This window comes from Chionomys nivalis, chromosome 7 (genome assembly GCF_950005125.1).
Source record: "Chionomys nivalis chromosome 7, mChiNiv1.1, whole genome shotgun sequence".
Lineage (NCBI taxonomy): Eukaryota > Metazoa > Chordata > Mammalia > Rodentia > Cricetidae > Chionomys > Chionomys nivalis.
Window position 1 is genome coordinate 81,955,942 of NC_080092.1, and position 141,390 is coordinate 82,097,331.

Consider the following 141,390-nt stretch of genomic DNA (forward strand, 5'->3'; position numbering starts at 1 on the left):
TTTAAAAAAGTCACCAGGTGCCCAATACCAGAGGGCAAGTCCCTCACATCGAGCTGCCTGTAACCAGGCAAGGTCGCCACCATGCTGCAGATGTGAAATGGCCAGGAATGAGCTCTTCCTGCGGTGTCATCTCCCTGGGAGTGGACTCAAGATCCAGTTCTCCATCACCCTTCATGAGGCAGCCCCCCCCTCCCCCCCGCCGCCACGCCTGGATTTCTGGGAAACAGTTAAGTCGCTGTTTCACTGGCTACAAATCCAGTAAGAAGGACCCGCCCTTGGCTGGGAAGTCCTACAAAATGAGATCCTGGTTGGTGGGTGGCCTGAGATAAGTCAAAGAGCTGCAAGAGTTCTCATGCAAGGAAGTCAGCAAACAGCCTGCCTGGTGCTTTGCCGTCAGCCTCGCCTGTTTCAGGGATAAGGTATCTTGCATGTGTACAAACGGCATCCTTTTTCTGGTCCTAGAAGATGCAAGCAAACTCCACACTGTTCATCTATGAATATACTTTTCACAAGTCAGTCATTTCATTAGGGAGCCCCCGTTAGAGAAAGCACAAAAGCATAAGGCGGTATAGCATCATGGTTAAGGATCATAGCTTGTGTGAAGAATTTTGAGGCTCAAATATATACAGTCATACCATTATGCATGTTCATGTGTGTAGGTGCACAATGTGTATGTGTGTACACATGTGTCAGTGCAGACTAGCCAGTTCAAAAGTTTCCAGAGATTCTCCTGTTTCCACTTCCGATCTCCTGACTAAACTGCCGTGGTTATGAAAACACACTACAAATGGGTTCTGGGGATTTGAACTCAAGTCATTAAACTTGCAGGTAAGCACTTTTTATGGATGGACAAACCTCCTGAGCCTTGGACTGTTTTTCAGGTGTATGAACTTGGACACACGATTTAAAGTTTCTAAGTCTCACTTTTCTCTCAGTTGTAAAATGGGAATGGTAACATTGCTACATTGTCGGCCTGGTGTATTTACAAATTTACATATGCTGGCGGCTCATCAGAAGTAAAACTCTCGGAGTAGCCATGACCTGTCACAATCCCTTCAGAAATCGCTGCTGCTTAGGGACAACACGACAGACCCACACTTTGAGTCTACACACTTTTAGACAGGACTGATTTATTGTGGCTGAGACAGCTTTGACAGATGGAAGTCATCTGATTCCCCACAATCTAGCACAACAGGAACCCCAAACTGAAAACAGAAAGCCTAGGACCAAGGCATAATGACAGAGAGCTGATATTACAGGACAAATCAAACACAGCAAGGACTCATTTCAGGGGCGTGGGGGTATTCAGAAAGGGGACAGGCAGCCTGACATTCCTCAAGAGTCCCCGAAGGCACTGCTGCATGGTAGAACCGACTAATGGGCCATGTGGACTGTTACGTGTGCCTCTGTCTTGCAGGAAAAACATCACGTATACGAACTATGTGGAAAGGCAGGGAACCAATTTCTCTACCACCAGGCAAGCACTACCAAAAAAAAATTTAAGTAATATTTCAGTGCTGCAAGACAGTCATGTGCACAGAAGATCCCCTTGGGGAAAACAATTCCCAACAAAGTTGGGCCAGAGAAGTGTCGTATTTATAAAGCTGAATCATCACTGTGAATCACTATATAAATTCACCATCACCACCACCACCCCCAAAAGACAGTGGCTACATAGCTTTGGTACAAAGGATCAAGGCCAACTTGCCTACGAGATTTTTAATGGATGACATGTTATTCTATGAACTGCCCCTTTCAACTCAACTCGTGAAGGGGAGCAGTGCAAAAAGACAGACAAAAATCCAACACCAAACAAGGCTTCCCACTAATACCAAGGGACGACCATTTGTGGGAAATCCTGCCGATGCCAAACAAGGCTTCCCACTAATACTCAGTAACGACAGTCTGTGGGAAGTCCTGCCCCTCTCTGTACTTGACAACACATGAGGGAGGCTAGACAATGCGGTCTTCAAGGTCCGGCCAGACGGGATGCTATGGGGTGAAGTTACCTCACCCAATCAATGGGTACCCAGTAAGTGTCCTTGCTCAGCTTCTCTAGGACCGCTCTGAGCTGGCTGCAGATGCCCTGCAGGTCCTCCCTCACGAGCACAGCGTCAATCAGGTGCCCATAGTGCTGATCAATGAAGGCAGCAGAGGCGGCCATCTCTTGCTGCTGTTCATCCTGCAAGGAAAGGGACAGTATGGGGCCTGGGGGAACACGCCCCCATCGGAACCTGCATTTATTTATTGTGTCGGATGGATCCCTGTGTCCTGTAGATAACCTTAACTGTGAGCGTGAGACCAGAGTGTAGTAACAGTGTATCACACAGAAGGAAATCAGTGGGCAGCAGACACAATCACTCACTCACAAAATATCCCCTGAGGACCTCTGAACTGAGAACCATTGTTTCGGGATACCTTATTATATCTGTGTATAAAAGTCAAGTTCATGTTCCTGGCCCCAAATGTTTCCAAAGAGTGTGAAGCTGGATGTGATAGTACACACCAGCAATCCCAGTACTTGGGAGGCTAAGGCAAGGGGATCCAGCCTGGGCTGCAAAGCAAGACCCTGTCTCCAAAAAATAGCGGAGTTCTATTGACTAGTAGCAGAGAACTGATTGTGTGTTTTACACCAGGGCTGGGTTAGGATAGCGAAGGGAGGATGACCTAGGAGAGCCTTGGGACAACTCCGCTAAAATACCCCATATCTCCTAGGGCACTTCGCTTCCTTCCCAACACCTCGCATTAAGATCTACACAAAAACTCTGCTTTCCCCAGTCTGGTGGGGCTTCATGCAGAGTCCCTAGAAATTGGAATTTCAATCGTGTAGCCCAGACTACGAGCCTGGTTTGTGGAGAAAGTGGCAGATCTACCTGAGTGGCTTCACCGATGCCCCTTTCTGTCCCTCTGCAGTCCTCTGTTGCCCTCTCTGTTTCTAGGGACCTGTTTTCACAATGCCATATGGGAAGGTGGGATTCTGGCCTCCCCCATGGAGACCTATTTCCAAAATATGCCCCCCCCCCGTCATCAGTTCCTACTTTTCTGCAGCATCAGTGATTTCAGGGATGAGTGATGAAGGCCCAGACATTTTTTTAAATGCTGGAAACCTAAGAAAATACTGAGCTCATTTCTTCTTATATCTTCCAAGAGGAAAAAACTTAGGTTCCTCAGGGAAGTGTTTTGCAATCCTTTCTTCTCTCTTTCAGGGCTATTCGTATACTGAGAAGCCCTCTGCAGTGTCTCCACACAGCCCCTGGACCTTCAGTCCTGCCTCACCCACTGCTGCAAGCAAGCAAGCAAGCAAGCGCGCACGCACGCATGCACACTCGTAGCACAAAACCAATGAAAACCAAGGTGACAACTCGTGAGGAAAGACACCTAAAGCTGACCTCTGATCTCCCTATTCACACTGGTGTACATGCACACACACACACATCCTGCACAATGACCTGTATATACACACCACATACACATGCAACATTTGGGTTTGACTCAGAAATCCAACAGCTGAGTGTGGTCTGTCACACTCACACAGGATTCCTGACAGTTATGGGTTCCCTGTTAGGAGAGGATGTTGGCATTAGGTCGTAGAGGGTGGTGAGTCCAGGCAAAGACGTCCTTCTTAAATTAGAAGGCATGGTCCCCACCCACCCTGAGCCTTCCAGCTACATGACCATCTTTTCTTAGTCTTGTAAAAGGGATCTTAATGACAGCCTTATGAGGAAAACATGCCCTCTGTCCCTCTTCCTCAGAGGACCCACAGTCAGCTAGGTGCAGTCCCTCCCTTGAAAGGAGACACGATCAACTTGAAACTTACAAGCCGAGCTGCTGTGCCCTCAGAATCTGGAGACACAGGCGGCGTCTTCCTTTTCTCCTGAATTGCAGGTTTTACAAATATAATATAGGGTTTAAACTCAGGGGTCCTCAGGTGTCTTAGTGCCTAAAAAAAAAAAAAAATTCCAGAAGATAATATGCTTTTTGCAACACATACATTCTGGAAGCTCAGTCCTCCTGGGCTTTCATCCTCAAGGGTCCTGGTGGTCAGTCCCGAGACGATGGACTTCTACTGGGCAGACTAGCCGCAGTCTCTGATCCTTTACTTTGACACTGAACTCCCCTGGTCCAGACAGGCTACTTGAGAACAGAGATTCTCTCTTCGCTGCGACTCTCCAACCCAGGCAACCTCCTCGGGCTCTTTCGGATCAGCCCATAGCTGAGCCAAGGGTTCAAGGCTCAGCATGCATAGGTTTTAGTCTCCACCGTCAATCTAACTACACTGTGTGCGACTGGGCTGTTCCACGGGCCACCTTCCGATACTCAAAGCAGCAAAGGTTTGCAGAGTAAAGGAAGTGACGATCTATGGGGTCACTGGGAGCAAGGACAGATTTCTGTTTTCCCACACGCAAACTGTACTGCTAGCAGAGTGCATCTTCTGCACAGGGTAAAGGCCTCCATTTGTCCACACCGAGATTAAATTTCTACACACTATCTACATACACACAAAAATCAATAAAACCATGTTTCAAAAAATATTTCAGAAGCTGGGCATGGTGGTGCACACCTTTAATCCCAGCACTCGGGAGGCAGAGACAAGAGGATCTCTGGGTTCTAGACCAGCCTGGTCTACAAAGGCAGGACGGTCAGTGTTGTATGCAGCTTCTTTGTGTACAGAGAAATAAACCCTGTCTTGAAGAAAAACCCGAAAATCTTGGAGGAGCTGGAGCAATAACTCAGCACTGAAAAGCACTGACTGACCTGCTCTTCCAGGGGACCCAGTTTCAATTTCCAGCACCCACCTGGTGTCTCACAACTGTCTATAACTGCAGTTCCAAGAGATCCAATGTCTTCATCTGGTCTCCTCGGGCACCGTATACACGTAGTGCACAGATACAGCAGCAGGCAAAACACTCACACACATAAAAATAAGATGAGGATTTAAAACAAATCTTTGACATTTGTATTTTGATAGTTTTAAAACGGTTTATTTTTATGTGGATGAATGTTTTGCCTGTGTGTGCCTGGTGCCCTTGGAGGCCCAAAGACAGGTTGGAGTCCCTAGGATTGAAGTTACAGACAGTTTGTGAGCTACCATGTGGCGCCAAGAAGTGAACCTTTGTAAAAGCACACACACTTATACCTGCATGAGTGCAGGTATCCGAAGAGGCCCAAGGAGGTGATGGATCCCCTGGAGCTAGAATTACAGGCAGCTGTGAGGCACCCAGCGTGAAAGCTGGGAACTGAGCTCTGGCCTCCTGCAAGAGCAGTGTGTGTTCTTAGGCGCTGAGCCATCTCTCCAGCCTCTAGGCATTAACTACCAACTCATGGTGAGCGCAAATAAGTGAGTCGTCCCCTTCCGGGCAAGCTGTGCTTTTAGAAATATGTTTCAAGGCGACTCCGGTAAAATAAAGCGCACACTCTATACTATAACATCAAAACTCTGCTCCTGTAGTAGGGGAAAAAAAATCCATATGCTGAGTTCAAAGTGAGGGAGTTTTTCTGAAAGACAAGGTTAAGAAGACGTCCAGATGCCTGCAGAGCCTGCAGATGTCCAGCCGCAGGGAGCCGGGACAGGCTCTGAAGGTCTGTGCAGGTTAGGCTGCTCCCCAACTCTTCCCTCGGGGCCTCTCCTCCACTACATATACTTGTTCCCATTGCAGAGGCAGAAGACTGGCAAGGAAGGAGAGGAGCAACAGCGTGGCCTGGGTATACACACTAACAGTTTTCTGCCCTGTTAAAATTGGCCAAGTAGAGCCAGGGACTTAAACATGTATGTGCGCTCCTGCGTGTGGCTAACGTGCATTTGCCAATGCAATGCCGGCAGAGTCCAGAGAGGGCATCAGATCCCCTGGAACTGGAGTTGCAGGCTGTTATCAGTCACTTCACATGGGTTCTAGGAATTGAACTCAGGTCCTGTGGAAGACCAGCGAGCGTGAGATACCAACCCACTCCCACCCCTTTTCAGACAAGTACTTAGTGTGTAGCCCAGGCTTATCTTAAACTCACCATCATCTTGCCTCAGCCTCCCAAGTTCTGGGACTACAGGCGTGTGCCACCATAGCTATAGTCAGTCTACTGCATGATTTGCTCCATGTAAGGGTTACTGTCCTGGATATCTGAGCTACTCAGAGGGTTCCTGAGCTCCCTCAAATTAATCCTGTACTTGACAGTAGCAGGCCATGTTTGGGGCTAAAAAAGATTTCATCCAATTCTCAAGAAGAGGGTCAAGCACGCCTAACATCAGTGTTCTGAGCTAAACCGTCCTTAGACTGTTCTAAAGAGTTCTATAGAATGGATAGCCACCCTGGGTTACAAGTTCCATAGACTCGCATGCCCAGATGGCCCACGAACTCACTTCTGGTTCTACATCCACCAAGCAAACTTTGTTTTTGGCCATAACAGCCTGAATGGCCTCCAGGCTGGTCCCATAGAGGTTCTCCTTATATTCACCGTGTTCCAGGAACCTAAAACATCATCAAAGGGGAAAGACTTCAGTTTCTGAGCAACCCAAATTTCACACACACACACAGACACAAAAGAAGAAAGAAAGGAAGAAAGGAAGGAAGGAAGGAGAGAAAGAGAGAGAGAGAGAGAGAGAGAGAGAGAGAGAGAGAGAGAGAGAAGGAAGGAAGGAAGGAAAGGAAAGGAAAGGAAAGGAAAGGAAAGGAAAGGAAAGGAAAGGAAAGGAAAAAGGAAGACAGACAGACAAAGCAGACTTTCCAATAAGACATCTCTCCCACTTCTTGCTTCCCCCCCCATCCTTCCAAAAGCCCACCCACGGGGTCAAATACTGATATAAAATCGGATGATCACAGAGACACACGGACCAGAGGGCCCACTGGCTCATGAAGCAACATACTTGTTATGATGCAAGTCAGCCTCGAACACTTGCTTGGAGACAAAGTGATACTCCACCCCTTCCTTCTCATGGCTCTTCCGGGGTCTGGTGGTGTCTTTTAAAGAAAGAAGAATTGCTGGGCCAAGAAGATCAGCAAGCCTGCGCCCCTGCCCCAGAGCTCATCACTGATCTCTGCAAGAACCAGCCACTTCCATTCATCAAGTGTCTTCAAAGTGCACAAGTCTTCCATCCAGGCCAAAGGAGCGCCCCTCCTTTTACAGACAGGATCTCACATAACCCAGACTGGCCTCAAATTCACGATGTAGAGAAGGATGATGTGAGGGGCAATACCGAGCTTTTCCAGAAGACAGAGGAACTGAGAAGACAGTTACCCAGCCTTGAGGATGCCCAGAAGACAGGGGAACTGGGAAGACAGTTATCCAGCCTTGAGGATGTCCAGAAGACAGGGGAACTGGGAAGACAGTTATCCAGCCTTGAGGATACTCTGCTTCTAGGTGGCATCAGGGCAATCCCCCAAAGAGCTGCTAAGGGCCCCTTCCCACATCACTGTCTTCAGACCTTTATCTGCTGATTCGATGTTAAGCATCTTCAGGAGCCCACGAGCCCCCTCATGATCTGCCCAACCTCCAATGCAGCTAGCTCCCTCTCCTGCCTCACTGGCTACACTAATGTTCCCAGTCCTTAGCACAGCTGCCTTGGGTCACACCGTCAACCCTCGGCACAGGCTCCTTCCTCTGTACAGCAAACGCTTCTTCTCTTCTCCGCTCAGAAAACTTCTATTTATACTTCAACATTCAATATAAAAGTCACCACCTCTGGGAAGCCTTGCCTGACTTCACCTTGCTGTGGGTGCCCAGAAACAGGCAGACCTGAATTCTGAATATAGGCTTCGCAGGAACAGAAGTGCGTGTGTGATGAACTCCTGACATCCTCCTGCTTCATCCACCTGAGACTTAAAGGCCGCTTCCGAAAGTCCTCAGAGCTGTGCTTCCAGAGTGGCCTCCACAGACCCACCACCTCCCCTAAGTCTCTTCTACTTTGGACAATGTTCTAGATGATTCTGATGGCTGTGGGCTTGGCTGTTGGACATGGGCTTGGCTGTTGGCCTTGGGATCAGGAAGAACAATGCTGTCTAAGGAAGTCTCTATAGTTATCCCTCCCCAAAACATTCTGGAAAAGATCATTCCTGTCCTACAATATTCCCTCCCCATGGTGACCAGACATCCACACTGCATCCCTCCAGGGCCAGGAGGCCAGAGAATGAGGAAAGGCACTTAGAGAAACAGGACATGGGGGAGCATGGGAAGCGGCCATATAGCCACCCACTTAGCAATGACCTGGGCTCCAAGCCTAGCTCCACCCCCTTCCCCTGTGTGATGCTATGCTAGTTACCTAACCTCCCCGAGCCTTGAGGCTTCTCCTCCTTAGTATGGCATTATATACCTCTTCTCTAGGGTACTGATAGCGAGAAGCCTAGTTCCTACATGTAAGGGCTTAGGACCTGGTTCTCATTCTCTTCTCCTCCTCTAGAACCAGGACCCACACCTACAACCAGGCAACCCACTGCCTTCGGGATTAGAACCACTGACAACACCCAGGAGTGTGCCCAGCCACCTCGCCAATTACCATCCAACTACAGCAATATCTCCCCTCTCAGTGGAATGTTTGGCAGTACCTCCACCTCACCAGCTCTTGGCTTCATGGTAGCCAGTATGCTCTGGACTCACTCCCCTTCCCAGTCAGACACTAGGCAGGTGATGCTGCAGCTGTCACCCGAGAACGAGACTCTTCCCATCATTCCGAGGTCCCCCCATATGTATATAACATATATATGTTATATAACAGGCAATGTCTGGTGGGTGCTCACACCCAAAGTACCAAAAAGGTTGAGATGAGTATGAAGAATTCAGTCCCTGGAAAGCATTCATGGGCATGCGTGCACACATGCACGTACGCACTCACTCATGTGCGCGTGCACACACACACACACAAGCCCTCTTACGTGGAACTGCGACACCAAAGTGCTGGGGGTCCTCGGCCACCACCCTTTGCTTCAGCTCATGCAGTTGGGCTCCCAGAGACCCTGGAACAAAGGGAAGGTTGCCTCAGTCCCTACAGAACTCCTTCCTCACCACGCCTGAGGAAGCCAGCCCACCTGGAAACTCAGGATATCACCTACCAATCAGAACCACCAGGCGGGGCCGCTCCCCAGGCTGCTGTTGGTACCTGGCCACCTCCTCATAGGTCAGCAGCTCCTGAGACTCGGCTCCTGCAGCCACCTTTGCCTCTTGTGAGCCACCCAGCCGCTCCCTGCAGCCTAGCCGGAAGCTTCTCCGAAGACCAGCTTGAGGAGGGAAAAAGGACAAGGTGGCATTGGTTCTGAGATTCCCCAATAAAGGCCTTCTACAGGGAGCCAAGTATGGAGGTAAGGCTGGGCGCCTGGCTGCCCAGCCTCCTGCGCTGGCCACACAGGTGACCCCCACACCCAAAGACTGGAGCTCAAGGTCACTGTTTTCCTTGCTGTGTGACTGACCTTGGATTAATACGTTGCTTCATTTCTCTGAGCCTCAATTTCCTTATCTGTAAAATGGGAACTCTGATGTTCAAAGGCAGTGGATGGGTCTAGATTGGATCCCAGACCAGGGGAAATAAAGGACATTATTGGGATAACTGGTGACATTTTAATAACAGCATATAAGACAATAGAATTGTATGCAGAGGAAATGTCCAAGATTTGATCACTATCCTGAAGTCGGGTCATAGGATGTCCTGTCCATAGAAAATACACACTGAGGGGCTCGGGGGTACAGCGACAGGATGTGTACATTAACTCTCACGTGACAGGCGGCAGCAAAAGAAATGAGAAAGGCTCGGAGAGCTAAAAATCTCTGCCTAGTCCTGTGAGTCTGAAATCACATCTGAACAAACACCGGGAGACATCTGCCCGTCTTCTATGACCTTTGAGGGGACCCTGGGGAAAACAAAACCCCTTCGCTGTGTGTGGTGGTGAGGCCCACACTGAATAAACTCCAATCACAACGATGAAGATAAAAATTAGTGACAGCGTAGGGCTCTGTGTCTCTCTCCAGTTCTGCAGCTGGGCGGGCCCTGGGCCTGAGTGGGCACCGCCTTCTGCTGACTGATTCTTGGCAATGAGATGAGGGTCCCCCAGGCTCAGCAGCTCCTGTCAGGTTCCTGGGGGAGCCTGGGCCTGGGCTTGGAGGGTTTCCAGGGGAGCAACTCACCCACATAGTGCCCTTTGGGGTACCCTTCACAGTCACAGGTCTCTAGAAACCAAACAGAGAGGGGGTAAGACACACTGGATACATCCTCAAACCCACAGGGACCCAGCCCCTAGGTAGTCAGGCAGAGCCCTCCGTGATAGTGATGGGGGAAGGTCTAGAAAAGACCTTTGTGGCTTGGGACCAGCTCTTCTGTTTCCAGCCCTTGGCGGGGATTCTGGGCCAGGAAGCCCCCTCCCCGTCTTTGTGAGCCCAGATGAGACACAGGAATAAGATGGGAGGCCTCACCCCCTGCCCTGCCTTCCTGTTTCTTCTCTTACCTAGCACTGAGGTCACAGTATCATCCTTTAATGCCAGACACATGGGGAGGGGGTCCTAAGGCTTTGAAGCCTGTTCCCAACCCGCGCATCTGGGCAAAGGTACCCAGGTGCGGGGAGGAAAACCAGCGCCCTCAGCCCCAGAGGGGCCCCAGAAAAGGGGCCTCACTGATGTGCACGGGGACAAACACCAGGCCTACCTTCGTCACAAGGCTGATCATCTGCAGTTTGCATAAAAGACAGATGGGACAGCGTTAGTGCAGGGAAGCAGGAAGCCCTGCGGCTGAGAGGCAGCTACAGCCTCGGCAGCCTGAGGAGAACTCCATATGCCCCGTTTCCTTGCTCCAACAAGCCTATGATCTGAACGGTGGTGTGTTATTAAACCCCAGCCCTGCTAATTAGTCTTCTTGTGTGCGGCTCATCAGCAGCCGGAGGAAGTTAGTGTGTGGCCCGGGGAAGCAGCCTCCTGGCCGGCATACTCAGCAGATTCCCCCCCTGCCTGGAAATGCGGCCACTGGCAATGGCTGACGGAGTGACTCCTTCTGAGGTCCCACGGTAGGAACGGAACCCGGTCCCCCCCTTTCCAAGAGTCTAAGGCCTGCTAGGAAAATGCAGGTACCTGAACAGGCCCCCCTCACTCAGTAGGAGCCACCAGCAACAGAGGGTAGATTTGGGGAGAGTCCCTCTTTGTGAGGGACTCTAATCCAAGCCCTCCCCAAAAGACCTCTAAAACCCACGTGGAACCTTATGACTCTCCATGCATCCATTCAGGGAGTGAGGCTGCCATCCCACCCACTTCACAGGGCCACTGTGACCAGAGGCAGGGGAGGGGGAACGGTTCTGCAGTACAGCACCTGCCTTGTGCGGATGAGGCCCTGGGATTGGACCTGCCACAACCAAACAATAATTCTTCAAAATTACAAGGCGGTAGGCAAGCCTGTTTTCAGGGCAAGCTGCACAGAGAATTTCCAACAAATGCCAGCCAACAAGCTAAAGCTGTCTCAACCACAGAGAAGTTCTTAGCATGCTTCCATGGGACGCACTAGACAGCAATTGGTGTCTATCTCAAATTCAGAACTAATGGGATTTTCTGTTTGAACCTCCCAACGCTATCACAGAGGTTGCAAGGACACTTAGCAAGGGTGTGCAACTTCTTGGCTTCTCTGGGCCACACTGTCCTGGACCAAGCAGGGTTATCCAATCAGTGGCCCAGGGCTTGGGGGAGGGTACATGCACTGAAGAGATGCTGAGACAAAATATTATCTAAAAGTTCACACTCAAGAACCACAAAATTGAGTTACAAAAAATAAATAAATAAAGTCACAAAAAAACATAATGGTTTAAGCAATTTTACAATTGGGGTACATTCATAGCTAATCCTACAATGCATACGGTCATGCGTGGACACCCGATTCCCATTCCATATCAGCAAATTTTAATGTTCAAGTTCAAAGTGTTCCTTAGGCAGCTGAAGAGAGCTTGGCACTGTCTTCCAAACAGACACCCACAGAGGCTTGCATACCAGCTTGGCATGGTGTTAACATGTCCCCAGGGATATCCATGGACCCCAATACAGAAGTTCTTCTCTAGGATGGCTGTCCTCCCCTCCCGATGCTTCTCCCCACCTTCTCTTTCCTCTGGAGGTCTGCAGGCTCAGACAGGGCCTCTGATGACCCTCCCTCTAACTCAGTGTCAGTTTCTTCCACCCCTCCCGCACCCCACCTCCGCCACTCTACTCACAGGGGGGCTTTTTGAAGCTCTGGGGGCTTGGCAGGGTGCCTGTCGTTCTCCGGTAGCTCAGCCGCCTGCAGGGACACGGGTGGACGCCATCAGTTGGGTTAGAGAACTAGCTGAAGGGAACTTTCTAGAAACTTGGGGAAACCAAGGCCTGAATTCCACGGCTGGATACACCTGGGCATGCCAAGGACCTCCTACTTCACAGGGAGCTCTGGGTAGGGAAGGGGACACTTTCACAGATCTTAGTCTAGTTTATAATGGGGGAAAATGAGTCTCCCAGACTGTGAAAGGTTTGTCCTTCCCAAAACAGTCACATGAAGGAATGCGAGCTGGTGCCCGGGTCATCATTGCTGGTTATGCTACCTCAGCTGATTCCTGAGGCAGGGAGGTTCTTCTCCACCCCTACCCTGCCTCTCCATCCCCAAGGAAAACGGAAACCAGCAGAACTCTCAGGAAGATCTAGCTATGGGTCAGAAGTGACACTGATATCACATTCCCCACATACACTACTAGAGGGCCTGGTCCTCCCCAGCAGTATCCAAGACAGGTGTCAGGCCATCACCCAGGTCTCCCTTGGGTCAAGCATCATGGCAGGGCTCTTGCAGCATCTAGATTCCATATTTCAGAGGCAAGAGTCTGGGGAGAATGCTGGTCAAGTGCCTGCCCTGCAAGCAGGAGGAACCGAGTTTGAGCCTCAGCATCAACAAAAGAACTGCTGGAGGCTGTGACACACGGTTGTAATACCAGTCCTGGGGAGGCAGGCTCGCTGGCCATCAAGACTAGTCACATCAGCGGGACAGGTTCAGAGACCCTGTCTTAAAAACTAAACTGAGAACAATCAAGGAAGACACTGGGTACTAACCTCTGCCTCCACATATGCACACACGAGGGCACGGGTGCATGCATACACACGTGCAAAAAAATAAAATAAACGAAAATAACAAAGCAGGTAAGGGCTCTCTCCCACCTGTAAGACAGTGAGACCTGCAAACCTTCTGTGTGCATGATCACTATAGCAACCTGCATCAGAGAAAAACTGCAGCCCGCCTTAGGGGGCAGCCACAGGGAAGTCAGACAGTGCTCAGGCACGACCCTTCCTCCGTGAAGCCTTCCCTGCATGCCTGGACAAGGGTTCATGATCCTGGTATAAGATCACAAAGAAAACGTCCCTCACACCTGTCACCCCTACATAAAGTGTGTGTTGGAAGGAGGTCTGGTTTTTCCTCTGCACTGTGAGTTCCTTCAGGGCAGAGCAAGGGTTCACAGCTGAGGTTAAGAAGCCTAACACAACTGCCAGGGATGCTGGCTTGCACTCAAGAGGCTGAAATAGGAAGACTGTCATGAGTTCAAGGTCAGCCTGTACTATAGGGCAAGATCCAGCCTCAAAACAATGCTACTAACACTAACAACAATAGTAACAACAGCAGCAATAATATATGACTAAAAATGACAAAGGGGCTGTAGAGATGGCTCAATGGCTGAGAGCAGTGGCTGCTCTTCCAGAGAACCCAGGTTTGACTCCCAACACCCACATGGCAGCTCACAACAACCTGTAACTCCAGTTCTCCAGGAGATCCAATGCCCTCTTCTGATGTCCACATCCCCAGCCACTACACGCACACGGTGCATACAACATACATGCAGGCACACACATACACATTAAATGATTTTTAAAAGATATACAGCACAAGCCAAACCAATCCTAATAAATACAGCTCACAACCAAGTGACCGTTCCTCGTGAAATATTACATAAGCATTAAGATGATATACAAGGAATATGCAAACACGGGAAATGCTAATGTCAAACTCGCAAGTTAAAAAAGGGAAACTCTGGGTGCAACACACACAGAGAAAGCACAGATGGGAGACAAACTGTGCTCTTTGGACGCACAGGGCTCTGGGTAATTTTCTCTTCCTAGTCCCCCTTCTGAATGTTCATCAATCCACTCTCTGCTAGTTCATGTTATAAGGTATCGTCGGTGCTGTGTGCGTGAGCTCCATATCCGCAAACTCAACCCACTGCAGCTTGAAAACATTTGGGGAAAACCCTTGAGTCTACAGTGGCTGTGTACTTACTCTCTTCTCCTTGTCCCTGCAGAATACAGCGTGCCAACCTGTCACATGGCCCTTACACCTAATAGCTGCCTTAGTTTCTTTATTGCTGTGATAAGAGGCCATGACCAAGACAACTTAGAAAAGAGTTTAATTTGGGGCTCACAGTTCCAGAGGACTGGAGTTTATGACCATCATGATGGGGACCATGGACGCAGGCGGGCATGGTGCTGGAACAGTGCTGAGGGCCCACAACCCACATGCACAAAGCAGAGGAAACTAACTGGCAATGGCAATGATATGGGCTTTGGAAACCTCACAGCCCAGCCCCAGTGACACACCTCCTCCAACAAGACCACACCTCCTAATCCTTCCCAGACAGTTCCACCAGCGGGAACCAAGCATTCAAACATGAGCCTAGGGGGATTGTTCTTATTTAAACCACTACAGTGTAGCATCCGAAATCATCCAGAGAAGAGTCATAGCACCAAGACAATGTGTGTGGGGGGAGGGGGTCATATGCAAATACAATACAATTTTGGACAAGGCCCTTAAGCACCTTTTGATTTTGGTATCCAGAAGGTTCTAGAAGTATATTTAGAGTATAGTAACGGACAACTGTATGCATTAACTCAGTTCAAATGTTCTAGCTGGTCCTGATGTGAGGCCTGAAGGGAGGCTGAAGCAGGCCTGCAAGTTAAGGCTATCCTGAGCTAAAGAATGAGTTCAAGGCCAGCCCGGGCAACTTAATGAGGCCCTGTCTCTAAACAGAAAAGTGAAACAGAAGGCTGGACCTGTAGCTCAAGTAGAGCGCGTGCCTCATCAGTTCCTGGATTTGATTCCCAATAGTGAAAAAGAAAAGCCAATGTCCCTGCATTTATTGAAATCTCCAACAGCCATTTCCACTAGCTATGGGACCAGAACAGACACAGACACAAAGGAAACTGTATTTCTGTCAGCAGGCTCCCCCACGACTGAGGTGACAGAGACTCAGCGGGTTTGGGTTTCAGAGTACCTGGGCCATCAGTCACATGGCGGCAACACCCCAAACCTACCTCTCCTGGAACTGCTTAGACGGGATGAGGCCAGCTCGAAGGTTAGTGTCTCCCACTCTCTTGGCCTGCCACCAGGTGGGGTCGTCTTGGCTCACCACCTCCAGGACCTGCCTCCGCTGGAAGGGCAGGCCTGCCTCCTGGCAGGGGATGGCACGGTCCTCCCGAGGGTCATAGTGGAAGAGGGCACGCATGAACACCTGCAAGGCAAGGGCTGCAGTGAGGGGACCTTTCTATATAAGGGCACAGGCCGCATAATGACAGCGGCCCTTCATAGTTAGACATAGTGGTCTGTAGTGTAGGAAGCTAGTTAGACACCCTGCTTTTGTTTCTTAGGGGTCTTTATCCATTTACAATATTTAAGTCAAGAAATCCATAGGTAATAGGAAAACGCCTGTCTGGGGAATGGCTCAGTGGCACAGTGTGCTTGTCCAGCACCTTGGAGACACTGCTTCCATCCCCAGCAGCACCAACACCAAAACCAAACAAACAGGCTCGGAAAACAGGGGCCAGTGGGTAAAGGCGCTTCACATGCCAACCTGACAAACTGAGTTCCAGTCCCCAGTTCTCTTCACCAGAGAAAAATAACACCTACAAGTTGTTCTCCGGCCTCTGTGTGTGCACTGTGGTATCACACACACATGCACGCACACGCACACACACATGCACGCACACACACACACAATCTTACTTAATTAAAATGAAAACGAAAAAAAAGAAAATATATAGACAGGTCCCACATCTGACTTTTTCTTTCTAACCAAAATGTTTCCCTGTGGCCCTGATCCGCCACGCTTAGAGCCTCAGCCACACTAAGTAACAACTAACCCTGGAGACACGAAACAAACACACACACAATGTGCAACCATTGTTACTTTTACTACGACCTGCTCTTGATGAAGTCAGGCGCCATCTATGCAAGGAAGGACCCAGGGGTTCTCAGAGGAAGGAACCCAGACGTCAGCAAAACCTACTTGGTCGACTCCCAAGTCTGTAACGGGCACCCACAGCCTCGACAGTCCCACCTTCCTTGTCTGCCATGTATTTGGCCAAATCTCCTCCCTGGGAAAGGCGGGATAGGACACAGAGCAGCCTCCCACCTCTTTGCTCCCTCGTCACCCAGTGCTATGAATTTATGGCAAGTACTCTAGTTCTAGACTGCACGGTCACATTATTACAGCAGCAAAGAGAAAAGAAAGAGATCAGGGTCATCTTCAGACGTGCCTGCGTGAGATTCCCTCATGCGACCAAAACAAAAGATTAAAGTAGACAGCAGTAAGAACCTTCTGGGCCTCTGAGGTAGAGACAGACACCCTCACCCAAATACAGACACGATAGTGCAGGGAGAGGCTGTCCAGACAGAGCAGTAGGTCACAAAGAAAGATTTAAGAGGACAGGGCTAAGGGACAGGGTACCACATTCTTCTCCTGTATCAAGTCCACAGTGTGACCCCACACTGGGGTCAATGTCATTTATGCCCTGGGAGTTAATTCAAGAGCACTAGGAAGAAACAGCCACGGCAAGGTCCTTCAGTGGCTGCAAAACAAGAGGCCAGGGGAGACATCACCTGTCCCCAATCACCTGCCCTTCATCAATAATGTCTTGGCACCTCTGCTGGGCCAGAAGCTGTCCTGAGCCTTCCTTCAAACATTCAGCACAGAGTGGAAAGGCTGGTTGGCCTGCTCCTTCACCACCTGATGAAAACTCATCTTTTTTTTTTTCTCCTTTCTGTCTCACGTCCAAGAACTTCAAGTCCAAATTCATCATGAAATCAAATCAATACCCTCTGCCATCCTCAATACTCTCCCACCTGGGCTTCCAAACAGTCTCATTCTGCACCTCCCTGCCTCTGACCTTCACCCATTCCAAGTCCTCCAGGGCAGCGGTTCTCAACCTGTGGGTCTCGACCCTGTGGGGATTGTATATCAGAGATTTACAATTCATAACAGTAACAAAACTACAGTTAGGAAGTAGCAACAAAGTAATTTAATGGTGGGGGGGTCACCGCACGTAAGGAACTGTATTAAAGGGGTGCAGCTTTAGGAAGGTTGAGAACCACTGCCCAGAGAGCTTGGGCTGTCCAGAGAGCTTTCGGAGACACCCTTGTGATCAGAGTGCCCTTAACATCTCACCAAGGCAGGCGAGATGGCTCAGCAGGTAAAGGCACTTGCCACCAAACCTGATGACCTGAGTTCAAGCCCCCAAACCCACATTGTAAAAGGAGCAAACTGACCCCTGCTAGTTCTCATCTGATTTCCGTGCTGAGAGGCACTGGCCCCACAGACCCGAGAAGCAGGTCTTCTTCCCACGGTGGGGCTGTCTCCTGGGCTCTGGGCTGGGCTCCCATCCCCAGGGTTGTACCACTGTAGTGCACGCCAGCTGACTTCAGGGTACACCTGCACCCCTTTGCCTGAGGACTTACATCCTGCAGTTGCTGAGTTTGCTCCTCTCTAATCTAGCAGTTGGCAGCTACAAAGAACAAAGCCCCAGTGCCTGCTGGGAGTTATGTACACATCTCCCCAGTTCTTGGCCGGGGAGAACAGCAGCATGTTCTGATCCCCAAAGCCCTTTGGGATTAAGCTTCAGGAACCCTCAGTGGGTGGTGACTTCTGGGTAGCAAATTCTCCAGTAGGACTGCCTGCCCTTCCCCTCAGCTCCCTACCCATATAGCCTGGGTCACTTCCCACCAAATAAGCTGTGTGCCTTCAAACCCTTCAGCCAGGGTCTGCTTACAGGAGCACCCAAACTAGGCAGGAATTGTGCCGAGTCCTTCACAGCTGAACCCATATCCCCAGCAATGCTCCTCCCACCTGCCCCCTTAAGCCCTCCCACACTGCCCTTTCTCTCAGACTCCTCCAGGCCTTTGTCTAACAGATGCCTTGATCTGACCCTTCTCTCTGAAATTCTAAACATCTTTACCTCCCTCCAACCCCAGCACCCAACCCGAAATGCCTCCTGAGATACCTCTTGCGCTACAGACTCTTCCAGAACCACTTGCCACACAGCAGTGAACCATTTGTTCGACAATCCCCCTTCCACAGTAAAAACCCTCCAGCAGAGAGGTCAGGAGCAAAGGTAGGCCCGGCGAACAACCAAGCTAACAGCAGCAACTTCACTGATCCGGAATTCAGTTCCTAAGCACCTTCTCTCCGTGGCCCAGATTTTCTACTCAATTACAGTAAGCTTGTCTTTTGTTAGCACACCATGCAAAATCCTGTTTCCAAACAGCAGGGTGCAATGAGTCACCTAGGCTGGAGTCCTTGGCTGGAGAGAGGTTATGGGGCCAGATGCACAAGATGTTCAGAGTACAGCGACCAAAGCCTGGCAAGGTTCAGACACCCACCCTGCCTCAGCGGAGCAAGCCCCAGGGAGCCCACCTCCCATACCTTGCTCTCTTTGAAGCGGTCTTCCTCCTGGGTGGCAGGGATGATCTTGAGGGTGATGGATCCCTGGGACTGGGCCTAAAGGGAGAGGGAACAGAGGTCGATGGTTTTCTAGACCCGATGCTCAGTGAGTTCCGGTCCCACTTCCTAAGTGAGTGTTCAGAATGAAAGACAGACTGACAGCTTCCATTCCTCTGACCGGGTGGGATTTGCTATTAAGAATCAAGTGTCTGCCTAGGCAGTTAATGTGGACTGCCCGGGATAGAGCACGTAAGGAAACGAAAACGCTCCCTTTACATGGGACACAGAGACTGGAGATTTTCATTAGGACTCAAGGTCCCCAAAGCGCCAGATCTCGGGGGTCCCATGACCTCCCCTTCTTGGGTTATTTTAAATTCTATTTATTTTTTATGTATGTGAGTGTTTTATCTACATGTATGTCTATACACCATTTGCATGTCTGGTGCCTGTGGAGGCCAGAAGAGGGCATCAGATCCCCTGGCACTGGGTTTATAGATGGTTATCAGCCGCCATTTCGGTGTTGGGAATTGATCCTGGGTCCTCTGGAAGAGCAGTCAGTGCTCTTAATCACTAAGCCGTCTCTCCAGCCTCTCGTGGGCTATTTTAATAACCCACTTCAGTCAAATCATCCTAGGTCCTGCCTGATTAGTACTTCCTTCCTTGGTTCCACTCCTCCGCAGGGCTCCCATCTCAGGCCGTTCCCACCTTTCTAGGCAGTTTCCTTCCCTTCAGAGGCCTGCACCTCAGTGTCAGAGTCCGAGAGGAAGAACAGGATAGCCCCAGAACAGATGACAACACTGTTTTCATCCCCCCGAATCTTCTCACTTGATACCCTTCTTCCATGCTAATAATAACAGGCAGGAGTTGAAAAACCTCTCTGTTCCCATGTTAGCGCAAAGGAGGCTGGAAGCTAGTTAGACTAGGATAAACCCGAGACTTGAAAGGTCCTCAGAAAACAGAGCTGGGGTGAAGAGGAAGACCAAGCCGAAGAGAAGAGCTGAGAGAGAGGCAGATCAACTGGAAACCATTCGGTCTGCCCCATCCTCACACAAACAGGGAAGCAGAGGCAGGGGCTGTCCTGGCTGGGAAGCCCCCATGCTGGGTCTCTGAAGAACCCCCCCCTCCCCCCAGCCATGCTACACGGACCAGAATCTGACTGATCTCGTCTGGACGCTTGTGCAGGACAGCGATCCCGTTCACCTCCCGGAGCTCGTCACCGACATGCACCAGACCTAGGAGACACAGGGATGGAGGTTGGCTCGGCACTAAAACAGTGGCCCTGATGCTGGGCTTCATGCCTCTGAGCACTAGGGGAGTTACTGCAGGGCAGATTCAGGTCTAAAGCTGGAGAAGAGAGACACGTACTCAGTATCAAATTCAAACCCTCCTCTGGGGAGGTGTCCGAGTACAAGGCACATTTGGGAGCCAGGCACATACAACAGCCCTACAAAGCCACACTGCTAAGAAGTGACAGAGCTACCAAGCATGCATAGGCACTTCAGCACAGAAAGCTGTATTTAGGGGGTAGTGGCACACACCCTTAATCCCGGCACTTGGGACACAGAGGCAGGAGGATCCCTATGAGTCTGAGGCCAGCCTGGTCTACAAAACAAGTTCCAAGACAGACAGGGCTACACACAGAGAAACCCTGTCAAAAGAAAGGAAGGGAGGGAGGGAGGGAGGGAGGGAGGGAGGGAGGGAGGGAGGGAGGGAGGGAGGGGGGGAGGGAGGGGGGAGGGAGGGCGGGCTGGAGGGAGGGAGGGAGGGAAAGAAAGAGGAGGAGGAGGAGGAAGGGAGGAAGGAAGGAAGAGAAAAGAAAAGAAAAGAAAAGGAATGAAGGAAGAAAAGAAGGAAGGAAGGAAGCTGTTTTTCTTCTGCCACAGCTCTGCTTAGATAGAGACAGAGAGTGTGTGTGTTTAGGTGTACAGGTGTGGACACTTGTGCACACAGGCATGTAGAGTTCAGAGGACAGCGTTATCTTCCCTCAGGCACCACCCACCGTGTTCTCTGACACAGGGGCGTTCACTGGGACCTGGGACCACAGATTCAACGCTTTCCTAGAACCGGGCTTACAAGTGTACAAGACTACGTTCGGGTTTTTACACGGGTGCTGGGGATCAAACTCAGGGCTTCATGCTTGGGTGGCAAGCACTTTACCAACTAAGCCATCTCCGCAGCCACTAGCTCTGCTTTCTTAAAAGTATTATTAACTCTTCACTCTTCTGGACTGCAGACTCTGGGGATATCTATCTTAAGTCTTAATGAGAAAACTTAAAGGCACCAGAACTTATCGATGTATGTATTTATCTACTTACCTACCTATCGTTTATCTGTGTGTCTATTTATATAGGTATGTAAGTATGTATGTATGTATCTATCTATCTACCTATCCATCTATCTTGAGATGCAGGTGGCCTAGGCTGACTTCAAACTCACTCTGTAACAGAGAACTACTTTGAACTTCCGATCCTTCTACCTCTACCTACTGCATGCTGGGATTACTGGTGTGCATCGCTGTGCCTGTTTTTATGCAGATGGAACCCGCGGCTTCATGCTTTCTGGACAAGCTTACTACCAACTTAGCTCTTCACTCAATCTAGCTTCATTTACTTATTTATTTACTTTAACGGTTTTTTTTTTTTTTAATGTAGCCCAGGCTGATCTTGATCTCTTGTATGCAAGGAATCATCCCTTCTGAACCTCCCAAGCAGCTGAGGTTACAGGTACAAGCGCCACCACACGCAGAACATAGCCACCACTTTAATGACAACTCTCCTGACACGTAATTTAGCCTCTCTGTGGCTCTGAGTGGGCACTAGGCCAGCAGCAGCCGCCACCATTAGGAGTGCAGATTTCTGAATCAGGACCTCTGTGTTACCAATATGCTCTGGGGTTGTGCTTGTCTCACCAATCAGTTTTCCAGACCTGGAAGGTAACATCCCCCTACACTGAGAGGCCTGCCTACCAGATTTCCCATGCACTGATAACTGTCAACCTGTTTACCACCCAAACTAATCTGGGTCACGAACACATTCCTGTCCACTGCAGTGTCACAGGTGGTGAGGTTACTGGAGGTGGCGAGGACCATCCCCACCCCAGCGAAAAATCTCCAACTAAGCCCATCTCCAAACTTCATTGTTTTAATCTCTGCCTACACCAAGTGCCCGAGCCGTCTCCTGATCACCCATGAGAACTCCAAGCCTCTTAGGCATCAATTAAATTCCTATTGACCTTGGGACCTTGAGAATTCCATCCACAATCCCCAAAGCGAAACACACCCCGCAGAGGTTACCCTAGAGGTGGAGATAGAGAGCCACCACCTCAGCCAGGCTGGCATCTCCTCACTCCACAAGGTCCACTCACCGCTCCGATCCGCCGCGCCCCCTCGCATGATCCTGGCCACCACGACGGCCCCTGAGTGCTCATCTCTCCGGATAGTGGCACCCTGAATGAGAGACAAGAACAGGCAGGCTCCAGCAAGGCAACTTCAGCTGGCACTGCTTCCTTCATTCCTCCTCTTGCTAGGCCACGAAAGTGGACCATGGGGACCTTCCCAAGGCTGCGAACACCACGAGACCAGGAGAAAAGAATGAGGAAAACGCCACACTTTGCAGCTTACAAAGCACAGTGATCATTCTGCACAAAGAACTGGGCCTTTTGAGTTGGGTGTGGCGGCACACAGGCCTGCAATCCAAACACTCCCGAGGTGGACGTGGAGAATAAAGAGTTCAAGGTCATCCTCAGCTACACAATGAGTTTGAAGCCAGCCCGAGCTATTTGAGACTCTACCTCAAAAAGAATAATAATTAAATAGAGCCAGAGAGATGGCTCAGCTAGTAAAGGTATCTCCCATCATGCCTGTCTCAATCGCCAGCAGAAAGAGAACCAACTCCTACAAGTTGCCCTCTCATCTCTATACTTGTGCTGTGGCGCACGTGCAAACACACACACACACACATCTACACATGCACAAAACAAATAAATGCAATTTGAACTGTTATATAAATAAATAAGACACGAAGGACTGGGTATCAGGGAAGCTAAGAATCTTCAAAGTCACCCTCGTAGAAAGGGGAGCTTTTGATGATGCCAACACCAGTGTTTTCTCTGTCTCATCACAGCCCTTGTCACTCGCAAAGACATTTAATAACAAGGACAGCATGTGCTAGCAAATTCTCAACCTGCCTCAAGCCAATCTCGGTGTTCCTGAGCCTTCTGCTGTTGCCAACAGGAACCAATTATGCCCCTGCCAGAGCATCAGGACCAGGATGATTTCTGGGATAAAAAAGGCACTAATGAGCTCCTAATTTCCTGTACCAGGTAAGTAGGCCCATGTCAGAACAGAGATGGGGTGTGTGGAAGCTGAGCCCAGATAGCCAGCTCAGCCATTAACTAGAAATCATGTGGCCTCGGCCAAGAAGTCCCTGCGTTCTCTGAGCCTGCTTCCTCTAGAATGGGGGAGAGCATTTAACTCGGAGGGTTGTGGAGGGGATCCCATAAGGAAACGCATGAGACAGGTAAACAGTAAGTGTCCAATAAATGTCTGCCATGTGTTACTGACTTTCCACGCAAACACTGCACGTTTGTTAGCACAGCGTTCGTGTCGTCATGAGAAGCACAGACAATGAGTTCTGCTGACTACAGAGCTGTCCATTACACCTCCCGAGGCCATTGTTCCCTGACCTGTAAAGTCCCCACCACTGCACAGCACATTGTCCTCACTGAACCTCCTCCACCCCCAGCTCTGAGAGTGCACAGGAAGGATACCGGAACCTGTGCCATGGCACAGGTGAGGAAGCAGAGGCAACGGGGACATCTTCATCTGCTGGGAGACATGGCTCACCCGTCAGAGGTAAGCTGGGGAAAACTGGAACCAGATAACGCCAGTTCTGGGGTTCTCTGAGGCAAGTACTAAGCTCTCTGGGCACCCACCAGCTCCTTTCATCTGATAAACAAACTCGACTCTTTGCCCAGTTCATCACTGCTGAAAGCAGGGGCAAAACCAGCATTTATCTGCCAGCCTCCAGGAGAATGTGGCTGTGCCCACACTACCTAGTTGTACAGAGCTGGGTCAGCAGACTGTCTATAAAGGACGGAGCACACATATTAGGGCTTCGAGGGGGGGCTGGGGTTCCACTGTCATTACTCAACTTCTCATGACAAATGAGTAAGCATGATCTTGCTTTAAAAAAAAAAAAAAAAAAACAGGCAGTAAAATTAAGCTGTAGGCTACATTTGGACCTTGGACCGAGTTTGTGAACTCCTATTTCTCAGCAAAGCGACCACAGTCACCCTACACAGCCCTTCAGGGCGTGCACTGCAAAAAACGGCTTAGCCAAAATTGAGAGGTACTGCATCCACTCAGGAAAAGGAGTGTCCTGCACACAAAGATGCTGCAGAGGAGAGCGGTCACCCTGGCAACATGGATGCCATTCACTGTGAATTCCGGACGGTGCCTTCCTGGCTGTCTAGGCCGGGGTGAGCTGCAGAGGAATGGGGTGGGGTGGGGGGCCTGTACATACCAGGGGCTCCTTGTTTTTCACCAAGCGAACAATCTTCACCGACTCCTCCTCAAATTCCTCGTCGATATTATCGGGCAGAGGGGGCAGAACAGGATCAAAGTTCTTCTGGGCAACTGTGTCGTGTACCATGAGCACAGCCTGCCAGGAAAGCCAGGGAAAAGGGCTGGCACTATGCCCTCACAAGGTTGGGGGGGTCCTGACTGGGCAGGGGTGGAAAGGGGGCTGAGATCTTCTGCCCAAGAAACGTCTCCCTCCTCAGGACATCACTTAGGATCACCTCACAGAGAAGCCTCCCCCTCTCCATCTCAGGACCCAGCAGTCCCTCCACCCCCACGTCCCAGGGGACCCATCTGCGTGGGCGTGCAGGGACTGCGGCATAACTACCCTGAGGTGGGGGGTGGACAGCAGCTGCAGCAGCTCCTTCTCGTCACTGTGCACGGAGGCGGCCTGCAACTCCTCCATCACCTGTAAGAGACGGATGCCCCGGCGGGAGTCTGCTGGAATCCCTGGGGGGAAAGCCCTCTTTCCTGGGCCTCAGTCACAAGGATCCTCTCAGAAATGACTGCGGCACCCAGAAACATGTCAGATCTGCCACTCTAGGACGGGTGGAGGATGTGGGGGCATCATGGGCAGAGCGTAAACCTGCTAGCCGCTGTTGCTTTCTGTGGATTTTCTCAACAAACCAGACACCATGAGCACTTAAATTTTGCTCTTTACGGATGAGAATCTTGAGGCCCGGAGAGATTACAAGTCTTGCCCAGGATCACAGAGCTCAATGTGGCACAGCCAGGATTTAAACCCAGCCTCATCCAGCCAGACAGTCTGTGCCCTTGATACTAGACTATCCCAAGGACAAGAAAACTGGGGCCGAGAGGCCGGGTGACTTGTGTAAGGTCACACAGTGGCAAAGTTGGCAATGCAGAGCCGAGGATGTAACCCACTCCAAATGATCACACCGTGTCTGTCACAGACTACACGGTCCTCCACAGGGCTATCTTCTGGCCTGAGGCTCTCTGGGAAACAGAACAGCTAACTAGCTGGATATCAGGTGATCTATGTAGGATCCAGTTTGCATTAACAACCCACATAGCTAAACCGAAAACCACAAGAACTAAGGTCCCTGAGTCAAGATACTACCAGAGCTAGTCAGCAGAGGCACACACAGTTAAGTCCCTTGAATTCAAGACTTTATGGCAGCCTCCCAAAGCCCAGACACGAGACACTATCTGACCTACTAATATCACCAGGAACAGGTGGGGAGCACTGACAGGATCCAAGGCTCTCATTTTACAGCTGAAGGAACAGGCTTGCTCCAGAACACACGGTCAGCAGGAATCGGCATGTCTCCTGGCTCAGGCTACGGCTAAAAAGGCCCTCCTTGATGCCAGAAGGCTCAGGGAGGAACAGAGCTACAGCTCAGCCATACAAAACTTGCTTAGCATGTACAAAGATCTAGGTTTGTCCCCCAGGAACACACGTATGTATACACACACACACACACACACACACGGGAGGGGGCAAGATAAAGGAGGTGGAGAAGGGGGGAAAGGAAGTGACCCCTCCCTCTTCATCCTCAGGCTCCCAGCCTCTGATGTCTCCAGCTAAGCAGTGATTACAAGGCGAGCAAGAACATTTTCTGGGTCTGGAGTGTTGCCTCACCTTAAACCAAAACATGAAAGTCTGGACTTACATCCTCCGCGAGGGCCATGGCACTGTGCAGGACAGGGGTAGGGCTCTGCCTCTCGTAATAGCGGAGTTTCTCGTGAATCTGCAAAGATACACACCGCACCCAGGGTTGGGGTGACACCTAGGGCCACAAACAGGGTCCCCTCCGTAGCAGTGTATACGGAAAGCCATGTCTAGTGAGTTCAAAACCTTCACAGTGCAGGGAAATGGCTGGAGTGACCCAGAGAAGAGCCCCCCTGGGCCGGGGACGGGAAAGGAGGCCGAGCAGGCTCTTACCTTCATCAGATAGCTGAGGCTCTTCTCACTGAAGACGTCCCTCAAGAAGCCCATCTCCTCCCTGTGGTTGGAGTCAGGCCTGAGCTGAGAGGTCAGAAGTGCCAGGGTCTCATGCAAACCTGAGGAAGAGGCGAGGAAAACAAGACCCACAAACAGTGGGACTTCCTGTCCTTGAGAGCTCTCTCAACAACACCCTCATCCTGCCTTGACAGCAGCCTTCTCCCTGCAGGCTCAGGTCTGCAGGGTAGGCAGGCAGCAGTTTCCAGAGGTGACACCACAGGACTGGTCCCCCTTTTTTTGTGTGTATTGTTCTTTCTCGTTTCCCCCAGTCCTGCGAGGCCTGGCACATGCAACCAAGGTGGAGGACACTCACCCGAGTCTTCGGACAGCACTGGCATGCCTGTGCCTGGCAGGTCCCCAGCTGTCCCTGCAGTTTGTGGGGCGGGGTAGGAGTCACTCAGCAATGAACACACATAACCTGAATCTGCTTATGACCTGTGTGAGGACAGAAGAGACGAGAAGAAAGCGGTCACTTCTTTGGGGGGTGGGCGGGCAGAGAGCAAGGTTTGTTGAGTGCCCCCAATATGCCAAACATATTTTCTGACTATGCATAAAACCTTGAAGATGAACACCAATGCTTCCCATGTTACAGAAGAAGAAACAGAGGCTGGGGGTCCTTAAGTAACTTTTGATCCAGAATAGGTACTCAGATCCCTTCTTCCAGGCTGACCTTGGTAGTGCCGAGAGCCCCTGCCTGCCTTGTGCAGGGTGTTCTTGCCCACAGCTCTGCCTTCTCTATTGCTACCTTCAAAGAGTGTTTGCTCAAGTTCCCTGCAGCAACATCCCTTTTCAATAAGTACCTGGTTAAGGCCTACAAGAACCCCCGTTCCCCAACCCTCCTCCAGAACCCAATCCATAGGGGCCTCCAGTATGAAGGCAGAGAGGAAATGAAGGGAGAGTGGAGTTTCCGCTGTACCGGAAGCAAGTACCCTATCTCAAGAGGCCCACTCCCCAGGTGCTCTGCAGCACGTGGACCTCAAAAAAGTCCTCCTTCAGAGAGGGACAAGGACTCATGATTCATTCATTCGGCAGACGCAGAGCCAGCACGCTGCGCAGAGCACCAGTCAACATCGAAAGCCAGAAGAATGGTACCCAGTCCCCGGCCCCCGGCCCCCGCCCCCACGCCGGGCTCATCCCTCGGCGGCCTCCAGCTGCGCCCCCGACCCCCCTCCCGACTCCAGAAGCTTTCGGAAAGAATCTGGGGGACAAATCGCGAGTGCATCTAGCCTGGAGAGGAGAAACCCCAGGGGGAACTGGGCGGGTGGTATCAAGGGATGCGGAGCGGCGCGGGAAGAAGCCGGACGCACGGGATGCGCGAGCGCCGAGCAGCGAAGGGGACCGCGGGCCGGGAACTGAGCCCCCCGCTGGGGAGGGTGGGCCGCGAGGCTGTCGCGCACTCGAGGGGCGGGTCCCCGGGCCACATCCCGCTGCGCACCCGGTCCCTTGTGTGCCTAGCGCCGCTTCTTACCTCGCCGCGCCGGGATCTAGGCTCGGTGACCCGGAGCCGCGCGGGAGCCGCCAGCCTCGGCCGCCACTGGCTCCGCCTCCGCCGGCCCCTCCCTGCCGCGGCGCGCGGGGTCGGGGCAGCGCGCGCGGGCGGAGGCGCGGCGCGGGCCCGGAGGGGCGGAGCGCGGCCCCGCGGCCCCCTAGTAGCCCTCGCCCCTCGCACCGACCGCTCCCGGTGGACACCTGCTCCGCGGAGAATCCGATTTTGCAAACATTGATTGAGCGCGCTGCAAGTGCCAGGCACTGTGCCAGGGACTGAGGCTTCAAAGCCGATTGAGGCAGAGAGGCTGCACTGGGACATTAGCAAGCCTAACAGGGGGTGGGGGTGGGCACCCCGCAGCAGCCCGGCCAACCCGCTGCAACAAAGCTGTGTGCTGCGAAAGATTTATCGGTGCACGCTGCCCTGGGGGACTGGGAGGAGCGAGGGAGAAGTGCGGCTGGGAAGAAGGCAGCTGGATTCTGCCTGGGTGGGAGGGGGTGGGGCTGCATGAAAAAGGACTAATGTCCAGGGGCTTCACCAAGGGAATGAGCTCCTAAATAGCTGGCTTCTATTGTGCTCTCTCTGCCCCTACATACTCTTGGGATCACATGGTATTAGCCCCAGATACAGACACCAAAATTATTTCCTCGCTTCCGTTGAGGAAACTGAGGCTCGGGTATTGAAGTGTGTGTGTGTGTGTGTGTGTGTGTGTGTGTGTGTGTGTGTGTGTGCAGGAACCAGTAGGAAGGTATCGCTGAGTGATCAGGTGTCTGGGGAATCTTAAAGGTTTAAAGGTTGAGGCGTGGCCTGGTGGGTGTGTCCCCTCCCCTCAAACGTAGCAGAAAAGAACATCGCATCGCATACAGGGTTGGGATACACATGTTCGAGAGAGGTAGTCGGGAGACAGCCCTTGTAGCTTGCAACGGACAGGCAGGCTGTGAGAGTCAGCAAATATCACTAAGACATTTTCCCCTCATCCCTCAAATATCAGTCACCCCAGTGTTCCTCAAATTTTCGCATCTGTGAGCCACCTGAGGCTTGTGGGGCAGAGTAGTATCTGCCTTGTGTTTCTGACAGGTCCCCAATGGTGTGATATAGATAGACTGCAGGCCACATTTAGAGTAGAGAAAAACTAGGAAACGGCTTTTTGTTTGTTTTTATTTTTATTTTTGGTTTTGAGACAGGATCTCACTTTGTGGTCCTGGCTGGCCTGGAATTCACAGAGAACCGCCTGCCTCTGCCTTCAGAAGGCTGGGATTAGAACAGGGCGCCACTACACCCGGTCACAGGAATGTTTCTACTGGTGCTTAACTTTGAAAATTAGCAAAAACCAACTGATGCTTTCTTTATTCGAGCACCAACAAAGGATGTTCAGACAGTGGTTTTGTGCAGTGTGTGTGTGAGTGTGCACATGTGTGCATGTGTGCGCACACACACATGTGTAAAGAAAGAGAGAGCACTCAGCCCCTACCTCACACCATACACAAAAATTAAATTTTTAAGTGATCCAAAAATGTAATTAAGTTGACACAACCCCAAAGGGGAAACAATATAGTTAAATACTAATGTAGGCACAGATTCCTTAGAAAAGATTTTTTTTAAACTGCATCAATGCATGGGATAAAAATCTGAACCGTGGGGCTGGAGATGGCTCAGTGGTCAAGAGCACTTGCTACTCTTGCAGAGGACCCAGATCCGGTTCCCTGCACCACCTCAGACCTCTCACAACAGCCTGTGACTCCGGCTCCCTCCAGCCTCAGCAGGTGCCTTCACTCACTCATGTGTGTACCGCACACAGACACATCCACAAATAAATACCCAAAACAAAAACCAGTTATTAAGAAATGAAGAGACTGAAACCAGTTCAAGTGACTCATGCCTGTAATATCAACGCTCTGGAGGCTGAGGCAAGAGGATTGCTCCAAGTTAAAGGCCAGCCTGGGTTACATAGTGAAATTTTAAAAACTCGTGTCAAAAAAGTCAGGGAGAAAGAGGGGGTGAAAAATAGAGGGGGGCTGAAGGAAGGGAAGGAGGGAAGAAGGAGGGAAAAGAGAGAAAGAATATATAGACATGGTTATCTCAATCCCTGTTCACTATTTGTGGTCAGACATTGTGGTACAGGCCTGTCATCCAGCTAAACAAGAGGCTTAAGACGGCGAACCCAAGCGCACACCTTTAATCCTAGCACTCTGGAGGCAGAGACAGGTGGATCTCTGAGTTTGAGGCCAACCTGGTCTATAGAGCGAGTTCCAGGACAGCCAGGGCTACACGGAGAAACCCTGTCTTAGGGTGATGGCCAGGGGTGTGGAGAAGACGGCAAGCCCAGTGTGCTACACAAATAAGACACTGTTTCCAAAAAATGGGGGCAGGAGGGGGAGGCATTGTGATGCTGGGGGTGGGGGAAGGGGAAAGGCATTGTGATGCTGGGAAGATAGCTGGGGGTGGGGGAAGGGGAAAGGCACTATGATGCTGGGAAGATGGCTCAGTGCACGCTGTGAAAGCACAAGGACTTGTGGTCTGAGCCCCAGCAACCACACGTAAAAGCTGGGCATGGTGGCACGTGCTTTGGAGGCAGACATGTGCAGGTCCCTGATCTCACTGGCCAGAGAGCCTGTTCTAATTGGTGAGCCCCGGGTCCCAGCAAGGACAGCTCCTGGAAAACAACACTGAGTTTAACTTCTGCCACTCACATTTGTGTGCATATGCACACTCACAGGCATGCACACACACTCACACACTCACACGCACGCACACATTCACGCACAGGAAAACCACAAGCTGGGAAGAAATATTATCTGATAAAGAACTTGTACCCAAAATAAAGAACTCTTGCCGTTTAATAATAAAAAGGCAAGAAGCCAAAAATATTGGACAAAAGACACACGCAAGCATTTCACTAAAGAGAATACACAAATAACATATTGCCATATGGAAAAATGCTCACCCAACATCATTCGTCATCATGGAAATGCAAATTAAAACCTGTCAGTTCCCGCTGCCATAACAAAATACCACGGGCTGGGCATAATAAATAATAGAAATTGATTGCTTAGGAGCTGGAAAGCCCAAGCCGAAGGTGCAAGTAGGATCATGACGGCGGCACCGTGTGTAAGCGTCCCTCACACACCAAAAAACAAAGCGAGGACAGGAAGGAAGGGACACTGTGTTCTCACACAGAAGACAAGGGTGCTACTCCCCGAGTACCGTGTTAAGGGCACTAGGTACTCATGCCTGTCAACCGGTGAGTGGATAGATGGCGCTGTGTATCTGTACAGCGCTGTCTAGGTTTGTTCTACTGTTGCTGTGATAAACTACTCTGCACTGGAAGGGTCTTTTTCAGGCTCAAGTTCAAGGGCACCAGACATCACTGTGGGGAATTCAAGGCAACTCGGGCTTGAAGCACTGGTTACATAGTATCTGAAGCCATGGGGCAAATGGTGAGAAGTGTATGTTACTACTGCATTCCTTTTCTTGGTTTATACAGTCCAGGATCCCAGGCAGGGATCCACATTGAGTTAACTCAGTCAAGATGATCCCCTACAAACATGCCCTAAGAATTTCCCCAGAACAGGCTGGGTGGCATATGCCTGTAATTCCAGCACTTGGGAGGATGCGTCAAGATCAGGAATTATATGTGCATGTATATGTCCTCAGTGCAGGGGCTATTTGAGCATGCAGGTTAGAGGAAAAAGCAATCAAAGAAAGAGAGGGATTTGAGTGGATGAGAGCTCAGAGTGAGAGAGCTGAGACTCACCACGAACAGGAGATTCAAGGGCAGGTGGATGAAAATGACAGGGAAGCCAAGACATGAGTCAGCCAGCCAGAGCTAAAGTGCCTGATGCAGAGGTCATAGCAGGAGGAGCTCTGACCCCAGAGGGATGAAGGAGTAAGAGAGAGCTGCTTGTGCACCAAGAGAGTATAGGAAGCCGGATCCAAAAAAGATAGATGCCAGCAGTTCCGGAAGAGATGGCAGAGACTGCCTCCGGTTACAGGTGCTCCTGGCTTGGCATGGCAGTCAGCCCAGGCTCCAAAGGGAACGGGGAACAATTCCAACAGAGGAAATGGGCTCGAGCCCAGACGGGCATCTCCAGGTGAGCTGAGTCAGAGAAGGACAGCTACAGCGAGAATTCTCAGTCTCATTTGCATCTCAGTGAGAAGCAGGTGGGTAGAGCACCCGATTAGTGCGTGCCAGCCCCCTGCACCACACTTTAAAAAAAAATAAACAAAAGTTTAGCATTAAGTTCTCAAATATGCACACAGGAAAATCCACAAGCCAAACTCCCAGAGCAATAAAACCAGAACACCTGTGCAACCCACACCCTGATGGAGAAGTAAACATTGGCGACTCCCAAAATCCCCTGCAGACCTCTGGCTCGCAGCTTCCACGCTCTGATTTACGGCTTAATCATAAAGCATGTAGATGCCATACATTGCTAATCAGCCTGGTCCGTTCTAGACCCCCCAGAACGGACTCCGAATATGCCTCACTCGCCAGCAGCTTCCGTATACTGTTCGCAGTGGATCCATGCTATTCCAGGTTGTGCGCTCTTGACATTTTCTCCCGCTCTGCCATTTATTTTATTTATTTATTTATTTATTTATTTATTTATTTATTTTTTAATATCGTCCATTCCACCAGTATTTTTCTTCATGAGCTTTGCTTTTTGAGTCTTAAGTATTCTTTCCTAGGGTTGGGAGTTGGTAGAATGCTTGCCTGGCACACACACACACACACACACACACAGAGCCCTGGGTTCTATTCACAGCACCACATAAACCAGGCATTGGGGCACATACCTGTGGTCCCAGCACCTGAGAGGTAAAGTTAGATGGGTGAGTTCGATATCATTCTCAGCTACAAACTGAGTTCAAGGCCAGCCTGGGCTACATGAGACTCCCCAAACCAAAAGAAAACAGGGGCTGGGGAGAGGACCTGGTGGATAGAGCACTCGCCATGCACATGTGGTAGCTTTCCTGCAGAACCCAAGGAAAGCCAGACACATGTTTGAAATCCCAGGGCTCCAGTGGCTAGGAGGGGAGATGGGGAGGCAGGCAGAGATAGGAGACACCCTGAAAGCTTGAACAAGCCTTGTATACACAGTTGGGAATAATATCCCGTTCAAATAAAATGGAAGGCAAAGATTGACCCTTTGACCTCCACACGTGTGCTGTGTTTTAAAAGACAAAGAAAAGAACACTCTTCCTCTACTCAAAGTCCATGAAATTATTCCCTATTATGTTCTAAAAGTTGTACATCTCACCCCATAATTTACCTAGAACTAATTTCCATCTCTCTCTCCCTCTCTCTCTTTCTATATGTCTTCCCACTTGCCATCAGTTAGTGTCTTAGGCCCAGACAAAAATCACCCATGCTCTGAGCCACAGGCTCTAACATCTTCCATATAGCAAACCCTCGCACGGGCCTGAAGAGGTGATTCAATGGTTAAGAGCACTTACTACTTGCGCCGGCTAGTTATGCATGTGGTCGTTTTTATTTTGTTTGTTTGTTAACCTGACACAAGTTAGAGCCATTTGGGAAGAGGGAACCTCGACTAAGAAAATGTGCCCCCACCGGACTGGCCTGTGGAAGGCTGTGGGACATATTCTTGATTGACGGTGGATATGAGAGGGTCCAGCCCATTGTGGGTGGTCCAACCACTGAGCAGGTGGTCCTGGGTGCTTGCTGTCAGGAAACAGGCTGAGCCGGCAGTGGTGGTGCACACCTTTAATCCCAGCACTTGGGAAGCAGAGGCAGGCGGATCTCTGTGAGTTCAAGGCCAGCTTGGTCTACAGACTGAGTTCTAGGACAGTCAGGGATACATAGAGAAACCCTGCCTCTAAAAAAAAATTAAATTAAATTAAATTAAAATTTAACAAAAGAGAAGAGAATAGGATGAGCAAGCCATGAAGAGCAAGCTAGTAAGAAGTGTTCCTCCATGGCTTCTGTCTTAGTTTCTGCCTCCAGGCTCTGCTGTGAGCTCCTGTCGTGACTTCCCTTACATGATGAATGTGTAACCTGAGATAAACTCTTTCCCCACATTGCTTTGGTCATGGTGGTTTATCCTAACAATAGAAACCCTCACTAAGATACTGCTCTCCCACCAGACCCAGGTTTGGTACTCAGAGGCCATATCAGGTATCTCAGAACCCCTTCTTACTCCAGCTCCAGGGGACCCAACATCCTCTGGCTTCCATGGGCATCTGCACACATACAAGACAGAATGAACTCACGCAGGCTACACACACACACACACACACACACATCATTTTTTAAAAATGAATACACAGCTGGGCGGTGGTGGCGCACGCCTTTAATCCCAGCACTTGGGAGGCAGAGGCAGGTGAATCTCTGTGAGTTCGAGACCAGCCTGGTCTACAAGAGCTAGTTCCAGGACAGGCTCCAAAGCCACAGAGAAACCCTGTCTCGAAAAACCAAAATAAATAAATAAATAAATAAATAAATAAATAAATAAATAAATAAATAAATAAATAATAAAAAAATAAAAAATAAATAAAAATGAATACATAAATCTTTTGAGAATAAACACACACAAATGTATCAAGAATGCATGCCCATGTTGCTTCAGATTCAGAATCTCTGGGTCGTGATTTATCTATCTTCTGTCATTCTGGGTTTCTCGTGAAATGTACGTGAGCCATGCTCATCCCTTCCCCCGCTTTTTATAGCCCCTCTTTAATTTCACTGCACTTCACTCTAGTTGCAGATGCCAGCCTGGCTTCTTCTGAAAGGTCTTTCCATTAATTAGGAGTTCTACCCCTGTCCTGCTCGCTTCCAAAATCACCCATTGGATCTGTCGATATTCAATTCCCTTGTTTTTCAAATCAGCCGTCACTTTTCTACTTCTGCCAAAACTTTCAAGCTGGAATCCTGCCTCCGCGTGCTCAGTGAGGAGTCCCGTGCTGAGGCTCTTCCTGCTGTCTTCAATATCTGCAGTCCTGACCAGCCTGTCACCGTTGCCCGCCGTCTCTGTGTGTCCTTGCGGTACCATCTGGTGTCCGCTGAGTTCGCTAATCTTGGATCATATACTGGGTCATATTGGGGGGAAAAACATTTGTAAAGCACAACTTGAGGCTAAGATGGATGCTAATTTCCTCCAGGAAGGATTTTTCACTGGTGTCTTGCAGTGCTCGTGGGTAAAGATAAGAAGGATCCAGGCTTGGAACACTTGTAATTCCAGATCAAAGCGTAAAGTTTGAGGGCCTGTGAGACGGTTCAGAAATGTTTGCCATGCAAACCTGATTCCCCGAGTCCAACCCCAGAACCCATGATGGAAGGAGAGAACTGACTCCCGAATGTTGTCTGTGGATGCGCATGCCCACATACATATAGACATACACCTCAAACACACACACACACAATAATAATAATAATAAATAAAACCAGAAAGCATTAAGTGTCCTAGGAACCCTACCCAACAGGGCGTTGAATGGAAGTCCACAGTGGCCTGGGATATTTGTGATTCTCTCAGAGTGCCTGCCTTGGAAGCTTTAGATTCCCACCTCTTGTCCTCCCCCCTCCTCCATCTTCTCAAGTCTCTTCTTCAGCACTGCAGGCTGAATCCGGGGCCGGGGCCTCGCACATGCTCGGCAAGCATGTGACCGCCATAGCTGCATCTTCTGCATCAGCGCACACTCAAGGATGAATCCTGGCAGGCTGCGGCCACGTGGCAAACCCTCACACTCTTCCTCGTTCTTCGTTGCTAACAAATTTTTAAATAACAGCATAGGCTGTCAATCTTTTCCCGAGGTCTTTGTTTTAACGAACTTCTATTTTAGGATAATTTGGGGTTTACGGAGACGTTTCAAAGATAATAAAGTCCCTGAATAGCCCTCACTGCTTCTTCTACTGTCAGCATCTTACATAACCAGGACGCATTTGTCAGAGCCAAGAAATGAACCCTGGTGCATTATTGCTAACGAGACTCCAGATTTTATATTATTATTTTGCTGATTTCTTTACTAATAACTCTTCTGTGTCCTGGGATCCAATCCAAGGTACCACATGGCATCTAGCTGTTAATGTTCTTAAGGAGATTTAAAAAAAAAAAATAGTCATCTCTCAGCATTGACAGGGCATTAACTCTAGGAAATCTGCCTCATATTATAAAAAAAAATGAATGCCAAGGCCCTTCTATAAAATGGTATTGTCTTTACATGTAACGTGCACACATATCATCCTTCAATGGCTTCAAACAATATGAATCCTATATCAATAGTTCTTCTTCTCTATTGTTTAGAGATAACGACAAGTCCATTAGAGACACAGCTGTCATAGGTCTGAGGAGCCAGCCCTGGTGACACAGATTCTTATCAAAGCTATTTGTGACACTGAGGCACGAGGGTTGCAGATTCGAGGCCTTCTTGAACTATAGAGTGAATTCGAGTGAGTTCAGAATTTGATTTTGGTCGGTTTAGAGGTGTAATTGTGATAGGGGGCTTACCTATAGCACGATTAATAAAAACCCAGAGACAGGTATTGGAATTCAACCTGAAAGTCAGAAAAGCAAAGCAGCCAGCCACTGGCTCTTACCTCTACCTCAGTCCGAAATGGCGATTCTGCCTCCAGGAATCCCAGAATGAGACTGTGTGTGAGAGCTGTCTCCTCCCGTTTTATATTCCTCTCTAGTGCTGGGATTAAAGGCGTGCGCTACTACCCTTTAATCCGTCCGGTTTCTATGGCAAACTAGTGTGGCTACAGGGATTAAAGGTGTGTGTCACCACTGCCTGTCTTTAAGGCTGACCAGTGGGGCTGTTTTACTCTCTGAACTTTAGGCAACTTTTATTTATTAAAATATAAATTGAATATCACTACACCTACCTAACATTTACAGGACCTACGTTTGATCCCCACACACACAAGCACACAAGTGTAGTGGGCAATGCGCACCTCTCAAGCTCTGGAGAGACACTAAGAATCTGATGTGTGAAATGGTGGGTCCTCCTGCAGAATCTGCCCCATGTCACCCTGTCCACATTATTCAATGGATTACTTAGCAAGTAGCAAATTCAAATTTTTATTTTATAAAAATGTTTTTTTAAATTTATTGAGACTAGAGATAAGGCTCAGTAATTAAAAGCACTGGCTGCTCTTGCAGAGGACCCAGGTTCAGTTCTCAACACCCACATGGTGGCTCCCAACCATCTGGAACTCAAGTTCCAGGGGATCTGATACTCACTTCTGCCTTGGACACCAGGCATGCATGGGGTGCACAGGCAAACACTCCTGCATGCTAACTGTAAAATAAATAAATCTCTTTAAAATTTTGCATTAGTAGTGTAGGTGTGCGTGCGTGTGTGTGTGCGCGCACGTGTGTGTGTGTGTGTGTGTATGTGTGGTTTTGCTGGGGATCAGGCTTGGGTCCTGTACATTTTAGGTAAGTGCTCTATCACGGAATTATACCTCTCACCATCATGCCACAGCATGCCTACCAGAGGACCACTCCGTGGAGTCTCTTCTGCACCTCCGTGTGGCTCCGAAGGCGCAGACTCAGATCAGCAGGTTGGCAAGGCCAGTGCCTTCTCCCGCCGAGCTGTCTTGCCAGCCCCTAGCTTTCTGGATTTGTCTTCCCCCAAATATCTCCATCTGATTTCTTTTTTTTTTTTTTAAATATGTATTTATTTATTTGTTATGTATACAATATTCTGTCTTTGTGTATGTCTGCAGGCCAGAAGAGGGCACCAGACCTCATTACAGATGGTTGTGAGCCACCATGTGGTTGCCGGGAATTGAACTCAGGACCTTTGGAAGAGCAGGCAATGCTCTTAACCACTGAGCCATCTCTCCAGCCCCCCCATCTGATTTCTTTTGAATCGCAGATACAGAATCCACGAGAATGAGGCCAACCACTTCTCTCTCAGCCGGCCCCTGAGACGGGTGAGCTTTCTGTCCCACCATGGCCACCCTCCCCATGGCTTCCACACAATTCCGCTCCTCCGCCTAAGAGTCACTGGAAGAGTAAACACGCAAGCTTAATATTCTCAGATTTGTTTTTAGTGGCAGTTGAAACACTGGGTTCGCACCTGCCAGGGATGGGGAAATTGAAACTGGCACAGAGGGTGGCGTATGTGAGAGAAAATCACACCTGTGTGGTGTAGACTGCGCCACAACATCCCAACAGCGGAACACACAAGAGTCTCTCCCGCCCACAGGATGTCCGCGGCAAGCCTGGTAGCTATCTAGGACAGATTCCTCGAGTTGATGGCTTCCGGTCTGAGAGACCACAGGCTTTGTTAAGAAAGCACCTTCCCGCTCCTGCTGTCCTCTTCTGTAGCGCAGCGCCCCGCTGGGACCTCTTCCCAAGTCTTCACTGATTTGACTGATGAGCGTGGAGGGGAAAACTAGGCATATATCTTGGAGCCTCCTTGTTCATTTTCCTGGGAGCCTGCCCACTCGGCGCATGCTCAGCTTTTCTGTACTGTGGAACTCTGTGTGTGTTAGAGAGAGAGGGGTATCCACAGATAGAAGCTTAGCCTGTTCCTCCGGAGGATCTGGGCTTGATTGGCAGCACTGAGTATCATCTGTAAAGTTAGTTCTAGGGGAATCCAACGCCTTCTTCAGCCTCCTCAGGCGCTACACCAACAAGGAGCACAGACACTCAGGCAAAACACCCACACACAGGCAATTAAAGACTAAAAACAAAGGACTTGAGAGATAGCTCGTTGCTTAAGAGATAGCTCGCTGCTTAAGAGATAGCTCGCTGCTTAAGAGATAGCTCGCTACTTAAGAGATAGCTCGCTGCTTAAGAGAACTGGCTGCTCATCCAATAGGTCTCTAAATTCAAGTATGGGCAACTACATGGTATCTCAGCAACCAGCTATAGGGGACCTGATGCCCTCTCCTGTCATTCAGGCACACATGCAGAGTGCTCATATACACACATAAAGTAAATCTAGACAGGGTTTTCCTGTGTAGCTTTGGAGCCTGTCCTCACACTCTGTAGACCAGGCTGGCCTCAAACTCACAGAGATCCATCTGCCTCTGCTATCCGAGTGCTGGGATTAAAGGTGTGCGCCACCACCACCCAGCTACACCATGCCTTCTGAAAAATGTATAGTTACATAATCAGTCTTTTCAGAACTCAAGGCAGTTGCCCTTTGAAGTCCTGAATATATGTATCTATGGTAAGTTGTACATACTTTAATTCCCCAAACTCTGCAAAATGAAACACATCCATTTGCCAAATTTCATTGAAATTTGTTTTATTAACTGTGCTTTATTAACTTTAATTTTTTTTTTTTTTTTTGAGACAAGGTTTCTCTGTAGCTTTGGAGCCTGTCCTGCAACTAGCTCTTGTTGACCAGGCTGGCCTCGAACTCACAGAGATTCACCTACCTCTACCTCCTGAGTGCTGTGATTAAAGGAGTGTGCCACCACTACCTGGCTAACTTTAAATTTTTTTAATGCTAATGAGAAAGGAGCAGCTGCTTTGGAGAGACATTGAACAGAATAAAAAGCTGCTGAATTCAATCAGCCTGTTTATTTTAAAGATGAATTGATCTCAGAATAAAAACCAGGTTATGTGTTACTTTGGGGAAGAGGTTTTGATTTTGTTTTCACAGGAGAAGAAAAGCTATTAAGATTGATAAAGATTAGATTCAAACAGGAGAGACCTCTTGGTTAGAAGAGGTGATAGTTCATCAAAAAGCTTGGTCATTAAATCTGAACTAACTTGTAAGACTAACAAAAACATTTCATTTGATCAGGTATAGAAAAATATTATTAAGAGATAATGCTTTTTCTACTGCCAAAACCTAATTTACCTTAACAAAGATATGACCTGCCAAAAATAGGAACTCCCCAAAGTTAGGGCTGGGGCAGGGTTTTATTTTTGTCTTTCCAGGAGAATGAAAATTTCTAACTAAGGAGTCTAAAGACTGCTGGACAAATGAGATATCTGAAGAGGAAGGACAAATCAAGAGAAAATGTCCCCAAAAAAGGAGTAATTAGTCTAATGATATAGGACACCTCCAACAGGGTAGAATTTCATAGATCTTCCCAAATGCTTGTTTCTGCTGATCTGTACAAACATAAAAGGCAAATGATCTTTTTTAGTCCCGATTCAATGAAAATTAAAGCCAGTTTTGGAGTTGGAGCATGGCTCTCTCCTTCTCTAAACCCAAGCATGCTTGTTAAAGGAAAATTCAAAACTTCTGTCTCATGTCAGAAGAGCCACCAGGTGTGGAACAGAAGAAAACCAAAATTAAGGGACTGTTCTATCATCATTAACCTCATAATTGTTTGGTTTTATTTTGATTTTTTTTTTTTTTTTTTTTTTTTTTTTTAGTTTTTCCAGACAGGGTTTCTCTGTAGCTTTGGGCCTGTCCTGGCACTAGCTCTTGTAGACCAAGCTGGCCTCGAACTCACAGAGATCCGCCTGCCTCTGCCTCCCGAGTGCTGGGATTAAAGGCGTGCGCCACCACTGCCCAACTTATTTTGACTTTTTAAAACTTTTCTTAAGGTATAAATATTATCTCAAAATATAAGATTATTATATATATAAACTTTCTGTCATGGTTTTAGTGGTCACATAGAGCACTAATTCTAGAAGAAGAAAAAAACTTCATCTAGCTTCCTGTATGTGTTTTTGGGTTTGAGTCTGAAGCAGGTAACTAGGAACTAAGTTTGCATACCCCGGATGTACTTAGTAGATTGTGGTCCTCTAACCTTTCCGAGATCTGCTGTATATGACTTTTAAAATGTTTATGATTTCTGCAGTCAGCCATGACCATTCTTAACAGTGACCTTCAAAGTCTCCGAAAAGTTGATGGAGCCCTGCACCGACAAATCCACCTGGACTGTGAAATGCCATTAAGCTGGCAAATACCACCCAAAGATCAGCTTGGGACTACAAACTGCTCAGGACAACTTCAAAGCAGTTAGCTAAAATGGTCCAGCCTCTTATACTTCAGATAAACCCTGCACTTTCCATCACACAGAGGCTGGACAACAAATGACAGCTAGCTCTCCCAAGACATGACTTTATTTTCTCAGGGTCCCCTAAAGATGCTGTTGGCTCCAGCAAGAAGAAGTAATTGTAAGAACACGACACTCAGCTGGGTGGTGGTGGCGCACACCATTAATCCCAGCACTTGGGAGGCAGAGGCAGGTGGACAACAGCCACAAACAACATAAAACATTTTTATGACAAGAACTTTAAGTCTCTGAAGAAAGAAATTGAAGAAGACATCAGAAATGGAAAGATCTCCCATGCTCTCAGCAGTCTACAGATTAAATGCAATCCCCATCAAAATCCCAACCCAATTTTTCACAGATCTTGAAAGAACAATACTAAATTTCATATAGAAAAACAAAAACCAAGGATAGCCAAAACAATCCTGTACAACAAAGGAACAGCAGAGGCATCACCATCCCTGACTTCAAACTCTATTATAGAACTGAAGTGATGAAAACAACTTAGTATTGACATAAAAACAGACAGGAGGACCACTGGAATCTAATCAAAGACCCTGACATTAACCCACACACCTATGAACACCTGATTTTTGACAAAGAAGCTAAAAATATAAAATGGGAAAAAGAAAGCATCTTCAACAAATGGTACTGGTACAACTGGATGTCAACATGTAGAAGAATGAAAATAGATCCATATCTATCACCATGCGCAAAACTCAAGTCCAAATGGATGAAAGACCTCAACATAAAGCCATTCACACTGAACCTCATAGAAGAGAAAATGGGAAGTACTCTTGAACACATTGACACAGGAAATTACTTCCTAAATATAGCACCAGTAACATTAAAAACTGAGAGCAACAGTTAAGATATGGGATCTCGGGGCTGGAGAGATGGCTCAAAGGTTAAGAGCATCGCCTGCTTTTCCAAAGGTCCTGAGTTCAATTCCCAGCAACCACATGGTGGTTCACAACCATCTGTAATGGGGTCTAGTGCCCTCTTCTGGCCTGCAGGCATACATGCAGACAGAATATTGTATACATAATAAATAAATAAATAAATATTTTAAAAAAGGATTTAAAAAAAAGATATGGGACCCCCTGAAACTGAGAAGCTGTAAAGCAAAGGACACTATCAACAAGGGAAAAAAAATGGTTGCTTACAGAATGGGAAAAGATCTTCACCAACCCCACATCTGATAGAGGGCTGATCTCCAAAATATATAAAGAGCTCAAGAAACTAGACATCAAATTACCAAATAATCCATTTTAAAAAGGGGGTACAGATCTAAACAGAGAACTCTCAACTGAGTAATCTCTAATGGCCTAAAGACACTTAAGGAAATGCTCAGCACCCTTAGCCAGCAGAGAAATGCAAATAAAAACAACTCTGAATCGCTTCTCGGTCTTTTGGCTAAGATCAAGTGTAGTATCTGTTCTTATCAGTTTAATATCTGATACGTCCTCTATCCGAGGACAATATGTTAAATGGATTTTTGGAACGAGGAGTTGGAATCGGAGCTTGCTCTGTCCACTCCGTCCACTCCAAGGGGAAACAAAACAAAACCAACTCTGCAATACCATCTTACACCGATCAGAATGGCTGATGTCAGAAACACTGACGACAGCTTATGCTGGAGAAGACGTAAAATAAGTAGAACGCTCCTCCATTGCTGGTGAAAGTGCAAACTTGTACGGCAACTGTGGAAATCAGTATGGCGATTTCTTGGAAAATTAGGAATCAAGCTACCTCAAGACCCAGCAATATGGCTTTTGGGCATATACCCAAAGGAGACACACTTATACCACAAGGACATTTGCTCAACTATGTTCATAGCAGCATTATTTGTAATAGCCAGAACCTGGAAACAACCTAGATGCCCCCATCCCCACACTCTCTCTCCCACAGTGTCCTCTGGCTTGAAAGATGTTTTGTTTCCAACAATTTTTTAAAATTATTTTATGTATATGAGTGTTTTGCCATCCTGTATGTATGTAGACTGTGTGTATGCCTGGTACTCACAGAGGCCAGAAGGGGCATCAGCTCCTCTGGCACTGTAATTACAGATGGTTATGAGTCGCCATTTGAGTGCTTCGAATCAATTTCTCAATGCTTAGTCCTTGAGCCATGTCTCTAGCCCTTGAGGTCGGCTCCTGGGCTAGATATGGAGCTGGGAGAGCAGGGGTGAAGGATCTTTAAACATGCAGAAAGAGAGTACGGAGGACAAGCCGCAGTCCCAATGCTCCTCGAATATAAATAAGCATTTGGGAACATCCCCTGTACTCCCCAGGAAAAACAATCATAAATAACATGCCTGCTCATATGATTCATTTCTTTAAATTATAATATAATATCCCAGCTGTTCTAGGGAGAAGAAATGAAAAAGAAAACAATTTATTATCAAGCAGCACATATTTCAACATGTCAGGGGCCAGGCCCTACGGCCCTAGGAAATACAGTGTAGGGCCAAGCGCCTGCCCCACTTATCACGATAAATTAGGCATAGGAAGTGAGAACAGGAAAAAACATGCAGAAACGCACTGTGAAAAGCTAAAGTAGATATTACCTTGTGGGCGGGGTTTGCTTGTTTTTCAAACTGCAATAACTACTTGATTGGATAATCTGTACACACTCATATTCCTGACTGAGGTCTGTAGGGCTTCAAGGTGAAACGGTCCATGCCGGTAAATAGCGGCATTCAGCCGGCCAATCGCTGTGGGATCAAGACGTGTGCCCTCGTGCTGAGGACATGGCTCAATGCATAAAGGTTCTCACAGTCAAACAAGACAACCTGTGGTATATCCCAGGAGCCCCCATGGTGGAAGAAGAGAAGTGAATCCTGCAAGCTGTCCTCTGCCTTCTACAGCATGCCGTAACCTGCGTGTGCTCACGTACACAAATACACAAGTAGGCTAGCCAGGCGGTGGTGGTGTGCGCCTTTAATCCCTGCACTCGGGGGGCAGAGACAGGTGGATTTCTGTGAGTTTGAGGCCAGCGTGGTCTACAGAGTGAGTTCCAGGAGAAACCCTGTCTCAAAAAAAAAAAAAAAAGCAATAAATAAATAAATAAGCGTAATCTTTATGCGCTCAGTTACCAGAGCCGCAAGAACAAACTTCCCTCCCACAACCATCCAGTTAATGCTTTAACTACTACTACCCTGCTCGCCTTCCCTTCTTTCTTACATTATAATATAAACATTTGCTTAGACTCTATACGAACTTTGAGAGACAGTTATTTTGGAAAATGGTTCAGAGCTCCCTCTAGCGTGAGTGTTTGTTCTGGTCCCTTGAAGGATTATGCAAGTCTGCGAAAAGGAAACAAGACACTGATTCACTTTTGTAAGCGCCCAGGAAGACAAAGCTGCCTTTCTGGGGAAGTACCTTTCCAAGGCGGCTGGCCCAAGGCTCCATCCAGTTTAGCTCAGCTCAGCTCAACTCAACCCTGCCTGCACCGCCTCCCGGTGGCCAATGGAGGTACTGCGTTCCGGATAGGGGTTGTGGGGCGGGGATGCTAGTTCCAAGAGCTGTTCAATGGTCATTAAAAGTTGTACCACTGCCGGTGGAACTGGGTCACCAACCCAGCCACAAAACCTTCGATCCATCCTGCCTGCTAGAGAGCGGGGAGGGATGGACACGGGGCCGGGGAGGTGGGAGACAATGGAGGAGCAGTTCTTACAGGAACGGCCAACCAACCAAAAACTGTGCAAACTTGAGACCCAAGCTCCGAAAGGGAGCCCATGAGCCACACTGCCTGGATGACCAGGAACCGGACACTGAGGACCTAGGGTAGAAAAAGAAATCAATAAAATGATTCCCAATGATATATTGCTAAACTCATAGATTGGTGCCTAGCGCTATCACCACCACAGAGGCGTCTTCCACGAGCTGATGGGAACAGATGCAGAGACCCACAGTCAAACATTAGGTGCAAAGGAAGCCTAAATTAGAGATCTCCATTAGGTCCCCTCCCTCTGAGCTCAGGCAAATCCCGTGGAAGAGGAGAAGGAAGACTTGTAGGAGCCAGAGAGGTCAGAGAACACGGCCCACAGAATCAAATAAACTGAGTTTGTAGGAGCTCACAGAGACTGGAGCAGAAATCATGGAGAGAAACCTGCATGGGGCTGTGCTCAGTCCTCTGTGCTATGGTTGTTAGCTTGGTGGGGTTATTTACTTGCTTTGCTTTTGGGTGTGTGTGTGGGGGGGGTTGTTTGTTTTGATTTTTCCTGCATAGCCCTGGCTGTCCTAGAATTCACTCTGTAGACTAGGCTGACCTTGAACTCAGAAATTCACCTTCTTTTGCCTCAGGAGTACTGGGATTAAAAGCACGTGTGCCACCACCGCCTGGTTTAGCTTGGTGTTTTTGTGGGACTCCTCACAGTGGAAGTGGCCATGTCTCTGACTATTTTGCTTACCTTTGGGACCCTTTTTCTCCTACTGGGTTACCTCTCTCACTATGATATAAGGGTTTGTGCCTAGTCTTAAAACTTGTTTTGCAGTCTTTGGTTGATAATCCCTGGGAGGCCTATTCTTTTCTGAAGGGAAACAGGAGCAGTGGATCTGGGGAAGAGCAGAGGGCAGAGGGGGAACTGGAGGAGTGGAGGGAGGGGAAGCTGCGGTTGGGATGTATTGTATGAAAGAAGAACAAAGAATTAAGAAAGAAAGAAAGAAAGAAAGAAAGAAAGAAAGAAAGAAAGAAAGAAAGAAAGAAAGAAAGAGAGGTTGTACCAGTACCACTGAACTCTTTAGCTGTGTGGAGAAGCTTATAAATTTCCCTCTCAAAATAATTGTCCATACACACACACTTATGAAACATGGACACTTGTTTAAAATAAGGATCACAAGACGTCTCGAGGAAAAAAGTGCTTTCCACACAAGCCTGGTGACCTCAGTTTGATTCCTGGAAGCCACGAAAAGGTGGAAGGTGGACTCTACAAAGCTGTCCTCTGAAAATATAGTTTACCATTTTAGTAACCTAAAAACTGAGGGCTGGAGGGATGGCTTGGCAGTTAAGAGCTTCTGCTTTTCGTCCAGGACCCAAGCTTAATCCTCACCATTCATGCGGCCCTCACAGCGGCCTGTAACTTCAGCCCCCAGGAGTTCCAGCACCTTCTCTCTGAGGGCTATGCACACACATGGTCCACAGACATAAATGCAGGCAAAACATTCACACACATAAAAAATAAAATGAAAATTGGGGGCTTGCATGCCTTTACTCCCAGCACTCAGGAGACAGAGGCAGACAGATCTCTGTGCGTTCAGGGCTAGAATGGTCTACAGAGCAAGTTCCAGGACAGCCAGGGCTGTTACACAGAGAAACCCTGTCTCAGAAAAACCAAAATACTAGTACTACTTACTAATAATAATAAATGAAAATAATAAACTCATATTAAAATACTAAAAATAGGGAAATAGTTTTAAGCATGTCATTAGTGATACACTAGTCAATAAATATGCTTCCATATCTAGCATTTGAATACTCAGATCTAGAGGCAAGTCTAACAATTAATAACTTTCCAAACAGCGGGGAATATACATAAAATTCGGGATGTCAAGCCGGGCGGTGGAGGCGCACGCCTTTAATCCCAGCACTCGGGAGGCAGAGGCAGGCGGATCTCTGTGAGTTCGAGACCAGCCTGGTCTACAAGAGCTAGTTCCAGGACAGGCTCCAAAACCACAGAGAAACCCTGTCTCGAAAAACCAAAAAAAAAAAAAAAAAAAAAAAAATTCGGGATGTCAGCAACAACTGATTGCTTCAGGTTTGTTTGGTTTTGGTTTTTCGAGACAGGGTTTCTCTGTATCTTTGGAGCTTGTCCTGAAACTCGCTATGTAGACCAGACTGGCCTCGAACTCACAGAGATCCGCCTACCTCTGCCTCCCAAGCGCTGGGATTAAAGGTGTGTGCCCGCTGCTGCCGCTACCGCCCAGTTGGCTTGGAGATTCTTAATAGAAGGGAAAGCAGTCTATCAGAGGTTCCTAAAGGCCACGATGCAAGTTTTTCCCATCAGATCCCGCAGACTCCTGAATGTCACCGGTAGAGTTCTGGTGCTCAGATCTCAGATTAAGGTTAAGCAGGAACTGGGGTTTTGGAGAAGCGTTGGTGCGGGTCTGCAGGCTGCAGTAACCGACCCAAGGATAGCAGGAGGAAAAGCAGTGGCGCCTCTGAGACTGGGCTGGACAAGGCGATGCACGCCCCTCCCCTCCCTTCCTGGTTCCAGTCTGGCGGTTCTGCGGGAAGCTAAAGCCGGGAGTGGCCCAAGGAGCGGGCAATTGCAGGCATCTGCCCCACCGTGTCCATCATCCACCATGCGGCCTCTAGTCCTGCTGTGGGGTTGCCTGGTGCTCCCAGGTGAGGGGGAATGGCAGTGACAGGGATGGAGGGGCAGGCAGGTGCGGGCCTGAGCTCACTCTTCTGGTCTGCAGAGCCGCTCTTCCCCTCTACTCCGTGAGGAGGTGGGGTGGAGGAAGAAACTTTCCCATTTCATCCCAGCTAAGCCATCCTCAGCCCAGCAACCCTGGGCGCAGCTCCTGGTGTATTTGAGCTCAGACCCAGGGGTCTTCCTCAGGCGTGTTTGTGGCCTCTGCGCGACTGTGCAGGTGTAAAAGGAGCCAAGCCTCGCGCATCACAGCGATGCATCTACTTAGCTCGTTAACGCAGCTGACTTAGTTGGATTTCTACTAAACTTGTTTCTCTTTCTTTGCTTTCATTTTTTCTTGCTTTACTTATTTTGAATTTTTAATTTACTATTGTTATCGTGTGTGTGTGTGTGTGTGTGTGTGTGTGTGAGAGAGAGAGAGAGAGAGAGAGAGAGAGAGAGAGAGAGAGAGAGAGAGAAGGAGGAAGGGAGGGAGCATGTGTGTTGCACAGCACTCATGAGGTCAGAGTAGAACTTTTGGGTTTTCTCCTTCCACTATGGGATCAGGGGATCAAACTCAGGTCATCAGGTTTTCACCACAAGTGCTCTTACTGCTGAACGTGTGTGTGTGTGTGTGTGTGTGTGTGTGTGTGTATACATTTACATATACTACACACGGTATATTTAGTTTAGTTAGTTCATTGCAAGAAGGCAAAGGGCTGAAGAGTAGCTAGAGCGCACCTGCAGGGAAGCTTTCTTTGCTCTTATCATTTTTATCTTTTATTTCTTTTCTACAATGCTCAGAGGAGGGTGGAACCTAGCACTGGAGCACGCTGAGTGAGTGCTCCATGCCTAAGCTGCATCCCCAGCTCCCTTTCCATTGTTTCAGACTTGAACTTACCCTGATCCCAAGTAGCTGTGACCACAAGGGAGACCACCATGCTGGGCTTCCTTAACCCATTAAGACCTAAAAATCAGGATGCATCTTATAACTGCTCAGTTGGGTGTGTTTGTTTAGTTTTCCCTTAATAATATATACATTAACTCAGGCTGTTTTCTGAAGTCTTTTGACATGTATTCTTCATGTGTGTGTATGCACATGCGAGCACGCATTAGGTACACAAAAGGCGCAGCACACGTGGGGAGGTCAGCGTACAACCTTTGTGGTCTGCTCTCTTCTTCTTGAGTCTTAGACTCACTTTGTTGGGCTTAGCAGCAAGTGCCTTTACCCCTTGAGCCATCTGGCCAGCCTGGCTCATGTCTCTCAAATGCAATGAAGGAGAATGTTAATATCCTCTATAGACAAGAAAACTTAGATGTGTTAAGCAACTTGCCCAACATCACGAAGCTACGGAATGCCAAGGCTGGGACTCAACCTCCCAGCAATCTGAGTCTAGAACTTTGTCTGTCCCTTTCAGTTAATGGTGTTTAAGGAAAGAGCGGCAGGTTTGTCTTAAGGTTCCCTAGAAGAAGAGAACCCTGGGGCTTTTTCAGGCTGCCTCAGATCTGATGAGAAAGCCTCCCTTTCTCCCTGTGAAATGGGCTTCGGGTCTGGGCCGAGTACTTGGATCCATAGACATCCTGTCTCCATTCATGCTGTGTTTTCAGGCTATGAAGCCCTGAAGGGCCCAAAGGAGGTCAGTGGATTTGAAGGTGACAGCGTTTCCCTGCAGTGCACCTACGAGAAGAAGGTGAGGGGACACAGGAAGTACTGGTGCCGAGAGGGTGGCCTCATCCTGTCCCGCTGCTCCGACATTATCTACTCAAGACCGAACGAGGAGGTGGTACAGGGCCGGATGTCCATTCGAGACAGACCCCGAGAGCTCTCAATGACCGTGACCATGAGGGACCTTACCATGAAGGACTCGGGGAAGTACTGGTGCGGGATTGACAGACTGGGCTTCGATGAATCTTTTGAAGTGTTTCTCATCGTCTTTCCAGGTAACGAACGGCTCTCCACGCGGCCTGGGTGGGATGGGCAAGAGGATCTGAACCGTGGAGAGTTTCCTGTTACAGAAGGGGGCAGACTTGGTACCAACCTCATCAGGCCTTCTCTAGGACTTGAGGAGTCAGTAGGGACACCTGCTGAGCACTAGAAACGACTCAGAGAAGCCTCAGCTGTCCCTTTGCAAATCTCCCTGTTAGGATTTCATAGAGCAAAATGTGGTCATACCTGTCACTCTTGGCCTGGATGTCTTGGGGGAGACAGGATGAGGACAAAATGACCATCTCAGGCAATAAGGAAGGACCTGCAGATTTCCCGTGTCACAAATGCTCCCACAACCTTCTGAGCCCAGACTAACCATGGTCACCTCCCAGGCCCAGCCCAAAGTGTTCCCTAAGCCATGAGCTGGCTTCACTATGCTGATGGTCTCCGTGTTTTTTCCTCCTTCTGTATGGAGAACCCAGGGAAGGAAAACTAGAGGGAGCCAGAGCACAGACAGTCCTGTCTCAGCCAGTGAGAGCTGGGTAGATCTCTGAACCACCACTTCCCACATGGGACACAGAGACACTCCAAGACACTCAGTGACTGGCCTAAGGTTGAGGCAGGAAGCAGAGCAGGCAGGATTCAAACCCAGATCACTGCAACCTGTCTCTCTGTTTGAAAGATGGGCCCAGAAGCTAGGACCCATCCTAAGCCCTGGTCTGTCCCCAAAGCCTATTCTCTTTCACTCCTGAGTCTCTGTGACAGTTAAGGGAAATAAAAGTAAACAAACCAGACTCTAACAGCAGCAACAAAGCCTCACTGATGAGACTGGAGGGTGTGGCTCAGAGGTCCAGCTATGGGTAAGACCCTGGGCTGCATCCCTAATGCTGGAGCGATAGAACGATACTCCTTGAGTGGCTTCTCTTAGTCAGAAGGTCCCAGTCTCTTTCAACTCTTAACAGTGCACAGACAATTTTCCCCCTAATTGTGAATAGCTCTATCTTTATTTCTTTTATTTCTTTGGCTTTTTAGATGATGTCTCACTATGCAGCTCTGACTCCTCTGACTGGCCTAGAAACTCACAGAGATCTACCTGTCTCTGCCTCCTGAGCACTGGCACTAAGGTCCTGTGCCACCACACCTAGGCTACCGTTCTCTAATTTTAGACTCTCTTGTGTCTGGTTCTTGCCCTGAGCTCTTGTCACCTCTCCGAGGTATGTGATCCAAGCCTTTCGTCCTTTTGTGCCAGAATTGGTTGGTTTCTGATGACAGCTCATCCTGCCAATGACGAGGGCCGTGTCAGTGGGTGCCCCCACAGCCACTGAGGACACTGGCCTGTAATGTTTATAGGTTTCTCTGGTAGCAACACTCCCTCCTACAAGGCCAGTGTCTATCTGCCAAACATTTAACAACCAGCTCCTGCAAAGTTAACAAGCCAGAGGGAACTAGCAGCCTCCTGGGCCAATCTAGGCGGGAAATATCCATTATCACATCCTCCATTTCTCATCTTCTGGAGGCCCTAGGCAAGGCAAAGAGGCGTAGAAACACACAAAATAGGAAGCTGCTCTTGACTTACAGAAGATTTAGTCGGCTACTTAGAAAAAAAGACAAGTAGGGCTGGAGAGATGGCTCAGTGGTTAAGAGCATTGCCTGCTCTTCCAAAGGTCATGAGTTCAATTCCTGGCAACCACATGGTGGCTCACAACCATCTGTAACGAGGTCTACTGCCCTCTTCTGGTCTGCAAACACACACAGACAGAATATTGTATACATAATAAATAAATAAATAAATATTTTAATAAAAAGAAAAAAGAAAAAAGACAAGTAAATGACCGAGCGTTAGACTTGAGAGTGGAGAGCAATTCCAGAATGTCAAGGTTGGGTGTCGTCAGAAAAGACCCTGGGATGCTGGCCCTTGAGGAATCCCAGGCCCTTGGGAGACCCTGCAAATCTATAGTTGTAGTCAAAGTGAGCACTAGCTCCCCAGGAGACAAACACAGGATTTTGGGGCACACAAAGGAAAGGGAGAATTCCTCCACCGTTACTGGGACTTAACTTTCGAGCTGATGATGGAAGACAGGGCAGGGGTTGGGGGGCAGAGGTGAGGGGGAGCTTTAGGCAGAGGTGTACGAGAATGGTTTCACAGAGGGACAACCTGGCAAAGGCACAGCAGTAGAAAGGGTGACCCTGAACACAGGGCATCTCTGCGTGGCTCTGTGAGTTCCCCGTGGGGAAAGAGGTGACTTTGGTAGGGTGATCTGAAGTCTGGGTTTCAAAGGCCGTAAGAAACACACCAAGTAAGCAGACGGTGTTTCAGCTTACAGCTAAAATGGGGAGTCGCCGATGGCTTCCAGAGCAGGAGGCAATGGGATCTGATGTGTGTTTTAGAAACGCAGGTGTCCGTGCAAAGGGTGGTATGAAAGAAGCAGGCTGGGGCAAGGAACACGGAAGACCTGATCCAATGAGAGACTAATATGGGCAGCAGGTGGGGAAGACCCAGGATCCACTGGGATCTGCCAGTTATGGCCTCCGATTGGCTCGGAGGAGACAACAATGGCGCCTCGACTGAGAATGAGGGGCCCACTGTGGCAATGTCTGTCTCCCCTGAGAGCAGCCTCTCCGTTTCCTTTAGGAAGAAGGGACATTCCCACCCCCACTGGCACCTGCTGCCCTACTTCCCCCAACCCCTTCTTCCAGCCTCTCACAGTTATGAGGATCCTGCAGCCCAAGGCAATAGCCTGGCAGACTCAGCTCCCAGAACTGAGTGAGTCAATGGCTTTCCTGCCCCTTCTCCAGTTCAGGAAACATAGTGTGAGGGCCACCCAGCTTGCTCTGCCCAGCTTTTGGGAGCTGAAGGAGGTTAGGCCTTACCAGAACATCTGGGTCAGGAGGTTCAGCGCTGGGCAGATGGAGAAGTTGCTTTTTAGGGAGGACCAGGATGTAGGACAGAGCCTTGGGGGCAGGGTCTATGTCTACAGAACAGATTACGCATAGATGTGCCTGGTCCAGGGTCTTCTTGCTCTAAGGGCCTCTCTTGGGCCTCTGCTTGCCTCCTGGGGGTGTTTTAGTTGAGGACATCCTGAGAGATTGGAAAGATTCATGTTCAAATGTCTGGGTGGAGCTCGAGGGCCAGGGAAGGTGCTGAGGTATTGTTTTTGGACTTATAGCTTCTCCTGGTCTCCACCCGACAGTCGTCACAGTCAAGCAGGGGAAGACAGAGGTTAAGGCCCCTGTGTTCACGGAGGAGGCCCCAGCCTGGTCTTCAGAAACCTCCCAGGTTCTCCCAGGAACCTCTCCATATGCTGGGAGTGCTCCTCACACAACAACCCCAGCCTGGTCTGCAGGAACCTCCCCTTCCCCAGGAACCTCTCCATATGCTGGGAGCTCTCCTCACACAGCGACCTCTCCTCATGCAGGGAGCTCCCGCCCAGTCATCTGGCCTCTCAGCATCACACCAAAGGACTCCACGGCCAGTCGTGTCCTCACGTCCAGGTGAGTCCAGGGGACCCAAGGTGACTCTTCAACCTTTCGACTCTCCTTCCTTTCCTCCTGGCAGATAGTTCCTCTGGTGGTGGCTACAGCATGTGGTTCAGAAGGCAGATTTCAGGCCTCAGTCCCCTCGCAGGGCTCATCTGGACACACAGAGCCATCTGAGGTGAAGGGTCTCCCTTGGACCCAGAAAGCATCTCTCTTCCGCTCAAGTCACCCCAGCTCAGGGGTTTCCCTGTATACTTTGCTCTGAGCCCTGGGCTGCATGAAAATATGAAAGCCCTTTATCAACTTTTTCTTGACACAGCTGGATCCCAGTCTGCAGCAAAGGATTCTGGGGGCTCTCCCTATTCCCAGTTCCTGCCTTTCAGATCATCACTAGCAGGTTCAGGCCAGGCTGAACATATCCTGTATGGCTGGGGTACCCCGGGCAGAGCACACAGGGATGATCTCTAAAACACTGGCCCCTCATGCCTTCTGATCTCCTCGGGTGACAGAAATCTGACTGGATGCTGAATTAGAGCATTGTGTTGCCGTAAACCGGTGCTGGTGACACCGCCTTCAGGCCAGTGAGCCTCCCCATTTCTTGCCAGATGTGGAGGAGCACACCTGTAATTCCAATTATTCAGAGTTAGGAAGGCCACAAGTTCAAGGCCAGGCTGAGTTAAGTTTGTGAGACCTTGTTTAAAAATAAAAAGCCCTGCTTGTTGAATTGTATAGTTTAGCAGCAAATATAACTAGGTACTGTACTAAGATTTGTTCCTAGTGGGAGGAGTATTTAATTTGAGATAAGTTCTCTCATGTAGCTCAGGCTGGCCTCCAGCTCCCTTAGTAGCCAAGGATGACCTAAACCTCCTGATCTTCCTTATCGTCTATGTCCCAAGTGCAAGGATCACAATCTTGAATCACCTCACCTGTCTTTGAACTCAGTATCTTTTTTAAATTTATTCATTTATTTTTTTTATGTGCATTGATGTTTTGTCTATGTACGAATGCCTGTGTAAGGGTATCAGGAACTATAGTTACGGACAGTTGTGAGCCGCCATGTAGGAGGTGGGAATTGAACCCAGGACCTCTGGAAGAACAATCAGTGCTCTTAACCTCTGAGCCATCTCTCCAGCCCCTGAACTCAGTATCTTAAACATTCCAACTTGTTTGATCCTCACAGCCTTGCTTCATAGGAAGTAAAATCGGTGGTCTGGAAGGTTGTTTAGTCACTTACTCAAAGTGACATGTCCCTGAAATGTCAAGACCAGGGTTCGAACCCAGAGAGCCTCGATTTGGGGATGTGTTGGCCATCAGGCTAGAAACTGGCTTTCTCAGCTTATGCATGGGACCTAAGGACATAGATGGCTGATCTGGTAAGGGCCACCAGGCTCCTCCAGGCTCCTTTCATCTCTCCTCTAGTGTGTCCATCCCGATGGTCCGCATGATGGCCCCAGTCTGGGTGCTCTTGTCCCTTCTGCTGGCAACAGGTCTGATTGCCTTCGGCAGCCACATGCTCCAGTGGAGAAAGAAAGGTAAGTGATCGACATGGAGGGAGGAGGCTCGTGCACACCTGTGATACATCAACCTTTGAAAGACCTGCGGGCCCCAGTGGGTGGGTCTGACAACCTTCTGTTTGCCATGTGTCCTGGTGCACCCCTTTAGTCTGAGTTCAAGCCTGGTCTACAGAGTGAGTTCTGGGACAGTCAGGGATACACAGAAAAACCCTGTCTCAAAAAAACCAAACCAAAACAACCTAGCTGTTTCCTTCTGAGAAGCCATGAAGCAGCCAGCACTGGGAAGAACAATTTAACTGGGGAAATGGGAGCTCTTTAATATGAAAGTTCAGGGAGCCAAGATAGAAGCGTATTCCTATAATCCCAGTGCTTGGAAGTTGGAGAAAGGAGGGACAGAAGCTTAAGGACAGTCTTGGACACATCATGAGTTCAATACTAGCCTGGGCTGTGTGTCTAAACAAACAAACAAATGAGCAAACAGAGTAAAAGAGTTAGCAAAGCTGATTTTAACAATAACAATTAAATTTCATTCAATTTGATATACCTGAAACATGACCAATTCAGCACGGAACCAATGCTAAGACATTAAGGAAACCTGGACATTGTAGTGAACGCCTGCTGTCTCAGCTACTCACACTGAGGCAGGAGGATTAGTTGAGTCCAGGAATTTGAAAGCAGGCTGAGCAGTACAGCCAGACCCCATCTCAAAACCTCAACAAAATTTGATGTTCATACCCTAGTTGTTGTTTTGGGTTTTTTTTTAAATATTTATTTATTTATTATGTATACAATATTCTTTCTGTGTGTATGCCTGAAGGCCAGAAGAGGGCACCAGGCCTCATTACAGATGGTTGTGAGCCACCATGTGGTTGCTGAGAATTGAACTCAGGACCTTTGGAAGAGCAGGCAATGCTCTTAACCGCTGAGCCATCTCTCCAGCCCCTTGGGTTTTTTTTGGGGGGGGTCCATATTGAGCCTTTGGAAGTTTAGATATGACTTCACATGACCACATTCCCGTGCTGGGTGACATGTGTGGCTTCTGGCTCCTGTGCTGGATGGTAGAGGTCAAGCAGGTTACATGATGTCATAGTATTAAGAGTGCCAGGAACCAGGCAAGGTCCTGCATCTCATCTCCATTAACCTATTGTGCTGTGGGGCACCCCATCTTATAGTGGAGGAAAGTGGACGGTTAGGCAGCTTGCCTTGTGTTTGTAGGCCTAGGAAATAGTAGAGCCAGAAAGAGACCTACAGTGGCATCCCAGAGAAGGTGGGCCTGGGGCTTTCCTGGGCCTGCTTCCGACCTTGTAAGAAATCTCAACTTATTCGTGTCCCCAGATTCTCTCATTGGAGACCAGAAGGGAACACACAGAGTGGAAATAGCCTCAACTCTGAAGCCACTTAGCATCTTACCTCTGGAATTATGGTTCCCCAGCAAGCAGCAGCGCCCCCTCTGGTAGCCTGTTAGAAATGCAGAGTCTCGGAACTCAATTCAGAACCTGTGTGTGATCATCTGGATACCTGTGCTGGTCATCTGGGTCAAACAAAATTCATGTTACGTGGCTTCTGAAGAGATACCTCACATGAGGTGAGGGAAGAACTTCTCACTCATGGCTAGGAAGTGAAAAGAAGACAGGCCCACAGACACCTTCAAAAAGAGGCCCCCTAGGTCCCACCTCTTAAAAGTTTTACCACTCTCAAGTTGAGGACCAGGTCTCCCATGGGACAAGTTGCATCAAGCTGAAGATGTCCCCCATGCTTATTAAGGTTCAAGAAGTGAACACAGTTTCCTCATCCACTTTCTAGTTTTCATAGATCTCAAATGCCGACTCCTTCCTAAAAGGCCGAGCTAGACAGGGTGTCCTGCTTCAGGGCCTCCTAGGTCCCTCTGGAAATCCCCCATACATGGGTGACATGACCTTCTGCATTCTGGGAATGACTCAAGGTCTTCCTGGCCTCAAGGTTCCCCTGGGTCTCTTTCAGCTTGGCTGGCCGTGGAGACACAGAGGAACGAGAAGGTCTACCTCCCAGCTTCGGTAAGGACCCAGGGAGCCAAAGTCTGAGATCAACCCCTCTGGGGCCTACCTAGGTCAGACTTCCAGGCTCATCTCTGTGCCCACCCAGAGGCAGAGCTCGCTCCCAGCCTTGAAAGGATCTGTGGGAGTCTCCAGACCGACCCTTTAGGGTGTGAGCTCCTTGGCATGCCCATCATTGACCCTGATCCCCACCTGGAATCAGGCAGGGTCGCCAAGAACCAGGTAGGCATTGTTCCACCAAGTGGGTACCCTCTTCCCAAGCCTTTTAGAATCATGGTTCTTCAGCACTGGAGTGAGAAGGATCCCTGTGGATCCCGGGTCAGTGTGTATCTCAACTCTGATCCCATCTCACCTGTTAGCAGGGTTTGACGATGGGATCTCCCAGACTCCGCTTCCAACCCAATCTTCTAGGGCTAGGGCTGGGAACCCACAGCCCATCAGAGCACAAGGGCCCCTCAAACATGACTCCATTGTACTTCTACAAATGAAACCCAGAGAGGCCCAGAGAGTACGAAGGTCTGGCCCAAACCCACACAGCCGCACTCAGATTTCTCAATTCTTTTAAAAGATTCATTTATTTTATTTTATGTGTATGAGTATTTTACTTACATGTATGTTTGTGTGCCACATGTGTGCCTGGCACCCATGGGACCCAGAAGAGGGTCGAGTTGCAGACAATTGTGAGCCACCGAGTGGGTACTGGGAACCAAGCCAGTCAGGCCGGGTGGTGGTGGCGCATGCCTTTAATCCCAGCACTCGGGAGGCAGAGGCAGGCGGATCTCTGTGAGTCCGAGGCCAGCCTGGTCTAGAAGAGCTAGTTCCAGGACAGGAACCAAAAAGTTACATAGAAACCCTGTCTCGAAAATCCAAAAAAAAAAAAAGCCACTTAGTCCTCTTAACCACTAAGCCATCTCTCTAGCCCCAGATTTACCAATTCTTCTTTAATCTCTCAAAACATTTTTTCTGGTCCTCCACTGATTCTGAGGCCATGCTACTCAATGTTTGGCTGCTCAAGGACCCAGTTGTGAGCAGAGCACCCGGGGAACCAGTGGGAGTGGGGACTTGGGAGGGGGGATGTACAGAGGTTCCTGTGCACATCTTCCTGAGGAACCAAGCCATCCAACTTCCCAGGCCAGTGCTTGCCTCCCCGCCCCACCCCCCGCCCCCAGGATGCTGCAGAATTGTATTCGAGAAACAAAATCCTACCTTGCCTTGCCTGATGCCCTGCCCCAAAATCCACCCAGTTACTGAGGTATTTCAACTCTTATTCTTCCAAACGTGGGGTCAGGAAAGGGGAACTATCATCCCCTTCTTTCCTGGCGTCAGTAAAGACAAAAGACTCCAGGCAGATACCCAGGAGAGGGCTGAGTGGGGATGGGCTCTTCCTTGACTTCGGAAGCAGCTGTTGTTGTCTCAGGAAGTGGAACAAGGCCAAAAGTGGCTAAGGGGAGTGAGGCAAAAGTCATGGGAACAGAGGCCACCCTGAGCCACTTTCAGAGCTCAACCTTCTGGGGTGGAGATGGCTCATCAGGAGAGTGCTGGGTTCAGAAAACCAGCCTTGGTTGGGTGTGGGGGTGTATCCTGTCCTGCCACTGTGGGCAGGGCTGATTCCAGCCTGGGGCACCTGAGCTCCCCCTGAAGCTGTAGGAAGGAGCAAGAAAGAGCTCAGGGCAGTTTGAACAGAAGGAAACTGAGTAGCCCCCACTTTAGGTAGAAAGATAGGAGAGGGGACTTCGAAGGTCAGAGGTCGTCGTTACCAGAACACAGCCAGTTGAAGACGCAGACGCGTGCTTTGTTTGGTAGAGTCCCCATTTCTGCAGTCTTCGGCAGAGGTCTGGGGAAGACACAGGAGTGGTTGGGGATTTTCTTTGCACACACTCACAACAAAGAAGGAAGAGGACATTTGTCCTGAAAGAGGCCAAAGGAACTGACATGGATGGTGGCACAGACCTGGCATCCAGCACGCAGGAGGCTGAGGAAGGAGGGTTGCTGTCCAAGGCAAGCCTGGGGTACACATGGCAGAAACAGAGGTGAGAGCAGGCAGTGGGGGCTTGACCCCTTGTTGTTTTTATTGGAGCACGCAGTGTTATTTCCTCCATATTATATACATAGCAACAGAGACTCAGAGAGGGCAATTCTATGCCCACAGTAACACAGCTTGAGGAAAACAGAATTAGACAAAACCACCCAAGGTCTATGAGGCTGGCTGATGTGCCGTCCGTCCTTCCACACTGAAGTGCAAGGGTTGGAAGAATTCAGTCATATGTACTGCCCAAGGCTGGTCCCGTAGACTCCAGAAAAAGAACCATTTTTCTTCCCTAAGCATGGGATAGTCACAGACCAAATGCCTCCTGTGCTGTTTGTATCTGGTGAATCTTTGAGCCCTACGAAAACCAGCAGACAGCCTGCTTGTTCCCTCTGGTTACGAAGGAATAACACGATTAAAACAAAACAAACCATTCCAGAAGTTTCTGATCACTGGGTGGTAAGATGCTGTCCGGAGACTGCAGGCGCAGCTCACTTGGTGGAGTGCTTGCCTGGCGTACACGAAGCAAGCCAGCCTCAGCTGATGGTGGCGGTGCACATCTGAGACGCCAGCCCTCAACAAGGTCATCCTTAGCTACAGAAGGAATTCAAAGCCAGCCTAGGAAGCAGGAGACCCTGACTCGGAAAACAAAGCATGGTGACACAGGCCTTTATTCCCAGTATCCGGGAGGCACAGGGATCTCTGTGAGTTCAAGGCCAGCCTAGTCTACGTAGCAAGTTCCAAGTCATCCAGGATTACTTGGCGAAGCTCTGTCTTTAAAATTAGTGCTATCTGGATGTGTGACCCTGAGAAGAAACATGTATTCAAGCTTCTAGCTTGCCAAGGCAACACCCAGGTGTCAGAAGTCATATGGCAACCAGAACTATGTCTTTCCTCTCCAGCTCCTCTGGGCTTAGTTCCAGACTGTCTATGCTGCTAAGAACAGGCTGTCCTGAGTTCTGACCGAGTTCCTCTTACAGCCACCAGGGAACAACTGGGTGCCTGAAGATGCCATGATCAACCTTGCAGCGCCTCCCGAGTGTCTCAGCAACCCCAAGGCCTCCGCTGTGCCCTTCACGGAGACCCAGCACCTCGACCAGGTGTGGACAGAAGAGCTCTGGAATCCACGCTAGCTGACACCATTATGGGGACAAGGCGGGGAGGGCTCTTCTCCCAGCATCCTCTTCCCCAGAAGCCCCACACCCACATCTGTCCATCTAGCCTATCAAAACCGTAATAAGACTAGGTCATTTCCCGCAGGCTCCAAACTTCACGATCTCCTCTTCCAGACTTAGAGAATTCTTTAATAGCATGTTGGGTGTCTGTTTAAAGAGTTCTCAGCTGAGCGGGGCCTTGTGGTACTTGTCTGTAATCCTAACAGTTGGGAGTCTGTGGTCAGAGGGAGGAGCTGGGGGATTCGAAGCCAGTTTACATGGTGAGACCTTGTCTCAGAAAAGCATGCGCTACAGACAAGAGATGAGGGGGCGGGGGCTCTGCTGGAGTGGAGACTTCACCACCGCCAGGCTCTGCTTTTCAACCTCACCATCATCTCTCCAGGCTACAGAGGAAGAGGCAGCCCCTTCCCGGGACGCCAAGGAGGATGAGGATGCAATGGCAGCCCCTCCCCTGCAGGTGTCCGCACAGGAACTGGCCTCCGAGTTCGTCTCTGTGTAACCTCAGAATGGCCCGTGGTCAGGCTCCATAAAGCTGAACCGCTGAGTTTGCATGAATTCGCCGGCTCTGCTCACACTCCAGGGCTCCGTCCACCTCCCTCCAGGCTCCCTGCTTGTGTGGCCCAGAATGGTAACAAAGTGTATCTGTGGACCCCGAAGCCCAGCGTGGACCGAACAATTCCAGCCAATGGCTGAGACCTCCCCAGCATATTCTAATCTCTAGGAAGAGTGCGCAGCTGCGGACCTTCACCTGGGCCTGGCAAGGCTCAGTAGATGAGGGCTGAGTTTGTATGGGTTCCAGGAAATTTCCTGGGCGTGGGTGCCCAGCAACCGTCCCTCCTCCCATCCCCTGCAAATCCCACCTTTGCTTCCCTCCATTCTCTTGCCGCAGCTGCTGTGGAGGAGACAACATACGTGTGTATAAAACATATGTGTTTATAAAACACCTGCATCCTGGCCCTTCAGAAAAATCATTAAAACAGAATTCCCGAGCCCCGCCCCAAACCATCTGGAGGGCAAGACCCGGGTCTTAACCAGTGGCTCTGACAAGTGACCAAAATTCCCACACTTGAGCCTGAGGAATCTTTGGCTTCCTCTAGCCTGAGAGTCTTTCTTCCTTCTTTCACTGTGGGGTCAGCTGTTTCTCCTTCTCCTTCCCCACGACCCTGTATTCCAGGCTTTGGAAGGACATTGGAGAAAAGTTCTCTGTCCAAACGGGGGTACTACTCCATGGGCTCTGGAGGCTTGGGGAGGAGGAGGAAAGCAGAGTGGGGTGGGAAGGGGGGAGGACAGGAAGAAACAAGACTCCAATTAGTAGAGGATAATGCTAAATCCAGGCCAGCTGGATGAGGGAGAGACAGTCTGGCTCAACTCTTTGCTTTCCTTTTACTATTTTGTTTTGAAAATGACACGCTGAGAGGGAGTGTCCAGCATGTAAGACATAGAAACACAGTGAAAAAGACAAAAAGCAGGGGGCAGTGTTTTTAAGGTCATCTGTAACCTCACCAAGCCCTGTTGGCACCCTGACCGCACCTGGCTGGATCCCCCTCCTTTCTCCTCCTCGCATTTTGAGGTTGCTCCTTTCACAGAGGGGTCACCCCATCCCACGTTATCCCATCATAAGCATTCCTTCAAACCTTGTACAATAAACTTTCTCAGCTGCGTAGTACTTCAGCACATAGGTGTGCCTCAGTTTACCGAACCGGTTCTCTGTCACTAGCTGTGAATCTTTATGCAGGAGCATAAAATTTCCATTAGAAATCTCTAGAAGGAGTTGAGGGAACATGTGGTCCTGAGAAAAAGAATATTTTCTTTTCTCTCTCTCTCTCGTTTGTTTTTTTTTGGGGGGGAGGGGGAAGGTTGTTTGCTTGTTTTGTTTTTTGTTGTTTGAAACAGGATTTCTCTGTAGTTTTGGAGTCTGTCCTGGAACTCGCTCTGTAGACCAGGTTGGCCTTGAACTCACAGAGATCCACCTGCCTCTGCCTCTGCCTCCCGAGTGCTGGTATTAAAGACATGTGTCCCTCCTCTCCTAACCTCCTGGAGGGATGACTCAGTAGATAAAGCATTTGTTGTGCAAGCAAGAGGACCCCAGTTCCAGTTCCTTGTAACAGCCTCACTGTGAGTCTGTACCCCAGTGCTGGAGGGAAGATGGCAAAGCCCAAGAGCATGGTAGCCAGGACATCAACCTCTAGATTCCCTAAGAAACCATCTCAAACCTAGAGGAAGACAGCCGGTGCAGACCTCTGGCCTGTATGGGGCACCAGCAAGTGAAACCCCCCTCACGGGGTGGGGGGGAGAGGGAGAGAGAGAGACAGACAGAAAGAGACAGAGAGATAGAGAGACAGAGAGAGAGAGAAGGGGGAAGGGAGGGAGAGAGAGGGGGAGAGAGAGAATATATACCTACAAGAATGCAGGCCATGCAAATCCATTAATACATTAAAAATTGGGATAAGCCGGGCGGTGGTGGCACACGCCTTTAATCCCAGCACTTGGGAGGCAGAGGCAGGTGGATCTCTGTGAGTTCGAGGCCAGCCTGGTCTACAAGAGCTAGTTCCAGGACAGGCTCCAAAGCCACAGAGAAACCCTGTCTCGAAAAACCAAAATAAATAAATAAATAAATAAAAATAAATAAAAATTGGGATAAGCAGTGCCCCCAGGCAGTTAGCAGAGAACACCCAAAAAAGAAGTTCATCCAAAGTGGACTTTCCAACCTGACAAAGTAGCACACACCAGTAATCCCAGATTTTAGGAGCTGAGAGAGAAGAATTCCAAGTTCAAGACTAGTCTGTGCTGTATTATGAAACCCTACTTCAAGACACAGCATAAATTAAAGCACGCTGGTGGCTTAAGAGTGACTGATGAAAAAGAAACACCCCCCCTCTCTCTTTCTGTGTGTGTGTGTGTGTTATATAAACACAATTACTATGTGTCAATTTTTAAAACTATATTTTTTAAAAAATATTAACAAAAAAGTCAGGAGGCGTGGTGGTGCATGCCTTTAATCCTAGAGGCAGAAGCAAGTGGATCTCTATGAGTTCGAGGCCAGTCTGTTCTACAGAGTGAGTTTCAGGACAGCCAGGGTTATGGAAAGACCCTGTGTCAAAAAAAAAAAAAAAAAAAAAAAAAAACTAATAATTTCTTTCAGACTATCTGTCTTTAATTTAGGAAAATGTCTTAATGCCAACTGGAAGCCAAAAAGACGTTTTCTCAATCCCAAAAGTGTGGCAAACAAAGAATAACAGTGGTCAGCAAACCGGGCCTCACTCCGGGAGCTTTTAAAACAAAGCACCTCCCAAAGCTCACTCAGTACCAGGATCTGCTGCTGCCTGCCTTCATTCCTCCACAGACTACATTTCCCAGCCTTCCTTTCAGTATCCTGGGACTGGGGACCAGGTTCTAATGGACAAGTGGCCATTGCACACAGGGACTACCTCAGAGACCTGCAGTCATAATGGCGGGATGGTGTACCATGCCTCCCTCCTGCAGAACTTTGGGTGGAAAGGATGCTGATGCCCTGGACCACACATACTGCTGTGGTGGAACCCCTGGGAGGTGTGATGTGTTGTTGCTGTTAGAGGGATCTAAAGAGTGACACTCCAGTGTCATCTCCTGCCCTCGGGTGAGCACCCAGAACCCGTGAGCATTATCACTGAGAGACTGTGGAACTTTCACAGAGGGTGAAGCCAAGCTCCAGGGAGGCAGGGGCAACTGCTGAAGGCCACAGGCATTCCACATGAAGTCATGTGGATTGGCCATGGAGACCCTGAGTCCTTTGTTCCCTGATGCTCACAGCTCCCAGGCATAAGCTCTTAAGATACAGCACAGAGGGGCAAGACAGGGGAGGAAGACTCCATAGTCCATCTTCCATTCTAGAAATATTGTTAGGTTGTTAAACCCAGGACAAATGGCTAAGGTGCCTATGTAGCATAGAGCAGATACCAGCCACCAGGTTCTCCCTGCATCCCTCAGTCACTACCTATTGTTGAGGGCCCTTCTGGCTGGCATACCCAGCTCCCTACCCTGAACTCCCGGGGCTGGGGGTGCTGAACTGCTCTTCCCTATATAATCCAGCCATCTCGGTTACTAGCTCTCTTTGTATATTGGGCCTTCTAGCCGCTGCACCTGGCTCCCTGCTCTCTCCTCTCCCTTCCCCTCCCCTCCTCCTCATACGGCACAGCTCAATCTGATCATGTCCACTCTGTTCTCCTCCAGATGTCCCTGTCCCTGCCTCTGGCTAGGCTCTCCTACATGTCTGCCATAAACCTCCTCCACCACACCTAGGAGGAGTCATGTGCTTTCCTTTTCCTTTCTTTCTTTCTTTTTTTTAATATTTATTTATTATGTATACAATATTCTGTCTGTGTGTATGCCTGATGGCCAGAAGAGGGCACCAGACCCCGTTACAGATGGTTGTGAGCCACCATGTGGTTGCTGGGAATTGAACTCAGAACCTTTGGAAGAGCAGGCAATGCTCTTAACCTCTGAGCCATCTCTCCAGCCCTCCTTTCTTTCTTTTATTCCGCTATCTGTGCTGTATTCCCTAACCCGCACCTTCTCCCCAAACCATCTACCCAACCCCCCAATCAAAGACCAACAGAATCCAGAAACATATGCTTTCACATTTAATCAAAGGAAAAGAAAGAAAACTTAAGAATTAGATGGCTGGCGGAGGGAACAAAGGAAGGGCAATGGGCTGAGGCTGAGCGTCGACCATGGGGGGACAGAGTCCTCCTTCTCCTGAGGTCCACGGTGGGAGGGAGGGAGGAAGGGAGGACAGAGTCACAGAGTTAGCTCGGTGGGCACCAACATGTTCTAACTAAAGGGCTGTGCCAGGTGAGCTGAGGAGGATCCCAGCCTCTATTCCCACCCGGCCAGCACTTGAAAGGGGTGTAGAGTTGGGCTCAGCGGGAGAGGTAGGAGGCTGTTCAGAGAGGAGGGACCCAGCCCTGGCCCTTGCACATTACTGGGATGCTGTGAGGATCGCTACTCCACTGGGTATCCAGAGGGAAGGACTGGTACCAACTCTCCAGCATGGTGCCCACCAGATCTCTTAGCGGCCCTGGTCTTTTGGTCAGAGGGCTTTGTGGGTTAATCGGGGGGGGGGGAATCAGGGGCTGCTCTGACCCCTACACTAATCCTCCAGGGAAGGAGGAAACTGGCAAGCAGGGAAATGTGCCATCTCTCTCCCCCTACCGGTCCCCTTAGGCTAAGTGAGGGTCAGGGTCGCAGCAAGATGCTGAAAGGACAGGACATTGACTGACAGGGGAACAAGGTAGGAAGATGACTGCACGGTGTGGGTAGAGCTATGCAAATGAGCAGCAGGCCGTCCACCTCTAGTCTGGTTTGCACATCCAATGGCAATGCAAATGAGGCTTCTAATATAATAAATATATTTCTAGCATTTGTAATAAATATTCTGTTTATTCTCCCTCCCTCCCTCCCCTCCCCTAGGAAATGGGCACACAGTGGTTCAGGGGTCAGCTTGGGCTGGCACTGCAGCAAAGACTGACACTCAGGAGAACTGGGAGGCAGAGGGTATGGGTGCGGGGGGTTCCCTGAGAGGACAGGAGCCCCCTCAAGAAGGATGAAGGATGAGATGTCTCCGGATGTCAAGGACAGCGTTTTTAAAAGGATTCTCCTAATTTACAAAATCACCCTCCCCAAGGACTAAAGGCTGGTACTTAGGGTAAGGGACAACAGGAGAGTAGAGGAAGGCCCGGGCTCTGGGGGCCTCAAAGAGCCACCTCCAAGAAAAAGCATTCCTCTGCCTCCCTTCAAACCAAACCACATCCGTGCATATGCACGCACACGTACAACACACACACCAAGGCCAGGAACACGGACCAGCACCACAGCAGGCAGAGCCGCAGACTGTCCAGCCTGGAGTGCCAATGGCTCTCCCTTGGAGTTGTGTGGCTAGTGCTGTTAAAGCTAGCCTGTCTGTTTCCAAGCCCAGACTCACAGTCTCCCCACCCCCTTTTCAAGCCCAAGCTTGCCAGCCCTAATGCCAGGGGCCACCTAGATCCATTCAGAGAAAAGCTCAAAGCGAACAGAGTCTGGTGTGGGCTGTGGAGCCCAGAGCACTTTAGGTCCCAGCAACAAAGGGTTCAGCTTTCTAAGCCCTATTCCCAACCTGGGCTAAGCCTCCTGCCACCTGCCAGTCGCAATGTTTGGGGAGCAGGACTTATAAAAGAGGGACACATAGAGAAGGTCCATGGAGAGACTTTGGCAGTGAGAAGCTAGGAAGGAATAAAGGAGGGACCAGGCTACGTTTGCTCCTCGAGGAGCTGAGGCCTGTGCCACCAGCTACAATAGCTGGCTCACGATGGGGCTCCCCCAGTCTCTAAAACAGCCTAGACTGACACCACTGCCCAGGTCTGCTTAGCTACCAGTGGTCTGAGTACCTGGCCACAGGAGAACAGCCCAAGGCTGTTCCAAGGACTATAGGAAGGGGTGGGAGGGGCCAGAGAATAGGGTGGGTGTGGCCAGCCCCAAGGAGAACCGGCTGGTAGGGTCCTAGACCTACTGACCACAAGGTCCAAGCAGTTCTACTCTTCCCTGGTCTGAGCATCCCAGGAGGGACTCTGAGATGCTCTTGGACACAGCATGATCCTTAGGGAGGGATGTCTGGTGGCCAGTGGGCATCGGGAGTGGGCAGCACCTGGGTACAGAGGTACCCTATGAACACCCACCTCCCTGGCAGTGCACACCTCTGGACTGAAGCCTGCTGGGAACTGTGATCCAGGGAAAACCAGTGATGGGGTGAGGGGGTGGAGATCATTATCGGGGCAGGGGGTGTCACAGGTGGGTTAAAGGATGGATGGATTCCCAACCAGGCAGGGAGTGAGGTCCAGAGCAGAGCTCAGTACACCCAGCTGACGGGCACCCACTGGGGCTCTGTTCGAAGCTTCTCCATGGCAGCCTGGAGCTCACGAAAGGTCCTCTCCAGATTGCTGTTGACCAGGCTGAGGTCGAAGTAGTGCCCGTATCCCCTCTGGATGCGGCTGCTCTCCTCCACTGTCCGCCTCAGATCCGCCTCCTGTCCCACACAAGAGGCTTCGTCAGGGCCTCCTCCTTGCCCCCATCATCAGAGGGCTCTACAACCTGCCTACCTCACCCCAAAGTCCAGCCACAGTGGCACAGATGCCCTGTGCCCATAAGGCTGTGTCCCAGCAAGCCCAGATGGGTGTGAAGGAGGGAGGGAGGGAAAAAGGGAGGGAGGAAAGGAGAGAGGGAGGGAAGGAGGGAGGGAGGAAGGGAAGGAAGGAGAGAGGGAGGAGCCATTGTGACAAGCAGGGCACTAACGGTTTGGCCACCCACAGGCCCTTTACCATAGCTCCACAAGGGAGGATTAATTTTCTCCCATTAATAAGACAAAGCTCAGATACAGAGAGGTCACAGTGAGCCGATGGCTCAGGGATCCACCTGACTCCAGCCAGGGCTCCCTTCCCTTATATGAGGTGGCGCCAGGATTTGCCTGATACCAGGATGATCCCACAAATGGACAAGTTAATTCCCACCCACCCTATACCTAAGGAAGCTAAGCTGGGAAGCGGTGAAGGAACTGGACAACTGGCTTAACGAAGCTGAGGGTAGTGGTGTTCTAGAGGCTCAGGCTGCGTTTTTGGTCAGGGCCATGGTGTACAGAGCTGACATCAGGTCATCAGAGGATGCAAGCCCAACCCAGACAGCCTCTGTGGAGCAGAGAAGCTGTCGTAACAGGCATGGGACAGGAGATGGGGGCATGGGGGTGGGAAGCCTTCAGCTCAGAACTTGGCAAACCCTATCCATTGGGGCAATGCTGTATCAAGGTCCAGAAGCCTCCCCTGGCCGTCTCTGTTCCACAAGTCTCCCACTGGCTCTCTGGAGCACGTAAGTAGGCCTGGAGTCAAAGTTCTGTGTCCCTGGCTTGATCTGAGACATTGGGCACTGGGTTTCTCTTTCATTCTTTCCTCTCTTCAGATGCACAAATTACTGACTGGCTGCTCTGGCTTCCACCACCCCAGGCGATCAGAGCCCCTCACCGTCAGCTGTTTCGTGGACACGCCGCTCTCCAGCGCAGCCCGGTTCATGGCTCGAAGGGTCTCAAAGTCAGGGGCCTCAATGAATACCACATAAGGGACAAACTCAGCTGTCCTCAGGACCTTCACCGCCTGCAGGCAAAGAAGAGGTGGGAGGCATATCTTCACATGTGTGAGTGACAGGGTGGGCACCTGAGAGTGGATGCTTGGGGTGCCTGGGGTTCTGCGACCTGGGTCCTGAGAAAGACAAACAGCTGGAGACAAACTGAAGGAGGCTGGGACAAGAATCCAGGAAGTCGGCAAAGGGCCGGATGCCTAGCCATAATCGAGGGGAACATGAGCACTAGGAGCCATACAGGGGATGCTGAGGGGAGCAGGGTGTGGGCAGAGGACACTGACGGACATGAAAGGGAAGAGCTAGACAGTACCTGGGGGTTGACGTCCAGCACGCACACCTTGCCGGAGGCAACCACGCCACGGATGGAGTCGATACGCGTGCCGTACAGGTTGCCCTCATACTCGCCATGTTCCAAGTAGCGCCCAGCACGGATGTCGGCCTCCATCTCCCCACGAGACACAAAGCTGTAGCCCTGCCCTTCCCTTTCCGAGTCTTTGGGCCTCCGGGATGTGTCTGGAGAGGAAGCATGGCTGATGGGTGAGTCAAGTCACCCCACCTCAAAAATGCACATGTGGGTTCCATGTGGGTTGCATGATCTCTGAACTCGTCTTCACACATACCGACCCTCATCCTCAGCACTGACATGCATGTGCACACACAGGTACACAAACACACGCAAGACACTTGTCTGGGAGGACTTTCAGAGAACAACTTGCCCAATCTCATGCACACTGATGGTAGCAGAGGCTCAGGAAGGCGACGAACATATATATATGGCAAGGGTCAAGAAATCTGTGCTTAATATTCATTTTTTTTCTTTTTCTTTCTTTCTTTCTTTCTTTTTTTTTTTTTTTTTTTTTTTTTTTTTGGTTTTTCGAGACAGGGTTTCTCTGTGGTTTTGGAGCCTGTCCTGGAACTAGCTCTTGTAGACCAGGCTGGCCTCGAACTCACAGAGATCCGCCTGCCTCTGCCTCCCAAGTGCTGGGATTAAAGGCGTGCGCCACCACCACCCAGCTGTGCTTAATATTCTTGTTCCTGCCTCCAGGAACCGCCACCACCCACCTTCACCTCCCGCTGACCCATCACTTAGATTAGAAGCCCTGTCGGCCATACGGCCACATGCAGTTCAACCCTCTTTCACCAGAGCCCAAGGTAGACACTTTTTTTTCTAACCCTTTTTGCAAGCAATACTTGAGAGAAGAAATCCTGAAATAAAGCCAGCCCCTTTGCCGAATCCCGAGCCTGCAGTTCCCTTCATCCACCCACAGAGGGTGCACACCACACAGCGCTCACCCAAAGGAACCACCCAACCTGATGCCCCTGAAGATGCTCACTCAGTGCTGTTCCGCACCCCTCCACCACCTTCCCTCCTTTCTCCTTTCCCCAGCCCCCCGCACCTCCCGCTTCATGGCCCCCACTCACAGGGCACTGTGGTGCCATAGCGGTCTGGATCCCACAGAATGAGTTTGTTTTTCAGGCTGCGTCGGCCCACACCCTGAGCGCCAATCAGCACCAGGGTTTTCCGGCGGAATGGCGGCATGCGGGCCACCTCCTCGTAAATGAGCAGCTCATGGCGGTCAAACTCTGGGCACAGAGAGATGGCACTGCTCAGCAGGCTGCCCCATGGGGGAGGGAAGGGGCTCTCAGAATGCGTTGAGAGTAAAAGTGCTTGAGGCCTGGGAAACTGAGGACTCAGGCAGGCCTAGGAAGGAGGCTGGCAGCATCTGAGCAGAGTTGACCCCCAAGGTTACTTGTGAGGAAGAGCGATATGGCATATTGGACAACCGGGACAGGAATTAGCACCCACCTGCATTCTTGGTTGTCAAATACATCATTCGCTTCTTCTTCTTTCCCGAAAGGCTGCCACACAGGGTCCCTGGCCACAAGGAAACGAGTGAGTGAAAACTAGGTCATTCCAAGTCTTAAATTGGGACTTGAGACCGGGGTCGGGGCGCCTACCTGAGGTCGGGGTCAGTTCCAGGTCCCGCTTGACAAACGCTTTCCGCTTCTCCTCCAACAACTGGCTGGGGATGAGCCCAGCACTGCCCCCTTCTACGTGGCACGCCTGAAATGGCACATGCCAAAGACCTACCTGGGTAAGAGGACCCTTCGCAGCGCCCCACCCCTTCTACCCCGTTACTGTACTCAGAGACACTGTAGGAGTGCCCAGGGCTCACCTGCCACCAATTGGCATCGTCCTGGTTTACAATCTGAAGCAAGTCCCCAGCGTTGAAACGCAAGCCTGCTTCCTTGCAGGGGATGAGACTGTCGCGGGCGGGGTCATAATCGAAGTGGCATTTAACAAATACCTGAGCACAGGGATTTTGGAGGAGTCAAGGGACCGAAGAGAGAGCAGTCCCCTGGAAGGGTGTTTGGCAAACAGTTCACCCCTCCCTGCCACTCTCCCTGCCTAAAGGAGTGATATCCCCAGGCCTGCTTACCCTGCCTTCCTGGTACTCCCCTTGGCAATTGGAATGAAGAGATTTAAATTTAGCAATTGAGAAACTGCCCAAGGCTGGGTCAGGAAAAAAGAAGCAGATACCTAGGTCGGGGTCACTGGCACCTAACCCTATAGTCTTCCTTCCTCCCTTCAGGAGGGCAGAATTCGGAGAGAGCAAAACCCAAAGAGGAGGTGAGGTGACAGCTTTGACAATCTGCCAAGGAAGCAGCTCCCAGGGCAGGTGACAATCCCACCTTACACAGCCTGCAGGGTGAGGTCTTTGCACACACACATAGGTGCAAAGGCCACAAAGATCACTACATCTCTTTGCACGCTCAGGACACTCCACACAATCTCTTGCACACTCAGATAGGCCTCCCTAGTCATAGAAGCTCACATAGCTCTTGCGTATGTGCATGAATGCCTACACATAAGACATGTCAATGTGTGCTTATGCGCCACACTTGGAGGCTGTGTAGCTGTAATGAGTACCATCAGCCTGGAGGGCTTGCTGGCTCGTCTTCCCTAGATATACAGTTTAGGGTGGAACAGACTAAGAGACCTAGGAGCTACAGCTCAGCCAACTCTTGGGCCTTGAGCTGGGTCGGGCTCAGGGAGACAGGCTCACCTGTCGGGGCAGGTGAGGCTCCTGGTAGCTGGGCAGGATCTTGAGGATGACACTGCCACTGGCGTTGCGCAGGAGCTCCTGCAGCGCCCGGGGATCGCTGCCCACTGGCTGCCCGTTCACTTCCTTGATGATGTCACCAACGTGCAGCAGGCCTTGTTGAGCCACCATGCCCCCATGCAGAATGCGAGCAATCACCAGCTCGCCGCCCTCCACTCGGAACGTCACACCCTGGGGGACGAAAGGAGAGGGTAGCAAGGCTGTGTCTGTCCAGAGTGGCCCTCCCACTCCAGTCCCCACCCCCATCCCCACTCAAAAATCTCCTATTCTAGGCTCAATTCTTCACCTATAGCCACAGCCTGGAGAGGATCCTGAGGGAGAATGTGTATGTATGTGCATGTGCACACGCATGTGTACTCACATTCATGTATAGCTAAGTCTATACAGCCCTTGGATGAACCTGGGCCTAGTCCCACCAGCCCTGTCTCCTTTCTCATTAGTGACTCTCTGTCCCCTCCCCCCAAGCCTCTGATCCTCACCAGATGTTCTCCAGCTGTCTTGCGGATGCCCACCATGCGCACCGCATCAGGAGGTACTGGCTGATTGCTGAACGTAGGATCTAGATCTGGGCTGGGGGGTGGGGTCTCATAGGTCTTTGAGGCCACTGAGTCATGTGTCTCCAAGAGGGACTGAAATGGGAAAAGAAGGGACAATGGGAAAATGCCCCGCGCTGGCTTCCCAACCAACTAGGAAATTGCCGCCACCGCCACCGCCACCACCACCACCACCACCGCAGGCAGCAGGCAGCAGCCAGCAGCTGGGAACCTGGAAGTGAGGCTCCTGGAGGATGCGTGCCAGTTCTGCAGCAGTGCTGCTCTGCTCTGCCAGCTGCGCCAGGTCCCGAAGGATTTCCTGCACCAGCTCCAGGTTGTTATCCCGAACAGCCTCCAACTTCGTCTCCTCCAGCCGCTCGTGCGCCTAGGGTGTGGAAGCAATAGGTGAGGCCAGCCAGGCCCAGGAGTTCTGAGACGCCAAAGAACACTCCTCTGGCCCCAAACCCCTAATCCTTAACCCCCACTGGCAACATCACTCTGTGTCTAACTTTAGTTACACAAGACACACACGTTCATGTGTGCTTTGTTTTCCTTTCTCCAGCAAATGATGATTAACTCTGTTTAGATGACTCAGCAGTTAAGAGCACTGGCTGGTGTTCCAGAGGATCCGGGTTCAATTCACAACACCCACATTGTGGCTCACAACTGTCTGGAACTCCAAGATCTGACATCCTTGTACAGACATACATGCAGGCAAAACACCAATGCACATAAAATAAAAAGGCTCAGTTTATGGACAGGCCAATCTAAAACACAGACTTCTGATTCCATTCTCTTGACTCACATGGTCACCAAAAATCATCAAACTGTCCCCAACTCCCCCAAAATTTAAGTATATGGAGTCAATATCATGGTCAGATGAGACCTTAGACATCTTTTAACCCAAGATCAGAAAGCCATGGAGGTAAAGTAACTTTCCCAGGGACTTGAGCCTGGGTCTCCAGGCTCAGTGTGTCTTGTGGGGAAGGGACAAGAAATCAGTTCATGAGACCAGCAAGATGACTCATCGTATAAAGGCGCTTGTCACTCAAGCTTGTAACCTGAGTCTGTTCCCTGGAACCCACATGGAGGAGGAAGGAGAGAAGTGACTTCACAGAGTTGTCCTCCAACCTCCATGTGCATGCTATAGCATGCGTGCACATACACACACACACACACCATGTTAACATCATAATACTTTTAAAAGTAAATCTCTTTAAAGAAATCAGGGGTGGGATGGCATAACCCTTTAATGCCAGCACTCAGGAGGCAGAGGCAGGCAGATCAGAGTCTGAGGCCAGCCTGGTCTACAGAGTAAGTTCCACGATGTACACATTGAGTTCCAGGACAGCCAGGACTGCACAGAGAAACCGTGTCTCAAAAACCACACATACACCCAAAAAAAAGGGAGGGAGGGAGGGAGGGAGGGAGGGAGGGAAGGAAGGAAGGAAGGAAGGAAGGAAGGAAGGAAGGAAGGAAGGAGGAAAGGAGGGAGGGAGAGAGGGAAGGGATGGAGGGAGAGAAGAAAGAGAAGGAGGGAAGGGAGGGACGGAGGGAGGGAGGGAGGGAGAGGAGGGAAGGGAAGGAGGGAGGGAGGGGGGAGGAAGAAGGGAGGGAGGGAAGGAAGAAAGGGAAGGAGAGAGGGAGGGAAGGAGGGAGGGAGGGAGGGAGGGAGGGAGGAAGGAAGGAAGGAAGGAAGGAAGGAAGGAAGGAAGGAAGGAAGGAAGGAAGGAAGGAAGGAAGGAAGGAATTGGTGCTAGGGGCTCTGAAATCAGGGAAAGGTCCCATTCCCCCATTCCCAGCTGATAGGAGGTCTATGGGTAATGAAGCAATGCCATCCGGGGGTCTATATGAACGGAGTCTTTCCTGCTGCTCATCTGAAAGACAGCCACAGACACTACAATCCAAAGTACATTAGCCTCCTCCGATCTAGAAACCACTGTGCCATTAGCACACACAAAAAGTGTAATATAGTTATGTGTGGTAATATTATCTAATAATCCAAACTCAAGGTTCCCTATTAATCCAAAAGTATCCTTTCTAAATCTATTTTTCTGATCCACTATCTTACCAAGGATCATGTGCTGCTTTTGGTCATCGAGTATGTTTATTCTTCTTCTTTTTTTAAAAAAAAAGATTTATTTATTATGTATACAATGTTCCTCCTGCATGTACTCCTCTATGCCAGAAGAGGGCACCAGAACCTCATTACAGATGGTTATGAGCCATCATGTGGTTGCTGGGAATTGAACTCAGGACCTCTGGAAGAACAGCCAGTGTTCTTAACCTCTGAGTCATCTCTCCAGCCTTGTTTCTTCTTCTTCTTCTTCTTCTTCTTCTTCTTCTTCTTCTTCTTCTTCTTCTTCTTCTTCTTCTTCTTCTTCTTCTTCTTCTTCTTCTTCTTCTTCTTCCTCTTCCTCTTCCTCTTCCTCTTCCTCTTCCTCTTCCTCTTCTTCTTTCTTCTTCTTCTTCTTCTTTTGGTTTTTTGAGACAGGGTTTCTTTGTGGTTTTGGTTCCTGTCCTGGAACTAGCTCTTGTAGACCAGGCTGGTCTCGAACTCCCAGAGATCCGCCTGCCTCTGCCTCCCGAGTGCTGGGATTAAAGGCATGCGCCACCACCGCCCAGCTATTCTTCTTTAATCTATAAAATCTCAGTGTTTTTCAGACTTTTAAAGAGTCTGGGCAAAGGCCAGGAGGTGGTGGCACACGCCTTTAATCCCAGCTCTCGGGAGGCCAAGGCAGGAGGATCTCTGTAAGTTGGAAGCTAGCCTGGTCTACAGAGTGAGTTCTAGGACAGCCAGGGCTACACAGGGAGATGCTGTTTTTCACAGGTAGACTTGGTTAATCATTTTGGGAGGAGTTTACATGAGGGAGCTGTGTCTTTCCCCAGCTTTAAAGCTGTGTGATTGTCCCACTCCCCAGTGATCCTTCTCTAGTGAATCTGGCATCCATCCACTCATGAGCTTTGCCTGAATCTGTTATCCTACCTAGAGCTGTTCAGCAGTGAGTACCAGCCATCCCGTCCAAATTTTGATTGGCATTCTACTGAGAGAGACAGCTTTCCTGGGGCTGGGGAGATAGCTCAGACCAGTGGTTCTCAGCCTTCCTAATGCTGCAACCCTTTGATACATTTCTTTATGCCTTGGTGACCCCTAACCATAAAATTACTTTTGTTGCTACTTCATAACTGTAATTTTGCTACTGTTATGAATCATAGTGTAAATATTTTTGGAGATAGAGGGTTGTCAAACCCTGTCATGGCCCACAGGTTCCGACTAAACCACTCCTCACGCAAGTGCAAGGACTGGATCCGGATCCCCAGAACCCACGTGAGTGCTGGGCTGAAAGAGAAGACAGAAGATCCTCAGAACAAACTGGCCAGACACAACAGCAAGTTCTAGGTTTCCTTGAGAGACTCTGCCTCAATGAAGCTGGTGGAAGAGCAACTGAGGATGATTCCTGACCTCAAACTCAGGCTCCCACACACATGCGCATGTATACCTACTCACACACGTGTGTCAACAGACATGTTAACCATGCATGCACACGCTGAGATGAAAACAGGCATCTTCCACCTCTCCTGTCTCCCTCCCTCCAATCCTCCTTCCTCCTCCTTTCTCTGGGCATTGCTATGAACATTTTATTTTCTTTTTGGTCTAGTGACAGTTTTGTTTAAACACAGTCCTTCCCTTCTCGCTTGCCTACTTGGTGTCTTAAACAGTTTTGTTTGTTTTCTGTTTTGGCGTTTTGAGATAGGGTTTCTCTGTGTAACAGTTCTAGCTATCCAGGAACTCACTTTGTAGACCAGGCTGGCCTCGAACTCACAGAGATCTACTTGCCTCTGCCTCCTTAGTGCTGGAATTAAAGGTGTGTGCCACCACTGCCTGGCTGACAGTTTTTATTCTATTGTGGCTGAGTTAAAGAGTTGTGACAAAGAGTAGGGGGCTGGAGAGATGGCTCAGTGGTTAAGAGCATTGCCTGCTCTTCCAAAGGTCCTGAGTTCAATTCCCAGCAACCACATGGTGGCTCACAACCATCTGCAATGAGGTCTGGTGCCCTCTTCTGGCCTTTGGCATACACACAGATAGACTATTGTATACATAATAAAAAATAATAAATAAATATTTTTTAAAAAAGAGTTGTGACAAAGAGTATACAGCCTGAAGATGTAAAATGCTCACTACCTATACCTCAATACCTTAGCGGAAAATTTTACGTGGTTTTTAAAGTGTTTTATTATTATATGTGTGTATATAAATTATATATAATGTGCTGCAGTGTGGCATTCTATACGTTTTTTCCTATTTTACAGGTGTGTTTTGCCAGCATGTGTGGCTGTGCACCACGTGAAAATGGTGCCTCAGTAGGTCAGAAGAGGACTTGGATCAGTTGTGAGCTGCCATGTGGGTGCTGGGAATTGAACCTGGGTCCTCAAGAAGAGCGGCAGTCCTCTGACCACTTGAGCCAGCTCTCCAACCTGACATATATATTTTGATTGCGTTCACCCCGTGCTACCCCGTCCCCTCCTTCTCCCATGGATCCCTTCCTCTTTATGACTACTTCCAAGTCTTATATGATTAATGAATCAGTGAGCTTCATCAGGACCGGGTAGAGGCTCATGAGTGAGAGGTCATTTACAGAAGCATGGGCACCTTCCCAGTGCCTACCACTGAAGAAAATTCCCCTTTACCAATCATCAACTACCTATAAATCCCTCTCCCCACCCCGCTTTTTTTTTTTTTAAATCAGTGTGTTTATCTATGGCCATCAGTATCTCTTTTGTTTGTTTTGGGTTTGGTTTTAGTTTTTGGCTTATTGTTTTTTTTAGAAGGGGCCTTGCTATATATCCCAGACTGTTCTCAAATCCCAATATTCCTGCCTCGGCCTCCCAAGTGCATCTATTCCCCCTTAACTCTAGGCTATGTTTTTTTCCATTTAATTTTTAATTTGTACATTGATATAGCTCAAATTTCAAACCTACACTAAAAAGTAAGCTGAAAGTCTCAGTTCATCCCTTCCCCACCCCCACACTCTATCCATACACACACCCAGAAGGAATTATTTCATCAGCTTAGGGATTGTGCCGTCTCCACAAGACTGAAATGTTTATTTATTCCTCCTTTGTTGTGGGATAATCTTTTTGTACTCTACATGAAGATATGTCTGTGTTTTGCCTCACCTGCCTAAGGTACCTGATTGGTTTAATAAAGAGCCGAATGGCCAGTAGACAGGCAAGAAAGAATAGAGGGAACTTCCAGGCACAGAGAACTCAGGGTTAGAATCAGGCACAGGAGACACCAGCGAGGCAGGAGGGATCAGACATACAGAATGAAGGAGAGGAAAAAAGCCACGTGGCAGAACATAAGTTAATAGAAACACATCAATTTAAGTTATAAGTTATAAGTTGGGAACAAGCCTAGGCTAAAGACCAAATAAAGACTTATTCATAACTAATAAGTCTCCGTGTCATTATTTGGGGGCTGGCGGTCCAAAGAAAGTACAACAAGAAAGATTTAATACACTCCTTTTTTATTTTATTTATTTTTGATTTTTCGAGACAGGGTTTCTCTGTGTAGCCCTGACTGTTCTGGAACTCACTCTGTAGACCAGACTGGCCTCGAACTCAGAGAGATCTGCCTACCTCTGCCTTTGAAGTGCTGAGATTAAAGGCATTGCACTACCACTGCCTGGCATATTTCTCTTTTCTTTTTTTGTTTGGGATCTTTATTTTTAGATTTTAGTTACTTTTAATTTATGTGTATGGGTGTTTTGCCTGTAAGTTTGTCTGGGCACCACATACATGCAGCGCCCATGGAAACCAGAAGAGGGCATCAGATCCCCTAAAACTGCAGCTACAGATGGTTGTGAGCTGCCATGTATGTGCAGTGCTTGAATCAAACCTGGGTCCTCTGGAAGAACAGTCAGTGCTCTTCACTTCTGAGCCACCTCTCCAGCCCTATTTGTTTGGGGTTTTTGTTTGTTTGTTTGAGACAAGGTCTCACTATGTAACCAAGACTGGCCCGAACTTGCTATGTGAACTCCCAGAGATCCTCCTGCCTCTGCCTCCCAGGTGCTAGGACTAAAGACATGCACCACCACACCCAGCTGTTCTCTGGGTTGCCAGCCTAACAGTTCTCTCCAGAACCCACCCCACACCACACATGGAGATTCCCTTCTATGGCCCTTACGTTTTTAATGACTGCAAGACTCTACTGCACGCCGGGCATCCTACAACTTACTCAACCAGTCTCTGAATATTCAGCTTGTTTCTAACATTTTGCTATTGCAAGAAGACGGGGAAATAACCATGACACAGTGCTCTCTATCCATGGAGATCCTGCAGACATTGCTAGAAGTCTGGCTGGGCCAAGCAGATGCCTCAGATACCGTGGGGCTGCGGCCAACTTCCCTTACCTCCAGCATCGCATGTGAAATGTCTCCGCAGCTCCTCCCAGTACTAATCAAATTTCTGAATGCCTGCCAGTCGCTCCGATGAGAAATGATCCGACAGTGGAGCTTAGTTTGCATTTTGCTTATTATGGGTGCAGCCAAGCATCGCTTCGTATGTTTAAAGACCATCTGGGTATCTACTTGTGTGAACTGTCTGTTCATGTCTTTTGCCAATTTTTCTATTTGATTTTTTTCCCTTTCCCCATTTTTAAATGTTCTCTCTATATTGAGAAGATTAGCCCTTTATTTATGACATCTTTTGCAAATCTTTTTCCTCTAGCTTGTCATTTATCTTTGGATTCTGCTTATGGTGGTTTTTGCCTTGCAAAAAATATATTTAATATGGCTGAATGTATTCATCTTTCATGCATCTGAATTTTGAGGTTGGGAGGGGTGACTCCCATATATAGATCTTCTAGGATGTATAGTTTCATATTTAGGTCTCTGATCTGCTTGGAGTTTATTCTGATACATGGCGTGAACTGTGGATCTACCTTGATATCTTCAAAAATGAATGCCATGATGCCCCAATACTGTTTATTAAAACTCCACAATAGGAGGCTGTCAGTAAAGCGCTCCTGTTTTGCAAGTATGAGGACCTGAAGTCAGATACCCAAGACAAACATGAAAAGGTGGAAGTGGGGTGTGTGCCTGTGATAGCAGCAGGTGGGGTGGGGATGAGATGGGTAGGTAACAGGCAGAAGACCCAGGTTTGGTTCCGAGCATCTACATGGTGGCTCATGACAGATTCTAGATCCAGTTTCACGAAGTTCAGTGCTTTCTTCTTCTAGCTCTTTGGGCACCAAGTATGAACATGTTGCGTGTACATATATGCAGGTGGCACACGCCTTTAATCTCCGCACTTGGAAGGCAGAGGCAGGCGGATCTCTACGGGTTCAAGGCCAGCCTGGTCTATATAGCTAGTCCTAGGACAGCCAGGGCTACACAAAGAAACCCTGTCTCAAGAAAAAACCAACAAAAGTATACACACAGAGAGACAGAATAATACACACATAAGACATAAAGGGGAAGGGAAGGGGAGAGGAGGGGAGGGGAGGGAAGGGAGGGAGAGAATTCTTATCTTTGATAAGCACACTGAAATGCCTAGAGATAGATAACGTTAATTACATCTGAGATTTGCTTCAGCAGAAAGTAGAGCAGGTGGAGGTGTGGCTGAAGCAAGGCTGTAAATTACCACGTGTTGAAGAGGACAGAGTGATGGACGATGGCTCTGGGCACATTTTTTTTTTTTAATTCCACAATGTTTTCTAAGCCCAAAAGATAGGGGAAGTTTTGTTTGGTTGTGTTGGGGGTGAGGTTCCCAATACGTTGCTGTGCTGGCCTTAAACTCTCAGCTTCCTACGCCCCTCCCACCTCGGCTTCCTAAATCCTGGGATTACAGGCATGCATGAAGCAGTCACCAAACCCAGTTTCATACAGGGAGAGTTTAATTATTTTATTACATTTACTTATTTTATTATGTTTTACTTATTGGGGGAAGCATGCCACAGAGTGCATGCAGAGACCAGGGGACAATTTTCTGGAGTCAGTCTTCTGAAAAGAGACCTTAATAACATTTCATAGACAGACACGATGTCTGCATACAGCAGGTCCTTTCCCCTTTCTCTTTCCCAAACAGGGCAGAAACAAACCTGTAGAGGGGAAAGCCCAGAGCACAGTGAGAGAGAGCTTGCCTGGAGCCTAAGAGAGAGAAACTGCAGTGGCTCTGGGTCACCTCTGTGCCCAAGGCTAACGCTGGGAATCTGAGGCTCAAGAGGAACAAAGTCATAGGGGCACAGGAAAGCGACCACTGCAAGTCAGCGCAGCTCTGGCCCAGGAAAGTGACCACAGCAGGCCAGCACAGCTCTGGCCCAGGAAAGTGACCACCGCAGGTCAGTGCAGCTCTGGCCCAGGAAAGTGGCCACTGCAGGTCAGTGCAGTGGCTAAGAGGATCCAGCTCCGACCCAAGTATCTGACTTGGGCTCCTGAGAAGTTGCTCCTTTGGGTTTTAGCATCTTCTGCTACATGGATAGAAGCAGGACAAGCCAAGCAGGCTAAAGAGACTAACCTGACCAACAAAGGAGTCAGGCACCTCCCAGCAACTCACCTTCTTGGACGTAATGATGATAGCTAATCTTGGCTGGCAACTTGACTACATCAAGAACCAATCAAAAATAAGTAGTGGGGCATGGCTGTGAGGATCTTAATTAGATCATTTGAGGTGGGAAGGCCCACCCTAAATCTGGACCACACCTCCCGGAGGCAGCCCATGGAAAAGGATGCGGGAGAAAGAAGCCTTCACCTTTTTGTCTCCTTGCCCTCACTCTTGCTGGCAGGTCCATGCACCCTGTTGCGAGGCATTCCCTCACTGGTGTTAGACTCTGCTTCTTCAGGACTCCAATGTAGACCCACGGCCAGGAGCGCTCTGGGAGTTCCCGAGGACTCCAGCACCTGATTGCAAGGGCTGGAGAGCCAGTCTCATGGACTGAACTATGGGATTCTTCAGCTTTCCCTCAGGAGACAGCCATTGTAAGACCTTCTAATAAATCCCGTGGGGTGTGTGTGGGTGTGTTATTTATATATTCATTCTACCGGTTTTGCAGTTTTGTTCCTGAGAACTCTGACTACCACAGTGGCCTCTGACCCCATCGAAGGCTGCTCCATCTCTATTCTCATGACTTCTGCCTAGAGCCTTACCCACAGGCAGACCCAAGCTCAACTTCCAGAGCCCAGAGAAAATTCTGAATATGGACCCATTAAATACAGAGCTAACATTTCGGAGGGTTGAAAAACATCTGCCTCACCAGGGCTGAACTCTCTTAGCCTCCATCACAACTGCCAACCTCTGGGAGCCTTAGGAACTCAAGAGTTAGCTTACAATGCTAAGTTCATGATGTGCTTTCATGATGGGTTTATGCCCAGTGACTTGGAAGTTATTGGACAATATTCTCTATCTAACCACAGGCCCCACCCACCACATATCCATTGCCTGTATTCATGATTCCCTGGCTTTCTGTTTACCTCTCTATATGGATTCTACACAGTCCTAAAGGCAATATAATTTGTAGCTATTTTTTTTTATTTTTATTTTTTAAAGAGAGTCAAGCTATATACGTAAAATCCTAGGTGCCTGGTTTGGGGTTTTGTTTTATTTTGTTTACAATTTATTATGAAAATTTACTTACTGAGTGAAAATCTTCTTTATCTACTACTTTTTGTTAATTTTACTAGGAGTGATTTTTAAACTTACTGTGTATTAGCATTTGCCCTCACGTATGTATGTGTACCATGTTTGTGCCTTGTGCCTGAGGCAGCAGATTAAAGTCTTGGGTAGCCTCGAACTGGAGTCGCATGGATTCTAGGAACCAAACCAGGGACCTCTGCAAGAGTGGCAGGTGCTCTTAACTGCTGAGCCCTCTCTCCAGCCCCCAAGAGATTTTTTTTCTTGTTTTCTGTAGAAGTGACTGATGTAAACATAATTATTAGAGACGCTGACCCAGGAGAGTAATTTGAATGTCCATGGTGACCACGTGTATCTGTTTTGATCTCAAACCATCCTCAACATGGCCTGGGGTGTAGCTCGGCTGGTAGGGCGCTGGCCTGGCATGAAGGAAACTGTGGGGATCCCCAGCATATGGTAACCAAGCACAGCTGTGTATACCCCTAATCCCAGCACCGGGAAGGCTGAAGCAGGAGCTCAAAGTCAGCCTCAGCTACATAGTGAGGTCAAGGCCAGTCGAGGCTACAGGAGGCTTTATGACTCACATACCCCCCCTCCAATGCAGGGGCCAGGAACTGGGGCCAGGGACATGGTCAGTTGACAGTAGAGGGAACACTAGTAGCCTGGTTCTGCCAACTCCTGAGCCAGAGCCAACAGCAGGCTTCAACCATAGATCCTCCACAGCCATCTCTCTGCAAAACCCTTTCACCCTCTGATTCCCAGAGTTCCGATCCTGGCAGAGGACAGAACTCTCCCTTGACCTCTGGGCTCATAATTAAACTCAAGAACTGAAGCAGGTGCCAAAGAGCAGTGTTCTAGAACTCTCTCTCCCATCAGGGTTGAGCAACAGTGATTTGCTTTGGCTATTGGGACATCAGCAGAGGCTTGGCAGGGTCTGTGACCTGGAATTTGTTCTCCCTGGACAGAGAAAGCACCATGTGGGAAAGACGGGGCCACCTTCCTACAGGCTGAGAAACTATATGGAGAGAGACCCTGTCACCTCAGGCATTGCAGTCTTCTGAGCTGAGACAGCAGTTGTGGGCGAGGTCATCTTAGGTCACCCAGCACCCAGGTGAGCAAGCCCAGCCCACAGAAGCCACCCAATCTGCCTACAAAACCGCAAGAACTAAAGCACAGCACATCGGGGAATCTGGGGTGTAGCAAAAGCTCACTGGTGTAGGGAGTTCCCCACTGCCATGCCTTCCCCTTACCACACACACCCTTGTCAAGGCTCCAATCTCATTGGCTTCCCTGTTCCCTCATTGTTCTAGAGCCCTGGCTTGTTCGGCAAGCTCATCCCGGGCAGCCTAACCACAGGACAAAGCCTTCTGAGGAATTCAGGCTGATGGAAGATTATACCACAGGGACACGGCCACATTCATAGCCACCGCTACATCCGTTTGACTCTCTTACCAGACAGGCATGCCTCTCCTCACTTCTCAGAAGAAACAACTGATACCCAGAGATCAACAGACTATGGCACCACAGGGTCTGAACCTGAAATGCGCCCCCATGGGTTCATGTTTTTGAAAGCTTATTCCCTAGCTGGTAGCACTGCTTAAGAGGGCTGTGGGACCGTTAGGAGGTTCCTTAGATCTACCTATCTGGCAGAAGTAAGACACTAGGAACAGTCCAATAAAGTGACAGCCCGCCCCTAGTTCCAGCTGTTCCCTGGTTCCTGATCCACAGTGACGTGCTGAGCCTCCATCGCGTGCTCTTACTCCCAAGAACCCTGCCAGGACAGACTGCCCTGAAACCATGAGTCAGAATAAGGGACACCCCAAAAGTCAGTCAGGGGGGTCTCTGACTTTAGCCACGGCTCTTTGCCCTTCATCATGTGGACTAGTTCAAATATCGTCTTCCCATGCTTCCCTGCAGGCAGGCGAGCCTGCTCTTAGCAACTTAACCGGTTCCTAAATGCCATTCGCCTTGGACTGTTCACCTTGGCGTTATCTGCCTCTGAAGCACCTGTTGCTGGATCCATGTCAGCCCTCCCAGATGCCAGGCACCTGCTATCTACAGCCAACCCTTGGACTTAGGAGCTGCCTGCCACGCTCACCCTCAGAACCTTTAATTCCCTGGGTTTGCTTCCTCAGGCACCCCATTCTTGGCCCCAGCTCTACCCATCCCAGGACCCCCCCCCCCATGCCTATCATATTCTCAGAGACAAAAGTCAAGCCCAACTCCTCAAAGGCAAAGGAAGGAGGCAGCTTACTAATGACTACAAAGAGTTTAACCCGAATCCCTTGAGGGCTCTGAGGTACCAAGATTTTGCAGCTGGATCTTTTTATTTATTTATTTATTTATTTATTTATTTATTTATTTTTATTTTTCAAGACAGAGTTTCTCTGTAGCTTTGGAGCCTGTCCTGGAACTAGCTCTTGTAGACCAGGCTGGCCTCGAATTCACAAAGATCTGCCTGCCTCTGCTTCCTGAGTGCTGGGATTAAAGGTGTGCACCACCACCGCCCGGCCGCAGCTGGATCTTTAATCATGCTGGGAATCCAGGAGACAGGTGTTGAATAGATGATCTGAAGAATGAATGAGTGAGGGAATGAATGAGTGAGGGAATGAATGAGTGAAGGAATGAATGAATGAGGGAATGAATGAGTGAGGGAATGAATGAGTGAGGGAATGAATGAGTGACAGAGCCAGCAATCCCTCTCTGGAAATCTGTCAAGTGCTTGGGCAAGGCCATCGGGGAATGAATGTTACTGAGGAAAGTCACACTCTGAAGGAAGCTGGATACCACCCAGCCCTGACCCTGTGACCCACAGATGTGGCCTAACCCATACAACCCTGAATCCAGCTTTGGAAGGTTACAGATGTTGAGGCTCAAAAATTCATGCATTCAGCACTTCCATTGCCAGGTCCACCCCAGAGAAATCCTCACATTGTGCATAAACACACGGATATAAGGACATTTTCATCAGTGCTGTCCTTTTCAGGGAAAAATCTGCACCACCACTCTCATCTCCCAGAAGGGAGACACCAGACTCTGCACTCGACACACGTCAAAATTGGAACACAACAGTTCAATGAATCTCACCATCTTTACCTATACTTAGATCAAGAACTTTACTCCCTACATAAACTAGAAATCTCAAAGACAGAAGCAGATTATACTATCATTCCATTTATGGGAAATTTAAAGGCATGGATAACAAGGGCATATTATTAGTGGCTAAACCCATATATAGATAAGGATAGCAAGCATTCTGGGAAATGACATCACCAGTGTTTACCCTTGGGAAGGGACAGCAGTAGAAATCAGTAGAAATGGGGGGGGGAGTGGATTTAACAAACAACATTTGTATTTCTTCAGCAGAACGAGTGAAAGCTGGAGAGAGGGCTCGGCAGTTAAGAGCACTTCTTGCTTCTGCTGAGGGACCCAAGTTCGGTTCCCAGCACCTACATCAAATGGTTCACAACCCCTGCAACTTCAGCACCAGGCAAGCTAATGCCCTCTTCTGGCTTCTGGAGATACCCATGCACAAACATACATACACATAAAGAAATGCATATATTTTTAAAAGGCTTTAAAAAGAAAGCCAAAAATAACAGTCTCAGTATTAATGTTACGGAGATGGGTATTGGGGGAGTGGTTACATTGGTTTTTCTCAGTCTTTTCTATTTATCCACTCACCAAATATTCAGTAAAAGCCAATTATGTGCCAAACACTGTTTTAGGCTCTGAAGACACGGTGGTCATCCAGGCAGACAAACCTTCCTGCCTGCCTGAAGTTTATGTGCTCAGCATTTGAACACAAATAATTCCTCCCTCACCGTCTAAGAGACAGGGTCTCACTGTGTTGCCCAGATTTGCCCTGCACGAGGCTCAAGCAATTCTCCTGCCTCGGTCTCCACAGTAGCTAGCACTACAGGCATGTGTGAGTTTTTGCTTTAAAATTTTTTTAAGAAAAGTTATCTTCAATGACCACAGAATGCAAAAAGCAACCTCCCTTTCTCTTGTACCGTCTAATCATCTTTTCTCTTCCTCAGAATTTCTCAGATTTTTTAATCATCTGCTCTTTTCTGTGTTTTGATTGTTTTTGTTCACTTTGAATGTTTACTTTTTGTGGTTTCTGGATCCAGCATTTCCTGGAAGCCCAGAGGGACCTCAAACTCTCTGAGGCTGACCTTCAACTCCCTTGCTTCTTGCGCCTCTATATCCCAAGTGCTGGGATTAAACAAATAAATCATCATGCTGGGTTCTTGTGGGTTTTTTTTTTTACAGGGCTTTACTATGTTGCCCAAGCTACCAAACGCATAGGTCTCCTGCCTCCGCTTCCCGTGTACATGGGCATTAACGTATACCAGGTGTGCCCCTTCCTCCAGCAGGACCTAATACACACCACATAAATATATGCACACATGTGCACACACACATACACATATGCACACATGTGCACACACACATACACAAAAAGAAAAGACAAAGAAAACCTCACCGCCCTCTATACTGCCTCTCTGTCCTATAATCCCTCCCCACCATTCATTTCTGAAGACCCTGCTGACTGCCTGAGTCTCATTCCCATATCACCTGCCATTGGCTCTGATTCCCAGGTGCATGTAGCCACGCCCACCTCACTACAGCTTTTCCCTCAGGATCTCTTTAATGCCCCTGAACAACAGACTTATCTGTAGCAGCCACACCCTGTATGGTCATGCCATCCCCCCCAGAATGTCCTCCTTGGAAATATTCTACTTCCTACCTCCCTCTCTGACCTTGGCCTTCTCTTCCATCTCTGCGCCCTCACCACTCCCCAGCTATGGTGCAATCTCAGAGAGACCCCACTCCCAACCTCCAGGTGGGTTTCCTCCCTCCCCCTCCCCCTCCCCCCCCCCCCCCCCCCGCCCCAAGGTCATGTTTTCAATCTCAGGCTTCTTTCATGGCTCCACCTACCTCTGAGCCCAGGATCAAAAGCCCACCTTCTTCTTCCTCTTGGGGAGGGACTGAGTCATCCCACCCTGGGAAGTCAGTGTCTACCAAGGACTGACTGTCTGGGTCCCTGTTCACTAGATCCTCTCCTCTTCAGTGATTGGTCAAACTTTGCTTCTGTTCCCCTGCTCGGACCTTGACCCTTGAATCCCAGGAGAGGAATGCCTGCCTTTCCTCAGATTTCCCAGTGATCAGCCTGACTTCCAGCATGCCCAGCCTTGCCTCCAACCCAGCCCAGGAGCACCCCCTTCCCCCAGGATCACTCCCTTTCCCCCAGGAGCACCCCTTCCCCCCTAGGAGCACCCCCTTCCCCCAGGAGCACCCTCTTCCCCCAGGAGCACCCCCTTCCCCCCCAGGAGCACCTCCTTCGCCACAGGAGAAGATTCCCACCCTTATTGTTGCACCTCTCTACTAAAGTCAACACCAGCCTCCCCCACTTACAGCGGAACCTTGGGTTCCTCATTATGTCCTATCCCATACCATCTCAGCACCACGCTCCTCCTAGCTCTAACTACCATGTGATCTTTAACTGGTCTCTGAAACCCTCCATATGGCTGCCCGGTGAGGGGGGGTCTCTATGTCACTGTCCCTTCTTGCCTAAAATGTACGAAGCTTGCTTGATACTTGAGGAACAATATCTGAGGCCCTAGGCATGACCCTCGGTGCCCTCCACAACCTGCCACCATCTTCACAGCTCACTGTCCTTGTCTGGCACCTGAGGCCCCAGCTTCACACTTGCAAATACCTCTCACTTTGATGCTTCCGCCCAAGCTCTCTTCCTGCCCCTCCCCGTCTCGGCCCCTCTACCCCCAGAGGCTCAGGTAGGTCCTGTCCTCGATGCTCCCCCAAGCATGTGTGCATCCGCTCCTAAAGTGCCATGACGAAATTCTCATAATTTTCTCTTCTCCTGAGTCTGCCTCCCACCTGGCACACATGCACCAACACCCAAAGGCAGAGAAGTGGGCAGGACCAATCTGGAGATTCCAATACCCATGCATGCTCTACTCTCAGTCAGATGTTCCACTTGCCACCTCTCACCAGCCAGGTACAGCCACATGCAGCCAGGTGCAGCCAGGTGCCACGGAAGCTTGTCTACCTGCACCCTCAGGTTCCTCACCCAGGCATGATATCCTTCCACACCCTTTCAGGTGGCTCCTTCCATCATGTGCCCCATTCCTAGGGTTCCCGAGACCCACCTCCCTGATACACCATACCTTGGCCAGGGATCTGACTATTGGACTTTCCATAATGCCTCGAAGGAAGATCAGGTCCAGTTCTGCAGCTCCGGTGGCGTTGGGGAGGGATCCCAGGTTGTCCAAGACTTGCTGCATGGCTGGGGGAGGGGCAGTGAGATGCTAAGTATCAGCTGGACACTGAAGGTGAAAGTTCAGCACAAGCCCTCCCATCTCCAGCCCCATAGAAGTCAACCAGCAGCACTTACTCTCCTCTCACAGACTCCCAGGCAGAGATCCTGGGGACAGGCAACAGTTTTTTTGTTTGTTTGTTTGTTTTTTTACTTTTTTTTTCCACCATAAGCAAGGCCAGCCTGGGAAAGTAGGAGGCTACCAGCAGCAGGAACCAGACCAAGGAGCGGGGACAGGTGTCCCTTTTCCAGATTCTGTCCAGCACCAAAGACTCAGACATCCCACTCAACTTCTAGCTGGGTCAAAGCATGAGGATACAACCACCTGTAGCTGGCAGGCCCGGGGTAAGACAGTGCTTAGAGGGGGTTCCGGACTCCAAGCATACCCAAGCAGGCAGCATTGCCAAAGGCCAGAGTCAATGCAGCACCAGTCTAAGTTACATACCACTAGCTTAGTGTGATACAGCACAATTCTCTAGAGACACCATTATTTAGAAACTAATGCATGATTTAAAAAAAAAAATGTCAAAAACAGAAGCCTGGAATAACAGCAGGTGCTGGAGAAACAAGCACCCAGGGATAGCTTGTGGGTACCAAGGATAGATGTAAAAAACCACATCGCCCCAGGGTTGAGCACTATCAGCCTGGGATGAGATGCAGCCAAGGACGTCAGTACACCTAAAACTGGTCTCGGAGAATGGGGTAGAAGCTGCCTTCACTCCCGTGGGAAGGTGGGGGGGGGAGCTCCAGGGGGTGGAAGGAAGGAAAAAAAAATCAGTGTGCCCAGCTGGGAGCAAAGATGGGCAGGGGGTATCATTACTCTGCCACCCACGCCTACTTCTGCATAACAGCATCCAAGCCCTGGAGGAGGGGGGAGTGGGGAAATAGGCTGCCTGTCACCTCACCCCAATATTGTCAGAGCTCCCCTCCTCCAAAGAGTGAGGGTGGGCAGGAGGGGGCCCTAAAACTGGAGCTTGGGGAGGATGGCTTAGGGCTCCTGAGCCCCGTTTCTTTTCTGCTCCTCTTCCCATCTTCTCCATAAACCATAGCCCAGTCTGCCTCCAGACCCTTCCTTTCCAGGTCCGGACTCGCAAGGACCAGAGACTTACAAGGTCCTTCCAGGGCTATCAAAGAAGGCAAGTCAGAGCCCTTCCCAGTCTGCCAAACGTCCACAGTCCCCGGGCCTGCTCACTGTCTGCCCAGACAACCAGCTATTGAGGGTGGAGGACTGAGCCGGGGGGAGTAATGTCCTCTGCCAGATCAGCTCTTCTGGCCGGTGGGCGTCCAAATCTCCCCTAAGGGCACTGCTGCCCAGGTGCCCCAGAGACCACTATGTTAAAGCATAAGTACCCCTCCCCTGACCTCTCCCCACTCCTCTTCCTACCTTCCCTGCGAAGCTCTGCCTCTTCAGAGGAGCCCAGGGAAATCCCCTCCAAGGAAGCCCCACTGCCTGGGCTGCAGGCCATGGCGACCCCTTGGCAATCCTGGAACAGTCTCCCGCGAGGTCGGCGCCTTCCCAGCCAGACGCGGGCTGAGCTAAAGAAGGCGGGACTCTCAGAGCGCTGCAGGATCAGCCAATAGCAAGGCTCCGCCTCCTGGACCGCCTTGTTGATTGGCCAAAGCCCGCCTGCTGGTGAGGAGGGGGCGGTAATGGGTGGGAGAAGGGAGGTGGCAGGAGAGAGTCATGCTAAACTGGCCTGATCCCCGTCACCGGTGCAGGTAGGGAGGTGGCGATGTGACTGGGGTAAGTCCCTCAGGATTGGGCCCTTTCAGCCAGTGTAGAAATTCCAGGCAGAGCTTGACTCCCGTCTGCTTTCGTACCTCTCTCATATGGATGTCCCTCCTCTACTTCTGATGCTGACTCCTACTTGCTCCTGATCTTCACCCTCTCCCCCACGCCAGGCTAGCTTCTTTACAATAACCCCCTCAACCGAAGGAAGCCTTCAAGAACAGCTCTAGGTCCTCTCCGAGGTAGGTGCAGGAAGGCAGTAATACCATTTGACAAGAGGCAAGTATCTTAACCTCACATGCCATTATCCACTAGGGCACGATGTGGGCGGCAGGTGGAAGGAGAGACAGAATGGTGGTACCCACGGAGCAGTAAAGGACCCGCCCCTTAACTCTAGCTTAGTAGTTGCTTCTCCCTTTTGCCATCATTATCCATCAGGTGAGGCATGATGCCCTGGAGCAAGCCAGGCACCTTAGAACTGGGGGAAGGAAAAGGCGCAGCAAGAATAAAAGTGGGCAAGAGGAAGGAGCTTAGTGACGACCCTGCACTCCATGTGAACGCATGCGAGGCCACTGCGAGGGCACTGCTGTTGCTGTTGCTGCCACCTCCAGTCAGCCATTCCCAGAGGACTGGCACCAGGTCGCCTTGCACCCCTGGTTGTCATGGCAGCAGGCAGGATTACACACAAGGACGGTAACCCAGGGATGGCAGAGATATTTAAAGGGACAGCCTCATCTGAATGCAGGCCCACATCCTCACCTTGATTCAAGGAGAGGAGTGAGCCTGGTGAAGAAAGAAGAAACAGTGGGGCCGGAAGTGAGCACAGGATGTCTAAACTCCCATGCTGTGTGTGTTACCACCCACGCAGCTTCCAAACTCTCCTTAACTAAAGTAAGGGTGAGCCCTCCCATAATAACAAGGGTCATTTTGATCCATGGGGAAGGGATGGAGAAGGAACTTGCTAGTTTCACCTTTGCAGAGCCCAAAACAGGGATGCCCCCCTGGAAGGGGGGGGGGCTGACCTCAGATGAGGGGCACAGCTGGGTCTCTGTCAGACCCATGGGAAGTACAATGGCCACCAAATGATAAAGGGCAAGATGCACCCTTAGATTTTGAGGCTGAGAAGTCCACAGAGGCCTGGCTAGGGAAAGGGAGCACACTGTACTTCTTCCTTTGGATATAGAAGCAATGAACAGCCCACAGCACTCCATCTACAAGAACAGGGCACCAGGGGGTGTCCGAAAACTCAGGCCACACTCATAGGCACGGGCTCCCCACCCTGTGTACCCCCACCAAGTGTCCTGCAGCTGGAGCCTATGCCATATGCAGCCCCTCAGGTCACTGCTAATAGGTTTACTTGGCAGCCCCAGATGAGAAGCCTTTAATCACAGGCTCAGGGATGGGTCTCATTCACTCCTAAGCAGCTTTAGAGCGGGCTAGCTGGTGACTAGAGCAAAGAAAGATGTCGGGGGGGGGGGGCAGGAGAAAAACACGAGCCCTCCTAGAAGCTGGGGACATTCCATAGTATGGAGAATGAGCCTTTCCTGGGTGTGGGGGGAATGCAGCAAAGGGGTCACAGTTTAGGTTCTAGCTGGCAGACAGCAATTTTCATTTTCTCAGAGGGTAGGAACAAGGATTTGTTCTATCCAAAGTGGGGACCGGGATGCTTTGCCAAAGGAGCAGCAGGATTCACTGTGAAGAATTCAGGCCTTCTCAGGGCATCTCACAGCTGTAGCCAGAGCTTTCTAGAGACTAATTTTGGTGGGTCTCAGAAAACACTCTAGGAACCGCTGAGGTGCGGTGTAGACTTTGGGGCATGAATGCAGGTGGGTGGGGCCCACTGCGATCATCAGTCTGGGAGATCTAGGAGCAAAATTAAAACCACCAGTCCCATCCTGCCACTCTATTTCACTTCCAAGGGAAGTGGCCGGCTGACTACAGGTCAATACCATAACAACCAGCCACCTCTGCAGCAATGAGTTCTCCCCTCTCATAGCCATCAACCCTTTCAGAAGTCCGGCACCTGGGTTTTGCAGCCTCTGTACTCTAAGGGCTGTAACACTTACAGAACTTTGTGCAAGCGTTCCTACCTGGGGTTTTTGTCTCTCTATTTACACCTACCATAGTTGTCCTGCCCCCTAGCCTCCGGGTAGGTAGAATGTGCTACGGACTTCTCAGTTCCTCCAACCTGTACTATCCTCCAAATCCCAGATTCCTCCTCCACATCCTGGGCACTTCTGCCATTCCTGTCCAGCTGCAGTGTGCACCATCTCTGGAGCCGGCACCCCCGCCCTCCAGCAGGTGAGTTGTGCTATGTAACCCAGAGCTACCTGGAGCCAACGAGGGTCTCTTACTCTGCTCTCTCTGATCCCAATTTGGAGGCAGCTGAATGAAGGACTGAGTGTCTGAGTGCGGTGTGACTGGGGAGGGGTACAAAGTGCCCAGCTCCTACTGCTGCAGTCCCCCAACCACTAAGGTAGACTGACAGCTTCACCCTCTTCTTACCAGACTCGGAGTTCGTGGCGGCAACTGGCATGGTGAGGTCAGTGAGGACTCTGGAATCAGTCTCCTAGAGCGGGAGAGAGGAGGATGAGAAGGTACAGGGCAAAGCCAGGGACATGAGATACTAGGAAGGGCGTCCTCTTCAGGAACAGCCACATAGGAGGAGGACAGCATTGCCCAGAAATGGGGGTTGGATTAGCAGAATGACCCCAAGTGCCCTGGAAGGCAAGAAGAGCAGATAGCACGCCCCTTCGCCCCTTCTCAGAGGCGGGAGAGACAGGAAGGATCAAAGGCTAATCGGTTTTTCCCAAGCCCCAAAGCTGGTAGGAGAGCTACAGTGGAAACCTAGGCTTTATGGCGCGTAAGGAAAAAGTATTTCTCACTGGGCATGCTGATGCCCACCTATGCTGTAGTACCAGCCACTACGGTCAAGGCAGAAGGGCCCCTCCGCCCAGGGATTTGAGCCAGCCTGGGAAACATCTCAAAAACAAACAAACAAAATATATTATTTCTTTCTGGTTCTGGAAGGAGATTAAGTGTGAGTCCTGAATAGAAGCCAAAAGCGGGAAGTGTCCCCAGAAGGGAAGCTCCGTGAGAAACAAGAATGGACTCCATTACTCTAGGCCCCAGGCCTAGAACCTTTGGGTGTCCCATGAACAGTGCTGTCCAGCTGACAGAAATTCTATTTCCTTTCCCACTGTCCTTCTGACTTCTCTCTCTCTCCCCCTTCTCATCTACCAGGTCCAGAATTGGGACAGGGCGGGGAGGGGGTTCTGCAGCCAGAAATAGGCATAGAGCCTGCAACCCCACTGCCCATCCCAGGGTCTCCCCAAGCCGAGATGGCTCCTTCATCCTCCCTGGAAAGGATAATGAGGTGACCCACCACTCTTCCTCCCCTTGCCTTCCTGGGCATGTGCTACTGGCTAAAACCCTAATTCCCTAGTTACCATGACAACAGGAGGCAGTGGCTCACAGCAAGGGTGGGGGAGTAGGGGGAAGCAGCTGGCAGTGCCCACTTTAAGACTAAAGCCTTTTGCACCCCGAGGGGTGGGGAAGGGAGCCACAGGACCACTCCATCTCCACCCAAGAATCCAAAATGAGGAGCAGTTACTAACTTTGCTAACCGCCTCTCTGCTCCTTCTCGAAAGCCTAAACTAGTGACCTCAGCTCTGGAGGCAGAAACCACAAAGGTGAGTAGACTAGTTCCTTTTCCTCCTGGATCTTCTCCAGAAGCATTGAACTTGCAGAGAGAGAAGGGGAACCCCTCTCACACTAGCACCACTGACTGGGGGAAATGTCCAGGCTCCACTGTGCCAGCCAGTGTCCCTTGTGCCAACTCCCCTGCTCTTTCCTAGAGAGCAGGGGGCACCCTCTCGTAGCTCGGGCCGTGTTTCCTAGTAAAGGTGCTGACTGAGGGGTAACTCTTTCCGGAGCCAGGAGACAGGGAAGAAGCAAGGGAGGAGCCTGTATGAAACCCTAGGCTCGGGAGTCCTGCCCAGTGAGCCCGGGTTTGCTCCCTGAGGAGTTGGTTCCCACGGTGTCGGCTCGCTCTGCCCCACCCCCACCCAAGTCTCTGAGAGGGCGGGACCGGCTGTGCCCACAGGAGAACGGCAGTGCCAGGCAAGCTAGCCTGGTTCCATGCCCAGGTCCCCGGGCCCAGTCATCACGGACCCAGCACCTCAGCCTCCAAAAGCCTAAGCCCAGGTACCCTCCCACTCCCACCTCCACCGCCACCAAGCTATCCATCTTTCCCCACCCCCAGGGTGTCTGTCTGTAGGTGAAGCCCACCAGCTTCAAAAGGGGGAGGTTTCCTCCAGCCTCCCACCCACCCCTCCATCAGTGCAGACACAGAGAGGTGAGAAAGAGGAACGCCTGACAAAGGCACTTTGGAGCCTGGTAGGGTTGTGGGGAGGGCTGGACGTAACTAGGAGCGGAGGATGGGGTCTAGGGAGCAGGAGGACGTGCCCGCACTCACAATCAGACCGCCCCTGCCCCTCCAATTCGGTTCTAAGCCGCTGAGCGCTAGGACCCAGGAAGGAGGGGGCGTGTTGCGAGCCATCAAAGAAGGCTCTTTGCTTGCGCGCCCGCAGAGACCAGGGGATGAGGTCACTGAATGACTGCTTCCCCCCCCCCCAACCCCCACTCCCCACCCCCAGTCTTCATTTCCCCACCATCCTCTTAGTTGACCTAACTTTCTGACCCTGGCTCCTCGCTTCTGGCACGAATTCCCTCTGAAGTCCCCAGGCATTAAACCCTGGCCCCCAAGACCCGGCAACCTCCTGTTCCTTGCAGCGTTAGCAAGGCAGCTCTTCCCAGGACCCCCTCCCAGGAAGGTCGAGATGTTGGCCTCTTGGGGTGCAGAGTGCCAAGGGACCCAGCACAGTCTCAGTCTAGCTCCCCCACGGCCGGAAGCGCCGGCAGCACGGCTCTTACGTAATGCCGGGATCCGAAGTCTCCCCCAAACCCTGCACAGACCCCGAGTCAATACCTGGGCTCCCCTCAGCTCAGCACCCCTGCACCCGGTGTCCCTCTGGAGCCCTTACTCTGGGATGGAAACCAGCATCCCTGGAATGAGGGATTCAGTTCTCCTCACCCGCATCCCTGAAAAAGAGAGAGCACCGGGGGCTGCGGCTGGAGAGGGAGGGGGTCGGCTTGGGAAAGGGGCCCGGGAGTTTGGACCTAGAGAATTGGGTCCCCAACTGCAGTGCCAGGTCGAAAAGAAGGCAGGGATTCTGAGGTGGATGCTGGCCCAGAGGCCTGGGAATACCTACCTGCGTCTTGGGGAGCCCCTAGCTCCTGGCGACTCTGTGCAGCCGGGCGCTCCACGGTTATTGCTTGTCAATCGCTAGCCGCGCTCTTAAAGCGGCAAGACCGCCTAGGCGCGAAGGGGCGGAGACAGAAGAGGGCTGGGACAAGGAAGGGACACAGCAACCTCCCAACCACTGTAAAGTAATCTCACAGCAGCAGGCGGGTGGGCGGGGTGGTAGTGGTTAGCAGACCGCAAAGCCCACGACCCCCCCCCCCCCCCGCGCAACGCGGAGAAGCACCAATGAGTGTCACTTGGCGCCCAGGAATTCTTTAAAAGGGCAATGGTGGAAAACCTGAGCCTGGTGGGATCATCACACACACACACACACACACACACACACACACACTCGCTTGGTCCAGAATTCTGGTCCCACGCACGCTTTCCTGATTCAGTTTGGAAAAGGAATGGGACATTAGGACACTAACTCCCGGCGGGGCTCATCCAGGGGGGTGGCGTTAAACATTCAGATGGCAAATACCTGCATACCGGGCTTCCAAGAAAATTTGGACCAAAAAATAAAAAAGGGCTGTGTCTTCATAAAGGGGCCCAAGACCCTAATTTAGGCCTTGACGCATGGAGTTGGTCCATGCTTCTGTCTGTGGAAGAACAAAAGTATCACTCTCTTCTTCCTGAGTCCCATTTTCAACACGTAAGTTGCGGTGGGGGCGCCATTGGTGGGTAGAGCGTGCAGGAGGCCCTAGCTTTTATCTCTGGCACCAAAAGGGAAAAAAAAAAAAGGAAAAGAAAAGAGAAAACAAAGGGTTAAGCCCACTAGCCCGCCTTTCTCAGTTTCTGGCTCCACCCAGACCTGCTAGTAAAAGATACTGCACAGCCTCTAACTATTGGTGGCTGCGGTGTAGAAAACAGCATTCATTCAGTCTGTGCGACCCGGGTATTTCCCTAAACTGGGAGTCCCCTGCTCCCCCTTGCTGCCCTCTGGAATATGTGCAAAGTTGGCAGCCAAGCCATTTCTCTCCCTTCTTGCTAACTGGGCTCCTAAAATCAGAAATGGATTGCGTCCTGGAAACTTGCTTGGAAATCTCGAAAATGAGTTAGCTTGAGCATCCATCCCTCGATGTGATCCGAGCAGACTCTGTTCACAAAGAGGAAAAGTTGGGAATAGATACAAGGAAAAGTCAGAGCCGGTCAAAGTACTAAAAAGCCATGTTCAGAAGCTGACTATATTACTAAGGAAGGAGAAGAAAGCATTGTGGCGACCCCAGATGGTAGTGATTGGAACTACAGGCTTCTGTCCGAGGAAAAATGCTTCCCAGAACACTCCAAACTTCTGTAGTTAGACTAGAAGATCTTCCTAATTGAACTCAGGACAAGAGGTCTCCTCCCTCCCATTGCCGAGACTACACCCGCTCTCAACCACTCACTTGTGCTGTGGAACGGTACTTTAACTAGGCAAAGATGTGTTACATTTGTTTATGCTGCAGAATGTTACTTTCTGTGAAAGTATGTTACTTTTGTTTCTGCTGCCTCTGTTAACTATGTAAAGATGTGCTACATTTGTTTGTACTGCATTTAACTATGTAAAGACGGGTTGCGTTTGTTTCACCTTGTCTACCTAAGGCACCTGATTGGTCTAATAAAAAGCTGAACGGGGCTGGAGAGATGGCTCAGTGGTTAAGAGCATTGCCTGCTCTTCCAAAGGTCCTGAGTTCAATTCCCAGCAACCACATGGTGGCTCACAACCATCTGTAATGAGGTCTGGTGCCCTCTTCTGGCCTTCAGGCATACATGCAGAAAGAATATTGTATACATAATAAATAAATATTTTTTAAAAAAAGCTGAATGGCCAATAACTGGCAGGCAGAGAAAAAATAGGAGGAGAAATCTAGGCAAAAGAGAGAGAAGGTGGAGAGAACAGGAAGAAAGAGAGGGACACACCTGGGGCCAGAAGCCAGGCAGCCGACAGCCAGACATGGAGACAGCAGGAAAGTAAGAGATACAGAAATAAAGGTAAAATGCCCTGAGGCAAAATGTAGATAAAGAGAAACAGATTAAAATAAGAACTAAGCTAAGGCTAAACATTCAAAACTAATAAATCTCTGTGTCATGGTTTGGGAGCTGGTTGGTGACCCAAAAGAAAAAACCTGCTACACACTTCTGCTCAGGGAATTGCTTAACTTTTGCATTTAGTTGGGAAGGGAAGAGAGATTTTGGTTTCTCCCAAAACGATTAATTATTTCTCAAGCAAGCAACTATTACCCCTTATCAACACACAGCAAACCTGTTCCATCCAGGATCCTAAGGAAATGGTGTAATTTGAGTTCAAATCTACCTGGTGGAGTCCAACTCATTGTTCTTACAGTCTGACCCCCTCACACACATCTTACATTTGATTGACAGTTTCATACAACAGTCCTGTGAGATTGGAGTGGATGGAAACATTTATCGATGAAGACTAGAATGTCTCTGTTCAAGACAAGGTGCCTGTTTCTGTGATCCTGAAATAGACAAGGAGCCTAATGTCCTGGAGTGGAGGCCGGGGAGATATGTGTCACAGGGATGAAGCAGCTATTCTAGTGGTATGGTTTAGAATAGAATAGAATAGAATAGAATAGAATAGAATAGAATAGAATAGAATAGAATAGAATAGAATAGAATAGAATAGACCAGACCTAAGGGCACATTCTATTACGAATTCTATTACGAATGTGCCCTTAGGTATACTGCTCTAAACTGAGCCCAAAGCCATCCAGGCCCCGCTTAGAAGAAGGTCTCCCAGAGTCTACCAAGCTTCTCACTGCAGTCCTAGGAGCTGCACCGCCCCCAGGAAGAATGCTTCCTCCTGATCCCAGGTCTGCATTGCTTCTGTCTTTCTTGGAAGTCACAAGGTGCAGGCACCGCTTCCCTGACTGTGCTTGTCTCCTGTGGCAGATGTTCAGGCCTTAGAGTGGTGCTATACTTCCTGTGTTAGCCAGTAGGAGCCACCAGGGCTATGCCCAATCTATGCACCCACACTTGGGACACACAAGGACAGAGATATGGATGCACACCCACCTACAACTCCCCAGAGCTTGCTTGTTCTGGAAACTTTTTCTATTTGCTATGCCACTCAGGAAAAAGAAGGTTGGAAACATCAGTGTAAAAAAAAAAAGAATAGGAGAGGGCTAGAGAGATGGCTCAGTGGTTAAGAGCACGGACTGTTCATCCAGAGGTCCTGAGTTCAATTCCCAGGACCGACATGGCAGTTCTCAACCATCTATAACTACAGTCCTATAGAATCTGATGTTCTCTTCTGGTATGCAAATGTACATGCAAGGGGGGCTGGAGAGATGGCTCAGCGGTTAAGAGCACTGACTGCTCTTCTCAAGGACCCGGGTTCAATTCCCAGTACCCACATGGCAGCTCACAACTGTCTGAAAATCCAGTTCCAGGGGATCTGACACCTTCACACCAATGCACATAAAATAAAAGTTAAAAAAAATGTACATGCAAGCAAGGCAAAACATACACATAAAATAAAGACATCTTTAAAAATAAATAAGAAAAAGAGGTGAGTGTTTTCTTATGGATTATTGTAGCTGAGCTACTGAACTTACTGCACATATTAGAAGCAATTCACATATACACAAAAACTTAAAACATTATTTTGAAACTATGAAAATTCAAATGTGTTTCCCCATATGGCAAGGAATTACCTTGAATACTCCTGGGTGCACCCCTACTTCAGATATATTGTGCCCCCTGCCCCAGTCTCAGCCTCAATACAACCTCCCGGCAGGTATGTGAGGACCAAATTGAGATGTTCTGGCCCCTTGGTTTCTTTTCAATCACAAGACACAGCCCAAAGACTACTCCACCATCCAAAGTCACACCACACACCCTGTGCTGTACTGGGACTGCTCACCTGGACCAGGGCCCTAGATCTCTCTGTGAAGCAGCCTCCTTGTTCCTTGTCTCACCCCATCCCAGGACCACACTTCTCCCCCCTGGTTCTACTTTTCCTTATTAGGGTGAGAAGTTGTAGCAGTGCTATTGAAATCTTAGCCCAGCCGCATGTGTATGCATGCTAAGCCAGTTTACACAACCTTGCTGAGCCTCAGTTTCTCCAACCACACAGTGGGGATAGTAGCCTCCACCTTGCTGGAGGATGGCTGCAGAGTAGCTGCCACTGTGTCGGGCACACAGAAAACGATCCTTAAATGCAGGTCCCTTCTAGAAGTTTGGAAGGCTCTAGCTAGGTGCCAGGGGGACGAGTGGGTGGTTCACCTCTTCCATCTGATGTGCCCTGACTGACCCCAGGTCCTCCCAGAGCAGGCGGGGTCCACCCAAGGACTTCTGAAGTGTGTGGTCTGAAGAGCATGTCCTCTTCTCAGCGCCCACACACCTTTAAGAGGAAGCTTGTTCAGCCCCATCTGGGCCACCCACTTCTCTCCTCCCTTCAGTGCTCCCAACTGAAAGAAATAAACCCCTGGGAGCAACTTGTGTGCCTCCTTGCTGATGCTTAGCCACTTCCCGTCACAGCTTACTCCAACCCTACACTTACCTAGGCTCAATGGTGGTAATCTTACTAATTAATCTTAATCTCTTATTAACTTGGCACTAGACACTGGACCCAACACAGCTTAGCGGTTCTTTCTTCCTTTCTTTTATGGAGACACTGCCTCACTGACCTTCCAAATTGGCCCTGAACTCACAATGCTGGGATTACAGGCATGCAACACCACACCTGACTGTTCAGCAATGCTTGGCAGCACCTGTCAGGGATGTCCAAAGGCCAGGACCTTCTGGTTTGCAGAGTCACCGACATCCCGCATCACAGGAAAATTGGTCCACAAATCACCTGTAACAGGGGAGGATGGGAAACCAGAACTTCTACTCATTAAAAAAAACAATAAAATTTAAAAATCGTTTTCCACAGACAAGAGGTAGCCTCTTAGCAAATATTTCTTGAAACATTAATTATTCCATTCCTTAAATACCTATTCCCATTAGACCATGGAGTTCTTTGAGGACAGTGGCAGTCTGGCTGAGCTGTGACTGCCTTTCATCAAGTCAGCGCTCAGTAAACACAGGGTGCAGAATCTCCGAGGACAGGTCCACCAAATATTTGACAGTTTCGGGAGCTGGGGTTTAGATGAGCGTCTCCCAAAGAAACTTGGATTAAAGGGATTAAAGGCTTAGGCCTCGGGGTACTGCTATTGGGAGGTGGTACAGCCTTCAAACAGTGGGTTTAGCCCAGAATTCAAAACATCTGAACACAGAAAATAGGAAAGCATGATTAGGATCGAGGCTATAGCTCAGCTTACAGTGCCTAGTGGGCACACAGCCCTGGGTCCAGCCTTGCACTAGGGGATAGAAAAGGCGAGAGCTACTGTGCCAGGCTGCAAACACTGGGATCCCAGCACTCAGAAGGCTGAGGGAGACTGGAGAATTGAAACAAGTTCAAAGCCATCCCAGGCTACTGGGCTATATAGTGAGATCTTGTCTCAAAACAAAATCATAATAATGGAAAAGGAGGAAGAAGGGAAAGGAAAAAGCCAGGTGTGGTGGCACAGCACGCAGAAGGCAGAGAAGCAGGTGGATCTCTGTAGCTCTCTCTCTCTCCCTCTCTCTCTCTCCCCCGTCTCTCTCTCTTTGGAGGCCCACCACTCAGCTCCCAAATAAATACACAGAGCCTTATTATTACTTATCCGACCTTATCTTGGCTTGTTTCTAGCCAGCTTTTCCTTTAACTACATTTTGTCTCTGGGCTTTTTACCTTTCTATATTATCTTATTTATGCTCTGTGGCCGGCCGGCCCCAGCATCCTCCTCTCCTTTTCTCACTCCTCGTTCTTTTTTAGATTTCTTCTCCTATTTATTCTCTCTGCCTGGCAGCCCCGCCTATTTCTCTCTTGCCTAGCTATTGGCCATTCGGCTCTTTATTAGACCAATCAGGTAATTTAGACAGTCAAAGTAACACAGAGTTAAACAAATGCAACATTTAAAAAGAAAAAAAAGCAATGCATCTTTGCATCATTAAACAAATATTCAACAGCAAAAATCAATGTAACATCTTAAACTAATATTCCACAACAGATCTCTGTGAGTTCAAGGCCAACCTTGTCTACATAGTGAGTTCCAGGATAAACAGGATTAGTTCCAGAATAGATATGAGTATGTAGAGAGACTTCGTCTCAAAAACAAGTGGGTGGGTGAAGAGATGGCTCAGTTGTTAAGAATATTGCAATGCTCTTACAGAGGACCCAAGTTCGGTTCCTGGTGATTACATTCAGCGACTCACAATTGCCTTTAACTCCAGCTCCAAGGGATCTAACACTAGCTTCTGGTCTCTTCAAGCAACTGCATTCATGTGCAAATAGCTACACACACACACACACACACACTTTTTAAATATAAAAATAAAAACTTTTTTTGATGGAGCAATCAGAGCTGGAGACATAGCTGGATCAGTGAAATTCTTTCTGTACAAATAAGAGGACCTACCAAGCAGTGGTAGTGCCCACCTTTAATCCCAGCCCTTGGGAGACAAAGGCAGGCAGATCTCTTTGAGTTCAAGGCCAGCCTGTTCTACAGAATGAGAGAGTGAGTTCCAAGACAGCCAAAGCTAAACAGTGAAACCCTGTCTCAACAAAACCAAGAGAGAGAGAAAGACCTGAGCTCCTTCCCAAGCTGATGTGGGATGCCCTTCTGTATACTGTGAATATGTTTTATGATCATTGGTTAATAAAGAAGCTGATTTTGCCAATAACCAGGTAGAATATAGTTAGGCAGAAAAACCATACAAAGATAGAGGGGAAAAGAAGGGGGAATTGGGGAGACACCAGCAGCCAATGGAGAAGCAAGATGTGGGGTAACAAGTCAAGAGCCTCATGGTAAAATACAGAGTGATAGAAATGGGTTAATTTGAGTTGCAAGAGCTAGTTAATAATAAGCCTGTGTTAATAGGCCAAACAGTTTGCAATTAATATTAAGCCTCGGAGTGGTTATTTGGGAACTGGTGGGTGGAAGAGAAGCCTCCAGTTAAACCAAGCACCCATGTAAAAACCAGGTATAATGGCACCTGCTTGTAATTCCCGCTCTAAGAGGGCAGAGACAGGAGAATCCCCACTGACCAATCTAGCCAGCTCAAACCACTTTAGACAAAAAAGAATTCTTTGATGGTCTCTGGAGCAGCTTATATGGGAGACACCTCAGCTTGGGGCCAAAACCCCTCTGAGACTTCTCCCACTGAGCCCGCACCTAGCTCTAGCACTCTCCCACAGCTGAAGACATCACACTCAGAGACACAAAGTAACTTGTCCACGGAATGCAAGTGGTCATGCCAAGCTTGGAACCCAGGTCTGTCTTGGAACCAAAGCCACTATCTCACCTACCAGAATCAAGAGGGAAAAGTTCCTGAGAAACAGGCAGGATGGAAGAGGCATAGGAAAGGGCAGGGGTTAAAAGGCAAGCAGGGTGCAAGCCTGCTGAGCACGGACAGCTGTGGGGTGAGGGACTGGAAGGCCGTGGGGGGACAGATAGGCAGGGTACGGGTGGTGGGGAGCACTCCAAGAGACTGAATTACTTCTCATCAAAGCCTACCCTGAGCTTCAGCTTCATGCCCCTGTACCCTCGGGTAAATCCAATTTCTCTCAGCTTTCATCCTGCAACATAAAGGATTAATAAGGTGCAGAAGTGTGACCTAAATAACACTAGAGATTTCATGTCAGATTGCTTTACTGGAACGCCAGACCTGGCACCAAGCACAACAATGATTATCAATTATCGGCTAGAATATTCATACGGATATTACTGATAATGATACAGGGCAAAGTTCCTTGATTCCAGAAGCAGCCCATGAAGATTAAACACGACAAGCCCGACACCCACAGAAAGACAGGACCAAAGCAAGACTGAGAAGCAGCAGAATAAACCCCAGTTCCTGCCCTGTGTGTTAGGCATCTGTGCTCATAACGGCACCATCTGGACTCCAGAAGTCCTGTGCCCCCAGCTCTGCCACCAGAAGCACACCTCGCCTTTCCCTTTGGCCAGCTCTGTTCCATGCCAGAAGCTTTCCTCTAGCCAGAAATAGAGCAACTAAGCCCCTGGACCATCATCCCCACACAGTCAGAACTGGATTGCTCCTGAGATGAGTCAAGGACAGCAACCAAAGGATGAGAAAGAGCCCTAGAGTTCCACACAGACACATCACTGAAGCTCTGAGGACCTCACTGAGTGTGGGGTTCCGGGTGTAGAACCAGGCTTGCATCTAGCTGGGACATGTGATAGCTTGTTTCAAATGCAGTATAGTGACTTGTGTCTTCATCCCACCCAGCACTTAGGAGGCAGAGGCAGGAAGATCAGTTCAACCTTCTCCTTGGCTACATAGTAGCCTCATGATCCTGTTTCAAAACACACACACACACACACATACACACACACACACACGCGGGCGCGCAAATTTATAGCTTGTTGGCATGTGGGGTATCTGCCCCCCCCAAACAACTCCTCTACCCTGTACCACAAAATTTTATCCTGGAAATCTCATTTATTTTTCCAGCTTTTTGTTACCCAGGAATGTGGATCTGATGGCACTGTGGCCTCACTGAGCTCCTGAGGTATTGTGCATTCTCTGATTGTACTGGCCCTGAGGTCCCACCCCTCCACTGAGAGCGGGATTTACTAAGGAGAGGGTGAACATGAGGTCAGTGGAGACTAGAGGAGAGGTATACCCACATAGAGGGGCTCATCGTGCCCATCGCCCAGTCTGTGCCAAGAACTATCCAGTGGCGGAGGTGCATGATCAGACCAATCTTGGCATCAGTCTCATGCTGGAGACATAATGAGCCGGGTTCCACATATGAGGCTGTGGGACCCACCAGGAAGTGGAGTCCCTTGATCAGGTTCTACACAGCCAAGAACGAGGGAGGTCAGGATTCCTAGTCACTTCCTAGAAGTGGGGTGGTCGCAGGGAATTTGGTCTGGACAAGTAGCAAGGTGGAAGACACAGGCTCACAGCAAGGTTCTTTGGCCTGAATCACAGTGAGTGTGTTACTTAAGTAGCCAAGATTCCTTTCCCCATAGGACTCATTAGTCACGCCCAGGGATTCCACATGGCTGGGACAGGCAGAGCAAGGGATGCAATCCCACAAAAGCAGACATGCTTGGCCTCCACAGAAAGCTTCAGGAAGACTCCCCTTGGATCAGCTGGCCGAGTAGGGCGTCTCAGCATTAGCCTCTGCTGACCTCAGAAATAGCCCCTGGGAAAGGCACTTCCCACTCACAAGCCCAGACACAGCTCTTCCCCAGGATCTATGGTCTTGGAACAAAAAGGTACCTGGCCCCAGGAGCCTCCCACCTTTGCCGCCCACCCCTCTGAGCCCTTGGAAGACACTGTGCCTTACTCAGGACAGTCAGTAGGCCGTGTCCTTCCACCCCCACACTCTCTCTGTTCCCAATCCCTGGGTCGCGATCCAGGAACAGGATAAAGTCATGCTGGGGCAGGACGTTTGAGAAATATAAAAGGCCTCTGAAGTCCTGGCCAGAGACCCTTTGCTGTGTTGCTTTGTGCCTGCCCAGGACTATGGTAATGTCCAGTGGCCCCCGAACCGTGTGTGTGTGTGTGTGTGTGTGTGTGTGTGTGTGTGTGTGTGAGTGAGTGACTGGGGATGGAGGGAATTACTGGGCTGGGACTCCAGTGTGCAACTATGTTACTCATTTAATGTGTTAAACGCCAGGCCCAGGTCTCAGTGGCAGGCGGTACTACATCAGAGAAAGTAGGTAAAGAGCCCACCTGCAGTGTAGTGGGAGGACGTGGGGCTGGGAAGAGGTTCAGCCAATAGTTACAAATTACTACAGAACGCATCAAGGAGTGGCCATGGCAGCGGCAGCACAGGTAAGAGTGGGTGGCAATTTTATATAGGGTGTCAGGGCTAGACCTATTGGAGTGTCGAGCTGATGCTTGAAGCTGAGCTGGCCCTGCAGGCGTCTGGAGGACCAGGCTCCCAGGCAGACAGCAGCATGGCTAGGGTTTCCGAGGACCACCTAAGGAGGTGGGAAAGGCTGGAGTGGGGAGAACGAGGAAGAATTTGCCGAAGTCTGTAAGGTCAGGGACCTGACCGGCAACTCTAAATCATGTATCCTTGTCAGACCGGGCTCCTGTCCATTTTTGCCTCAGTACTTTGGGGTTACTGAGTGCACATCCAGGCGTGCCCTATTCTCCCTGGGAACCAGGATTCCCTAGAAGCTCTGTGTATACCACGTGCAACTACATTTCCTGGTCCGAGCTTCGCCACACTCCCGGCTTTCCCAACAAACGGAGTGTGGCCCCGAGATTCAGTGAGGACACAACCAGGTCCCACCGCCACCCCACCCCACCTCACCCTCCTTCCCAGGGTCACCTGACCGTGCTATCTGCCCCGCCCCCCCTACAGACCGTGTCTCTACCTTGCGCGTGCGCACTGGCTCTGGGATGCCTAGCGGCACTCCTGGTGCTACCCGATGGCGCCCTGGGCAAGGAAGTCCAACTGCAGCAGTCTCCCGAGCCCAGAGTGGCCAGATGGTTCACAAATATCAACAAGTACATGGAGAAGCTCTTCAACAACAGGTGAGCTGGCGGAGGAATGGGGGAAGGAGGACCTAGCACCCCACTCACTCCTCGGCCCCGTGATCTCTGCAATGACATGTTTCCTAGATCGAAGAAACCCCAAAAACACAAGAAACCCTCCAGCTCTACCAAATCTACCCCATCGAGCGTCACAGTCCATCCTCACTTGAACATCACGAACCCCACCACCGTAAAACACCAGCCAACCCCGAGTACTGGAAGAACCACTGGGGCTCCAGCTCTGAGCCTCCTCCCTTGACTCCAGGTAGGCAGGTGGCGCAACCAGCAGAGGCCTCCACCCATATCCTTGGGCAGGCGGGTAGGAGAGAGGGGGAAACTCTCTCCTGGGGATGGGACCGTGAAAGGGGTACGCCAGGGCCAGGGGGTGTTCCTCTCCAGCCTGGACCTTGACCTCCAGAGGCCTGGCCGGGATTTGGCTACCCACGGACCCCTTTAGACGGTGAGATGGACCTCTGTTCCTCCCTGCCCACGCAGCACGGACAATAAAGAAACATAGTGGGAATGACAAGATGTCTCAGGGGTAAAGGCACTTGCCACTAAGCCTGTCGGCCAGAGTTCCATTCCCGATCCCATAGGATGGAAGAAAGGATACGTGTACCATGGCTTGTGTGTACACACACATCATACAAACCACAGTAACAACAAAGGAATGGATAAATAAATAAATAAATTCCTAAAATGACTCTCTATTGCTTCCGTGGTTTCTGTGGACACCGGCAGGAAGGGCCTGTCCTTCTGTGGTGAAGGGGACCTCGTAATGCTTCCCATGAGATAAACAGGCCTCAGTCTAGGCTTGTCTGCATCGCTTTGCAACCCACCCACTCACCCTCCACCGCCTCACCTCAGCGTTCCATGCTGTGACTCTGAGAGAGAGAAGATAAAAATAATTGGTCCTAGCAACTTCAAAACAGGGTCTTCAGCCAGACCTGCTCCCTGCCAAGGGTCACCCCACAGCAGGACATGTTGGAAGGCCAGTCTGGCCTGTGAGAGTAGCACAAAAGCACAGAGGGGGGTGGAGTCTGCGGGACCTCACCCCTCCTGATCCTGGTAGAGCCTGTTGCTGCAGCCGGACCACCAGAGGGTTCTGGTCACGGGCACAGCCCTTCCCATACCATTCAGCTACCAAACCCAGGTATGTGTGGAACAGGTTCTGAATTCCCACCTCTATGACCGTTTATCTTTCCCGGTAAAACCCATGCCAGGCTGGAGAGATGGCTCAGGGTTTAAGAGCACTGGCTTCTCTTCCAGAGACTCCAAAGAGTCCAAGCACATGCGTGGTGTCTCACAACCATCTGAAACTCTAGTTCGGGGATAGCTGAAATCCTTTGGCCTCCAAAGGCTCCAGGCACACGTGATGAGCAGACACTCCGGCAGGCTAAGCACCCACACATAGACTAAAACTAGAAGTCATCACCTAAGCTACCAAAGAAGGTATTGGAACTTCAGACTCCAGCAGCCGCATTTAAACCCTGTTCTCCTGCAGAAGCCTCCCTATCCCCTAGCTCCTTGGATTTAAGAATCAACTTGAGCCAGGCATTAGCAGCATAGCTGCATCCTGTGCAAGCCTTTGGCCCTTTAGGGCAGGTTCTGCCTCCAGGTCACTCACACTAAACATATAGAAACACAGTTACAATGTCAGTGCTATGGGATTAATGCCAAACACTGAGACTGGGAAAGAGAACTTCATCCCCCAAGCCTATCACCCCAACCCTTCAGACCCAGCCTGCGGCAGAGAGGGGAAAAGCCATTCTGGGAATGTCTCATGTCTTGCCTTCCCCATGATGTCCCTATCCACAAAATCTCCCAGGAAGTGGAGTCAGTCAAGCCTTCTCTCTCTCTCTCTCTCTCCTCCCTCTCTCTCTCCTCCCTCTCTCTCTCTCTCTCTCTCTCTCTCTCTCTCTCTCTCTCTCTCTCTCTCTCTCACACACACACACACTTTGCATAAACACATACACACCACCACACCATCTCCACCTTTTTAGGATGCTTAGTACAGGTAAACAGTCTTCAGGTAGTATCTGGGCCTTCCCTCCTTGCCCCAAGAACCAAAATGTGGATGCCACAGCTTGGACCCATGAAGGCAGTCAACATGCTTGACTGTGTCTTCACCCTGGGGACACAACCCCCTACAGCTTTTCTCCCAGTGGTAACTAGAATTCATTCTGAGGCTATCAGCTTACGACCTTTCAGGACAGCCCCTTCTCTCCAGATTCCTAAAGAACAGTTCAAAGCAGGCAACCGAATGACTTCCAGCCAGCACTAGTCCTCAGAGGATGCTCCTTCCCTGTGCCAAGGGCATTCTAATAGAAATGATTCTTCCCCCACTGCCCAAGTTAGAGGAAGCAGTCTTTTTTTTTTTGGTTTTTCGAGACAGGGTTTCTCTGTGGTTTTGGAGCCTGTCCTGGAACTAGCTCTTGTAGACCAGGCTGGTCTCGAACTCACAGAGATCCGCCTGCCTCTGCCTCCCAAGTGCTGGGATTAAAGGCGTGCGCCACCACCGCCCCTAGAGGAAGCAGTCTTGAGGGTACATGTGGGAACAGGGTTGGCCTTGGGCTGAAGAGCTGGATGGTTTAGAGGTGCTGGGATAGGAGGATTAAGCTCAAGACTGCCCTGTCACAGACCTACAAGGGAGTCTTGCGTCTCTCTCTGGACCACAACTTGCCCCTCTGTGAAAATGACGAGCTGAGCCCCTACAGACACTCATGATCATCCTAGCTCCCCTTTCCCTCTCAGCCTCCCTGCCTGTGATTTCACTTTCTCCTGCCACTGTGGGTGTACACCATACACACACACACACACACCACACACACCACACACACCACACACACACACACACACCACACACACCACACAGAGAGGATGTGATTTTTAATTTGCTTTATTTAGTTTGAAAGGTAGCAAGTTGTTGTGGGAGTGCAGAGGGACAGCTGAACCGGTGCTGTCCTACACTCACAGACAGGAAGCAAGCGGGGCCCTACAGGTCTGTTGTGCTGAGCTCCCTGCAAGGAAAGAAATTAACAGTGAGGAAGGACAGCCCTTGTCCTCTGAGACCCTGGTTTCCTTCCCTCTCCTCCAGATGCCCACTTTCCAGACCTACCCTTAGCTCCAGGGAGCTGAACAGGGAGTCAAGCCAACCAGCGGGCTGGAGCACAGGGGAAGCTGCATCCCAGGAAGTCCAGCTGTGTTCGCCTCTTCCCTCTTCCCATACCTGGTAAGGAGGACAGCTGGGATAACCGTGGTACCCTGGTGGCTTGTAGCCCCTCTTTAGACACTGTCCTGCTTTCAGCACAAGGACCCAAGCCACTCGGTAGAAATACTGTTTTCTCAGAAAAGGCATAGAAGGGACTGAGGCCAAGGTTGGGGCGCTCTCTCTCTCTCTCTCTCTCTCTCTCTCTCTCTCTCTCTCTCTCTCTCTCTTTCTCTCTCTCTCACACACACATACACCCTACCTAGGCCTGGTTTGCGTATTGATGTATCTGCGGAGCTGAGTTGCATATTGGGCCATCTGCTCTGGTGTAGCATAGTCCCCTGGGTACACTGGCTCCAATGGGGCTCCCCAGGCACCCTGCAGGGGCTGCAGCAGCAGAACCACCCAAGTGGATAGGAGAAACAGGGAGAGGAAGCAGTATGCGGTGGCCATCTGAGGAACAAGGAACAAAGTGGAGACAGATTCATCTGCAGATTCTGCTGTGTCCCAGACCTACCTGGCCAGCCACTGCCCACCACAGTTTCTAAGCCAAGCCTGGGGACAAGGCAGACGAAGGAGCCACCAGCATCCACCACCTTCCTCCCCTGGAAAGCAAGGACATCTACACAAACACACCCCCTCAATGATCAGGTCAGTAGCCAAAGGTTAGCCCTGGGCCGAGGAAACATAAAAAGTGTAGCAGAGAAAGTGGGTATGAGAACTGGATACACACGACTTATTGATGCTTCTGAGGATGCAGGAATGACCAGGGATGATGGGAAACACAGGGTAAGGGACACAGAATTCACTCATAAAGTAAAGGAACCGAAGTCTCTGACACTGTGGGTCCAGCCTTCCACGGACACATTCGTACAGATGTAGAGAGAGACCCAGAAAGGACCTTAGGCCTCTTGAGAGCCCCAGTCCTACAAAGCACCAATTCCTACCCTCTGATCCCAGTGTCAACCCAAGAGGTCCCCAGAGGCAGGGCAGGGTGAGCCCACTTACCTTGTGTGAGCAAGGGGGTGCTGGACCGCGCAGACACCTACCTCCTTCTGCACTGGTCTCCCTGCACATGGCTGTTCCCCTTTATAGTCCTCGGCACCCCCAGAGTCCCCGCCTCCTGTCAGCCTTTCTCACTGCCAGCCTTCAACTCCATTGCGCTGTCTCCCTGGTACCTGCAATACGGGCATTGCAGCCAGAGAGAGGAAGGTGCCGGGACAATATTCTCGGGGTCAGGCAGCACAGGGTGGATGAAACGGGACCACGACCAGGATCTTCTGTGGGGTCTGTATCCAGCTTTGGGCACCAGACCAGGTTTGATTCCTAAATGACAGAGTCCTGACATGGTAACCCAAAGGTTCTAGTTGTTGGCCTGCGTCCAGCCTCCCCAGGGACAACCCCGGTCACCAAGAGCATTTCCTCAGGGCACAGATTGAGGCTGCAGCTCCAGGCTCCAACCCCAGCACGAAGGATGGAAGTCAGGCCTTCCCTCCCAGTGGACAGCTAGAATAAGGAGGGGACCGTGGAGTCTCGGGTTCTCAAGCCACTGGGAAAGGAGTGGAGAGATCCATTTGGTACCTGCATAGGATGCCAACCAAGATCTGGTGGGCCACAGTTCAGGAAACATAGGGTTCATGGGGAAGGGGCAATTTCTGGTAGCTATTTCCTGGCCCACCCCAGAGCTCTGTCCCCGGGAAGGGCTAAAAAACGGCAACACTTATAAGATTCAAGTTGTCCAAAAAAAAAACCCACACTGCCATCCCACTAAACCCCTGCCAGGCCCTACTTGGCAAACAAGGGAAAAAAAGAAGAAGAAGAAATGAAGGAAGGAAAGAAGGGAAGAAAGGGAGGGAGGGAGAGAAGGAGGAAGGAAGGAAGGAAGGAAGGAAGGAAGGAAGGAAGGAAGGAAGGAAGGAAGGAAGGAAGGAAGGCGCACTCTGCCCTGCCCAGAGACCTCGGGTAACTAGGCTCAGACTGCATAGCTCATGGTTGGGACAGCTGAGGTTTGGAACAAGATCTAACAACAACCTTGAACTGGAACTCTCAAGGCATTGGTTTTACTTCCTGCTTGCTCACTAAGGGGTGGGAAGCTCACAAAGGTGGGAACCCTTGTCCGAGACTCACCCCCAATTCTCACAGTCAGCCCTCAATTCCTCCTGAGAGCATCCCCTGGTGAACACCACTGTGTGCTTCATGTTCGGTGTCCTTTCCCCAGTCAAGACCGCTCCCCTGCTCAGGTCAAGAGGCATGAGAGTGGGTCCTGGAAATGCAGGAAGTGATTAGAGGAGCGAAGGTGACAACCAGCACGGAGAGGTTAGAGGTCTGATAGGCTTGACCCCAATTCCTGCCCCTGCCGCGTCCCTCTGTGTTGTCCTGGGAGCATAATCCCTCTATGTGGTCTGGAAAGTGAGGATCACTGCGCCCATCCCCCAGACAGCGAGAATCAAGGATCCTGTTCCTCTCAGCTTTCATGTATTGTAACAAGACAATCACGAACGGCTCAACAGATAGCTGACATTCCACAAAGTAAGCGGAGTTTATTTCTTTTTTTTTTTTTTTAGTCTTTTTTAATTAAAATTTCCACCTTCTCCCCGTTTCCCATTTCCCTCCCCTCCTCCCAAATATTGCCCCCTCCCCCCAGTCCCCTCCCCCTACCCCTACTCCTCTTCTCCTCCCCCCACACCATTCCCCCTCCCTCTCGATACTGAAGAGCAGTCCAAATTCTCTGCCCTGCGGGAAGACGAAGGTCTTCTATCTATGTCCAGGAAGGTGAGCGTCTAAACAGGCTAAGCACCCACAAAGCCAGTTCATGTATTAGGATCGAAACCTAGTGCTATTGTCCTTGGCTTCTCATCAGCCTTCATTGTCCGCCATGCTCAGAGAGTCCAGTTTCAACCCATGCTTATTCAGAGCCAGACCAGCTGGCCTTGGTGGGCTCACAATAAATCAGTTCCACTGTCATAGTGGGTGGGTGCATCCCTCGTGGTCCTGGTTTCCTTTCTCATGTTCTCCCTCCTTCTGCTCCTCATTGGACCTTAAGAGCTCAGACCGTTGCTCCAAACTGAGACTCTGTCTCTACCTCGATCCATCGCCAGATGAAGGTTCTAAGGTGATATGCAAGATATTCATCAGTATAGGATAGGGTCATTTCAGGTTCCCTCTCCTTAGTTGCCCAAGGTACCAGCTGGGGACATCTCCCTGGACACCTGCTAACCCCTCTAGAGTCAAGTTTCTTGCCAACCCTAAGATGGCTCTCTTAGTTAGGATATATACTTCGCTGCTCCCGTATCCTCCCTAAGCGGAGTTTATTTCTTAGCAAGCCTGGACCTTTCTCTGGGCTTACTTTTCCCACTATGCAAAACCAGTGGCAAATCCCAATTCGAGGCCACGCACTGTCTGGGAGCGGCTACAGCTGCCACCAGGGGGCGTCTGGCTCTGGCACCGGTTTTAAGGGTCTGCGTTTTCATGGTCTCCGAGCCTCACGGGATCTGTTCTGGCCTCTACTCAAGGTGAAGGACCCTCACCAAACAGACTGAATTCGGGGGCTGGTTCTGGTGCAGGAACTATTTACAGTTTGTCACGCAAGTCAGCCAGCTTTGTCTGGTCCCAAGAAGTCAGAACTGCTCCTCAAATGTCAACCAAACCCGTGGCTTTAGATTTTTGCAACGACAGATTCCAAGGTCCTTGCAGGCGGTGACAGTCCTGGAGGAGGAGGTAGTGCCCGTGCCTTCTAAATACTATGTCCCCATCTAGAACACACAAATAGCTCCTGCTGGCCTTTGTGGGTTCCTGCAAGGCTTGCATGGAGCCTCCGGGAAGGCACATGTTCTTACCAGCAGACAGACTAGACTGACCGAGATGCTATGTCTTCTGCTAGCCACATGTTCTCTGGACTGGGAAGATGGCTACTGGGCACTGTGATAATGAGATCAGGAGAGGGACAGCCCAGAAACGTGGGAGCGAATGAAGAAGATCGAGGAGCAAAGTGCAGAGGCCCCACGTACATCCTCCAGGACAGGAGTTTGACCAGGGTCCTATCCTCCATCACACCTTTTCCTGGCTCTCTTACAGTGAACAGGGCAAGCAGGAGTCATTTGCGGCACACGGTTTTGTTTCATTTTGTTTTGTAGTGTGGGGGGTGGGTACGTGTAGAAGTGTATAGGGGTGGGTTGTGGGTGTGCAGGTGTGTGTAAGGGCTTGTGTATATGTGAGTGTATGTGCATGTACACACCCCAAATGTTGTTCCTCAAACCATTCATCCATCCATCCATCCATCCATCCATCACTCAGTGGGCCTGGATCCCTCACTGAGGCCTGGGACTCACAGGCCGAATTGACTGGCCAGCGGGCTCCAGGGGTCCACCTGTCTCCACGGCGGTTAGGTTGGGATCATACTCTTTGGCTGCCCTTCTCCGTGAGGCTGTGGTCAGCCTGGGTCCCTTACACCGTGCATAGACTACTTCACCAACTGATCTATCTGTTTTTGAGGGACATCTCACTATGTAACCTGCTCCTGAAAACTGTGATGATCCTCCTGCCTCAGCATCCCAAATGTGTCATCATGCTCAACTTGTACATATGACATGCTCTTAGGGGAACGAGGAAAAGGGGGTCTACAAAGATCTCATAGGTGAAGAAGGAGGCCCAGGCAACCTTTAATTATTTATCTTTTTAAGATGAGGTCACAGAGTTTGGGAAGAAGCAGGTTATGGTATAGGGATATAGATCCCTTATCTAGGACTGACTATATTCCAGATCCTTCCTCAAAAGGGGCCTCGATGGGTGTCACTTGGGCTGACAAGAAGGTTCAGCAGAATTTGAGTTCCATCTCCAAAACCCACTGCAGAAGGAAGGAACAACCCCTGCACACAAGTACCATGGTGCACACATGTGCACATACGTGCACGCGCACATGCACATATACACAACAAAATCAATATGGTACTACTATGTTGTGTGTAAAGCATATAGCCAATGATCTAACACATAAAGATGTCTGTTGGAGCTAGGCATGATGGCGCACGTCTTTAATCACAGCACTCAGAAAGCAGAGGCAGATGGATCTCTGATGATTCCAGGCCAGCCTGGTCTACCAAGTGAATTCCAGGACATCCAGGACCACACAGAGAGATTCTGTCTCCAAACAAAACCGATGTGTGAGACTTGCTGCCCCACCATGTAAGACTGAGTTTGACCCCTAGAACCCGCGTAAAGGTTGAAGGAGAGGACCAACTACCCAAAGTTGTCCTTGTATCTCCATAAGCTGCGACACATACAACACACACACACGATAAAAATCAATATGATTTTTAAAAAGAACTTTCTGCAACGATGATTATTGTTATGTCCTTGTTGCTATTGTTATATCTAAGCTTCCTCCTGGCTCCTATGTTGATTAAATTGATCAGTCCCAGATTAAACACCTGCTCAAAACTCCTCAGAGTGAACCAAAAGTAAAGCCACCTCACTGACGGTCGCCTGGACGCGTCACCTTTACACAGACTGTCTGTGGCCATGCATATGATTCATGCCAGGTCTCTCCTCTGTTAGCTGCAAACTGACCCCAGCTTCCCCATGCAGACCAGCAGATGGGAACCACAGACACCAAGCATCCAGACACACAGTTAGTCCCTGCAAGCCTGGAGTAGTGGAGGGACCCAGGGAACACACTAGGGTAAAAGAGGGGGTCTCAGGTAACGGCCATACTGGAGGGAGAGATGCAGAGGGACTAATTCCAGCAAGAGGAGTCAGGAATGGCTCTCGGAGGTGACCATGATGCGAGAGGGGCTTTCCAGGTGGGAGAGGAAGAAAAGGCAGTGTGAGCACGGCCTGCCGAGACCAGAATCCATGCAGTCTACAACACGTTGAACCCCGGGGCTGCTTCTTCCTCCTCTCCCTTTGGGCTGTGTGAGGCTGAAGGGCAGCCCCAGAAGATGGGTGTGGGACCCCCATCATCCCCTATGTAGGAAGTGTTTTGTAGCAGAGGTCACTCTCCTTCCAGAGCCACCAGGCTGTCCTGCATGCCTCCCCATCCACATAGTGGTACCGCTCAGCCTTCCTGACTGACACCCTCTCTCTGGATCTGTAGCCTTGGCTTCCATATGTCCCCTCCCCCTCATTCCCCAGTCCCCTCCCCAGGATAGGGTACATATGTCACCAGGACCACTCCCCATCCCACCTCCCAAGACCTAGGAACACTGGACATGGAGAGAAGGACACGTTTTATAGTGAGCAGAAAAGGAGAGAGAGAGAGAGAGAGAGAGAGAGAGAGAGAGAGAGAGAGAGAGAGAGAGAGAGAGAGAGAGCTGGCCTCCAGAGAAAGCAAAAGGGTCTAATTAATGGGCCAATTAATGGGATACGAGATATCTAGGGCTCAGGTTAGACTACAGTTTAAATACCCACAACACTTTAGACCCCAGTGTTTAATAATGGAAAAAGAGAAGAACTGGGGTATTCCCATGGCCTTTTCACCAGAAAAGCAGTCAGTGATAGAGATCGAGCCTGCGTTCGACAATATGGGGAATTCCAGCTGTTGCTGAGAGAAAGGAGACCTCCAGAGTTCAGTTGCTCCCCCTGTTCAAGGACCGAGGAAGTGATTATCTACCTCCTCACTCACTACCTCTTTGGGTCTCTTCCTCCTGGACCTCATCCTAGTCCCTGTCCTCCTGTCCTCCATGGCCTTGGGACTAACACAGGGCTGCTCAGGGGAACTCCCTGAGAGTGACCTCTCGCCTTCTCCCTGCCACTCTCTGGCCCGCCCTCAACCGCCTCTCTCCAACCTGATCTGTTCTGGCCCCTGTTCAGAATCCACTCCACCCACCCTCCCAGGTTCCCTTCCCCCAGAGTGCTTTCCCAGGTCCTTTGGGAACCCGGAACTAGAAGGAGGTGTCTATGCTAAACTCTTCCAGCCTGTCATCTTTTTTCTTAGCCACCAGTGTTTCCTGCAGCTTGAGCCGCCACCTCCGCAAAAGCGAAAGGGACAGAAATATAAACACACACGCGTATTTTATGTGACATTTGCTTTTTATTTGGGGACAGGGCAATGAACACAGCCTTCAAGCCTGGGCACCCGGGACACCAAGATATGGAGTCCCCTCTTCGAACCAAATATGCAAATGAAGTCGGTATAGTTAGCGCATCACGAAGGAGGACTTGGGGTTTTCACCATTGGTAGGCACCTTCTGACCTGCAGGAGGGAAAAGAAGTGAATTGAATGGGAGGTGTAAGTGGTGAAGCCAGGGCACTCTCCAGGGATGTGTGTTGTGGAGGAGCGGTGTTTTTTACCGAGACCGGACGGGGAGGTTCTCGCCGTCGTCGGTGAAGAGCAGTTTGGAGAATAGAGCTTCCGGGACATCTCTTTTCCCATACCTGGGGGGGGGGGCGGGACCACAAAGGGGCGTGGTGAGACCTCCAGGTGGAGTTGGGAGGAGGGTGAGAGGAGGGTGCAACCCGGGAGGCGGGGGTCCTTCCTTCCCCGCTCTCTCCAGAGCTCACCGCTGCCGGGTGACCAGGTTGAGGTAGTGGCGCAGGGAGGCATAATAGCGGCTCAGCTCCTCCGGGGAGGCGTCTTCCCCCGGAGCCTCGGGTTTGATGGGATAGGCGTCCACCAGCGCTCCCAGGCAGGCGAGCAGGACTAGCAGCACAGCGACCATGACGGACCAAGGCCTAAGCACCGCCACCATCTAGAAAGGGAGCATTGGCGGGTGGGCAATCCTGAGCCTCGACCCTCCCACAAGGGAGGCTGCGGCTGCCTGCCATCGGGTCCACGTCTCAAAGACCTGTTTGTCTCAGTCACCAGACTCGCCTCGTCTTCTTCCTCACTGCAGCATCTCTGACCTCAGTTTCCCCATCCATCTATCAGACTACCATAAGCCCTGCCTGCTTCCCCACTCCCGCTTGTACCCAAAGAGGTAGATAAGGGAAGAAAGCCATGCTGACACCCGGGTTCCCCAGCTTCTCTACTTCTCCGCAGCTAGACCCTACCCATATAGCTTCCACTGACCCGACCTAGGTTTCCCTACAAAATAACACGATACCAGACCATTCCAGGGCCCTGGCCACTCACAGCGACAGCTCCTGAAGTGGGATGAGCAGGAAGAGGTGGAAGGCACGGGGGAGGCTGGAGAGCTAGACAGCTACACAACGCTGGCTGCGGCCTCTGGCCTCTGCTCAGAGCTTCCCTGCGGGGCTTATATCCCACTTGGAAAGGGAGGGGGGACTCCCGGGGAGGGGATCCACCAGGGGAGGGCTTGTCTCCTCCCTCCACCCCTGCCAATAGCTGACTTTACACCCAGCCAGGACGTGATGTCTCTCCACATCGCAGGAACTGAGGGGGCAGCCCAGTCCTCCGACTTGGGGGTCCTTCTGGAGGGGTGACTTGCTGAATCTGATGTTCACCCCACAGCTGCCACCAGGAAGTGAAAATTGGGTGAAATCAGGAATAATCAGGTTCATCTTCCTTAGCCTTTTCTTAGAAGGGGGTGGAGAAAGGGGAACACAGTTCCCTCAGCCTGTGGGACCCGTGTCAGCTCCTTCCAGGAAGCAACTCTGTGTGCTTCTGTTTGACAACAACCCAGGACTGACAGGACATGTAGGGGAGGTCATTTTCTGCTGAAGGCAGGAGTGGCAGCATGTGACCTTGCCTCCCGACCTGATTATGATGTCCTGGGGTTGAGGTCTCACTGCACAGACATTTCGTTGTGTCCTTTCTCCAGTGAAAGAGAGACAGGGGGAGCCGAAAAGCTCGCTCCCTTGGCAGAAGCAGCGGCATCAACTACATGTGTATTCCAGCCTAGACCAGACAGATCCAGGACCAGCTATGCACACCTAGCATAGAATGTTGTCTCAAGGCAGAATCCCATCCCCAACCAGGAGACCTTCAGGATACAGATGTCCTCTGTGGCTGAGTGATGTCAAGGTGACCAGGTACATGCCACTGTTTAACCCCATTACAGTCATCACTGGACTCTGGGGCTGGTGAGGGACGGTGACCTGCATCCACAGAAGAGGGGCGACCACCCATGGTTACTAAGCATTTAGTTTGCACTGCATAACACATCAATTCCTGCATACTATTCAGAGTGTCCCCATGCTACAGGCGAGAAAGCTGAACCCCTGAAGGGTCACCCGAGGCTCAAACAGAGGAAGAGAGTAGACAGACCCAGAGAACAGCTTTCTTGGGGCTGACAGTGGATAGTCCCAGCACCTCGAAGCTCAGGAGCTACATACAGAAGCAGGGATTGGCATATGCTAAGCTTTGGACCACAACGTGCTCTGAGTGGTTGAGTAGAAAAAGGGCCCAAACCACCAACCCCATCTGACCCACCTCCTTCATCAAGAAGAGGACCATGGGGAAGTGTTCTGTAAAGTCTTTCCAGTTCCTTCTCGCAGCCCTGCCAGAGCTTCCACTACCTCCAACCCAGGGAAACAGGAAGAGCCATCTTACCCAGACCCCGAGTTCTGGGCCAGTCCTTCCACTATCAGGACAGATGGCAATGAATGCTATTTTTAGAACTCACCTGAGATGGAGCATCCAGGGCTCCTTCAATCACCTTTTTATGGGTTCAGTCACCTGCACTCTCCGGAAACAGATCCTTATCAACCAGCCCAGGTCCTGTGGGCCCCATGCAACAGAAGAAACACCAGGACATCTTGCTGAGCACGGTGGTGGAAGAGGACATCGGGTCAAAGGGACATGTCCCCCAGCCTTGGAGAAAGGAGGGAGGTGATTCTTAGGGAGCCTCTATCTGAGGGTCCCACAGGAGCCTTCATCTCAGAGAAGAGTTATAGCCATCTCCTTGGGGACCCCCACTGTCTTAAAACAGATACAGAGAGAGACCAGCCAGTGTCCTCTTGGGGAAGGAAATGACAGAAGTGAGAGAACGCTACTCCTTAAGGGAAAGCCAAAGGCCATGGGACAAAAATACAGAGGCTAGGGCAACCTGGGCCCTGGCTAGGACAGTTTTGATTATAGAGATAAGAGCCTCGACAGACAAGGATGGCACAGGCGGCAAGAGACAAGGATACGGCGATGGACATTTGTTCATAGGCCCCTGAAGTGCCTATGGTGGCGAGGGCACTGACCCAAGACGAAGATAAAGGAGTCTGTGAGAAAGACACGGAGGATTTACCAAGCCTGGACACTGTCCCCCCAACAGCCTTAGGGAAGACAAGGTTCAAGGAAAGATGGCAAAGAGGAGAAAGGGAAGTATAAGGGAAGGCCCAGGTTTGATATATGAAAGCAAGCCGAACCTGAAAGGTCCCTTGGTGTGGACCAGGAGCCAGCCTCCCCCACTCACAAAACCCCCTCTGTGGATCTTTGGTACTCCCTCCCATTCCACATCCCAATTACAGGACAAACTGACAATTCATTAATCACCACCTCCTCACCAAAGACTTAATTAACTGTTGATTAGTGGGGAGGATGTGCCAGCCCTCAATCGATAGGCTTGGCTGGCCCCACAACATGCCCACCGTCATCATTGACCCATGACTCAGCCTCCACGAGACAGGTCTGGGAAGTGGGGGCTGACATCTGTGAGAGGAAACTTCCAAAACAATCGTTAGTGTGCACTTGAGTCCAGGACCTGCCTCCAACTTGGCCGTGAAGGGTGCAGGGGTAGAATCGTTGGGATGCTTTTGTTCTTCATCCTCAGAGAGCCTAATCAGACCAGCCCAGGTCAGGGAGGCCAGAGACCTGGACCTCAGAAAACCACTTGTCTTGTCTAGTATGTTCAAACCCACTCGTGCTAAGTGACTTAGCATTCTGGAACACATCAGTGGTCACCTGGAGCCTGTATCTAGAACAGGAGCCTCTGGCGCACAGGACATCGCCAATGTCTCTTCCCCAGGCAAGGTTACAAGGCAAGAGAGAGTCATTCCTTACAGATGTGGGCACACAACTTGTAATGCCAGCACTAGGGAGGCAGAGGCAAGAAAGTCTCAAGTTCAAGGCCAGCCTGGGCTACAAAATGAAACCTTGTTTCAAAACAAAACAAAGCAACAACAGGGCTATGGCTCTATGAACAATGTAGCTCAGATACAATGTTTGCTTAGCCTGCTTCGTTGAGCTCTAAGTTTGACCCCCAGCACCAACTTGATGGCACACAACTATAATCACAGCACTTTAGGCGTAGAAACAAGATCAGAAGTTCAAGATCTATCTTTGGCTATATTAAGAGCTTGAGGCTATCCCAGGCTGCATGCATGAAACTGTCTTAGTTATGGTTACTATTGTGTGATGAAACACCATGAGCAAAGCAACTTGGGGAGGAAAGGGTTTCTTTGGTTTACACTTCCTCATTATTGTTCATCATTGAAGGAAGTCAGGACAGGAACTCAAGCAACAGGGCAGAAACCTGGAAGCAGGAGCTGATGCAGAGGCTATGGAGAGGTGCTGCTTACTGACTTGCTCCTCATGGCTTGCTCAGCCTGCTTTCTTATAGAACTCAGGACCACCAGCCCAGGGGTGGCACCACCTACAATGGGCTGGGTCTTTGCCCATCAATCACTCATTAAGAAAATGCTTTACAGGCTTGCCTACAGCTGCCTCTTATGGAGGCATTTTCTCAATTGAGGTTCCTTTCTCTCAGATGACTCTACTTTGTATCAAGTTAATATAAAACTAGCCATAACAGAAACCCTGACTAGAAAGAAAGGCCAGGGTTTGGGGGGAGGAAGGAAAAGGAGAGCTGGTAAAATAACTTAGCAGGTAAAGGTACTTGTCACCAAGCCTGCCGACCTGAATTCAACCCCTGCAGTCTAATTCAAGGTGTGTGATCTAGTTGGTCGTTGTCTCAACTCTAAATCTTCAAGTTGATCCAAAGAAATCCCTATTGCCTGAGGGGCCAGGCCAGTTCTCAGGAGATGATGATTCATGGGCTGGGGTACAGCCTCACCCTCATGGATGGCTGTGCTCAGCTAGGAATGATCCAGCAAGGCTGGCAGTACCCAAGATAACGGCAAAGTTTGGAACCTCCGGTTATCTCCGTGCCTCCGGATTAAGGAGATGAGCTAAATCAATAGGCAGTCCTGGAGGGCTTAACATGTCTGTGCAGAGTCGGCCAAAAATCTCACCCAAAGTAAAAGACGGATACAGAGTGAAAGCAGAGATGCCGGAGGGGGTGGATGGTTTTGACAACGTCATTTCTAAGTACCTTTCATGATAGGATTTTAACAAATTAGAAACTTAATCCATTTAAATTTGTTACTAAGAAAAAATAGATACGCGGGCCCGTGAGATGGCTCATCTGGTAACGGCCCTTGACACGCAGGCCTGGCAACCTGAATCCCATCCTTGGAACCTACATAAAGGTGGAAGGAAAAAAACTGACTCCAGAGTTGTCCTATGACCACACATGTACTGGGACATACACACACACACACACACAACCAATCAATCAATAATAAAAAGTTAAAAAAGAAAGTCAAAATCGTCCAGGACTGATAACACATTTTGCCTGTGTTTTTTGTTTGCTTATTTGTTTGTTTTGTGACTAAGTTTTACTATGTAGCCCTGGCTGTCCTGGACCTCTCAATGTAGACCAGGCTGGCCTTGAAATCATAGAAATCCACTTGTCTCTGACTCCGAAATGCTGGGACTAACAGTGTGTACCACCATCCAGGTAGTGGTGGCGCGCGCCTTTAATCCCAGCACTCCAGAGGCAGAGGCAGGCGGATCTCTGTGAGTTTGAGGCCAGCCTGGTCTACAGAGCGAGTTCCAGGAGAGCCAGGGCTATACAAAAAAATCCCTGTCTCAAAAAAAAATCAAAAAAGCAGACAAACAATAAGTGTGCACCACCACACCCAGCAAATGTATTTTAAGAAAAAAAAAAAGAGTTAGCAGGGCATGGTGACACATACCTTTAGGTACAGATTGGTGATTGAGACCCACTCCTTGTCTTCAACTGTGTTTTGGTTTGGTTTGGTTTCTCAAGACAGGGTTTCTCAAGACAGGGTTTCTCTGTGTAGCCTTAGTTGTCCTGGAACTCGCTCTGTAGACCAGGCTGGCCTGGAACTCACAGAGATCCATCTGCCTCTGTCTCCCGAGTGCTGGGATTACAGGCGTGCACCATCACCATGGCTCCTGTCTTCAGTGTTACCTTCACAAGCCTGGCAGTCTCAGCTCCAGATGCTCCTGAAGCTTCTGTGAAAGTCACCCCGGCCTCCCAATCCTGCTTCTCACCCTGTGTCCACCAAGAGCTCCTGGGCACATTGCACTGGTGGCATCTACCATTTGGTATTTTCCTGTAAAAGGTGACACCTATTCTTTTTTTAGATGGGGGGAGCACATGCCACAGCACAGGTGTGGAGGTCAGAGGACAATGGCCAGGAGCTGGCTGGCTCCATCCTCCTCGCTTTGAGGCAGAATCTCTCTTGTCGCTACCTCTGCGCCGTACACAAGCTTCAGGCTAGCTCTCCTGACTGAACTTGCCGCAGGACCACTGGAAGCACAGTTGCATGCCTCTGCATCTGGATTTGAATGTGTGTTCCAGGGATTGAACTCAGGCTGCCAGGCTTTCGAGGCAAGTATTTTTTTCTTACCTGCTAAGCCATCTCCTGACCAAAATACGTCTTTAGGCCAAGTTTGTATGTTTTCCCAGTGGGATGAGCCTTTCCTATGCTAGGAAGCCACTGCCTTAGCAGTAAGAAAAATTCAATTAGAAAGAATTATTCCTATTTAATAATTATTAATTAAGTAAATTACTAGACTACATGGTAATTAAGTAATTGTTACTAAGCAAATTGCTAAATTAATAGTGGAATTATCTTACCACACAAATATTCAAATCTACTTATGGAATGTGGCAAAGTTGTACAGAATTTTCACTGTGCCTGTGGTCTTCAGTCCCCTGAACTACAAATGATACTACAAAAAAAAAAATAAAATCAGTTATCAGAATTGGCTGAAGCTTTCAGCTTCTTCAGCGGAAGATACTCCTCATAGTGGAAGATACTCCCCAGAGTTCTCCTCGATCCAGAAGCTGCTCGTTCTGGAAAACAACAACTGGTTCCTTACAAAACAGTTCATGAGCATTTTGTGGAAATTAATGTAAACTGCTTGAGTTCTCTCTGCTAGAAGATTCAAAAAATTATAGCCAAATATTCAACATTGATTACAGTCTTTCTACAACACATTCGAAGCAGGCAAAAGACTCATGTAACAAAAAGTCAAAACAAAGCCAGGCGGTGGTGGCGCATGCCTTTAATCCCAGCACTTGGGAGGCAGAGGCAGGCGGATCTCTGTGAGTTCGAGACCAGCCTGGTCTACAAGAGCTAGTTCCAGGACAGGCTCCAAAGCCACAGAGAAACCCTGTCTCGAAAAACCAAAAAAAGAAGAAAAAAAAAAGTCAAAACAAATCAATGTATTTTCATCCAATTTTGAGTTTGTGAGGGACCTCTTCTAGATCTTCCAAACGTGGGGCTGGAGAAATGACTTGGTGATGGAGAACGCCCGCGGGTCTTTAGGAGGACCTAGGTTCAATTCCCAGCAGCCTCATGGTGGCTCACAGGCATCCTTAGCTCCAGTTCCAGAGGATCCCATGACTTTTCCTGACCTCCATGAGCAGTGGCATGCATGTGGTGCACATATATACATACATACATACAGGCAGGCAAAACACCCACACATATTTCTAAAAATCTAATAAGTGAATAAATAAATCTTCTAAAGGGAGCTCCATTTGGAGGGCATCCCTATTTTAAATCCCAAAATACTAGAACCAAAAGCAATAGAACACTCCCTACTAAGTAAAAGGAGGGCTATTACCTCGTTCCAACCGACTTCCAGAGTTGTCATGATACTGGAAATGATGAGATAAATTCCTGAGTATAACTGCCTATCTGCTTGCTCTTCCTATCCTTCCCGTCACCGCATAGTCTGTCCTGGCGGCCACCGGCCCTGCAGTATGGACCTAGCCACACCTGGCAAACACACCAAGTCCTACTTAGAAGAGTAACTTGATGGGCTCCTGTTCCAAATGACATACACTACCTTCAGTGCTACAGCACACTCAGACTCAGATGACATACACTACCTTCAGTGCTACAGCACACTCAGACTCAGATGACATACACTACCTTCAGTGCTACGCACACTCAGACTCAGATGACATACACTACCTTCAGTGCTACGCACACTCAGACTCAGATGACATACACTACCTTCAGTGCTACGCACACTCAGACTCAGATGACATACACTACCTTCAGTGCTACGCACACTCAGACTCAGATGACATACACTACCTTCAGTGCTACGCACACTCAGACTCAGATGACATACACTACCTTCAGTGCTCAGACTTCTGCCTACCCTGGGGTAACTTCTACTCAACTGTAGGTGGAGTTTTGCATCAGGACCGCCAGCTTCCCAATAAATGACATGCAGACTTATTATTCATTATAAATGCTTGACCGATAGCTAGCTCTTACAACTTAAAATAACCTGTATTTCTTATCTATGTACTACCAAGTGGCTCGGTACCTTTCCCAGCATGACAAGTTCATTTTTCTTCTCTCCACATCTCTTGGTGACTCTGCCGTTCTTCATCCTCGTGACTCTCTTTCTCTGTCCACAAGTCCCGCCCAACCTCTTCCTGCCTAGCTCCTGATCATTAGTTCTTTATTAAACCAATGAGAGCAGCACATTTTCACGGTGAACAAAAGGACTATTCCATAACTCAAAATTTTTGTTTCAAAAAATGTCTGTCAGATATTCTAGGCCTGTAGGCCAAAGATGGATGCCCCAACATTGCAGAGGAACTTTGGGTGACTGTCCAGGCAGCCAGATGTGCCTGTTGTTAGATAACATTACAACCTTTGGTGTCTTTGATGGAGTTAAGGACCAAATAGTTAGACTTACAGTTTTCTTTAGTCATGGTAAAAAGGAAGTTAGGTAAAAAACTTCAGACTCACAAAGAGAAGATAGATAATAGAGTATTTTCTCTAAATTTGTCAGATACAAATGGACTGGATATTGTAACTGTAATTCTTACTTGATAACTGTTTTTTTGTTTGTTTGTTTGTTTACTTTTTATTTTTCGAGACAGGGTTTCTCTGCGTAGCTTTCAAAACTCTCCTGGAACTAGCTCTGTAGACCAGGCTGGACTCTAACTCACAGAGATCTGCCTGCCTCTGCCTCCAGAGTGTTGGAATTAAAGGCATGTACCATCACTGTCCGGCAACAACCACTTTTGTTGTATATAATTTTACAATGTTAAAATTAAAACTAAATTTAGTTAAATTTTAATATAAAATCAATAAAAATAATAATTCCTTTTTAATTAGACAAAAAGGGTAAATGCTGTGGAATAATCCTTTTGTACACTGTGAAGATGTTTCACTTTCATTGGTTTAATGAAGAGTCAACAGGCCAATAGTTGGGTAGGAAGAAATTAGGCAGGAAAGCCAGGCCGAGAGAATGGTGGGAAGAAGGAGGGCGGAGTCTATCCGGATACAGAGGAAGCAGGGCATGTAGAAGATGAGGTAACAAACCATGAGCCACATGGCAGCATGTAAATTAATAAAAGTTGATTAATTTAAGTCGTAAAAGCTAGTTAGTCACAAGTCTAAGCTATGGGTCAAACATTCATAATTAATAATACATTTCTGTGTGGTTATTTGGGAACTGGCTGGTGGGACAGAAACTTCCGCCAACACTCAACTAATTTTCTTTCTTTCTTTCTTTCTTTCTTTCTTTCTTTCTTTCTTTCTTTCTTTCTTTCTTTCTTTCTTTCCTTTTTCTTCCAGGCAGGGTTTCACTGTGTGAACCAGGCTGGCCTCCCATTCACAGAGACCACCAGCCTCTGCTCTGGATTGATAAGGTTAATGACATGCACCCCCAAGCCCAGCTTCACCTAACTCTTACCAAACATTTTGAGTTAAGAATTTTTATCCAAATTATATAAAAACAATCAGCAAACAAGGGCAAAAGTATTCCTGGTGTTTCCATTAAAAAAAAACAAAAACAAAAACCAGATGCTAGAGCAAGCATGGGGCCGCTGGAGGTAGCGGTATGAGACTAACCCACACTGAACTCACTGAAAATAAGTCATGTCTTAGCAAAGGATTCGGGGGGGGGGGGCTTTGTTGTCATTTTTAACAGATGTAGATGGTCAACAAGCTAGCTCAGCAGGTAAAGGTGCTTGCCACCAAGCCTGATCTTTGAGATTTCACCAGGTATACGGAGAAAACCAACTTCCACAAGCTGTCCTCTGGCCTCCACCTGTACAATGAGGCACACACAGGTGCCCGGCCACACAGACACACATGCATGCCTGTACACGCACCCTGACAAATAAGTCATTTTTAAAGACTGGATCATGGGGCATAAAGCATTCTTTGGCCTCGACAGACACAGGAAATGTGAATAAAATTCTCAGAAAAACAAGCCACTCCCACACTGAAGACTCTAAGAGTCTGATTGACTGATTATAGAAACTGGAGTTCCCAGGAAAAAGCCACACCTCAGCTAAGGACTGTGCAGAGCTGATGGGCCAATGAGCAGCTGAAGATATTTCCACCAAGGTACTTGACAACTGCCTTGATGAATGACTTGCCTTTATTCATGAACTACAAAAATGTCCCGAAACCATATCCACACTGGAACACGTTATTTGGGAATCCCTAAACCCGCATTTCTGAGCCATGATCACTCCTGTTTTTCTCAGAAATGAATTCTTTCCTTTTGCCTTTGTTTCCACTGATGATAAGAGCTTCTTGGTTACAGAGTTAGAAGGTTGAGGAGCCACAGTCAAGGTCATGCTGATCTCATTTCATTCTTCGTGGTCCACTCTGTATCTGATCTAACTAACATCCTTTTTTTGAGACAGGGTTTCTCTGTGGCTTTGGAGCCTGTCCTGGAACTAGTTCTTGTAGACCAGGCTGGTCTCAAACTCACAGAGATCCGCCTGCCTCTGCCTCCCGAGTGCTGGGATTAAAGGTGTGCTCCACTATCGCCCGGCTAACATTCTTTTAAACATCAGGTAAAACGATGGGCTGTATTCTATCGATTTATTATTTATTTAGAGACAGGGTCTTACTAAGTGGACTTGGCAAGTCAGGAATTCATTTTGTAGAGCAGGCTGGTCTCAAACTCACAGAGACCTGCCTGCCTCTGCCTGCCTAGCGTGGGATTGAAGAGGTGTGCCACTGTGCCAGATGGCAGATGCTGTCTTCTTTCGTTCTTTGTTTTGTTTTTGCAGTGCAGCACTGAGGTCAGAGCCCAGGACCTGAGGCAAACATTTGCTACAGAGCCAAACACTCAGCTCAAAGAGATGCCACACAGCGGGGGTAGGGGGACAGTGATGATGCACGCCTTTCATCCCAGCACTTAGGAGGTAGAGGCGGGCGGATCTATGTGAGTTCAAGGCCAGCCTGGTCTACATAGTGAATGCCAAGACAGTCAGGTTACACAAAGAAACCCTGTATCCAAAAAAAAAGGGGGGGGGAGGGCAGGTAGAGAGTAGAGATGGTTTAGCTGTTAAGAACATTTGCTGCTCTGCAGAGGACCCAAATGGTGCCTCACAAGAATTACTTTTAACTCCAGTTCCAGGGGACCTGACACCCTCTTCTGGCCACTTCAGATACCCACATGTATATGACACACATTCAGACAAACACACATAAATAAAATAAAAACAAATCATATAAACGAACGGCTGAAGAGATGTTCAGTGGTTAAGGATACTTGTATTTGCAGGGGAACAAGGTTCGATTCCCAGCAACTGCAAGGTGGCTTACAACCATCTGGAGATCCAACTCCCTCCTTTGACCCCTGGGGGCAGTAGGCATGCACACAGTGCACAGTCGTGCACACACACACACACACACGCCATCAGAACACTCATACACACAAAAATAAAGAAAATAAAGTTAAAATTAAAAAAGAAAGATTAGGCCTGGTACCACGTGCCAGCAATCCCTGGCATTTGGGAGGCAGAGGCAGGAGAATTGCTGAAAGCCCAGGCCAGCGCGGTCTGCATAGTGAGATCCAGGCTATCAGGGCTTCCTGAGGATCCCCTGAACATCCATGATGAGGATGCGGTATCAGCTCACACCTAGGAGGAGGCTACACTAATAAATACCGATAGAGCCACTGTTAGTAAGGCTCTCGCCATTGGTGAAGGGCAGTGCAGACAGAGAGACCATTTAAGAAAATACGTGTAGCCGGGCGGTGGTGGCACACGCCTTTAATCCCAGCACTCGGGAGGCAGAGGCAGGCAGATCTCTGAGAGTTCGAGGCCAGCCTGGTCTACAAGAGCTAGTTACAGGACAGGCACCAAAGCTACAGAGAAATCCTGTCTCGAAAAACCAAAAAAAAAGAAAAGAAAATATGTGTGCACCTTCTAAAATGAAACATACACTTTTTTAAAAAAACAAATGCACCTGCATATGGCCCAGAAATCATGCCCCAGGGCTATTTTTCTTCAGGAAGTGAATGCACACAAAAACCCGAGCATAAGTGTCTGTGGTGGATCTGCTATAATTGCCGAAGCTCTTCGACGAGGGCGGAGTGAAGTACAACATAAAGTGGCCTATTTACCTTTGTTCCTAATAAGAAATGAAGTATTGATACTCAGAATAAATTGGGTTACTCTCAAAGGCTAATTAGGCTGCATGGACAGAGCCTGTCTGAGAAGGGTACATCCTGATATAATTCCCCTTATATGACATTTGCCAAAAGATAAAACTGCGGTGACGGAGAACAGATCTGCAGTAGGAAGACGAGGCTATGTTTTGCCTCATGATGATCACGAGAATCCCTTCTCAGGGCTGAAGAGACGGCTCATCGGTTAAGAACTCTGGCTGCTCTTCCAAAGGACACTGATTTGATTCCCAGCACCCACATGGTGGCTCACAACCATCCATAACTCCAGTTCCACAGCGTTTGACATCCTCTTCTGACCTCCACAGGCACCGCACACACATGGGGCACAGACATAACCAGCACAAAACCACTACACACATGATATTTAAAATGAAAATAGTAAAATTATCTGGAAAGCCCTCAACACAGTATCTGAAAAACGCGTCATCTTTCCAAAGGCGCCTTTTAGTCGGAGATCCAGCCTTAGTTTCCCGGCTGACACCCTCTACCAGTAAAAGAACCCTCAGGGGGCACCTTGGGCGCTACTTAAAGATTTCAGACTTCACTGGGGTCTGAGTCTTCCCCAGAGTCATAACCTAGCTGGTGCTTCTGTGCAAGCACAAGGGAAGCAGGGTGAGATCGCGGCACTCGGGAGGCAGGGGCAAGCGGATCTCTATGAGTTCAAGGCCAGCCTGGTCTACACACAGAGGTCCCCAGACCAGGCAAGGCTACATTAAAAACCTTGTCTCAAAAATAAATAAATAACATAAAATAAATAGAAAAGGGGCCTGGATACGTAGTTTAATTAATGATGTGTTTGCCTAGCATGCTTGAAGTCCTGGGTACCATCCCCAGTGCCACTTAAACCAGTCACAGTGACACATGTTTGCTGTCTCATCTCTCAGGAGGTCAAGGTAGAAAGATCGAAAGTTTAAAATAACATCAGCTATGTATTGAGTTTGAGGATAGTCTGGGATACATAAGACCCTGAGATAGATAGATAGATAGATAGATAGATAGATAGATAGATAGATAGATAGATAGATAATAGATAGATAGATGATAAACAGACAGATAGCAGGACCAAGGTCCAAAGACCCTGTGGCATGAGGCCACACCTGGCTCACTTGACTGCCCTTCAGTGCTGAGGGACTGGAGAGACGGCTCAGGACACCAGACACATGCATGATGCACATACATGTAGGCAAGACATCTGTACACAAAAGATAAAATAAATAAATCTTGGTGGAGGGGGGCTGATTTGTGTTGAGACATTCCTGCAGCCTCTGAGTCCTGTCGCCCCCAGAGCTCCCTGAGTCCACAGGGTGACAGGAGATATTTTGCTGACCACCTTGTTGAAGTCCAGACACAGGACTTTCCAGCACCGTGACCGCTGGCCAAATAATCCCATCAGCACAGAAAATGAGATCAAGCCAGAGTGATGTGTCTTTATCATCTCCGGTCATGTCTTTCCTTTTCACCTACCTCCGAGCCCGAGGGCTGTGCAAAAAATGTAGACTCTGCAGTGCCACTGTTCTGGGTCTGAACCCACACGCATTTGCCCTTGTGTGACTTTGGACACGTTGCTTGACTTCTCTGACTCTCATTGTTAAAAAGAAAAGAAGAAGAAGAAAAGAAAAAAGAAGATAAAACTGGTGCCTTGGGTTTCGTTTTGCTATTAAAACAGTTGGTATATCTGTTTATCATCTCCCTTTCCTACCAAGCTGTGGTCTTCTTGGGAACCAGGCTGGAGGCTGGGGGACAGCTCAGTGGAAGGGTGGCCACTTAGCATGCGCAAGGATCTAGGTTTGATCCTCAGCACCGCAAGAAACAGAGCATGGTGACACACAGCACTGGGGAGGCAGAGGCAAGGGGATTGCAAGTCGGGGGCCAGCCTGGACTACATATCGAGAGACTATTTAAAAGGAAGGAAAGGAAAAGAAAGGCAAAGTCTGTTTCCTATCTTGCCCCAGTGCTTGTATTTGAAGGGGACCCTCGCCCCCCCATGCACCCCATCTTTGTCCCTCTTTCGCCTGCCTCTCCTCTCCACATTCTCACAGACTCCCTCCTTTGTCCTTCTCTTTCCTCCACACACCCCAGTCTGGGTGACAGGCCAATGCTCATCTCCACCCTGGGGTCACCCGTGTCCCCCATCTGTCCTGTGGCGTGTGTGACCTTTGATGGAAGCAGGCACAGGTGTGATGAAGTGGCTTGACTCATTTACTAGTCGCTCGTTAGCAGCTTCATTAGTCCTCAGGGCTCCGGAGAAAGCCATTAGTGTGCGTCAGCCTGTGCCATCCGTCAGAGAGGAGGGGGGTAAGTGACAGCCGGGAGAAGGGAAAACAAGAAAATGACCCAACTCCCGCCCTCCTGCCGCCTCCCAGGAAGAATGAGGCTGGGACAGCTCCATGGAAACCACCAGCCAGGGGCCTCCCCGGGATACATGGCCTCTGGCAGGAGGCGGGAGCACTGACCCAGCTGAGGGACAGTATGTTACCTGTTCTGATGCTTCCTCCTGTGACCTGGCACCTCTGACCCTTGGTGCCACTCATCCAGGGACTCCCAAGTCTATCCTGTCACCCCGTCAGCTGATTCTGTGGATCCCTGGGTCCTGCAGGCCAGTTCACAACCATCTCTGCCACTACCTCAGGGGTCATCTTCCCGTGTCTCTGTGCCGGGCCTGGCTTATTCATGAAAAGCTCTGAAAACTGGTGCATCAGAGCTTAGAGCCTGAGGACATCCAAACCACACAAGCAGTCGGGCAGAACATCTGTGCCCCAGAGGGGAAAATCCCTTATAGTTCACACTCGTATCCGTTTTATATGTCTTAGTGTGTGTATATGTGTCACACATGTTATGTGGCATGCATGGAGAAGTCAGAGGACAACTTACAGAAATCTGTTCTCTCCATCCACCATGTGAGGCCTGGGGACCAAACTCAGGTTGTCACTCTTGGCGGCTATTACCTTTACCCATTGAACCATCTTGCTGGCCCCTCGCGTTCATTTAAAAACTGGATCCCCACAACAGCACTGGCGGGTATCTGGGAATTACTACTATAGTGTCACCTCCTCCTGAACTCTGCCTGTGCTCCCCACTATGAAACTCTCAAGACCCCACATCGGCAGAGCATCGGCAGAGCCCCAACATGACACTTTGCTCTTGGACACTAGGCACCGCAAGTCACATTCCTGTATCTCATCCTTCCATGTTCAAGGCTCCAGGCCAGAGAGGGCTCGCTAAACTGGGATGAGGAAAGATGTGAGCAGTCTTCAGTTCCCAGGAGGGAACATTGCAAACAAAAAGAGACAAGGGAGGCAGGGCGATGGTGGCGCACGCCTTTAATCCCAGCACTCGGGAGGCAGAGGCAGGCGGATCTCTGTGAGTTCAAGACCAGCCTGGTCTACAGAGCTAGTTCCAGGACAGGCTCCAAAGCCACAGAGAAACCCTGTCTCGAAAAACCAAAAAAAAAAAAAAAAAAGAGACAAGGGACCTGCTTTATCTCAGGTAACAGGAGTGTGACTTGCTGGGCCTGGACGCTCGCAGAGCTGGCTCCGTGACCCTGAGGAGATGGTGTGGGCAGGTGTGCCATCTGCCTCCTCCTGGCCGCCCTGTGTCTGTCCTTCCCAATTTACTGGTTAGATAAACCTTGACTAGCTGACTCCTGCCCATCCTGATTCCTGGACGGATCCCATTCCCTGGCCTCCCTCGTGACTGCACACTGAGTTGTGGCCCGTGAATCACAAATGGAATAGTATTTATTTACTTGTTTGTTTATCAGACAGGATCTCACGTCTCCACACTAGCCTCAAACTCACCAAGCAATCAAAGATGACCCTGAACTTCTGATCTTCCTGACTTAACCTCCAAAACTCTGGTATTACAGGCATGTACCATCACCCCCCAATTAGTTAGTGCCAGGGTTTGAACCCAGGGCCTGGTGCATGCTAGACAAGTATTCTCCCACCTGAGCTACACCCCCAGCCCAGGATTAATCTCTTCTATGAGGAGTTTTTAGAGGCACCACGAAGATACTCTCTGTCTGTACCATTCTTCTGCTCAGAATGGTGGAGCCCAAGTCGCCATGTTGGACGGCTTGAGAAGGTGATGGCCATGCCTTTGAGGACCAGAATGAAAAGCGTGAAGGACTCTAGGTTTCTGAAAACTCACTCCCACGTTAACCCTTAGCCACCATCCTTTGGGCTTCTTCCAGAGAGAAAGAAACATGGAAAGCTGTATAGCAGTTAATTCTCCAGTGTGGCTCCCAGAGCAGCAGCAGCGCCTGGCACCCAGTTAGAAACACAGCTTCACAGGCCCATTTAGGACCTTCTAAAGCACGGAGAGACAGGGGCACACACATATACATGCATGCATACATACATGTTCACACACGCATGCATACACATGTGGACACAATACATATATACATGCATGCATATATACATTCATCGCACGCATAGTACAATATACATATATATATATATACACACACATTCACACACATTCATGTATGCACACACAATTTCTATATGTTGTATTCTCAGTCCCCCAGGGGCTGGAGGTCAGGTGTACCCCTCAATGACCAGTCACCTAAAAGTGATTCTGATGCATATTCAAATTTAAGAAGGCAGCTTGAGTAACTTTTGGGGTCTTTTGGGGTGAGGGGAGGATACATGTAAAGTTATATGTTATACCCAGCAGTCAATCTTGGGTGTCATTCCTCAGAAGTCATTCGCCTTGTTAGGTTTTTTGTTTGTTTGGTTGGTTTGTTTCTTTGAGACAGAGTCTCTCTGTGTAGTCCTGTCTGTCTTGGAACTCACTATGTAAACTATGTATGGCCTCAAACTTACAGAAATCCTCCTGCCTCTGCTTCCCAAGTGCTAGGATTAAAGGTGTAGGACATCATGCCTGGCATGATTTTGTTTTGGTTTGGTCGACTGGTTTTGGTTTTTGGTTTTTTTTTTTTAATATTTATTTATTTATTACGTATACGATATTCTGTCTGTGTGTATGTCTGCGGGCCAGAAGAGGGCACCAGACCTCATTACAGATGGTTGTGAGCCACCATGTGGTTGCCAGGAATTGAACTCAGGACCTTTGGAAGAGCAGGCAATGCTCTTAACCTCTGAGCCATCTCTCCAGCTCTGGTTTTTGGTTTTTGAGATAGGGTTTCTCTGTGTAGCCCTGACTATCCTGGAACTTACTATGTAGACCAGGCTGGCCTAGAACTCAGAGAGATCTGCCTGCCTCTGCCTTCTGAGTGCTGGAACTAAAGGCAGCTGTCTCCACACCAGGTGCCCACAGAGACCAGAAGAGGGTGTCAGATGTTCCTTGAACGGGGTCACTGGTGATTGTGAGTCTCCTGACTTGCATGATGGGAACCTGCACTTGGGTCCTCTGGAAGAGCAGCAAGAGCTCTTAACCCCTGAGCCACCCTCCAGCCCCTCCTCATTTTTTTCTGAGGCAGGGTCTCATGTAGCCCAAGCTGGCCTTAAGTGTCTTAAGTATCTGAGGATGACCTTGAACTTCTTGGCATGGTGGCTCACCTGTAATCCCAACACGCATGAAGCTGATACACAGGGATAGTGAGAATTTCAGATAGGTCTTGGCCGCCTAGGGAGTTCCATGTCAGATGAGCGAGATGGCTCAGTGGTTAAGAACATGTTAACAGCTCTCACAGAGGAGCCGAGTTTGGCTACCGAGTTTGGCTATCCTTGCTGAAGTTGCTTGTCATCCTTTATTCTGTCACAGCAATGAGACAAAGTTACACAGATAGAATCATGAGCATTTCTGTACCTGTAAGCTATCAGAACAGCACCAGCGGGGCAGTCAGGATTTCATACTGCTCTTGCTGAAGACCCAAGTTCTGCCCCCTGCACCCATGTTAGGTGGCTCACAACTCCCTGTGACTCCAGCTCCTGCGGATTTGATGCCTCTGGCCTCTGGGGGCACCAGCAGGCATGTGCACACGCCTGCCCCCATAATTAAAAATAGTAAAAGTAAACCTTAAAAATTTGTTTTCACATGATAAAATACACCTTGCACAGCCTGAGTTCCCAGAAGCAGACCAGCCTGGCAGGGATGGGAATATAGTTGCTGGACAAGACCCAGGAACTCAGAAGGGGACAGAGGACAGACGAAGGAGGGTGTGGTGGAACCGAGAGTTTAATGTGGCATAAAGTCATCCAAATGCGAGCTCTATAAATGTTTAAAAACCATTTTCAGTGTTTTATTGAAGACTAGTATACACCCATTAAAGCGCAGAGACTGTAAATGTTTAGCTTGATGGACTTTCACAAACTGAGCACGGCCACAGAACCGGCACCCGGCACAGGAAACAGTTCCCACCGCTGGCCCCTTATACATCCCTCCCTGCTTCTCCCTGCCTGGGGGACCAGTTAGCCCGTTCTCTAGTGTATCAAAAGAGTCGCACGGCCAGCGTTTACAGGCCCAGATAGCCTGGTGTGTGTGTGTGTGTGTGTGTGTGTGTGCACACCATCTCTCCCATCCCTCCACCTTATTTTTTGAGACAGGGTCTCTTTGGGTGACTGTGAGCACACATCTCTGTGAGTGTACACAGCTGAGGGTGGACATGCTGGCTTACAGGAAGACTCATGTCACCCTGTGGAAGAGACAACCAGTTTTCCAAATAACTGTCCTGGTTTCCACTCACAAGGTTATAGTTTACTGGTGTGTGTTGGGAGGGGGCACCTTTAATCCCAGCACTCAGGAAGTAGAGGCAGTCAGATCATTGTAAATTAAAGGACAGCCTGGTCTACATAGTGAGTCCCATGCAAGGTAGGGCTACGTAGTGAGACTCTGTCTAAAAGAATCAATACTGGCCAACAGGCTAGCAAGAAGGCTCAGCAGGTTAAAGGCGCTTGCCATCAAACTTGATGGCCCGAACTCAATACGTGGGACCCACATGAAGAAAGGAGAGAAACAAGACACACACATGATGAAACGAGAGAAACCACACACACACACATACACACGATGGAAGGAGAGGAACGAGACACACACACATACAAATGTAATTTTAAATTTTAATGAAACTGCCACTTAACAGCCATTTCCTAAGCTATGAGCTCTTCCACAGGGGAATCCTCTGGAACTCCGTAGGTCTAAGCACCTGGACCAACACCCTCAGCCATACCCATCATCCCTAACTGTGAATGGCAGGGAGCAAGCGCCCTTTGGAGTGGAAGCCCATCTCTGAGAGTGCCAGGTGGCGAGAGAAACCACCGCAGAGGCGCGAGTGTCAAGGAGTGCGCTCGAGACGAACCGTGCCAGAGCAGTGACAACCTGAGCTCTTTCAGACCATGGGCTTTCTTTCAGGAAGGCAGGGGAAAACCACAGGACAGTCAAGTCTATGGAGGAAGCAGGAGTCCAGGCAAGCAGAGGCAGGTCTGGGCATGTGACCAGATGGTTACTACACAGGACACAAGATGGGACAAAGACTTTCAAGTTAATGGAAGGTTAGCAAGGCCATGTACAGCACCGAGACAAGCTGGCTGCGAGAGCCTGAAGCTTTCTATCATGTTCTTTCCATGGGCTTCTCTGCTCAGTTCATCCATATTTCAGTCATACTGAGAAAGAGGAGGGTAGCCCCAAAACTGTAGTAGCCTCCAATGGCAGGCATGGGGGGCAGGGGGGTTCCAAGAGTCACTGAGAGTCACTGGAGTAGACAGGCATGAGAAGGAAGCAGAGAGAGAGAGTTCCCTCCCAGGCTCTCCCCTGTCCTGACCTCTGCTGGGTGCATGTTAGTGTGCCAGCCAGGTGTGACACTGACTAAGCCTGAAAGAACTCTGGTCTCCTGGTAACTGGCCCTAGAAAAGGAGGGTTGAGGCCTGTCAGAGAACTGAGAGCAGGTAGACATAGCTAGACTGAACCCTATAAGGAGAAAGTGTGCTGGCCATCCCCAGCTACACGCACCTGGAATCGTCCCCCACATAAGTCCCCTGTTCCCCTGTCTCCAACTCAGACTCCACTCTCAGCCAAAGACTCACCACACACATACACACACACACACACACACACGCACGCACACACACACACACATGCACCCACTGGCGTACTCGTGCCCTTGACCCCAGGATTCAGCCCAAGCCACCCACCCGACCCAATAGCTGGGCCCAGCTACAGCTGCCACTGTCACCTGTCACATGGCCCCATGCTCCCCCCTTCCTGGTCCCCTAGGGTCTGAGAGCCACAGGCAGGACCCGATAGATCGGTCGTAGGTGTCAGCTCAAGCTGAGGGTCCGTGCGTGCGCAGCTGGTCTGTTTGCGCAACTAAGTGGCCTCTGTGTACCCAGCCGGGAGGCTTGCCCAAGCTTATCTCCTCAAACACCACAGGATCCGCCGGATCCACCAGCGAGGCTTCCATTAGACCTGGACATATATCTATCTGCCCATCGCTGATAAGGGCCCGAGGGGCGGCCACTCCCTCTCCCCTCCCCGCCCTGGATCTGAAAATTAACAGGGTCACTGACAGGGTTCCAGAGGGTGGGGAGGCAGACATGGACAGATGGACAAACAGACATGATACTTTCTAACACCAGGGTCAGGACCTCTCCTCCTGTGCCCAGAAGCACTTGTCTATCCCCTGCCCCTTGGGTCGATACCTGGGGCTTCTCAGAAATTCCTAAATTCCGTCGGTCAGCCACTGTCACTATTTTTTTGTTTTGTTTTTATTTTTTGAAACAGAGTTTCTCTGTGTAACTTTGGTGCCTGTCCTGGAAAGAGCTCTTGTAGACCAGGCTGGCCTCAGAGCAGGACACAGGCGTGTCTGAGACGATTTGTCTTCTGATTTTTCCTGTCATGACCTGGCGAAGCCTGGGACCCACCGCAGGGGCAAGCTGCTGACCCAGGAAGGTGAAAACCGCTCAGTTCACACAGCTGATCAGTGGCAGGTGGGCCATAAGACCCTCCCTCTCTTTAAAGATCCTGCCCCTGCCTCACCCTAAAATGCTGCCAAGGTAGTGCCACCACCTGCCTTCACAGATGGGGAAACTGAGGCACAGATCTTCGGCTACCCCACCCCCGCCGGGCTGCCTCTCTGCATCCTTCTGTGAGCTCCGTCTGGGTGTCAGTCACGCCACCTCTCCTTACACGCCCAGATTACTGAAATCGATTCTTAAGTCTAGACCAGGGCCTGCAGGCTGATTAAATCTCAATTTGCTCTTAATTAAATCCCGTCTGGTTGCAAGAGGGGTGGAACCCGCCCGCCAGGGCTTTGTTTGTTTCCTTTCTGAACGTGTAGACTGTGGCTTCTGTCATGAGAAAGAGAAGGCCTTTCTCCATACAGAAGCGATGAGCAAATGGAACCTGTAAATGTATTAACGTGTAATCCTGTGCCACGGGGAGTGGAGGATTTCCCTTGTAACTCTGCGACCTGGGAGTCTGAGACGAGAGGATCCAAGGACAAGGATTGCCTGAACCACAGCAAGCTCTAGGACCAGGCTGGGCTGCATATACTGGGACCCTGACTAAAGCCCAGTATCCTCCCACGGGCGATGGTGGCGCATGCCTTTAATCCCAGCACTCGGGAGGCAGAGGCAGGCGGATCTCTGTGAGTTCGAGACCAGCCTGGTCTACAGAGCTAGTTCCAGGACAGGCTCCAAAGCCACAGAGAAACCCTGTCTCGAAAAAAAAAAAAAAAGAGAGAGAGACAGTATCCTCCCAGCCTGCTCCCATCCCAGCCCTGTCCTCCACCTGCGCCCTCTGATAATATCTCCTGCCCACTTCCAGGAAGACCAGAGCCCCAGGGATTCTTGTCCACAGGAAAAAGCCAGGCCCTAAGCCTAGGGATGTGGGGAAGCACAGACTGAGGGGTTGCTAGGATTCCACGACAGAGTGAGAGCACCCTATGACCCACAGAGAGAGGTGAGTACCAGGCCCCTCCCCTGAGATGTGTATCCAGGTATATGTTCAGGTGAGATGGTGTGGGAGTACCTCAGAGGAATTGGTACCCATTCTTCCAAAGGTTACCCCAGGCCTGAGTTACCTGGAGGCCCCAGGCCTGCTCACCATGGTTCTTGATCTGGCAGTTTATCAGAGCTATTGTGTGTAGGGTGTGTGGTATGTGTGTGGTATGTATGTGTGTGTTGGGTGTATGTGATGTGTGTGTGTAATGTGTGTGTGTGTAGGGTGTGTGGTATGTATGTGTGTGTAGTATGTGGTATATATGGTGTGATGTATAAATGCGTATGTTGTGTGATGTGGTATGTGTACTTGTGTGTGTGTGATGTGTGTGTAGGGTGTGTGGTATGTGTGTGGTGTGTGGTATGTATGTGTGTGTAGTATGTGGTATATATGGTGTGGTATGTGTATGTGTGTGTGTGTTGTGGGGGTTATGTTTGGGAGTATGAATTGTGTGGTGTGTGTGTTTTATGTGTGTGTTGTGAGGGGGCTACGTGGGGGGGTGTGGATGTATATGGTCTGTGTGTTGTGATGTGTATGTCTGTGTGTGGTATGTGGGTGTCTCACAACCTCTCTGACCCCAAATCCTGCCTGTAGCACACTGATCTTTAGCAAGCTGTTCGCTCTCTCTCTGGTCCTTGGGTTCAGCATCCGTAACTATTGGAAGAACCAGGCTGCCTTGCAAGGGCTCTCAAAGAATCAGAGAGACAGACAAGAACAACAAAAGGCACACTAGTAAGGCTACATGAAACTGCCCCCCAGGCACGTTGGCTCCCACCCTCACCTCCAGCCCTGGGGACACATCCCTCACCTGTGCTCCATCCTTCCTCACGCCTGATGCTCCCCCTTCTTGCTCGCCTCTGTACATGTCCTGCTGTATCCCATGTACATTCGTTACATGTGAACATAGGAAGAGACCATGAACGTAATTGCTTTTCCGGTTCTAACTCTCATGAATTTTGCAGTCCGGGTGGTGGATAAATGCATTAGAATATATTCTGTATGGGCGTGTTCAATCCAGTGTGGCTGACACCCCCAAAGCTCCCATCCCAAAGGGTCATTCTGACAGCAAAGAAGTTCATTGGGTTGTATAGTCTTTGAGTCTGGTTAATTTTAGTATGTCTTTTCTTTTCAACTTTTTTTTTTTTTTTTTTTTTTTGAGACAGGGTTTCTCTGTGTAACTCTGGCTGTTCTGGAACTCGCTCTGTAGACCAGGCTGGCCTGGAACTTAGAGAGCTGCCTGCCTCTGCCTCCCAAATGCTGAGATTAAAGGTGTGCACTACCATGACTGACCTTCAATCTTTTTTTTTGTAAAGATTTATTTATTTATTATGTATACAACATTCTGCCTCCATGTATTCCAGCATGCCAGAGGAGGGCGCCAAATCTCATAACAGATGGTGAGCCACCATGTGATTGCTGGGAATTGAACTCAGGACCTCTGGAAGAGCAGCCAGTGCTCTTGACCACTGAGCCATCTCTCCAGCCCCAATTTTTTAAAATAAAGTTTAAAACAAAATTTAAAACACTTTAAGATGAGTGTAGGCTGTACACTTTCACTCAAGAGGCTTACCCAGGGGGATCCACACTTCAGAGTCAGTCTTGGGTAGCTACATGGTGATTTGGGGGGCCAGCCTGAACTACATGAGATCTTGCCCTAAAAAGTTCTTTTTTGCCTGCAACTTTAGGGTTGCCTGTGCCTAGATGCAGTTATGATTCACAGCGAGGGCAGCTGAATGTCCTCCCTCATCTCATGCCTCTCAGACAGTGAGTTGGACACTCAGACCCAGGGGCTGTAGATTTTTTTTTTTAATTAAACTTTCATACTGTATTAGTTGAGGTTTCCGTTGCTGTGAGATATACCATGACCAAAAGCAACTTGGGGAGGAGAGAGTTTATTTTGTTTACACTTCAACACCAAAATCCACGATTGAAGGAAGTCAAGGCAGAACCTCAAGCAAGGCAGGATCCCCGAGCCAGGAGCTGATGAGGAAGCCGGGGGTGGGGGTGGGGAGCCATGGGAGGGGACGCTGCTTCCTGGCTGGTCCTTCTTCATCAGTTTGTCCTCTTCTGCCATCCAGGACCATCTGCACGGGGGCGTCCCCACCACAATAAGCTGGGCCCTCCTATGTAAACCATTAATAAGAAAAAACCCCACTGACTCGCCTGTAGCTCAATCTTACGGAGGAATTTTCTCAATTAAGATTCTTTCTTTAGCCGGGCGGTGGTGGCACACGCCTTTAATCCCAGCACTCAGGAGGCAGAGGCAGGCGGATCTCTGGGAGTTCGAGGCCAGCCTGGTCTAAAAGAGCTAGTTCCGGGACAGGCACCAAAACTACAGAGAAACTCTGTCTCAAAAAACCAAAAAAAAAAAAAGATTCCTTCTTTACAGACATGTCTGTGTGTAAAAAAAACAACAAAAAACAACACACATCCATAAGTCTTGTCTTTACATCTCCCACCTCCGGCTGTTCTTTTGTTGGTTTGTTTGGTTTCGATTTTTTGAGACAGGGTTTCTCTGTTTAACAGTCCTGGCTGTCCTGGAACTCACTTTGTAGACCAGGCTGGCCTCAAACTCACAGAGATCCGCCTGCCTCTGCCTCCCAAGTGCTGGGATTAAAGGCGTGTGCCACCACTGCCCGGCAACCTCTGACTGTTTTCTGATTGCTAGTTCTTCATGCGTTCACTGCAAACTCAGCATGTTTCAGTGTATCTTGAATTTAATCCCAACAGCAATCCTTCCAGGCCCAAATATTAGCTACATCTTTACTTACTCGAAATGAGGCTCAGAGAGTTGAAGCAACCAGCCCAGGATCCCAGAGCACAGAGAGGGCAATGCTAGCTCGCTCAGGCTAGTGTAACCCAGCCTTATGAAGCCAGGCCACAGAAAGGAAGCCAGGTTGCAGCACATTCCCCAGTCCTTGCTGTGCCCTTCCTCTGGGGTCAGCACAGAAATGGGTGGCTTGGTCCCAGTGTCAGTTTCCTGATTGCCAGTATTCTCAGACGGTGCAGGGCTCACCAACTCTCCCACCTTCATCTCCCAATTCCAGCCAGAGCCTCTGGAGGAGGGCTGGGCCACCTCCGCTCCTTTAATTACTCCTGGCTGTAATGAGTGCCTCTGAGCCCCTGAGACATCTCTGAGTAGCGCTTCAGCTCTCTCCAGACCTCCCTCCCCTCCCCAGACTCCAGCCCCCATCCCTGTCCCTGTCCCCAAACCTGCTGCAGGTTTCTGCCACAATGAGCACCTGGAGGGGGCACTAAGAGGGAGGTGATGCCCCTGAGACCACACCAAAGGAGGGCTTGCCCAGATTGGGGAATGTATCCAAATCCAGAATGTATCCACCCTGAGGGTTGAGCAGGCAGCTCACAAGGACAGCGGCTCCTGCCTCACACTGACCAGACTTATATGAGACCAGCACAGAGATTCTATTTTTTTTTTCACACACTTAGCAGTCCCAGCAGAGGCTGCTGTGTCCCCATCCCTGCTCCCGATCCTGTCACAAGACAGTGTGTGCACCCAGAGCCCATACAAGCAAACAACTCAGTTGAATTTCTTTTTGTTTTCATTTTTATTCATCTATTCATTTTGCAACTGGGTCTCACTATGTAGTCCAGCTGGCCTATCGACTCATGATCCTCCTGCCTCAGCCTCCTGAGACTAGTAATAAACAGCACTACCTATAATCTGAAATTCATTTTTATGCAGATGGGTGTTTTGCCTGCACGTATGTCTGTGCACCACATGTGTGCTTGGTGTCTGCAGAGGTCAAAAGAGGCATCTGAGTCCCTGAAACTGGAGTTACAGATGTTTGTGAGCCACCTGGTGGGTGCTGGAAACCAAACCCAAGTACTCTGCAAAAGCAGTAAGCTGCAAGCACTCTTAACCTCTGGGCTGCCTCTCCAGCCCCACTCCCACCCTGCCACCCCGCCACCCCAGCCCCTCACTCCTCTATCCCCAGCCCCTCACTGAAGCCTTCACTCCCCTTCACCACACACGCTTGTAGTTTAAATGGAGAACGTGGATCTGAGATGGTAACATCTTGGGGTGTGGGGAATGAAAGAGAACCTGTCCCAGTCTCCCCTATCCCATGTCATTGACGTTCTTACAGCAGTGCGTACCTGGAAGCTTATACTAGCCATCATGTGTGTTTGTGTGTGTGCATGTGTGTGTATGCATGAGAGAGAGAG

The 141,390-nt window shown here is 49.7% G+C and overlaps 5 protein-coding genes and 1 pseudogene across 12 annotated transcripts; 2 read left to right on the forward strand and 4 right to left on the reverse strand.

The window, feature by feature from the left end:
* Positions 1–1,110: 1,110 nt before the first annotated feature.
* Mpp3 (MAGUK p55 scaffold protein 3) lies at positions 1,111–27,779 on the reverse strand. The gene is made up of 19 exons (XM_057774476.1): positions 27,675–27,779; positions 26,520–26,641; positions 26,147–26,265; positions 25,875–25,952; positions 24,569–24,649; positions 24,185–24,322; positions 22,026–22,107; positions 19,809–19,894; positions 18,645–18,719; positions 15,262–15,458; positions 12,156–12,220; positions 10,616–10,636; positions 10,102–10,143; positions 9,036–9,200; positions 8,859–8,939; positions 6,857–6,950; positions 6,353–6,461; positions 3,818–3,940; positions 1,111–2,182 (listed from the first exon to the last, which is right to left on the reverse strand). Exons 2-19 carry the CDS (start codon positions 26,542–26,544, stop codon positions 2,006–2,008), a joined length of 1,758 nt encoding a protein of 585 aa, XP_057630459.1. The 5' UTR covers positions 26,545–26,641; positions 27,675–27,779; the 3' UTR covers positions 1,111–2,005.
* A 14,240-nt stretch (positions 27,780–42,019) lies between these two features.
* LOC130878915 (U2 spliceosomal RNA) lies at positions 42,020–42,185 on the forward strand (annotated as a pseudogene).
* A 4,680-nt stretch (positions 42,186–46,865) lies between these two features.
* On the forward strand, positions 46,866–60,862 carry Cd300lg (CD300 molecule like family member g). 7 transcript variants are annotated; one of them, XM_057775170.1, is made up of 8 exons: positions 46,866–46,971; positions 48,587–48,919; positions 51,538–51,669; positions 52,073–52,397; positions 53,802–53,914; positions 55,877–55,929; positions 58,936–59,055; positions 59,513–60,862. In XM_057775170.1, the coding sequence occupies exons 1-8, from the start codon at positions 46,929–46,931 to the stop codon at positions 59,627–59,629; spliced, it is 1,236 nt and encodes a 411-aa protein (XP_057631153.1). In that variant the 5' UTR covers positions 46,866–46,928; the 3' UTR covers positions 59,630–60,862. The 7 variants fall into 7 exon arrangements, with proteins under 7 accessions (XP_057631153.1, XP_057631154.1, XP_057631155.1 ...); XM_057775171.1 differs by having other exon boundaries at positions 52,097–52,397; XM_057775172.1 differs by lacking the exon at positions 51,538–51,669.
* A 2,872-nt stretch (positions 60,863–63,734) lies between these two features.
* Mpp2 (MAGUK p55 scaffold protein 2) lies at positions 63,735–94,018 on the reverse strand. Of its 2 annotated transcripts, XM_057775471.1 has the most exons (13): positions 93,900–94,018; positions 91,132–91,195; positions 86,749–86,867; positions 71,157–71,309; positions 70,871–71,020; positions 70,335–70,562; positions 69,444–69,575; positions 69,226–69,331; positions 69,074–69,142; positions 68,689–68,850; positions 67,577–67,779; positions 67,152–67,280; positions 63,735–66,166 (listed from the first exon to the last, which is right to left on the reverse strand). In XM_057775471.1, exons 2-13 carry the CDS (start codon positions 91,160–91,162, stop codon positions 65,990–65,992), a joined length of 1,659 nt encoding a protein of 552 aa, XP_057631454.1. In that variant the 5' UTR covers positions 91,163–91,195; positions 93,900–94,018; the 3' UTR covers positions 63,735–65,989. The 2 variants fall into 2 exon arrangements, with proteins under 2 accessions (XP_057631454.1, XP_057631453.1); XM_057775470.1 differs by lacking the exons at positions 91,132–91,195; positions 93,900–94,018 and adding an exon at positions 88,282–88,414.
* Positions 94,019–107,602: 13,584 nt separating this feature from the next.
* On the reverse strand, positions 107,603–108,143 carry Ppy (pancreatic polypeptide). Its single transcript, XM_057773304.1, has 2 exons — positions 107,953–108,143; positions 107,603–107,711 (listed from the first exon to the last, which is right to left on the reverse strand). Exons 1-2 carry the CDS (start codon positions 108,141–108,143, stop codon positions 107,603–107,605), a joined length of 300 nt encoding a protein of 99 aa, XP_057629287.1.
* A 6,830-nt stretch (positions 108,144–114,973) lies between these two features.
* Pyy (peptide YY) lies at positions 114,974–115,375 on the reverse strand. Its single transcript, XM_057776828.1, has 2 exons — positions 115,188–115,375; positions 114,974–115,061 (listed from the first exon to the last, which is right to left on the reverse strand). The coding sequence occupies exons 1-2, from the start codon at positions 115,373–115,375 to the stop codon at positions 114,974–114,976; spliced, it is 276 nt and encodes a 91-aa protein (XP_057632811.1).
* Between the last annotated feature and the right edge of the window lie 26,015 nt (positions 115,376–141,390).

What these genes read in the sequence shown, in the direction of transcription:
- Mpp3 (XM_057774476.1), bottom strand. Translation starts at nt 26,544, where the DNA reads ATGCCAGTGCTGTCCGAAGACTCGG. An exon ending in GAGCTTCAAAAAGCCCCCCT is followed by an intron (nt 10,637 to 12,155) that starts GTGAGTAGAGTG and finishes TGCAAACTGCAG; the next exon opens with ATGATCAGCCTTGTGACGAA. An exon ending in CCGCCTGGTGGTTCTGATTG is followed by an intron (nt 8,940 to 9,035) that starts GTAGGTGATATC and finishes CCTTTGTTCCAG; the next exon opens with GGTCTCTGGGAGCCCAACTG.
- Cd300lg (XM_057775170.1), top strand. Translation starts at nt 46,929, where the DNA reads ATGCGGCCTCTAGTCCTGCTGTGGGGTTGCCTGGTGCTCCCAG. An exon ending in GGGTTGCCTGGTGCTCCCAG is followed by an intron (nt 46,972 to 48,586) that starts GTGAGGGGGAAT and finishes CTGTGTTTTCAG; the next exon opens with GCTATGAAGCCCTGAAGGGC. An exon ending in AGACCCAGCACCTCGACCAG is followed by an intron (nt 59,056 to 59,512) that starts GTGTGGACAGAA and finishes TCATCTCTCCAG; the next exon opens with GCTACAGAGGAAGAGGCAGC.
- Mpp2 (XM_057775470.1), bottom strand. Translation starts at nt 88,363, where the DNA reads ATGGCCTGCAGCCCAGGCAGTGGGGCTTCCTTGGAGGGGATTTCCCTG. An exon ending in TAGTCAGATCCCTGGCCAAG is followed by an intron (nt 71,310 to 86,748) that starts GTATGGTGTATC and finishes TCCACACCCTAG; the next exon opens with GCGCACGAGCGGCTGGAGGA. An exon ending in GGAACTGACCCCGACCTCAG is followed by an intron (nt 69,143 to 69,225) that starts GTAGGCGCCCCG and finishes CCTTGTGGCCAG; the next exon opens with GGACCCTGTGTGGCAGCCTT.
- Ppy (XM_057773304.1), bottom strand. Translation starts at nt 108,143, where the DNA reads ATGGCCACCGCATACTGCTTCCTCTCCCTGTTTCTCCTATCCACTTGG. An exon ending in AATACGCAAACCAGGCCTAG is followed by an intron (nt 107,712 to 107,952) that starts GTAGGGTGTATG and finishes CCTCCTTACCAG; the next exon opens with GTATGGGAAGAGGGAAGAGG.
- Pyy (XM_057776828.1), bottom strand. Translation starts at nt 115,375, where the DNA reads ATGGTGGCGGTGCTTAGGCCTTGGTCCGTCATGGTCGCTGTGCTGCTA. An exon ending in AACCTGGTCACCCGGCAGCG is followed by an intron (nt 115,062 to 115,187) that starts GTGAGCTCTGGA and finishes CCCCCCCCCCAG; the next exon opens with GTATGGGAAAAGAGATGTCC.